Source organism: Schistocerca nitens, chromosome 11 (genome assembly GCF_023898315.1).
Source record: "Schistocerca nitens isolate TAMUIC-IGC-003100 chromosome 11, iqSchNite1.1, whole genome shotgun sequence".
In the NCBI taxonomy this organism is placed as follows: Eukaryota; Metazoa; Arthropoda; class Insecta; order Orthoptera; family Acrididae; genus Schistocerca; species Schistocerca nitens.
The window spans coordinates 38,834,382-38,969,526 of NC_064624.1; the positions used below are offsets into that span (position 1 = coordinate 38,834,382).

At 41.6% G+C, this 135,145-nt stretch overlaps 1 long non-coding RNA gene across 1 annotated transcript; it reads right to left on the minus strand.

The window, feature by feature from the left end:
* Positions 1–30,501: 30,501 nt before the first annotated feature.
* On the minus strand, positions 30,502–120,803 carry LOC126213475 (uncharacterized). Its single transcript, XR_007541193.1, has 3 exons — positions 120,721–120,803; positions 64,028–64,065; positions 30,502–30,864 (listed from the first exon to the last, which is right to left on the minus strand). It is a non-coding gene; the product is annotated as an uncharacterized LOC126213475 (long non-coding RNA).
* Between the last annotated feature and the right edge of the window lie 14,342 nt (positions 120,804–135,145).

Genomic DNA, 135,145 nt, shown 5'->3' on the forward strand with positions numbered 1-135,145 from the left:
CCAAGGTTTTTTGCAAGGTTTCTTATAATTAGATTTAACTATTTTCGAGGGGGAAACAGTTTTCAAATTATCTTACAAGTGTATCATGAAAGTTATATTTTAAAATAGCATCGGGTTCCTTGTACACCTCATCCCTGTCTAACTGCTGAAGATCTTCCCTGAAATTTCTAATTGTTGAGTCATTTATTGTATGCACAACTTTGGAGGGTAGTTTTGAATTACTGAATGAAGCTACATCATATACTGTAACTAGCTAGTAGCCTATGTTATCAGGGCAACTAAATTCTCTGGAAAGAAATTATTCCACAACGTAGAAAGAGATGTTAAGATTTATTTAAGGAACAACATATTTCAAATGTTATCTGTACCGTAAAAAGGTTAGAGTTGTAACAGATAATGTGGCATTAAAATGGTTGTTGGGATTAAATAATACTTCCAATAGGTTGTCACGTTGGGCAGTAAGACTAAGTGAAACTGATTTTGAAGTTATGCATAAATCTGGGAAGAATCACAGAAATATGGGCAGGTTAAGTAGAAAAGTAGCAGTATTACATGTTGGGGGTAATAAGCATAAGAATGACAAGCTGCACAAAAAGTAGATTAAGCATTAAGCAGTATTTTAAGCAGTCATAGTTTTGTATGGAGGATGGGTCGGTATATAAAGAAACCAAGTTGGGCCGCAGGTGAAGCTAAGGAATAGCGTGCTACAACAAGCTCAAAATCACATATTAGTGGGTCATGGAGGTTGCAGATCTACCAACAGAAGAGTAGTGAAAAGGTATTGATAGAGGAACAGGCAGACAGACGTAAACCAGTATGCGTGGAACTGCATACAGTGCATACAGAGAGCGGATTTGTGTCCAATGAGAGTACCATTGCAGGGTTATCTGAAACATAAGGTTTTTCTGGGGATTGATGTTTAGGTGCATTAAAAAAACACCTGCAGAGAATAACTACATACTCACAATCATAAATCATTTTTCATGATACTTAGAAATTGTCACAGTGTCAAACTAACAGGCAGAAACAGTGGCACAAGCTCTTTTGAATAATTGGATACTGATTTTCTATTGCCTGAAACAATAACGATAGACCAGGGAACGAATTCCATGTCAGATCTCTTCAGGAACTTGTGTACGTTACTGAATGTGAAGAAGTTAAGAATGAACTCTCTCCATCGACAAGCCAATGGAAGAAGTGAAAGAGTGCACAGGACGATCAGGGACATGATTGAATACTGCAATGACTCACATCAAACCAACCAGGATGTCTATTTGAACTATATCATCTCCACCTTCGACTTAAAGCAGCATACAAATCCAGGATTATGGCTATATGAAATAGCAATTCCTTATCATACTCTCTAGTCCTCCCTTTCGTCACTTTCAATATGTCAAATGCTGATGTCGTTTTACGACCATATTGAAAGTGAAGAATGGGAAGACTTGAGAGTCTGTTAAGGAATTTGCCAGAGCGATTAGGGAAATTTGGAATGCAGTACAGAATGCAAATACACGAGCACTGGAAAAACAAGAAGAAGCAGTGTACCATACAGTAAGAATGCCACAGTATAAGGTTGATCAGTGGCGATGCTGCCAACTTTGTGTACGCCTAAGGGAAAGATAAAAAAAGTTTTTTGAGAAGTATCAGGGGCCATACCAAGTGGTAGACACTACATCACCAGTAAATGTCTAGATTAAATTGTCGAGGAGACCGATAATTGTGCGTGTAGGGAGGTTGAAAGCTTTTGAAGGGAGTACGGAAGTAATTCCAGGGATAGGAATGTGAACCAGAATGGTAGAGTGAGGCGAAAGGTATTAGAAGAGGAAAAAAGAAGTTGTGAAAGAAACAGTAATGAGGAACCCATATGGATTAAGGCCTAGGAAACGGACATTAATCTTTTTTTTAGTTATGTTTACATTTAGTGCATTTAGTGTAAGCAGCTGTGGGGCAGCAAAGAATTAAAGGGGGAGGGTAGTAATAGGTACTCCTGCTGATAGGTGAGGTTTAGAGAAGGACGTATTGAATAACATACGACTACTACAACTCACCTGAGAAGTAAAGCGGTGAGTTGCAGAAGAGGCACTTGATCAGAATACCAGGGAACTACAAACTGAAGTGGAAGTCTTAGACAGGGAAGTAGTAATGACAAAGTGGTTGCAGTTCGTGTATGTTAGTGTTTGTGAAGCACAAGGGAAAGTGAGAGAACTATAGGAGGCTATGTGGCAGGCTGTAAGGGGTCAGTTAGGTGCAAATTCGCTGTCGGCAGAGCAGTATTTACAGGATCTAATTAAATTACAGAAGGAATTACCACCGGAGTTTCTACTGCTTTCCTGACGACCGCAGACTGTGTGGTACTGGTGTGCTAGACTCGTGCGTCTCTCGCGGTTGACTTACGTATTGTGTGCAGCCGATCTTCTTCTCAAGGCAGACGGATGCGTCGATCTCCACAATGCTTCTTCTCCGAAGATTTCGTACTGGTTGCGGGAATTATACTGAACTACTTCTCTACTTTGGAAATGATCTCTTACTCTCAGAATACTTTCATATTATCTTGTCTGTATTTTCCTCTTCGCAATATAACAAATACATAAGTTTCACATTCTTTTCCATTTCTCGCAAATTAACCCTGTCCGGAAAACGTTAGTACTTATTATATAACACTACAGACTCTTTTGGTTTTAATAACCTCTTTTAAAACAGTTCTTGCTCCTAGTAAGTCAAACAACAGAGTATCTAGAGTCTTTAGATAGAAATATATTTCATTTGTTCCAAACGGTCTTTACTATTTCACTGCCAAAGAATGTCTCTTGATTACTCCTTGGACCAGACATACAGCTTCCAAGGCGTACGCGGCCCCCACTTGTCAGGGCCGCTCGTCTGACGCCGCTCCAGGCTTCTCGTGACAGCTGTCCTACCTGCGCACACAAATACGTGTGGCGCAGTAAAAAAGCTCTCTCACCTTCGTCGTTAAAATACCGCGTGTTCGAAATGGTGGACAGGCAAGTGTTTCTAGAATTTACCCCGGAATTCTCGAAGCACTATATATCCCTCCCTTTAGATCGAACGTGCAATATTTTACACATATGCATTCTATATATTAATATTACACAAGATGATACCACAATTACAAACTGTGAACCTTTCAATCCAGGTTGGAGTTATCTCTGTTTTTTGTTCCTCTTCCAATCGTAAATTCCAGGTGCACATGATTCATGAACATTCTTTTGCATTGTTCTTACTTCCCGTACTACTCTTTTTTCTAAGTATGTACTTAATTATAACTTATTGTAACCTGGAGAACTCTGGGTAGAATAAAAGTGTTCCCTTCTTGGATATTTGTAAACCTGACAAGGTTAGTGGAATAGAGAATTCAAACTTACCACAATAATCTCTGTAAACGTGTGACTTCTGTCACGATACTGCCCCTTTTTCCCTTTTGGAACAGTACCGATATCTCACATGAGTTGATCCTAGGAGTACCCTTTCTACTTCCGTTTGGGTAGGTACACCCCTTTTTAATTCCTAATCTATGGTACACAGGTCATCCACATCTTGGTGCCCCTGCTGCACAGTATAGGTCAGCCTCTCTTGGGTCTGCCTATCTGCGCCTTACGATCCAATAAATTCTGGCTGCGCCCCCCCTTATCCTTCCTGATTAGGCCTCCTGGTTCATTGCCTTAGCATACATCTTTATGTATACTATTCTTAAATATTCTCTGGTCAGATTACCAATCTACTTTACACCCATATTCCATTTTCTAATGCATCATCTTACACCCTAGAGTCCTCTTTCACTCCTCACTTTTACTATATAAATAGAAATCATGCACACACGTAGTAGATGCTATGTCTATGTGTATTTAAACTTTCCTCCAATGGTACATGTAAATATATGTTAGAGCTACAAAATTAACGATGCAGTACCATCACATATCAACAATATAATATGAGCATCGATTCATATGGACATATATCTATATTCCTCTACATCTCTTGGCGGGTCTGCCATCGCTTTTAGCTTTCTAATTCGTAATTTTCATGTTTGTGTCTAAGTTTAATTTTGTGTGTATGTTGATATGTTTTCATGCAGCCTGGTTCTTCGGCCAACTTATTTTAAATAAGTTGAAGTTTATAGGAAACCACAGAAAGTAAGAAGGACTTCAGCAATAGAAGTGTAAGCATATGGAAAGAGGGAAAGATGGACTGGTACTCAGAAGATAAGTAAGAAAGGGAGAAGTAGAGACGGTTGCTAAGGTCGAAGAAGAGAAAGAAGATAGCCCTAAAGACAGCAAACCCTTCCCACCGCCCTTCCCCTGGATCCCCACTTCACCGATACTTAAGTGAGGAGCCGGAGAGTGTATGATGTTAAACATCACCTAAAGAATGGACATTCTCACCTTCACCTTTGAAGTCCCCGAAGAAAGATCTTAGCAACTCCTATGGAATAGCAAATGCTGAAGAATCAGTCACACTTGTCTGCGAGGGTTGTGTGAAAGGTGTGGTGTGTGTGTGTGTGTGTGTGTGTGTGTGTGTGTGTGTGTGTGTGTGTGTAGCGTTAACGTTGTGTACCTACACTAACAACCCCCTTTCAAAATTGGTACAATCCCTCCCCATTCATATGCTATCTCACCAAAAGGTATAAAATACTCTATAAAAATAGAAAATTATACACTAAAGTCAAATAGTTATTTTACCAGTTAGTCACTTCACATTATATCTTATACACACATAAGATACCCTGTTCGCTTTATTCATCTAGGTATCATACAGTACCATCATATTATATCTTCTTCTAGAATATTATTCTGTTAGTTTTACCTCATGCTTGGATGTTACTGTTTACTGTGACTCCTTAAAGTAGTCATAACGGTGCAGTCACAATCAGTCACTTAAATACTAAAATGATAGGATAGTTTATGAGGTTATAAATAGATTACAGAATTGTCAAAGATTTGAAGGGAATTCAGTGTAGGAAAACTAATTGTGGAAGTAACACTGCACCCAACTCAAGAATCGATGGTCGTCACTCCCCCGTTAACACAGAATGTTAACGTTCCTGGGGAATACACCACTTTATATCTTTAACATTATATTTTCCTTTTTCCTTCTCCAGTTGTATGATTCACTAAGAATAAGGTTTTTGGGTGGATTACCCATTGTACTCGGTAAGGCTCCACACACTTTTGAAAAAATTTATGCATTTCTCTCTTCAAGGCAGAGCTCTGAAGATGTTGTTTTACTAAGACTAGATCATCTAACTTATATTAAGGTTCTATAGCATTCTCGTTCCTCCCCCCATGAACCATGGACCTTGCCGTTGGTGGGGAGGCTTGCGTGCCTCAGCGATACAGATAGCTGTACCGTAGGTGCAACCACAACGGAGGGGTATCTGTTGAGCGGCCAGACAAGCATGTGGTTCCTGAAGAGGGGCAGCAGCCTTTTCAGTAGTTGCAAGGTCAACAATCTGGATGATTGACTGATCTGGCCTTGTAACACTAACCAAAACGGCCTTGCTGCGCTGGTACTGCGAACGGCTGAAAGCAAGGGGAAACTACAGCTGTAATTTTTCCCGAGGGCATACAGCTTTACTGTATGGTTAAATGATGATGGTGTCCTCTTGGGTAAAATATTACGGAGGTAAAATAGTCCCCCATTCGGATCTCCGGGCGGGGACTACTCAAGAGGATGTCGTTATCAGGAGAAAGAAAACTGGCGTTCTACGGATCGGAGCGTGGAATGTCAGATCCCTTAATCGGGTATGTAGGTTAGAAAATTTAAAAAGGGAAATGGATAGGTTAAAGTTACATATAATGGGAATTAGTGAAGTTCGGTGACAGGAGGAACAAGACTTCTGGTCAGGTGGCTACAGGGTTATAAACACAAAATCAAATAGGGGTAATGCAGGAGTAGGTTTAATAATGAATAGGAAAATAGGAAAGCGGGTAAGCTACTACAAACAGCATAGTGAACGCATTATTGTGGCCAAGATAGATACGAAGCCAACGTCTACTACAGTAGTACAAGTTTATATGTCAACTAGCTCTGCAGATGACGAAGAAATTGCAGTAATGTCTGATGAAATAAAAGAAATTATTCAGATAGTGAAGGGTGACGAAAATTTAATAGTCATGGGTGACTGGAATTCGGTAGTAGGAAAAGGGAGAGAAGGGAACGTAATAGGTGAATATGGATGGGGGCTCAGGAATGAAAGAGGAAGCCACCTGGAAGAATTGTGCACAGAGCACAACTTAATCATAGCTAACACTTAGTTCAAGAATCATAAAAGAAGCTTGCATACCTGGAAGAAGCATGGAGATACTGACAGGTTTCAGATAGATTATATAATGGTAAGACAGAGATTTCGGAATCAGGTTTTAAACTGTAAGACATTTCCAGGGGCAGATGTGGACTCTGACCACAATCTATTGGTTATGACCTGTAGATTAAAACTGAAGAAACTGCAAAAAGGTGGGAATTTAAGGAGATGGGACCTGGATAAACTGACTAAACCAGAGGTTGTACAGAGTTTCAGGGAGAGCATAAGGGAACAATTGACAGGAATGGGGGAAAGAAATACAGTAGAAGAAGAATGGGTAGCTTTGAGGGATGAAGTAGTGAAGGCAGCAGAGGATCAAGTAGGTAAAAAGACGAGGACTAATAGAAATCCTTGGGCAACAGAAGAGATATTGAATTTAATTGATGAAAGGAGAAAATATAAAAATGCAGTAAATGAAGCAGGCAAAAAGGAATACAGATGTCTCAAAAATGAGAGCGACAGGAAGTGCAAAATGGCTAAGCAGGGATGGCTAGAGGACAAATGTAAGGATGTAGAGGCTTATCTCACTAGGGGTAAGATAGATACTGCCTACAGGAAAGTTAAAGAGACCTTTGGAGAAAAGAGAACAACTTGCATGAATATCAAGAGCTCAGATGGAAACCCAGTTCTAAGCAAAGAAGGGAAAGCAGAAAGGTGGAAGGAGTATATAGAGGGTCTATACAAGGACGATGTACTTGAGGACAATATTATGGAAATGGAGGAGGATGTAGATGAAGATGAAATGGGAGATACGATACTGCGTGAAGAGGTTGACAGAGCACTGAAAGACCTGAGTCGAAACAAGGCCCCCAGAGTAGACAACATTCCATTAGAACTATTGACGGCCTTGGAAGAGCCCGTCCTGACAAAACTCTACCATCTGATGAGCAAGATGTATGAAACAGGCGAAATACCCTCAGACTTCAAGAAGAATATAATAATTCCAATCCCAAAGAAAGCAGGCGTTGACAGATGTGAAAATTACCGAACTATCAGTTTAATAAGTCACAGCTGCAAAATACTAACGCGAATTCTTTACAGACAAATGGAAAAACTAGTAGAAGCCGACCTCGGGGAAGATCAGTTTGGATTCCATAGAAATGTTGGAACACGTGAGGCAATACTGACCCTGCGACTTATCTTAGAAGCTAGATTAAGGAAGGGCAAACCTACGTTTCTAGCATTTGTAGATTTAGAGAAAGCTTTTGACAATGTTGACTGGAATACTCTGTTTCAAATTCTGAAGGTGGCAGGGGTAAAATACAGGGAGCGAATGGTTATTTACAATTTGTACAGAAACCAGATGGCAGTTGTAAGAGCCGAGGGACATGAAAGGGAAGCAGTGGTTGGGAAGGGAGTGAGACAGGGTTGTAGTCTCTTCCCGATGGTATTCAATCTGTATATTGAGCAAGCAGTAAAGGAAACAAAAGAAATATTCGGAGTAGGTATTAAAATCCATGGAGAAGAAATAAAAACTTTGAGGTTCGCCGATGACATTGTAATTCTGTCAGAGACAGCAAAGGACTTGGAAGAGCAGTTGAACGGAATGGATAGTGTCTTGAAAGGAGGGTACAAGATGAACATCAACAAAAGAAAAACGAGGATAATGGAATGTAGTCGAATTAAGTCGGGGAATGCTGAGGGAATTAGATTAGGAAATGAGACACTTAAAGTAGTAAAGGACTTTTGCTATCTGGGGAGCAAAATAACTGATGATGGTCGAAGTAGAGAGGATATAAAATGTAGATTGGCAATGGCAAGGAAAGCGTTTCTGAAGAAGAGAAATTTGTTAACATCGAGTATAGATTTAAGTGTCAGGAAGTCATTTCTGAAAGTATTTGTATGGAGTGTAGTGATGTATGGAGGTGAAACACGGACGATAAATAGTTTGGACAAGAAGAGAATAGAAGCTTTTGAAATGTGGTGCTACAGAAGAATGCTAAAGATTAGATGGGTAGATCACATAACTAATGAGGAAGTATTGAATAGGATTGGGCAGAAGAGAAATTTGTGGCACAACTTGACTAGAAGAAGGGATCGGTTGGTAGGACATGTTCTTAGGCATTAAGGGCTCACCAATTTAGTATTGGAGGGCAGCGTGGAGGGTAAAATTCGGAGAGGGAGACCAAGAGATGAATACGCCAAGCAGATTCAGAAAGATGTAGGTTGCAGTAGGGAGATGAAGAAGCTTGCACGGGATAGAGTATCATGGAGAGCTGCATCAAACCAGTCTTAGGACTGAAGACCACAACAACAGCCTTCTTGTTATGTTTGCTTACTAGTTGTTGGGCTCTCTTAATTAAGTTCTTAGTGTGGTGTCACCGCTAGACACCACACTTGCTAGGTGGTAACTTAAATCGGCCGCGGTCCTGTAGTACATGTTGGACCCGCGTGTCGCCACTGTGGGATCGCAAACCTAGCGCCACCACAAGGCAGGTCTCGAGAGACTGAGGAGACCTCGTCCCCAGTTGTACGGACAACATAGCTAGCGATTGGACGTGCTAAGCCTTGCTCTCATTTGCCGAGAGATAGACAGTAGAATAGCCCTCTGCTAAGTTAAATGGCGACCACCTAGCAAGGCGCCATTTGTATCAGTGCCAATAGCTTACGAGTATGCAGGAGAGATGTATTCCAACAAGAGAATAAAGTTAAGTATTAAAAAGGCTACGTATTTTTCTTTAGTGCATTTATAAGTCTCATGTTCCAGACTTCACGCCCGTCTGCGTTAGCCTTGCGTGCCCTATCGGCTACAGCATTGTGTCTGGGCTGTATGGTCTAGACACAACACTTAGCAACTGTCATTTGATTCAGTTCGTCATCAGAATTATGTTGTTCAGATCACGTACATATTTAATAGGTGATTCCCCTATAAATGGTTTACCTATTACTTTTAATGGTGTTAGTCCAGTTGATAGATACGTCAGCTGAACAAATTAATATACTTACCTGTCAGAAGTTAGTGTTACAGGAATAGTGAGAAGAATTGGTGCAAAGGGATGAAACTGAGCACAAAGCTTGTCAGATAGCTGCAAGTTTTTCAGGAACCCCTCCAGCTAGTTCTGCAGCATCTGTAGCAATCATTCCGAACAGCTCCTCTGCCGTCTCTTTTATACCTACATTTTTGGTAAAGCCGAATGGAGGTGTTACCACTTTCTTACAGAATGTTCGCGATCTGGGGCATTTTTGGACTTGGCCGAATGGAATATTACTAAACATAGTGAGGTCAAAGTTGCCAGATGACATACGTAAGTACGTTTAATATGTTGATGCATTATAAAACGCAATAAAATCTGAAGCAGTTCAGTTCAATTCAATTTAGTTTATTACTACGAATCTTAGATCTGTTTTCTGGAAACTCCAAACAGGTCGTACATATTGGTTAATAATGGTGACACTTCCAGGCTCATAAATGTCTTTTACCACTAATATGCATTCTTGTGATCTCATACACATGATCATATGGCTCACACCCTAACCAAAACAGCGCTGCCCTGTAACATACCACGATATTCATCAGACATAGTCCGACTATCACCAGTTAACCCTCCACAGATGTAGTGCGAAAGTCACAGTCACCTGCAGAAGTATGCTCCACAGAGTTCGTCGCAGTATTGTTTTGTTGCTGACCAGTCTAAGATGATGTGTCAAGATGCTGGCAGTGAAGTCCATAATGGTGTCGAACTTAGCTTCGTGATATGACCACACCACATGAAATGGTAATTTATAGTCAGCACAGGCAATATTATGCATAATTTTGGCCGATTTCTGAGTAACAGATTTTTAGTGTTCTAGACAGATTCTTTTCTCGCCTAGAATAAAGCCTAAATATATACTAGCAGAGCTGCATTTTGCAGGTATTCTGTCAAGCCTCAGGGAAGGATTCCGACTAAGAGAAAACCTTCCCTTCAAAAGTATGTATGTGGTTTTATGAACAGATGTAGTCAGTTTGTTGCTCATGCACCAACGCTGCAGCTGAGCAAGCCCATCGCTCGCCTTTGCTTTAAGTCTCGCCCTGGAGTCTGCAGACACACCTACTGGGATGTCACCTGCGTATGCGACAACACTTTCAATAGCATCTGCCCCAGATGTAACAGGGTCAATACTAAGATCCCAAACCAGTGGACCACTTACGTAACTTTGAGGACAGTCCTTGGTAATCTTTTTAATTACTTTTCTCTGAAGCCCTGGCATACGATTTAGCAGAGCACTATTCCGACAAATAAGAAGTCAGCTACTACAGAGGCCATTTATCCACGTTAAGGCACAAGGTGAATGAAGATTTTGTTGATCAAATACGAGCTGTGTCAGGCGGCACATATGTGTTAGGGTGGGATGCCACATGTAATGACATGTTAATTGAGCTAGCTAGAGCCAGAAAAATTGGCGTCTTCATACGTGGAAGAGATCTGCAGATATGTAGTGAAGTGAAGGTGGCCTCACGTACTTCACTGCATGAGGCAGTAAGACTGACACATTTTTGCAAGAAGGCTGCAAGGTTCATCTCTACTCTGTCACAAAGCAATAAGCTGCGCCACGTTTTTGTAAACGACACGAATTCCAAACGCTGATATACACGTAGGGGATCAGGCCCCACCACCCATCCTCAACGTAACGTGGGTAATGTATCCAGACCAAGGCAGAAGTGTAAATGAGGTGACTTACATAATTTTAAAGGACAATATGAGAGGAAGAGTTGCCAAAGTGTCAGTAGATACAGGGGCTCAAATTAGAGCATTATTTGTTTCTCTTAATGATAAGAGTGCACTTAAATCGTTTCGCTGTAACGTTAGTGGATTAAGAGAAGAAGTAATACTGCCCACAGGAAAATGTTTTGTAAACCTGCAGATGGATGGTAAGAATTATGGTTTTGATAGGTAAGTTGGGAGAAGACGCAGAAGAGATTTCAGTGTCATTCTACAGAAGGATATTCTGCATCTGTACTGGGTGGTGGTAGATTATGGGGGCGCATATTGTTAGATTCAGTGAGGCAACTATTTCGGCGAAATTCGCGACTCTCAATCACTAGGAATTTATGGAATGAGCCCTCTTCCACAACCTCCAACAGAATCACATACATGGGCATTTGAAACTTACACAACTGGTAACAACCAGCGGTGGCACATGACCGACTTCACAATCCAAATGTTGCCTAGATTAGACTTTCTCGTTGATACACTCGTTCTAAACAACGTTCACTACAGGTTGTTGATTCATGTGAGAAGAAGTACAAATAAAATAGAGACACTGGTACAGAAGTTTTGTGCTCCAGTATTTATTGATGATTTTCGGTAAGAAGATATAGAGATTACACCTGGAACAATACTTGATAGTGCTCAGGAAGTTGAAGAATTTCAGTGTGAAAATAAGTTAAAGTGTAAGAGCAAGAAGCAGCTGATAGAAGGAGAATTTGCACAGTAGCGACCTTACTTAAAAATCAGGCCTATGAGAAGTTAGCACAATTGCCAGTGTAAGTGAAATCTTTTGTACTCGGTAGTAAATGAATATGCTTGGTTGTTCGAGGAACAGCAGTATATGTGTCACTGACGTTGTACAACACGAAATTCAAACTTAAGACATTAGGCCAATTGCTTAGAAACTGGACAGGGTCGGAACTGGGCAGATTCCTATTTTATCTACAATCCATTGTTCAGGATGTTACACAACAACAGCTGGCTGCAGGGATAGATTATTCCTCTGCGAACCCCTGCTTGGTCCCTATCGTTGTGGGACCAGAAAAAGGCAATCAGTAGAGAGAAAGCCTATCGCCTATGCATTAACGTACAAGCAGTAAGCAAGATAACTGCCACTGATACCTACCCTCTACCCCATATCGACGAAACATTGGAGAGATTGGGAAACTGTAGGTATTTTATTACATTTTACATGAATTCTAATTACCACCAAATTCTGATTGCACCAGAACACCTAAAATACCGCATTTGTGGTTCCATGAGGGTTGTATGAGTTTTTACACATGCCTTTCAGCCTTACAAATGCGCCTGTCACTTTCCAAAGACTCGATGACTTGTTAATAAGATGATTGAAGCCTACAACATCTTTTGTGTATTTGGATGACATGATATTTTCAAGGAGTACTGCGGAACATTTGCTGAAATTGAGGTACGTTTTATCAAGATTACAGCATACACATTTGAATTTAAAAGTTTTTTTTCTGCACAATCAAAGGTTAAGTACCTGGGACATATTATCAGTTAAGATGAAGTTAAGACAGATCCACAGCTAACCAAAGCAGTTGAGACTCTTCCACGCCCACTAACGATAAGGAAATGCAACTTTTCTTGCCTCCATTAATTATTATCGTCTTTGGTAAAGAATTTTGCTATGACAGCCAAACGATTAACTAAGTTGTTAAAGTAAGGTGCAGTGCTTGAGCGGACAGAAGGATATGAATAGGCTATGAGGAAACTTAAATATGATTTGACAGGTTCACATTATTAATATACTGATTCTGAAAATCTTTTTATCCTTTGAACAGACACCTCGAATATGCTATAAGTGCCGTTCTTTGTCAGGAATAATTCTAGCACTTAAATTCGGAGTCAACTATTGCAGATGTTATTTCTACAGAAGAAAATTCGTTGTGGTCTCTGATTATACTGCTCTTTTGTAGAGGCGCAGTTTAAAGGACCCCAGTAGTCATTTGACTCGTTGGGCATTAAAACTATCAACATAGGATTATGACACATGCCACAAACCAGGCTGTTCATACCTGAATGTTGATGCACTGGGCCATAAGGTCAAAATGATTCAAACTGACAATGTTTTAATAGAAGAATAGAGAGATGTACAATGTAACTGGTACAATTCTCTTCAACATTTTGTCACAGTTGATCATATTGTATGCCACATAAATTCCCCTGAGCAACAGAGTCATAATTGCAGAAAGAGTTGCAAGCATGTATAATAGCTCAGTATCATGACAGTTTGCAGGCATGTCATAATGGACAAAAAGCCATGAATGCCAGAATAGACACACAGTATTGATGAGAAAGTAGACAGACTGATGTTCATAAGTATATACAAAACTACCTGCCTTGTGGTCAGAGTTCAGTCCCACAATGGACTTAAATTGCCTTGCAAAGACTTATAGAAGCTACAAACCCATTTCAGAATGTTGCCTTAGACAGTGTCAGACCGTTCCCACAGACCACACATAATTATTAATATATCCTATCTACCAGTGATCTAGATATCTAAGTCTAGTACAAGTTCCAGGTATGACTATAGGAATAGTAAGGAGTGCCTTTGTAAATACTTAATCTTTATCATTCAGAGGCCATGATGATATTTTGATTGAACAGAGGACTAATTTAATGTACACCCTGTTTCTACAAGTGTACAAATTACTATGAACCCAAAAATAGAGAAACACTCCTTATCATCCAAAAGCTAATAGCCACCTTCATGTGTTCATAAAACAGCAGTTCGGATTTTGTCTTACTACATAAGCCACTCAATGACTGGGACGGGTAGGTTGCCTATGTAACTTCTGCACGAAATAGTCATATACATGAATCAACTAGGTATACATCCTATGAGGAAGTATGTAGATGGCCTATGAGCTCCCCATTTGAACATGATAAACACCCATCTGCCGTGGATCTGGCAGAAGTTGTCACCTAAAGGCTATCTGGAAGCAGATAAAGCAAAATAAATATAAGCTACCCAGAAACAAGATGAACGAAGTAACAAAGGGACTGTGCTTTCTCAGTGTAAACGTGGGGACCTACTGTTGATTTGTAACCCCATGATTAAGAAAGGGAAGACTAAGAAATTCATGTCTCAATACGAAATGCCTTATGCCATCACACGAGTGACTTCTGTTTATGCAGATATTCATTTTCTGACCATACAGTGGTAGTATATTCTGACTGGTTACAGCTGTACCATGGTCAAGCTCTGCCACCCTCTGCAGTGTCACTTGCTTCAGTTCAAAATTATTTATGACAAGTCACAGGTACTATCATGCAGAAATGCAGGAAGAAAAGGACAAGTTGCTGTCAGCTCATCCTCTGTATGCCTTGAGAAATAAGCACCCTTATGCCTTGAGGTCATGGGGTTGAGGTATCGTTTGTTCGAACGAGTTTTATGTGGTATTTTATTCTGTGTAGGAGTGATTTCACTATAGGAAGAAATTTATTTTATTGATGCTGTTTTGAGTAATAATTCTACCATTCAGTCAGTCATTTTGACTGGCTAGTGCAAACGAATTGTGCTAGACTATAGAACCAGTTCCCAGTTGAGGCTAGTTGGCCATCTTTCTTTTGCAGTTTTTTATGCAAGATGCTGCCTAAATTGCTTTCTAAAGTAAGAGTGTGCCTTGCTGTATTATAAGTTACTGCATATTAACAGCAAAGTAACGAGAGAAGTGATAATGTAAATGATTAAAGTGTGACCAGAAGTAATTGCTTATACAGTGGACACGAGTTTAGAGAGATCAGTTATTTTATAATAATCAAGTACCAGTAAAAGAGAATGTGAGGGGCTACAATTCAATATCAACAGGAGATTACTATGTTACTCAGTAAAGCTGTAAACCTTCCTATATGTGAGAACCGTACTGTGGTTATACATGAAATAACTGTTAGTTTTACATTATGTGCACTAGAGACTTTACATCATGTGAAATGGACTTTTTACGAACGCATTTACACTGTTGAAAACGAGGTTTACTCAGTACTACATTGTTATAAGATGAGAATTACAGTTTTGAGGTAGAACGATGTTTTACTTAACCAACTCATAAGCAGCATTGAAGTGAAATAGATAATTGGAGACGTTAAGTAACGAAGTCTCTTTCCAGTAGCTGATATTGATCGAATGGTTTCTTTACAGCAATACATATTTTTCTTTTGCCGAGTTTCGTACGAAAAACACATACAACAAATTTTCACTTATTATCAGATGTTATGCTATTTCCACTTTACTATCAAAATTTACTTTAGAATTCACAGTTATATTGTCCACAATAGGCAAGTAAACTCCTTAATTTAATACATGAAGAGACAAGAGATAAGTGCATTTATTTATATAACAGTTAAGAACCAAATCTGCAACAACCAGGCGACCTCTATATCAAGTGCTTTAAGTTAACACTAAAGACTAATGCATGCAATGAGTACCTTACAGAGATCACGTACTTACACTCGCCTAAAATCTGCAAACCACAGCTATGAAATAGTATACACTAGTGGGAAGTTACAATGTATAAGACGGTATTATCTCGAAGTTGTGTTAGCGTTTTGTAAACAAAGAATAACTCACACTGCAAGATATTACTAGCAGTCAGGCCAACACATGCATAGAGAGCAGCATAAGTTCCTGTTTGGCAGGACTTTTGCACGTCAGATGATCTATATTCTTTGTATGTGAAGGATAACACAACAAAAATAAGTCCTGGCCTTCGTAATTTGTGGTAGAATGTATAGATTAGATTAGATGAGATTAGATTAATACTAGTTCCATGGATCATGAATACGATATTTCGTAATGATGTGGAACGAGTCGAATTTTCCAATACATGACATAATTAGGTTAATTTAACAACATACTTAAGTTAATATAACAACTTTATTTTATTGTGTTTTTTTGTTTTTCTTTATTTTTTATTTTTATTTTTTTATTTTTTTAATATTTTTTCTTTTTTTTCTTAATTTATATCTAAACATTGCTCTATGGAGTAGAAGGAGTTGTCATTCAGAAATTCTTTTAATTTCTTCTTAAATACTTGTTGGTTATCTGTCAGACTTTTGATACTATTTGGTAAGTGACCAAAGACTTTAGTGCCAGTATAATTCACCCCTTTCTGTGCCAAAGTTAGATTTAATCTTGAATAGTGAAGATCATCCTTTCTCCTAGTATTGTAGTTATGCACACTGCTATTACTTTTGAATTGGGTTTGGTTGTTAATAACAAATTTTATAAGAGAGTATATATACTGAGAAGCTACTGTGAATATCCCTAGATCCTTAAATAAATGTCTGCAGGATGATCTTGGGTGGACTCCAGCTATTATTCTGATTACACGCTTTTGTGCAATAAATACTTTATTCCTCAGTGATGAATTACCCCAAAATATGATGCCATATGAAAGCAATGAGTGAAAATAGGCGTAGTAAGCTAATTTACTAAGATGTTTATCACCAAAATTTGCAATGACCCTTATTGCATAAGTAGCTGAACTCAAACGTTTCAGCAGATCATCAATGTGTTTCTTCCAATTTAATCTCTCATCATATGTTATGTGGATTGATCTGGTGAAACAAGCGATTTATGGTTACGAATTTTGCCATATGCCATTATAGGAAATGTATTACGCCTTTAAAAACTATACTTTCCTCCATTCTCCACCAAATTTACAATAGACTTCAGACGTGAAATCCTGAACATCACAGTTATGTGCATTGTCAGAAGACACTGCTACATGTCGAGACCATAGATCCAGCATGACAAAAATATAGGATATCAAGGGTAGGTCAGGAGAACGAAAGCATAGATAAGTTGAATTATATACTACTTCTGTATCACAAATGACTTAACTTCATTACCAAACAATGATACCTGAAAGGCACTAAAGACACAGAAGGTGTCAAATGTAGTTTCACAGCAATGGTTTGTGAAAGGTAATGTGTAATTATGCCCCATTCTATATGAAGTTAAGAGACAAACGATTTTCGAACAACAGTAGCATCTTCACTGTCATATGGACGAATAAAAATTACATACGGTTCTGCAAAGAAGGGTAAATGCATTGATTGTTGTAATTACACAGTGATGGACTAACTGCTCTTGTCACTGTGACAGTTACTCTAAAAACAGGCATGCCATTCAAAATGTTTCAAATGGCTCTGAGCACTATGGGAGCATCTGAGGTCATCAGTCCCCTAGAACTTAGAACTACTTAAACCTAACTAACCTAAGGACATCACACACAGCCATGCCCGAGGCAAGATTCGAACCTGCGACCATAGCAGTCGCGTGGTACCATACTGAAGCGCCTAGAACCGCTCGGTCACAACGGCCAGCTGTTCTACATTACTCGTCGCCATTGTGCAAAAGCGGACCTCAGATATTATCTACATCCTCCATTGAATAAAATGTGGCATTCATCAGTACAAAATCACATTTATCAAGCAGTTCCTGGCTGATTCACCTGGCACCACACCAATTTCAGCCTTGCTCACTCCTTCAAGAAGAAATATGAATAATGAAGTCTTTTCCCAATGTGGCCGGCACCAATGTCATCAGTTACAATCATTAATCAAATACTCACTAACCCACAATTTTGTGCATCTGTCCCTCTAGTGATGTGTTTTACCTGCCAGTTAGGTTCTGCTATTTTGATGACGTGAATGCGAACGCATCTGATGCCCACCATTCCATTTATGGGAAGATTTAGAATGCTTCATGCAATCTGTTCAAATTCTCTGTGCTTCCCCATCTCTCACTAACCAAGAGAGCTGTGGATATGCACACATTACTGATACAGGTTTCTTTTGCGACCCTTTCATATCCACTGATACGTAACACATGATGCATTCACATGTAGTACACTATAAGTAACTATACAATTGGATACACCCCAGCGCCTTACACACCTACAAAGTTAATGTACTACTTGTCAGCACTGCATCACTGAGAAAAACTTTAAATGCTTCGACTCTTTTAACACATTTACTTAACTCACGTATCTACAGGCGTTTCTGCTCATTTCACATTCCTTTAGCATATTTAGCTTTCACATACTTTTATAGCAGCAGAATAAAATTCTATGGCTTCATGACACAAATCTTGTATGGGAGCAGCACACTCTTTTCGATTCCTACCGCTTGTAAGTTCATTACACCTTGATAGCCTGATGAGATGACGAAAAACGTCTGATTCATCTAGAAACGAGCTCCTGCCATTCCTTTAGCTTCCATTTATGATTAAGTTGCAGTAACTGTAGTGCACGACGTCACCTCTTTTCCTGTTAATTTCTGTTTTCCAGTTCATATTGTCATGTTCTGCGATCTGTTTTTATCACCTAATTTAATCAGGACTGGCATGAACCAGTTAGGTCCCTCAACAGTCACAAGACTACAGTCCTGGCCATCATGAGTTTGGACAGTTAATTATGATTCCCTTCCTAGTTCACCTCCCACTCTCATTGCACCACCCATTATATTTTAATGCATTACAATTATAAATGTAACCAATACTCTCAATTTTAATTTCGTTACAGATAACTGAAGCTGGTTTGGCCATTTTCCTAACAGCTAAGCCCTCTATTCTTTCTCATAGCTCACCAAGGAAGTTATCACTACTGGGTATGTCTACTGGCTCCCATTTTGACATCCTTGTCCTAAATCTAACATTTCCATATTCATGCCAGTTTGCATAATGGACGCTTCGAAAATGTGGTTTCATTCTCATTAATTTTCAGAAAAGTGGTGATAGAAACTCACATTTATTTTCTCAACAAAGTATAGAATTAGCACACTACAGTAAATCATACACATTAGCCAACTGTTGACCAAATTCTGCAATATGCCAGGCTATAAAGTCATCTGTTCTTTTTAAAAGCATGCCAAAAACAACTGGCTGTGAATTCAGTCCCCTCAAAATTCAGCCCTGCTCAACATACTTCATCAGTATTTTTTCAAAAGAATAATGATCTTTTAAACTTTTGCAAAGTTTCAAGAGAACTAGCACCTGTGAACACTCTATAAATACTGCCGATCAATCATCTTGATTGCGAAGCCGTCGAACCTTGGTACCCTGTTGCTATTGCCTCTACACGAGTGCTATCTCTGGCAGCATGCAAGCAGAAACGACCAGACAATGTGTACTACCAACTCTATCTTTTCACAGATTTAATTCTCCTTCACTGCATTACAAACACTGTTCATCCTGTGAACAAACAGTTACAGTACCACTCCGCATTGCTATGCAAGTTTGGCTTAATAGAAGTGCAGCTGTGCTGAAAACAAATTTGGTACCCCTGATCAGACTGATGATGATCGCTGTAATAAAGCTCCCCAGCGAGCTTCGTTCTTTGTTACGCAGTATCATGGAATCCTAGTATCCTGGCATGTGCAGCTCAATCACACTGAAGACAACTTTTGGTTACCAACTGACAAATCCATAATATAGCCGCTGTGCTAATACTGAAAAACGAAGAACTTAAAAACGCGATCCTGCGTTACTTAATAACTGCACACAGGGAACTGTGCAAAGTGACTGCTACTTTGGAAGGGACCAAAGCCTTACAGATCTTGTTGTATAACACCCACGCAACACTTGCATGTTAACACTGTGTACACCACCATTCAGTCAAGACTGCAACAGAGCCTCAGCCCTAACTTAGTGCCAGCTGAAACCTTCCAGCAAACCATAACTAGTAATTCATTTCATGCATCAGTACACATGCAAATGATCTACTCCATCTAGGAATCGACCTTGCTGTATTATTGCACTGCTGCTATTGTACAACTGCCATGATCTACAGATGTTTTAAATGTGCAGATATCCCTGCCCATAACTTGCACCAGTCGCAAATTTGAGTGTTATCACCTTCTCTTTCTCTGTCGCCTGTGTGGCTGCCTATGAACGCAATGTTTGGCAAACGGGCATTCTGATTGTTTCCAAGGGTTGTCCATCATACTGCCATGTAGTTCGAGTTTCAACTGTGCATTCACACTAATTATTACAAGCCTCGTACCTTATTACTCTACATTGGTGCATTGTATTGCTTTTAGGGAAAACTACAGAATTCCCTTGCTCTCACATTGTTGTTGCAATGCACAAATCTTTATTTATGCCCACTGGGAACAGATTACTGTATTTGGTAGCACAGTCAACTATAGTAGCAGTTCTCTGCTGTGACCATGCATTTACACTCCAGACTTCTCGAGTTTCTCTAACGGTAGACTTTTATTCAATGTTCTTATTATGATGTATCACACCCACCATTAGGTTATTTGCTCATTTAACTTACACACAGAATAGCATTTAAATTTTTCTTCTAATTTTCCTGAAACACCTTTTGTGCTGGCACCCAATCAACAGCCTGCCTACACTATCAAAAAATCAAAGACTCACCTTCTGCAAACCATTGATGAATACTAGCTTGGGAAAATTGCAAGTTACCATTGACCACGGCATTGCACACATCACTGAGTGGAGTAAAATGGAATTCCTACGTAGAGTGGTTGCCCCGGTGTCATGTATCTTCCAGTCACTGTAGTTGTCCTCAGAATGGTTATATGGATCATGTGTAATCCAGGATACTGTGAACTATTCAGATCACCAAACCAGTGGTGCACAAGCAGCAGCTGTTGGGTAATTTTATACGTAAGTGGATTTTGGATCCTCGTGCAATTCAGTCACGACTCTCGTTTATGACTAAGCATTAGGAGATGGGATGCTAATATGTATTAGATTGTTTCCATTGTATAATTTTGTAATTTTGCAACATGGGCGAGCATTAAATTCCACTTAGTTAAGGGCCAAACCAATGATATAGGATTTAATAACCAATATCAATTAAGTTAGTTAGTTATTGAGTTAGTTACGTGTTCCATTGATCAATAGCACGCAAAAACCATTATGATGTGGAGCGTGTCAAATGCACAAGAAATGCGCACAGGAAACAAGTTGCTTTTTTTGTTAACATTATAGTGTTTACATTACCTAAATATTTCTATTATCTACCCCATTCCCTTAAATGGCACAAAATGCATATATTATATCTCCAGATATATTTAATCATATTCAAGAATTCATCTATGGTATAGAAGGAGTTGTCAAGGAGTTATGATTTCAATTTGTTTTTGAAACTATTACTGCTGTCTGTCAGACATTTTATTTCATCTGGTAATTTATCGGAAAGTTTTATAGCAGCATATTTTACCCCTTTCTGTGCAAAAAATAGGTTAAGTAAAGGATAGTGTAGGTCTTTCTTTTTTCTGGTATTGTAATCATGAATGTCACTGTTGATTTTAAACTGGTCCATGTTGTTGAGAAAAAATTTCATTACTGAGTAAATGTACTGTGAAGCAGTTGTAAGAATTCCTAACCTTTTAAACAGATGCCTACAAGATGTGCGACTATGAACCCCACACATTATTTTAACTACTTTCTTTTGACCAATGAATACCTCTTGCCTAAGTGTTGAGTTGCCCCAGAATATTATTCTGTATGACATCAGAGAGTGGAAGTATGCAAAGTATGTTAGCTTACTAATTTCTACATCCTCAAAATTGGCAATTATTCTGATTGCAAAAGTTGCTGAACCTAGTCGCTTTAGGAGATCCAAAACACGAATTTTCCAATTAAGATTATCATCTATATGTACACCCAAAAACTTAGTATGCTCTACCCTGGCTACAGACTTCTTTTGATGTGTTATGTTTATTGAAGGAATTATACTTTTTGCAGCAAAAAATTGGATGTACTGTATATTTTCATAGTTCAGAGGAAACCCATTCACAAAATACCAATTAATAACTTTTGAAAAGACCTTATTTGTATCATTTTCTATTGGACTTTCCTTTACTGGATTAATAATTATGCTTGCATCACCAGCAAACAGTGTCAGTTCAACATCTTGTTTCACATAAGAAGGGAGGTCATTCACATATATCAAGAACAGGAGGAGACCCATGATGAAACCTTGTGGAACACCTAATGTAACACCTAATGTAATTTCATTCCAGTTAGATGAAGTGGCAAACTCCTTCCAATCACTAGAAGCATACAGGGAGACTTTTTGCTTCCTGTTCTGTAGATATGACTTAAACCACTCATGTGCTTTTCCATTTATACCATAGAATTGTAATTTCTCTAACATAATGTCATGGTTCACACAATCAAATGCTTTGGATAAGTCACAGAATATTCCTACTGGTGACATTTTACTATTTAAACACTCTATTATGTAGACAGTGAAATTGCATATTGCTGTCTCAGTGGAACAGCATTTCTGAAATCAAAACTGTGATTTACTAAGTATCCCATTACTGTTGAGATAGCTAACCAATCTTGAGTACATAACTTTCTCAAACATTTTTGAAAATGCTGTAAGCTAGGATACTGGCCGGTAATTATTGGCATCTGTGGTTTCCCCCTTTTGTAGAGAGGCCTGACAATGGATATATTTTAACCTGCCTGGAAAAATTCCCTGAGTCAGTGATGCATTACATATGTGACTCAAAATATCAGCTGTAATTGCTCCAAATTGTTTTGATGTCGTCTACTCTTATGGAACATTTAATTTTTCAATGATTTAATAATTTTCCTTATTTCACAAGAGTTTGTTAGATGAATCCTAATCTGACTAAAATTTTTCAAAACTGACTCTTCCATGTGCTGCCTGGCTTTTTCTTTTGAACTATTCTCACCAATTTTTTCTCCTACGCTTAAGAAGTGATTGTTAAATACATTGGCTACCTGTGTAATGTTGGTTAAGATGGTCTCATTCTCTTTATCAGTAATACTACCTACCCCACTAGTTAGTTTTCCTGTCTCCCTTCTAACAACATTCCATATTGATTTGATTTTATTGCTGGAGTTGTTAATTTGTTCTCTAACATATATATTTCTTGATCTCCTTACTTCTTGCTGTCTCATACAGATTTCTTTTTCTTTCTGAAGACACATTAATACCTACAATAATCCAAGGTTTCTTTAAAAATATTGTGGTGTTACATTTAGTAATTTTCTTTGGAAAACAATGTTCAAAAAGGGATATAAATTTATTAGGAAATATGCTGCATTTATCATTAGCATTTGGATCATTATATATATCTTCCCAGTTTACATTTCCTAAACTTTCTCTGAAGTGATCTATAGATACCGGGTTGAGCACCCTCACACTTTCAATTAATGGTTTCTGAAGTGTACACCCTGTTATGTATTGTAAGTTAATCAGTTGTGCATCATGGTCAGATAATCCATTTACCACAGGGAAGGCATGTGTTTGTTCTACATCCTCTTGCTGTACAAATACATTATCTATTAGAGTACTACTATCTTGAGTTATATGTGTATGGATACTGATTCTAAGTTATATGTTGTTAACAACACTTCTAGTTCACTTTTCCTATCAGAATTGCTTAGAAAAGTTAACACTGAAATCAACCCAGATTAATAACTTCTTCTTTTTGTCTGACAGACAGCATAACAGGGAGTCAAACTTTTTTATGAATAGCTCCCAATCTCCTAGTGGAAACCTGTACACTGTTGCTAATATCAACATTATCTAGCTGAAGTTAACATGCACAAACCTCAAAGTGCTGATCAACACAAAATTTGCTCACTTCAACAGTTCTGTATTTATACCCTTGTTTTATGAAAATGGCAACTCCTTCTTTATCCATACTGGATCTACAAGTGTAAGATGCTAAATGATACCCATTTATACTGACATTTTCCATCCCCACAGTTACATAGTGCTCAGACAGACAAAGTATATCAATCTCATTCTTCTTTTCGAGATCATCTAAATACATTTGTCAGCTCACCTTCTTTTTTTTATTCCTCTGATATTTTGGTGAAGTTGATATCATCCTTAGGTTTATCCTTGTTTGCTGTGCATTAAGTTTCTTTTCTTCTATTTTCCTTGGTTGTTTTCTGTCTGGAAATTGACTTTAACCTAAAAAAAACCTGTCTGCCTTGGCCCCAATAACCACAGGGATCACCCCTTGTGTGACTGTGGCCTCCCTTACAGTATCTGCTAATAGAGAAGCTAATTTATCTTCCCCCTACCTAATAAGGTGCAGGCCATGTGTAGTGTAGCCTCACCTACCAAGAGCATGAACTGGACCAACACTCATGTGAGACTTTGCCGGTGTCTGGAGCATCCTGTTCAGTTCAGTGTTAACACGCGATACCCAGGGCTGATCATAGCGCTGAAATACCTCCAAAAACCCAATATTCGTGTGCCCAGTTTCTGCTCCTATTTTATCCAGGTCACTCCTAATACTATACCCTGGATTCATAGCCAGGCTGCTTACTGCTCCCCCAACTATAATTACCTGATTTTCCTTCTCAAAGTCTTTGCATAGCTGACATAAGTTTTCTGTCACCTGGCTAAGGCTAGCACTTGGTTTCACAAAACTTGTGACCTGGTACTCTGTCCCTAATTTCTCCTGTAGCTGTTGGCCCACACCCCTCCCATGACTGCTACCTATAAGCAGAATTTTTCTTTTCCTATTCTGGTTTGATCCCGACCTGTCTTTTTTCTTTAAGCTAATATTCTGCTTCAACCTACATTCAACTAAATCTGGATGAGGCCCTTCCTCCACTACTTCAGATAGCAAGCCAAACTGATTTCCTAACTGAATTTTATAAGTTTTATCAACTGTTTCCCTTTTTCGCCCTTTGCTTGCTACCTTTTACCGGCGCCCAGAGTCCTTTTCCTCCCTTATCTTAATTCCAAATTCGCGATTTCTAATTCAGCCTTAAGGGCACAAATCTTTGCCGCCAGTTGTGCGATTTTTCTATCCTTTCTATGTAACCTACACTGCCATGGAAGAGCCTCATTATCTATCCTTGTTTCCTCTCCGCTACACTCTCCCCAATGAAACCACAACCTACAGTATTCAGAACACTCCCTCTTTCAAATTTCTACGGCAACCACCACACTTGTCACACATGGTTTGATAGTAAAACGTGACACAAAAGCAGAAAATAGCTTCAACAGCACAATAGGTTTTAACCTGTCCTAGTATGTAACTAAACACTAATGTAAACAAACTTATAAACTTGGCTCAGAAACTTTTAATCAACCACACAAATTCTGGATGAGAGACACGAATTAATTTAACTTTGAAGAGCTAAGTCTAGTCACAAACAAATATCTACACTCATACGAAATTTACGCCAAAATATGTAAACAACAACGCAACTGCCGGCCTTTACAAAATATTTCCTTTTCGATGTAATTACGTTTAGAAAAGCAAAACATTCAATACATAGATTAGATAAGAAGTAAATGCACTAGTCTAAAATGTAATATTAACTAAATTAGCTCTTATTTCAATATTAATCGCTTAACTTAGTGAGAGCTTCAGACACGCACATCTGCCTGGCTACAGGGCTGTCAACCTAAGTACATGAAATATGATTTAATAAAACAAGACAGTTGTCTTAATGAGATTAGTTTATTATGGATATATAATCAGTTTGTAATGTATCCTTCAATAACTTTGTAATTTTAACTTTTATACTACAAACTGCAGAGATTATAGGAAAAGTAATAAATCTTATTAATATTATTGAGCTAGACCTCCTTTTGTATGGAACTAACCAGCCAACCTTCGATGATGCACCCATCTATTGCAGTGTTACAGCCTTTCATGATCTGCGAGGCTAGACCTTCACAACTGGTAATAACATTTGCTGGTCCCAGTGCTGTCATTCTGAACCACAATACTCCATCACTGTCCACTGGCATCACCATTGCACCAGCTTAGCCACTGCCCATTTGATGTATCTTGGCAGCCCTCATGCTGTCCCTGCTGGCTCAGTACATGGTCAGCACACCTGTTGCCTCGGCACCACCACACCACTGTATCAGTGCATCATTTCAGTTGGCTGCGTATATTTCTACAATAGCCAAAATTATTTCTACAATAGCCAAAATTGGCCAATTCGAACTCTAAATTATTGTACTATTATTTGTCACTTCTTAAATACTTTTAGTTTTCTATTCATGTCCACTTTTTTTACTGCATTTTGGAAATTATTTGTTTCCCCTATTAGAACGTTGCATCCTTTAGCAAGAGCCACCGGTCCAAAGGAGCATTTTCAAACTATTATTTGTCACTTCTTAAATACTTTTAGTTTTCTATTCATGTCCACTTTTTTTACTGCATTTTGGAAATTATTTGTTTCCCCTATTGGAACGTTGCATCCTTTAGCAAGAGCCACCGGTCCAAAGGAGCATTTTCAAACATCAAACTACTACTTTTGTAATTTTGAAATAATTAGCCTGCTGCTATGGAGGGGGAGTGAAGTGTGTGGGGTAGATTGATAGACCGACTGGGGAACACTTTATAAAATACGTTTCACTTCAGAGCTGTGGCTAGTCAGGGGCTAGTTCTGTATCAGTTACCGCTGTATATGCCTTGTTCACATTCATACAATTCTGACAGTGAGGATACTGATGAGGAGACACTTCCGAGAAGCATCCTTAGTGAGGGAAACCTAGAAAACCATCCAGCAACCAATGAGACCGCTGTTAATGGTCACATGGGGCCACAGGGCATAGCCGGGATAAATTTGGCTCACTATTGGCAACCAGCTTTCAGTCTGATCAGAGGTGTGCTTCTATCCCATTCTAGAGCACTATGCCCCTCAGTCTGTTAGTGGCCTTAGAAGTAAAGTTCTGATGTAAATACCAGTTAGTTGTTTTAAAGTACTCCTCATTCTTGTTTATTTTGAACAATATGCTTGATTACCCTTACTCCTGGATCCACAAAGTACAACTGACTTGTCCTTGACAATTCTTATACAACAGTTTATTCTGTAGTGACTGGCTTGGGTTATTATTTTAATAGGTGCAGTTACACTCTTTAATTTATGGGTATGTACAGTGTTTATGTAGACTCAGTTACCCATCCTTAGCTGACGCCTATAGATATTCAGTCCATATGTTACTACAAATTTTACTGTTTCTTAGAGATTCATATTATATATAGTCGCCACACTTTGTAGTACATTTTCAGATTCATTGGAATATAAGGCTATTGTCCAGAAACCCGGTTTTTCTTTCCTTTTATTGGAAAATAATATTTAATACAAATGTATGCGGATGTTGTCTATTATGAATAACACATACGGCAGTTGTGGATGTACTATCATGGGAAAGACGAAATACAATGTAATCATATCACTACAAAGTGTCACAGCTGAAGTGTAGCAACACAGAACAGTGCCAATCACTTAATTATAACTATCTCCCTTTGTTGCACATATGATGAAACATACTAAACCACTTTCAACAATAACAAATAGGTAGGAAATCAAAATTAAAAACAATCGTTCTGAAATTGAAACTGAAGCATAAGTACAATTTTCCAAAAACCTCATGTATATTTACCACAAATTAAGAAAAATACCCAAAATGGAAACATCTTTGAATATAACACAAGAAATATTTAGTGCTCACATTCTGAGCTCTCCCAAGTGTTGTTCTTGTGTATAAAAAAAACTGGAATCAAATCATAACACCTAATGTTTGTTTACCTATTTTTTTTTTTTGTAGAACTTACGCAGTATTAGATGCTGCACAAGTAATTAAGAGCTTTGGTGGATAACACTTACCTATATTATCTCTGAATTATGTACAGAGCTTTGTGAAACAAAAATATTTCACAAAAAATATAGCTATTGTGCACTAGTGTAAATGGCAACCAAGCATGATGAATTTCTTAGATTACACATTTCCGCATCTGACCCATTTACATGAAGATGCACTGATGGGCAAAAATGTCATGATCGCTGTTCATGAGGAGAATGAACGCCACGTTGTATGCACATGATGCGGTAAGCAAATTACAAGTATATAAGCAGACCAGAGATTTACACTTTTTGTTTTATCAGTAAGATGAGCTGCAAACATGTAAATTTAATGATGTAAATGACTTTAGCAAAGGACAAGTTAAAGTGGCATTGCAGTTGGGAACTAGCACCTCAAAAGTGGTGATGTTGGTACAATGGATCTATGCTACTGTTGTGAACATTTGAGAAAAGTGGCTGAAAGGTAATAAGTCCATAACATTATGAAAAGATGTAATACATCTATACTTCTTCACAAAGTATGGAGGTCAGAAGCTTGCCTGCTCTGTAAAGCTGGAGATGTGGCAATATGTGGAGCAGCCATACACGTTTTGGAACCCACAGTTCAATGTACATTGTTGAATGTGTGGCTCTGGAACATATGGTCACTGTATGTTTCCATACCGATCCACCAAAATGTTCACTTGCAACTGCAGTGGGCAAGGGATCATTGAGGCTGGAGTGAAGCTCAATTCAAATGTTATCACTCAGGATGGGTGACATTTCCTGTTACACCAGGTCAGTTGCACATCCAGATATGCTATCACCTAAATGAATGGCACCAAATAGAGGGCCCATTATGCTATGGGGGCAGTCACTTTGGCTCCTGTGGGACACCTGTTAGCAACAGAAGGCATCATGACAGTTGCAGACTACGTGACATTTATTGCAACTGCATGGATTCCTTCATTGCTGGTGTGCTCTCCAATAGTGAAGGCATCTTTCAGCAGGATAATTGTCCATGTCACATGTGCATGGTCTGAGTAGCATGGTAACTAACACTGATGTCTTGACCATACCATTTAGCTAATCTGAACTTGTGGAATACAACTGGTGCAACATACACCCAGAAGCATGTAAATGATGTGTCAAGTCCATATCACGTAGAATTGTCAAAGTACTGTATTCCAAAGGTGGCCAAACATGCTATTAAGCAGGTTCTTATATTTGTTATGTTTACTAATGCAGGATTAGTACCAACAGAACATAAATGTACACACTATTAATGACACACCAAGTCTCTTGAGAAAACATATCTCAGTAAAATAATTGTTATAATCATGTTTCTCCAGTATTGAGTTTACTAGCCTCAATGAAGCAAGTGCCATGAATATATTTTTACTGTCACTGTTTCTAAAATACAGAGATACAAGTACTACATGATGACTTTGTTTGGAATATTAAGCAGCAAGTCATCACATTTCCTTGGCCTTATACTGAATATTGCAAGATACTTATGATTACTGACAAATGTAAGGATTTATCACAATTCACAATCTTTTTGTCACAAGATCAATAGGAAAAAGTAGCAGTGCTAATGACAAAAACACATTTGATTCACGTTTCTTGAGTATTTGGTAATACCATTTCTTGACATCGGAAGCTACAGATATGAATTTTTTGTCACATTATCTGTTAGCACTCTATAGTACACATCATTACGAGTTTTTTCACAATTCTACAATATTTTAAAGTTATTTCACCGAAAGTGCAATTTATTGTCCCCTGGTACATACATTATTTTATAGGCCTTGAGGGCACCAACCACGAAAACCTATTTGCGTAAACTAACACATACTTACATTTTCTTTCTGATGTGAAGTAATGCATGTGTCTTGAGAGTATCCAAGTAAGTGAAACTTTTGTCACAGATACCACATTTGTGAGGTCTACTTCCAGTGTGTTCAAATGCATGTGTCTTGAGATCACCTGATGTAGCAAAAGATTTCCCACAAATCTCACATTTGTGAGGTTTCTTTCCAGTGTGAATTAATAAGTGTCTGTTAAGATTGCTTAATATAGTAAAAGATTTCCCACAAATCGCACATTTGTGAGGTTTATTTCCAGTATGAAATAATGTGTTTCTCTTGTGTTGATCTGCCCCAGCAAAAGATTTCCCACAAATCTCACATTTGTGAGGTTTCTTTCCAGTGTGAAGGAATAAGTGTTTGTTAAGATTGCCTAATATAGTAAAAGAGTTCCCACAAATCTCACATTTGTGAGGTTTCTTTCCAGTGTGAATTAATGTATGTACCTTCACATAGCTTGAAAACACAAAAGCTTTCCCACAAATCTCACATTTGTGAGGTTCCTTTCCAGTGTGAATTAATAAATGTTTGTTAAGATTGCCTAATATAGTAAAAGATTTCCCACAAATCTCACATTTGTGAGGTTTATTTCCAGTGTGAAATAATGTCGGTGTCTTCTGATGATCTGCCCTAGCAAAAGATTTCCGACAAATCTCACATTTGTGAAGTCTTTTCCCAGTATGAATGGAAACTTGTCTCTCGAGATCACCTGACCTAGCAAACAATTTACCACAAATACCACATCTGTCGGTTCTGTTTGCAGTAAGTAGATCAGCATGGGCACTGACATTAACAGCTATAGACAAAGTTCCATAATTACTTATTTTCTCTCTATCATTAGTCATATGTGTGTTACACATGTCATTAGAGGGCTTCTTTGAATCTTTCCAAGTTTCCTTACATGAAGACTGGTCATTGTGTTCTGTGACAGAAACTTCTGCCTCACTATCCAATGAGGTAGTGGTTTGATGCTCATCACTATGTCCGTATTTTTCATGACTGTCAGCAGTTAAAACTTGACAATTCTCACTCATTCTCATATGGTTTTTCAAGCCAACATTACTGTGAAATACCTCACCACACCACTTACAAACATATGAAGGTGGTTGCGTTCCATCAATGTGCATAAACACATGCATTATGAGTCTGTATTTTGAAGAAAAGCTCTGTTGGCAGAAATTACAGCTATATACGTGTAATTCCTTTTCCCTCATACTACAGTCATATTGGGTGGCAACTGAGCATTCCTTATCAATAGTCACATCTTCTGTATTGGTACTGAACCCATGTGTTGACTTCTCCATGTCTATCACCAACTCATCCTGGACCAGTCTATGGTGACAAGTTTCTTCACATGATATGCTGCAACTCCCACCAGTAGTCTGAGTAAATCTGCAGAGTGAGGAGGATAATGTTAAATATTGAGATATACAACAAAGAAACAATATTTGAGTGACCATAAACCCAGTACTATAAGCCACAAGTCATAAAAGTGCATACGAATTGACATATTCAGTAACTGTTACTGATTTAAAATTATAATATTCCACCAGAAGTAAAGAACTGATGAGGTAAAAGTGGTTTAAAACGAAAATAACCAGAGGAAATTCAATAATGATTATTCTGAGTCACTGCCGATTTGGTCTGAAATTTTTAGATTAGAACTAAAATACTTCACTTTCACGTGTTACAATCTTTTTAAAATACAGTGCTACAAGTCAATTGTCTACAACAATTTATGAAATTTAACAAAAAATGAATCAATTACATGTTTTAATTCAAAATTTTTAAGTTCAAGGTATTTCAGATTTATTTAAGAGAAATAATTTCTAAATGTTCCTCTTCGATTATGTTAGCTCTGTAAGTGCATTCTCCTTGTTTCGCCAACACTTTCACCTCTAGAAATGGTAAATTTATTTCACCTGGTAAACAATTTTTTTTGTTTGATTTCAAATAAATCAATTACAAGTGCAAGCATCAATATTTTCATTTGTTATCTACAATGGATGTTGATCAGCTGGACAATGACTGTTCATCAACAAGAATCAATGTGACATCAATCAAGGGAATAAATTTGCATACTGATGAATGAATATGAATGACACTTGCAGATGGTTTTAATCTAAAACTGTTTTTGGCAATGCAACTTATATGAAGCCTTCCACAAAAGGAAATATTGTTTGAACAGATGGAAATGGTTGCACATTTTCCAGTACACTTGGAGTGAGCCTTGTTGAAAATTTTTACATCTTCCCAACATCTGGTCTCCTGGCATTGCAGAACACAGTTGACTGAAGGACACACACATAAATGGTCACATAATCACCCATTAAATACTGAAGGGTAACACTACATACTGAGTGGCAGTGATAACAGCTGATGCATCAGCTACACCTGTAGTATCTGGGTTTCATTATTATACCTGCAGTTAAACCCTTTCCCACAGAAAAGAACTATAATGCTTTTCAGGTCCCCACTATGTACATAGGTGGATATGAAAGATTACAAACTACTGAAGGTGTGCAGGCTCCAGAGTTTTCTTTTGTTCTGACTGTACCTTTTCACTTTTTTGCATTGTGTTGAGTATACAGTTTTGTTTGGCATGGTATCTGGTATATTTCGAGTGTTTTTGAACAATTAATTGGATCAAACGACCTTTTTAAATGTAACTGGTATCATGGTGTGTCAGATTATAGAAGTTGACAACTGAATCACTAAATATTGTAACTTTTATAACTCAATAATTTACAACTTGTATTTTCATACACATGTAAGTGAAGTAACTGAACACTAATAATGATAAAACAAATCAGAAAAATATGCAAATAAGATTTCAAACAAATACCTTTCTGTTTGTCAAAGTACTAGAAATAAAACTTACAATTAAAATTTTACAATATGCCAGTCAACCATAAACCAACCACAATAAGAAACAGAATTTCTGGAAAGCTTTAGCAATAAATAAATTTTTAGGTTTTTATTTATCAATTGTTTTAGAGACCACCATGTAAGCATTGTGTAGATACTGGGTGCTTCTTTCATATCCCTAATCTTCACTGCACAGCATTTCGTGTGGCAGGTACATTGATAAACTTTTCATCTACATCTATACGATTACTCTGCTATTCACAATAAAGTGCCTCGCAGATGGTTCAATGAAGCACTTTCAAACTCACTGTCTACCATTCCACTGTCGAACGGCGCGCAGGAAAAACGAGCACTTAAGTTTTTCTGTGCTAGCCCTGATTTCTCTTATTTTATCGTGATGATCATTTCTCCCTATGTAAGTGGGTGCCAAGAGAATGTTTTCCCAATCGGAGGAGAAAACTGGTGATTGAAATTTCATGAGAAGATCCTGTCGCAACGAAAAACGCCTTTGTTTTCATGATTGCCATTCCAATTCACATACCTTGTCTCTGACACTATGTCCCCTATTTCGCGATAATACAAAACGAGCTGCCATTTTTTGTACTTTTCTGTGTCATCCGTCAGTCCCACCTGATGCAGATCCCACACCACACAGCAATACTCCAGAAAAGGGTGGACAAGCGTGGTGTAAGCAGTCTCTTTAGTAGACCTGTTGCACCTTCTAAGTGTTTTGACAATGAATTGCAGTCTTTGGTTAGCTCTGTTGTTGTTGTTGTTGTTGTTGTTGTTGTCTTCAGTCCTGAAACTGGTTTGATGCAGCTCTCCATGCTACTCTATCCAGTGCAAGCTTCATCTCCCAGTACCTACTGCAACCTACATCCTTCTGAATCTGCTAGTGCAATCATCTCTTGGTCTCCCTCTACGATTTTTACCCTCCACGCAGCCCTCCAATGCTAAATTTGTGATCCCTTGATGCCTAAGAACATGTCCTACCAACCGGTCCTTCTCCTTGTCAAGTTGTGCCACAACTCTTCTTCTCCCCAATTCTAGTCAATACCTCCTCATTAGTTATGTGATCTACCCATCTAATCTTCAGCATTCTTCTGTAGCACCACATGTCGAAAGCTTCTATTCTCTTTTCGTCCAAACTATTTACCGTCTATGTTTCACTTCCATACATGGCTAAATTCCATACAAATACTTTCAGAAACGACTTCCTGACAGTTAAATCGATACTCGATGTTCATACATTTCTTCAGAAACGCTTTCCTTGCCATTGCCAGTCTACATTTTATATCCTATCTACTTCGTCCATCGTCAGTTATTTTTCCCCACAAATAGCAAAACTCACCCACTACTTTAAGTGGCTCATTAGCTAATCTAATTCCCTCAGCATCACCCGACTACATTCCATTATCATTGTTTTGCTTTTGTTGATGTTCATCTTATATCCTCCTTTCAAGACACTGTCCATTCTGTTCAGCTGCTCTTCCCAGTCCTTTGCTGTCTCCAACAGAATTACAATGTCATCGGCGAACCTGAAAGTTTTTACTTCTTCTCCATGGATTTTAATACCTACTCCGAATTTTTCTTTTGTTTCCTTTACTGCTCGCTCAATGTACAGATTAAATAACATCGGGGAGAGGCTACAACCCTGTCTCACTCTCTTCCCAACCACTGGTTACCTTTCATGCCCCTCTACTCTTAATTGCCATCTGATTTCCGTACAAAATGTAAGTAGCCTTCAACTCCCTGTATTTTACCCCTGCCACCTTTAGAATTTGAAAGAGAGTATTCCAGTCAACATTGTCAAAAGCTCTCTAAGTCTACAAATGCTAGAAACATAGGTTTGCCTTTTCTTAATCTTTCTTCTAAGATAAGTCGTAGGGTCAGTATTCCTCACATGTTCCAATATTTCTACGGAATCCAAACTGATCTTCTCAGAGGCCGACCTGTACCAGTTTTTCCATTCATCTATAAAGAATTCGCGTTAGTATTTTGCAGGTGTAACTTATTACACTGATAGTTCGGTAATTTTCACATCTGTCAACATCTGCTTTCTTTGGGCTTGGAATTATTATATTCTTCTTGAAGTCTGAAGGTATTTCGCCTGTTTCATACATCTTGCTCACCAGATGGTGGAGTTTTGTCAGGACTGGCTCTTCCAAGGCCATCAGTAGTTCTAATGGAATGTTGTCCACTCCCGGGGCCTTGTTTCGACTCAGGTCTTTCAGTGCTCTGTCAAACTCTTTTGACGTATTGTATCTCCCATTTCATCTTCATCTAAATCCTCTTCCATTTCCATAATATTGTCCTCAAGCACACCCCCCTTGTATAGACCCTCTATACAAGGTGTTACAAAAAGGTACGACCAAACTTTCAGGAAACATTTCTCTCACACAAATAAAGGAAAGGTGTTATGTGGACATGTGTCCGGAAACGTTTAATTTCCATGTTAGAGCTCATTTTAGTTTCGTCAGTATGTACTGTACTTCCTCGATTCACCACCAGTTGGCCCAATTGAAGTAAGGTAATGTTAAATTTGGTGCTTGTGTTGACATGCGACTCATTGCTCTACACTACTAGCATCAAGCACATCAGTACGTAGCATCAACAGGTTAGTGTTCATCACGAACGTGGTTTTGCAGTCAGTGCAATGTTTACAAATGTGGAGTTCGCAGATGCCCACTTGATGTATGGATTAGCATGGGGCAATAGCCGTGGCATGGTACGTTTGTATCGAGACATATTTCCAGAACAAAGGTGTCTTAGGGAGCACGGAACATTCCAGCCTCTGACTCGCGACTGGGGAAGACCTAGAACGACGAGGAGAATGGATGAGGCAATTCTTTGTGCGGTTGACGATAACTCTAATGTCAGCGTCAGAGACGTTGCTGCTGTACAAGGTAACATTGACCACGTCACTGAATGGAGAGCGCTACGGTAGAACCAGTTGTTTCGGTACCACGTACAGTGTGTGCAGGCACTATCAGTAGCTGATTGGCCTCCACGGGTACACTTCTGCGAATGGTTCATCCAACAATGTGTCAATCCTCATTTCAGTTCAAATGTTCTCTTTACGGATGAGGCTTCATTTCAACGTGATCAAATTGTAAATTTTCACAATCAACATGTGTGGGCTGACGAGAATCCGCACACAATTGTGAAATCACTTAATCAACACAGATTTTCTGTGAACATTTAGGCAGGCATTGTTGGTGATGTCTTGATTGGGCCCCATGTTCTTCCACCTACGCTCAATGGAGCACGTTATCATGATTTCATATGGGATATACCTGTGCTGCTAGAACATGTGCCTTTACAAGTATGACACAACATGTTCATGTATGATGGAGCTCTTGCACATTTCAGTCGAAGTGTTTGTACACTTCTCATAACAGATTCCGTGAGCGATGGATTGGTAGAGGCAGACCAATTCCATGGATTCCACGCTCTCCTGACCTCAACCCTCTTGACTTTCATTTATGGGGGCATTTGAAAGCTCTTGTCTACGCAACCCCGGTACCAAATGTAGAGACTCTTCATGCTTGTATTGTGGACGGCTGTATTACAATATGCCATTATCCAGGGATGCATCAGCGCATCAAGGATTCCATGCGACGGAGGGTGGCTGCATGTATCCTCGCTAACTGAGGACATTTTGAACATTTCCTGTAACAAAGTGTTTGAAGTGACGCTGGTATGTTCTGTTGCTGTGTGTTTCCATTCCATGATTAATGTGATTTGAAGAGAAGTAATAAAATGAGCTCTAACATGGAAAGTAAGCGTTTCCGGACATATGTCCACATAACATATTTTCTTTCTTTGTGTGTGAGGAACGTTTCCTGAAAGTTTGGCCGTAGCTTTTTGTAATACCCTGTATACTCCTTCCACCTTTCTGCTTTCTCTTCTTTGCTTACGACTGGGTTTCCATCTGAGCTCTTTATATTCATGCAAGTGGCTCTCTTTTCTCCAAAGGTCTCTCAAATTTTCCTGTAGGCATTATCTATCTTACCCCTCATGAGATAACCCTTTACAGCCTTACATTTGTCCCTGTTTAGCCATTTTGCACTTCCTGTCAATCACATTTTTGAGACGTTTGTATTCCTTTTTGCCTGCTTCATTTACTGCATTTTAATGTTTTCTCCTTTCATCAATTAAACTCTATATTTCTTCTGTTACCCAAGGATTTCTACTAGCCCTCGTCTTTTTACCTACTTGATCCTCTGCTGCCTTCTCTATTTCATTCCTCAAAGCTACCTATTCTTCTTCTACTGTATTTATTTCCCCCATTCGTGACAATGGTTCCCTTATCCTCTCCCTGAAACTCTGTACGACCTCTGATTTAGTCTGTTTATCCAGGTCCCATCTCCTTAAATTCCCATTGCAGTTTCTTCAGTTTTAATATACAGTTCATAACCAATAGATTGTGGTCAGAGTCCACTTCTGCCCCCGAAAATGTCTTACAATTTAAAACCTGGTTCATAAGTCTCTGTCTTACCATTATATAATCTATCTGATCCCTTCTAGTATCTCCAGGATTCTTCCATGTGTACAACCTTCTTTTATGATTCTTTAACTATGTGTTAGCTATGATTAAGTTATGCTCTGTGCAAAATTCTACCACACGGCTTCCTCTTTCATTTCTTACCCCCTATCCATATTCACCTACTATGTTTCCTTCTCTCCCTTTTTCTCTACCCACAATATTATCTATGTGATCATTCGAATTTAGGTTATTTGTAATCCGCAAGTATTTAGTTGAATTTACAGCCTTCAGCCTTCAGTTTTGTGTGACTTATCGTGTAATCGTAATTTAGCACACTTCTTTTAGGACTCATGTGAATAACTTCACACTTTCCCTTATTCAGGGTCAGTTGCCACTTTTTGCACCATACAGATATCTTATCTAAATCATTTTGTAAGTCGTTTTTATCCTGTGATGACTTTACAAGACGGTAAATGACAGAATCATCTGCAAACAATTTAAGACGGCTACCCAGATTGTCTCCTATGTTGTTAATATAGATCAGGAACAATAGCGGGGAACGCCGGATATTACTTGTTTTATTCAATGACTTTCCGTCAATTAGTACGAACTGTGACCTTTATGACATGAAATCACGAATCCAGTCGCACAACTGAGGCGATACTCCGTAGGCACACAGTTTGGTTTGAAGACGCCTGTGAGGAACAGTGTCGAAAGCCTTCTGTACATCTAAAAATATGGAATCAATTTGACATTCCTTGTCGATAACACTTATTACTTCAGAGTATAAAGAGTCAGTTGCGTCTCACAAGAACGATATTTTCTGAAACCATGCTGGCTGTGTCTATAAATCGTTTTCTTCAAGGTACTTCATAATGTTTGAATACAGTATATGTTCCAAAACCCTACTGCAAATCGACGTTAGTGATATAGGCCTGTAATTTAGCGAACTACTCCTACTTCCCTTTTTGGGTATTTGTGTGACTTGAGCAATTTTCCAGTCTTTAGGTAAGGATCTTTCGGTGAGCGAGTTGTCGTATATTATTGCTAAATATGGAGCCATTTTATCAGCATACTCTGAGAGGAACCTTACTGGTATACAGTCTGGACCAGAGGCTTTGCTATTATTAAGTGATTTAAGCTGCTTTGTTACTCCGAGGATATCTACTTCTATGTTTCTCATCTTGGCAGTTGTTCTTGATTGGAATTCAGGAATATTTACTTCGTCTTCTTTGGTGAAGGAGTTTCGGAAAACCGTGTTTAATAAATCTGCTTTAGTGGCACTATCTTCAGTGACTTTACCGTTGTTATCGCACAGTGAAGGTGTTGCGTGTTGCCACTGGTGTGCCTTATGTATGACCAGAATCTCTTTTGGTTTTCTGCCAGATTTCGAGACAGAATTCCGTTGTGGAAATTATCGAAAGCATCTCGCATTGAAGTACGCGCCATATTTCGAACTTCTGTAAAACTTTACCAATCTTGAGGATTTTGCGCTCTTTTAAATTTGGCATGCTTTTTTCGTTGCTTCTGCAACAGCGATCTGACCCACCTAGTGTACCATGGGCGATGAGCGCCATCACTTATTGATTTATGCGGTATTTATCTCTCAATTGCTGTCGATATTATCTCTTTGAAAACATACCACAACTTTTCTACACGTACATGATCAGATCGGATCGAGTGAAGACTGTCTCTTAAGAGGGCGTTAAGAGCATTCTTATCAGCTTTTTAAAATAGATATACGTTGCGTTTCTTTTTGATGGTTGCAGTGATGATGGAAGTGCACATGTATTTTATCAACACACATACTACAGCCTGGACAGTAACAATGCTGATGGTTTATACCACATTTGTTAAAAATTTTGGCATGATAGCTGTTACCTGTATTTTATTCCTTCCTTAGTTCTCTCAATTTTCCAACCAAAGGGCTGTCATTATGAACAAAAACAGTTTCTTAGATTCGGTTTATCTACGCCAGTACTCCTCTACCCAACAACTAGTTGGGTTGGGGGATGAATGGGACTTCACAACCTTTACTCAGTCTTTTGGCCAAGGCTGGTTGCAAAGTGCCATTACATATTATACAGGCTAGTATTACGATGGGGTCGCCATTCCCAAAGTCCCTCCCCCGTTCCGGGACATAATTAGTGAATTAGTGTACCCCAACTGTTTCCATCCAGTGTAATCCATGGGAAAATGCGAATGTCTGCAAGCTGTGTAACTGACGTGGAATGTGCTGACCAGCCTGCTATTCACCTAGCAGGGTGTAGAAAACCACCTAAAAACCACATCCAGGCTGGCCGGCACACTGGCCCTTCGTCGTTAATCTGCCAGGTGGATTCGATCCAGGGTCAGCACGCCTACTGGAATCCACGAATCAGTGTGTTAGTGCTCTCAGCTACCCTGGTGGGTCGTTTCTTACATCACCATAAAACTATTACATCTGGTTCCACCTACTAAGGAGGGAAGGAGGGAGGAAGGGAGGGAGAGAGGTAGTGAGGGAGGGAGGGAGGGAGAGAGGTAGAGAGGGAGAGAGGTAGGGAGGGAGAGAGAGAGAGAGAGAGAGAGAGAGAGAGAGAGATCCTGTGAGAAGGCTAGCATTTACTGCAGAATTTGAGGCATCTGCTGCATGATTAGCTGTAGCTAAAAGCAACTTCAACAACCGCTATGGCAATCTGCTGCACCACCCAATTCACTTATTTCTTCAAATTCCTTGATTGTATTCTTCAACACATTTATTGACATGGGGCCTCTTCACAGCCATTTATTTCAATGATATTCCTGCAATGCAGTGCTGCTGTTCTGATAAAACAGCTGTACCACCTATGCACAGCATTTCTTCTCAATAGGCACTTCATTTCATACGAAAGAGATACCTTCTTAACTGGGTGTATATACAAACAAGAAAAAATTTCCAGATTTCCCAGCTAGAAACGCGCTTCCTAAGGTGAAAAACTTTTTATTGGGTGGAAGTATATTTTTCCATTTTAAAAGATGGTATCGTTTCCATAGGAGCTGTAAACCTTATCAATACATTGAATCGTTATGGATTTATAAGCCTGTATAGAACTTTCTGGCAGTTTAGGAATCTCAACCTACCTGGAGATACGGGCTGGGGAGATACATGGGAGACAGAGAGAGGAAGGGAGGGTGGGAGAGTTAGAGAGAAAACAGGAAAGGAACTAGTGCCTGAGGTACACAGGATGGAAAGGGGATATGGGAGGGGAGGGGAGGGGAGAAGGAGAGGGATGAGAGGACCCTTGTGCCTCCTCCCTGTGCTTCTGCTACTTGTAGATGTAGCAGCTCCTGTTTGAAGTGCCCTCGGCTCTGCATGCAGAGGACCAAGATTTCAGTACAATTCAAATGCATATTCACTGTTATGTGCATAAGCATCCAGCCATGAACACCTTCACTCCCATGGCCAGTGCTCCATCAACTATCATGCAGCACACTTTGCCCCGTGCACCTCACACCTCTGAGCCCATTATGTCGTATGACGTTACTGCAATTAACATGTATGAATTGTTTAAAATGCCTGTCCATACAAGAAACGTTTAAAAACTGGTCTACCTGTAACTCTCATTATGTTTTGTTACTATTGTATCAGTAGGAGGTTCTACTTTCTTTTTGAAACATCTATGCACAGCACTCTCTCAGCATTTGCATCTTGACAATGACTGATTAAGACATCGACTGTACATATTAAAAACAAAAAAGAAATCTCACTGCTAAGCATTCGATTTTCTATATTCAGTTCTATATTCAGTTAATTAACTTTTTGTCCATGGTACACTGTAACGGGAGTGCTGATGATGAAGATATTGACACAATTTGCTGTTGTTGCTAAGGTATTCTAGAAAATGTAATGAGAACAGTGTCAGTAAATATGTGTAGAGCAAGTGGCTCCGAGACAATTATCAGCCACAACGTCCTAAGCCCACAAGCATATATGTAAGATGACGATGATGCCTGATGATCGATATCTACATGATAACTCTGCAATTCACGATTAAGGGCCTGGCAGATGGGCATCGAACCATAATTTTTAATTTACTTCTCTACCATTCCACTCTCATTGCGAGCAGGGTTACATATTTCCATGTGAGCTCTGATTTCTCGTAATTTACTATGATGATAATTTCTCCGTACATAGATAGGCACCAACAAATTATCATCAAACTCTGACGACAAAATTCGTGTTTGAAATTTCACGAAAATCTCTGGCTCTAGCGAAAAACGCCTTTGTTCTAATTACCGCCATCCCAGTTCATGTATCGTATCCATAGCCCTCTCTCCCTGATTTCGTGATAATACAACAACAGCTGCTATCCTTTAAATTTCTTTGATGTCCCACACCACACTGCAATACTCCACAAGAGGACAGACAAGCACAGTGTAAGCAGTTTCTTTAGTAGACTTGTTACATTTTCCAAGTTGTCTGCCAAAAAACCAATCTTTGGTTTGCTTCCTCCAGAGCATTATCTATATGAATGTTATGATTTTACTTACTCATAAGTGTAATCCCTATGTATTTAGTTGAGTTCACAGCTTTTAGGTTACTATGATTTTTCGTGGTAACGAAATTTAGCACACTCCTTTCAATACTCATTTGGTTTACTTCATACTTTCCATTATTTACAGTCAAATGTCATTTTTCACATCTTAAAGACATCTTTATCACTTCACAATTCGTTTTGATCATCTGATGACTTTACAATAAGGTAAATGACAACATAATCTGCAAACAATCAAAGAGAGCTTCTCAGATTGTCTCTTAAATCGTGTACATAGATCAGGTACAAGAGAGGGCCTACAACACATACTTGGGAAACGTCAGATATTACTTCGATGACTTTCTGTCAGATATTACGAACTGTTACCTTCCTGGTACAAAATCACGAATAAGCGCAAACAACTAGGATGATACTCCAGGGGCACACAACGTAATCGGAAATCACTTGTGAGGAACAGAGTCCAAAGCTTTCTGTAAAACAAAAAATATGGAATCAATGTAATGTCATCTGCCCAAATCAGTCATTACTTTGCGAGAATAAAGAGCTTGTTGTGTTTCACAAGAATTATGTTCTCCGAATATGTGTTGGTTATTTGTCCATAAATGATATCTTGAAGGTCATTCACAATGTTCAAACAGATTATATTTTCCAAAATCCTACTGCAAAGTGACGATAGTGGTATGGGTGGGCATTTCATCGGATTACTCCCATTTCCTTTCTTGGGTTCCGGTTAATTTGTGCTACTTTCCTGTCTTTGGGTACTGATCTTTCTGCAGTTGAAGAGTTGCATATGACTGCTAAGTATGGAGCTATTGTATCAGCATATTCTGAAAGGAACATGGTTGGTGTACAGTCTGCCCCAGGGGCATTGCCTTTCTTTATGTGGGTGGTATACAGTCTGCCCCAGAGGCATTTCCTTTCATAATGTGGGTGGTGTACAGTCTGCCCCAGAGGCATTGCCTTTCTTAAGTGTTAAGCTACTCCAACACATTTAGGATACCCACTTCTAAGTTACTCATATAGGCAGTTATTCTTAATTAGAATTCTGGAATACTTTGCTTTTCCTGTGAAGGAATTGATAAAATCCATCTTCAGTAACTCGCTTTAGTAGCACTGTCGTCAATAACTTTACCATTGTTATCGTGCAGTGAAGGTATTTATGCACTTTGTCAATTGTATACTTTACATACAACCAGAATTTCTTTGGGTTTTCTGCCAGATTTCGACACAGAGTGTCGTTCTGGAAACTATTAAAAGCCTCTCTCATTGAAGTTTGCACTAAATTTCGAGCTTCTGTAAAACTTCGCCAATCCTGTGGATTTTGCATTCTTTTAAATTTGGCATGTGTATTTCATTGCTTCTGAAACACTGGTCTGACCTGTTGTGTATCAGTACCACTTATTAATTTATTTGATATGTATCTCTCAGTTATTACTTATTTTACTTTAAACCACATCTGGACTATGCTTAGAAAGACTTATCTGAAGGAGTGGAAACTCTCTCTTTGGGATGTGTCAAGTTAATTTTTATCTGCTTTTTGAAGGGCATGTATTATGCGTTTATTTTGGAGAGTTTTGATGTTACAGTATTCACTCTTGTGAACTTTTCATGGCTCAACAACATTGTGGTCACTAATCCCTGTACCTGTTACGCTCCCTGTTTGGCCATGGTTATTAAGATGTCAAAGATGTTTTCTCAACCATTTACACTTTCAGTGCGTTTCTGAACTCACTGTGCAAAATAATTTTCAGACACACCATTCAGTTCGGTTTTCGACGACGTTTTATGCCTACCACTGACATTTTATTTTCGCCAATATATCGAGGGTAGACGAAAGTCCCCACCAACTCTAATTCTACGAGTGAATTACCTATTTCAAATGACAAGTTTTCTTTGAACTGTTCAGCATTTTTCATCCAAGTCAGAGCATTGGTAAAGGGAACTTATTAATTTATTCCAGTTCGTAGGTGTGAGCTCCACCCGTACTAATCATACTGTATAGGCTTTCACAGTCAGCATCCCCATTAGTTAAAACTTATGGCCTGAGAGGCCATGGTCAATCTGTAAGACTACTACTTCCTGACATTTCGTTACCAACTGCGGGCAGCAGTGAGTCAATGACTGGCTGCCAGGCTATGGAGGTCCCAACATTGCCTGTCCATGATTTATTTGGCTCTGAGCAAAAAAAAGGTTCAAATGGCTCTGAGCACTATGGGACTTAACATCTCAGGTCATCAGTCCGCTAGAACTTAGAACTACGTAAACCTAACTAACCTAAGGACATCACACACATCCATGCCCAAGGCAGAATTCGAACCTGCGACCGTAGCGGTCGCGCGGTTCCAGACTGAAGCGCCTAGAACCGCTCGGCCACCGGCGGCCGTCCATGACTTATTTCCAGTATGATAATGAGTTTCACGAACAAACAGACGGCGTGGCCATGGGCAGCCCTCTGAGTCCAGCTGTTGCTAATCTTTTCATGGAATTTTTTGAACAGTAAGCACTGCAGTCGGGCGGAAGAAGTCCTTGAAAGTGGTGTCGGTACGTGGATGGGACTTTTGTGATATGGAATCACAGTAGAGAGGAACTGTACGGTTTCTTGGTGTATCTGAATAGTATTAATCCAAAGATACAATTTACTATGGAGAAACAGAGAAATGGCAACTAAATTTTTTGGACGTATCAGCAATTAAACAGGCAATGGGATTCTAGGGCATAAGGTGTATACAAAAGAAACACACATCGACTATTACCTCCATAAGCATTCGAACCATCATCCCAGGAAGAAGAGAGGTGTCATTAAAACATTGGTGGACAGAGCTAGTAAGTTTATTTTCAAGTTGATCTAAATCATTTACGAATGGCTGTTAAGAAAAATGGATACGCCGACAACGACATCGAGCGAGCACTTCATCCCAGAAGAAAAGTATGTGACAACATGCAGCAACAACTGTCAGCTGGAAAAGTTTTTCTTCCATTTATTCACAATATTACGGACTGTATTGGGAAAGTTTTGGCCAACCGAACACAAAAGGAACTGTAGACTGGGATATACCGACAAATCAGCTGTACCGAAACATGTTTTTAAGGAAGGTGGTCATGAAATAAAATTTAGTGAGACAAGCGTGTTAAGGTACGTTGTCCAAGACGCGACGCACACTAGCGACTGCGACGGGTCGCTACGTGACGTCAGAAGCTGCCTGCTGGCGCATGCGCAGTTCGAGTTTGGGATGCGACGCGCGACTGTTGCGACAGCTGCCGCAGCACTGCACCAGTGAGCAGTGTTGCGACGGAAGTCGGACGACACAAAGACGTACGGCAGCCAGAAAGATGTCGAGCCAGTCAAGGAAAACTGAAGTGAGCCACTCACAGGATGTGATGCTCTGCGAGCTGGTCTCGCAGCATCCTTGCCTTTACGATTTGAAGAACCCTAAATATAGAGACACTATGTTCAGAGACAGAATTTGGGAAGAAATTGGTGCACAGCTGAAACTGGCAGGTGAGTGAAATATATAATATTATCCCATTAATGCAAATTTTTCAAGCCTGTTATGAAAATCAGTATAATCCATGCAGGTGTAGAATTACAATGATGAAAATGAACTTGCAGGTCAATTTTCGCATTACTCTTTTTTGTGACGATAAAAATTGAAAACGGCAAGTGCATTATAAAATGAACAATCTAAAGTACAACGAGAAAGTTACATTTTACAACACCTTCACTTTGAAAGTAAACGGTAGATTGGTGTCTTGATGATACCTTCTAGTTGTGAAAAACCACCACCAGATTGTTGTAAAGCTTTCTGTAATCAATAGATGTTCGTTTTTGAGGAAGGCGTTTCTCAACAGATTTCGCAAACAGTATGCTGCAATAAGTAATTTGTCACATTCACTTCAGTTCATTGGTAGAAGATGGTGCTCAAAAAACTTGTGCCAAAAGTGCACAACTGTTTTACAAGGCCCTTCTGGTCTGACACAGTTCACAATTGAAATTCGTCTTTTGTAAATCCTGGAGTCATCTTTTGAGTGCAGCTTGGCAAGATTAAATGTTCATGTCATCCATAACGATGTATGCTGTCAGAATATAAGAATATGGAAGTTCATTTGGATGGGAATAAAGAGTCAGTCGGCTATGAAAGTTGCCTTAGCTTGTTCCAAAAGTTTCTGCATGGGAGAAACTGACAAGTATAATTTGGGGAAATTTTGTGAACAAGCACGGACATTATTTCTTCCACATTCCTGCCAGTGTATACTGTAGACGTTCAGAATGAAAATTCTAGAGATGTTTTAGGTGTAACCCTATCTTGTTGTCAAAGAACTTAAAACAATGCAATTACGCTAGTGGGCGCTTATTGTTAATAAACTTATCTTTCATTGGAATTTTAGGTGAAATGAGCAAAAACAGATGGAGGAATATTCGGGACTCGTATCAGAGAAATAAACGAGAAAGAAAGCTTGGAACAGGTTCAGATGCCCCAGCAAAACCAAGAAAATAGGTTCTGCTTGATCACTTGGCCTTAAGAAACCATCATTTCGTGGCATTTTAAATGAAATTGTCAAGAGCATATGGAGAAATATTAGTAACTCATACCGGAGAAATATATGACATAAAATGGTTTCATTAGGTCCAAATGTGTCAGCGAAACAAAACAAATGCATTCTCTATCGTGTGATGACCACACGATTCTCGTTGCGCGTCGACAGAACTGGCGGCTAGTCGCGACGCTCCCGGAGATATATGAGCCCAAATCTCGGAAACGGAGATCGATATCATTCTGATCTCAACTTTAAAAATAATTTCGATATGTTAGCTTCTTTTCATCGGCAATGATATATGGCCTAATGTGAACCATACGCAAAGTAGCCAGCGACCACATTTTTCACTGTACACAATTCAAATTTTATGCAGTAGGTAACTTGTAAATTAAGTATCGGAATAACTGTGACGAATATCGGAAAAATAGACACCTCATTATCAAGCTGTGATGTGAAACTGTAAGATACGCATACATCAATTTTTTGTGCCTTTTACTTTCCTCACAATCGATAGAGAAGTAATATACAGCGAAAAAAACACGCAAAACTGGAAGAGATACTTTTCAATTTTTTAAAGTAAAAGGAGAATCTGTATCGAAAAACTAACTCTGGGAGCCAATGTAACTTTGTTGCATTAACATAGAGTATATTTTACAGCAAGAAAATCGGAATTCTTATTTTTCTTATGTATTTGAATCCGCCGCCGCCGACCGTAGCTTGGGAAACAGCGACGACTCCTGTCGTGTTGCGGCCTTGTCGCCGTCTGCCAGGGTGGGAAAAGAGCAGCGTCGCAGTCGCAGCCAACTGTCGCGTCTTGCACAACGTAACTTTGGCCAGAACATCGATTATTATGCACGTATGTATAGGAAAGCTATAGAAATTCTGGAACACTACAATGATTTCAACACAAAAGAGGACGGCTTAAAGTTAGACAGGATATTGTGGTCGACTTTGTTCCAATGATGTGACGATCGATTACATTCATTCAAGAATAATGATGTTAGTCAGAGAGAGACTTATAGTCTGCCCCACGTGACGTATGTTGGTGCCCTCTATGCACACTATATAAACGGGAAATCCATGGCCTGGCAGCCATCGTTTACTCACCTCCGAAGATGTTGGCTGCAGTAGGCAACGAAACGTCAGGAAGAGGTAGTTTTACAGATAGACATCTGAGATCAGAACTTTTAATTCATCGCTACCCTTACTACCTCACAGGAGCTATCTACTTAAATTTCACTACAAGGTAAACTACTTCGAACAGCAATGAACACTACACCACCAAATGTATTTCATCTATTCTTTGTGAACATGCTTAGGTCTCTTCAAAAATTTCAGCTGAACTTATTTAAATACCTATAATAACGATTTGAGATGCAGTGCTTTCTGTTAGCACTTTGAGCCCTCGTTCTTTTCTAATGCAACTACGACAATTTACAGCTACGATACTTACTGTGTTGTATCTACCCTCTTTCAGTGTTCTACTTGCAGCCTTTGAAACTGAAGCACTTTCTGCACTTACCAAAGACCCTCTAATTAAAAAAAAAAAAAGCCCAGTCCCCTCTACACATCCGCATACTCGTGGAACTGCTTCCTTTGTGTAGTTGACTATTGAGCCATTTAGCTGAATCCGTAAATCCACCACCTTCTGACGCTAGTTGGGGAATCTGCAACATACACAGCTGGAGAACTGCCTGGGACTCTGATTCAGACTTCACTCCACTCTGTATAAAAGAACCACCTTCAGTTCTGCCCATGATGCTTCAGATGGTGAGCTCTGCCTTCATCTCGCACACAAGACTGGCAGTCTTTTCTAGCCAGTCACCTGAAACCTGAGAGAACCTCTTCCAATCCAATGTGGCACATATTGTTAGCACCAACGTGAGCCACCACCTACTGCTGGCTATTCCATGTCTTTCATGGCATCCAGAAGCACCCATTTCTTATCTGTAAAGACTCCTCCCAGTATGCACATTGGATTCCTTCCCCTCCTATACAGTCGTTTCTCTAAATGGTGCCATTACACACCTAACACCGGAGCTTCCAATCACCAGTAATACTACCCTCTGTCCTGTCTTGCACACTGAGAGGCTTTCTCTGGAACATGGCAAGCGACTTCATCTGGCTCATGGATTTCATCAGCCATAGACAGAAATCAAATTGTTCATCAGACGAACTGAGCAGGCTATCCGATCAGCAACATGGAAATTCTTTCACTGCCACCCACACGCTGGAATGACTTCCCACTCGACCACAAATGAGAGGTTCAAATGGCTCTGAGCACTATGGGACTTAACATCTATGGTCATCAGTCCCCTAGAACTTAGAACTACTTAAACCTAACTAACCCAAAGACAGCACACAACACCCAGTCATCACGAGGCAGAGAAAATCCCTGACCCCGCCGGGAATCGAACCCGGGAATCCGGGCGCGGGAAGCGAGAACGCTACCGCACGACCACGAGCTGTGGACTAAGTGAGAGGTCAATCTCAGTATAGGCAGTACCCAAGGTGACCGCAGCAGTGGACCAATTGGTGGACAACACTACCTGGAGCTGCGAGCAAAGAATCACCAACTTCATTCACATCTGAACATAGCAATTACTATATCTGTCCATACCAGAGTTGGCATGGTAAATAAACAGACATATACGAAGTATAGGAGTTGAAGGTAAGGAACACAGACAATATTTAAAATAAGTCGCTTCTTATGATAATATGTCAGCTCACAGTACTCTGATCTACTACTGCTGCTACTATGAGAGCTACCACTGGATTGGGCGATCTAAGCGCTGCAAGTAACACAAAACATAGGAGTGATGCAATTCAGCCAGTGGTTCTATGGACCACACAGTTTATAAAGCTTATAAATGTGCCTGATAAATACACACATGTGCACAAAATACGGGATTTGAAGCAAAATAATAACAATAATAATACCATTACAACTATAATAGTAGTAGATGTCGCGAAAATATACTTACAGCAATTGATAAATAATTCGCTCACTTGTGACAAACATCAAAGGATAAGGACGTCAAGTCATGCATCAAAAGTCCCCATTGTGAGCCAATTTAAGTATTAATGCTTACGAACAGAGAAAATGAGCAAATAAGCTTCTAAGAAACACTATATGCTTTCCTTGCAGCCTACTGTTTGAATACCAGTGGGTGTAAGCCTGTTACTGTCAGTGTAATATCGAATAGGGAGTTCTAGTAAGTGGAATTTCTTGAAAACCATCGATTTAGTGATGAAAAAGTAATATTCGCTTTGCATCAATGACACTGACAATGCAATGTCTCAAAGCAGATGTCAGCCTTGTTCCACAGAAAAGTTTGTTCCCCCCTGATGTTACCAGGTGATCATACCATTTCTGTAGGGGATAGAGTTGGTACAGTTAAAATATTTAACAACAGAGGGAGCACAGATCTACAGGAGCTGATTTTTAACATTTTAATGAAATGCGGTACAGGATGAGCTAGAGTGTTGGCAAAGATAGCAGTCACATATACTACAAGTAATTTACTGTCGATAGCTTGCCAAAATCTCCACTCATTGGAAACTACCATAGCTCGACTCCATGATGGAAGTGGAAATGTATGAATCATCATTACCAGATGTGGGCACTGAATTACGATTTAATTTAAGTTTGTTTATATACCCAGCTGTAAGCAAGAGTTTATAAAAACCCTCCATTTCAAAGTAACTAAACAGTTACCACTATAACCAAGTGGACGAAACAGTCTCACCACAAGGGTTTTTAAAAGACTGGTCCTGCAGTGATGAAGGTAGAAACCTGAAGAACGAGACGAATGGACCATTACTTCCTGATATTAGAGGTGCTTTCGTTATTGGGGTTTCATGCTGCGGAAAATAATTACTTTTTACACTGTTGACATATCCTGTGGGAGTCGACTTAGAGCATGTATATATTTGTCAAAAATTCTGTTTCAATCAAAATATCAGCTACTGCAGGAGATTTTGCATGGAGTTAAGGTACTAACATACTAAACTGCCAGCAAAAGCAGTGATATTCCACCACCTGAAAACGTAAAACCAAACAGCATACTCATTTTTGGCAACATCTCTGTGGAAAATCAGGATATCCGCCGACATTTCTGCTTAGCTCGGCACATGGAAGTGAATATAATTTATTTGAGTGAGACATACTTAAGCATACCATAGCTGTTGGTCTGGGATACACCAACCTTATAACAATCGAACAGGACAATCTGAATTTAAAGCATATTTTCCAAGTACATGTACGAACTGACATGGCACTCAATGAATTCGTTATATGTGAGGATTGCTGGAGTAACTCTCAGTATAGCTTGCTGGTTACAGGTGAAACTACTAAATTGAATGAGAGTCAAAACTTCAAAATGATTCTTCAAAAAGGCAATGCACCAAAACGTACCTGTCAGTATATTGTACACTATGTACAAATTTACACATGTGTTGCACATTCAGTCAGAGGATGCAAAGCATGTGCGTTCGACAAAAAAATGGAGGTAATCAACACTAAAGTAATGGAACTGAATGTCTTGTCAAGGAAGGTGCTATGAATGGTGAGGTGTTGATTGCTCAAATTCAGCAATATGACCTGTGTGTCAACGAGAAAATTGAAGGAGTCAATGTAAAATCAACGCATATGTGGAACAAGAATGTGATAGCTAAGGCAATGCACGCCCATTACCACCGACTGTCTCAGAATATACGTAAGTTGTAAACTGTCTCAAAAATGGATTAGTATGCAGCAGCATGTTGTCAAAGAAGTGTAATGTTAAAAACTGGGGTGTGGAAGACAATTTGACAGAAGTTACTTTCGTGAAAGTTAGGTCAACTGCAACGAGACCAGTGTCCCTCAGCAACATTTAAACCAGTAACTGACAGGCTGAAAGAGCTGTCATGGACTATGGATGAAACCAGAAACAGGAGGAGGAGGAGGAGGAGGAGTGCCGAGTTAAGAAAAAACATATGAGGTCATCAGGGCAATACCGTATTTGTTAGGTAAGCACTCAATATGTTTAACCAGGAAGGCAATAAGAATTGGGAACAAGGAATTTGAAAGATTGCCTAGGCTGTTACAGTTAATAATTTTGAAAATGTCGACTGTTAAAAATATACCCTGAAACTATAAAAACATGTGGTCCAATATCACATATGACCAACGCATGTAAAACCCCAAAAGGATGAATGGAAGTCTCTTAGAGCGACAAATACAGGATTTTAAGTGAACCAGCATTAGCAGCTCCACCTAGTGCAGGTAAAATAGTCGAAGTTCAGCCTGAAACACTAAACAGTCTACATCTAGAATATATAAATTATGGTAACTAAATGGAATCATAGATCGATTACGACTGTTTACAGCTTTAGCTGGTCAAGAGATTGCAGATCACATGAACAAAATATTATCGATCTTACCTGGGCTACGAAAATTATGCATCGTCGAGTAAGTGTGGAGAGAGTTGTCATGAGCTTTACAGACCTGCATGCAGAATATATCTGATGATACGAGGAATGGATTATGCATGGCAGGCTGATCTCTTGGATATGCAAAACTACTTACAATCAAATAATGGCGTCAAGTACGAGGTGTGGCTAGAAAAAAACTGGACTAGTACTGGTGAAACAATAAAACGAATGCAATAAGGCTGAAAGTCGCGTGGCCTGTCATGTGACTCTCGCTCCGCCTACTGCTCGAGTTTCATCTGGCTCCTGCACTCAGTCTGCCCGTGGCGTCTGTTTTAAGTAGTTGACGTTTTGTCTGTGCGTCGGGAAATGTTGAGTGTACAGAAAGAACAGCGTGTTAACATCAAATTTTGTTTCAAACTAGGAAAATCTGCAAGTGAAACGTTTGTAATGTTACAACAAGTGTACGGCGATGATTGTTTATCGCGAACACAAGTGTTTGAGTGGTTTAAACGATTTAAAGATGGCCGCGAAGACACCAGTGATGACACTCTTACTGGCAGACCATTGTCAGCAAAAACTGATGCATACATTGAAAAAGTAGGCGGAGCGAGAGTCACGTGACAGGCCACGCGACTTTCAGCCTTATTGCATTCGTTTTATTGTTTCACCAGGACTAGTCCGGTTTTTTTCTAGCCACACCTCGTACGTTCTCCCAGTCACAGACACATTCCAATTTCGCTTGGGCCTTACCTTTGAATGTAAAGACAGGGAAGGAGGTTTGAGAGGTTTCTGAACAGTTGTTGCAGACAGGACTAAATCGACTGTCCATCAACCTTGAAGACAGATGATGGAGGTGAATTTTACGATAGACATTTCAAAGCAGAATTCGAATTAAGTGGGATAAACCACTACTCAACATTCCCATATTTGGAAACTAGTATTACCAAATGGTTGAACTGGACCATCAAAAATGGAATGTGGAAGCAATTTAATCTTCAATGTATGTGCAAATGGCTGAACATACAGCCAAAATCATCGACGAGTATAATCGCATTATTCACCACAGAATTAAGAGCAAACCTATTGAAGTCACAAAGGAATTACAGCAGGGCTTAACAACTGGCCGGTTTTGAGCACGAGTACTCGCGTGTGCTCAGGCCCGTGCTCGCGAGCAGGTGCAAGGTCGCGGAGTAGGGAGGGAGGGGAGGGAGGGGAAATGCGCGCGCACGTTTGAATAGGGCCGCAGCGTGCCTATTGAATTCGCGCCGACTGTGTAACGTTTAAAGTACTACGATCAGCTCTAACAGTCACTTCGGTGGTTAAGAATCATGTCAAGTCGCTGTTGTGTAACCCCAACCATGCTTTCGCAGTTGAACCCCCACTGGGAGGAATTGTATCTGTTTACAGAAAAAGATGGTGTTGCAAAATGTTTAGCATGTCACAAAACGCTGAATTCTTTCAGGAAATTTAATTTGCAGCGACATTATATGTTGTACCACGCGAAAGACTACGGAAGAGGAAAATGTGATGGACCAGATTGTGCACGGGAAGTTATTAAACTTAAAAGGAAGCTATCCAAAGAAGATCTGGACGACGAAGAAAAAACAACTGAGGCAGCTCTCAGAGTGAGCTACAAAATTGCTTTGCTTTAAGCAAAATCCCTGCGCTCCTTCACTGATGGCGATTTAATAAAAGAATGTTTGGTAGTTGCAGCGGAACATTTGTGTCCATCTCAAGTTGAAGTTTCGGATTGTGCCATTATCTAACATGACCATTATGCGTCGCATACAGGACATGGCAGACGACGTCCATAGCCATCTTGCAAATATCTGTAAAGATTTTATGGCGTACTCTCTAGCTCTGGACGAAAGTGTTGATATCACTGGAACAGCGCAGCTTGCCATATTTATTAAAGGTGTTAATAGAGATCTTCAGGTGAGGGAGGAGCTCCTCGATGTAGTAGGAGGTGATATTTTAAGTAGTGTTGAAGAAAGTGTTGAAAATATAGGATTGTCGTGAAATTCTTTAGTTTCAGTGTCTACAGACGGTGCACCAGCGATGACAGGGAACAAATCAGGTTTCGTTGCGCTGTTGAAGGAGAAAATGCAAAAACTGGCCGTGCCGAATAAAATAAGGGGCGTTCAGTGTGTGATCCACCAGGAAAACTTATGTGCAAAGAGTATCACTCTAAAAAATGTGATGAGTGTTGTTGTTCGTACAACCAATTATATAAGGAAGCATGGGCTACAACACAGGCAATTTAAAAGCTTTCTTGAGGATGTAGAAAGCCAGTATGGTAGCCTGCCTTATTACAGCGAGGTCCGCTGAGTTAGTCGTGGCGAATTATTAAATCGATTTTTTTCCCTAATAGATGAGATAAATATGTTCATGGAAATAAATAACATGTGTGTTCCTGAATTGAAAGAGCCTTCATGGAACTGTGATCTCGCGTCCTTAGCAGATTTAACTAGCCATCTGAATGCTTTGAACATTTCACTACAAGGTAAAGATCTGCTAATTACTCATTTCATAGATAGAATACGAGCTTTTAAAATGAAATTTACACTTTGGGTGAGTCAGCTGGAAACAGGAAATCTAGCTCATTTTCCTAAATTATCATCCATGCAAGATGTTCACAAAGATTGTGAACGTTATTCACATAGTTTAGTTGCCTATAAGGAAGAATTTGATCAACACTTTCAAGATCTGACAGCACTAGACAGTGATTTTGATCTGTTCTCCTCTCCATATTCAGCGAATATTGAAGAGATTCGTCCTGAGCTGCAACTAGAAATTATTGACCTGCAGTGTGACAGAGAATACAGAGACAAATTTCAGAACAAGAAAAACATTTTGGAATTCTACAGACACTTCCCTCAGGATAGATTTCCTCGTTTGCACAAACTGGCGGCTACAATAATATCAGTGTTCGGTTCCACGTATGTTTGTGAACAACTGTTCTCTGCAATGAAATGTAACAAGACGCGCCTGAGAAACGCATTGTCTGATCGAAATTTAAACTGTTCGCTGCGCCTACAATGCGCAAGAACATTACTTCGAACATAGACGCAATTGTAAAGGGCAAAAAGTACAAGGTAACCGAGAATCCCACACTTCAGTGACACCTTTTATTGTGTAACAGTTCACAAATTAATACGAATGTAGATGCATACACTAAGTAAAATTATGTGGCACGTGTACATTCTCCTTTATTTGTTTCATTTGTCGCAGTAATAATTCGTGAGTGATATCCCTGCGGGTGGCCGCGGATTTACATTGACCGGCGGCAGCCGTTGTGTGCCCCACGTGACTCTCCCCACTCTCCGCTCTGGTCCGGTAGTGGGGGTAGCGTGCTCGCGCTGCTCGGTGCTCGCGCCTTGCTGCTCACAGCTTGCTCCGCGAGCACGTATGTTGTGAAGCCCTGAATTACAGTAAAGCTTTGAACCCATTATGTTCCTCACAGAGCAGGTCATATGATGTCAAAGGAACAGGGCATTGATGAAATGGCTTAGTTTCTCATCAAAGCTCAACAGCTGAGTGAACACCCACAATTTGCTATGTAATTCGAAAAGCAAAGCTGAAACCATGCAGTAGTGTGACATGAGTGCTACGAAACGTATCAACAAAGTTGGAGGTGGTATTCTCGAGAATCTGCCATCACAAGTGTGTATCTCTGGATACAATTTCTGTGGAGCTGGAACAAAACTAAAATAGCACCTAGCTTATGGTGATAAGGGCTTTAATGCATTGGACAATGTATACAAAGTGCACATCATTGCCTACACTACAAAGATCACTGTATTGCAGAGCAAATATTCATTGATAAGGCTACACAGGTATGTCAAGGAACAGATATTCATGCAGCACAAGCTATTTCTGAATATATGGTTGATAAGGCAATGTTTGCTCGAACTTAAATTGGGTACTGGACTAACCTTCAAGCATTACTGAATTCAGTTCACTGTATACTAAAGAAGAAGAAAAACCTATGGGATATTTAAAAATTGGTGACCGCTGCAAAAGGTGCCTTTAGGCAGAAAGACGGAAGGAAATGATGTGTTAAAACGCCCACGTTCCTACAAATATCAAAGACATCTGGTGGAATAATTCTGTTTCTGATACCTCCATTTGCTGGGCTGTCAGCTACCGGTTTCATTAGCTAGGAGAGCTGATATAATTCAAGCAGTACAGAACGCCCGAAAAAGCGAAAAGTAATTACAAGCAGCTGAAAGTCATAGTATGACCATGGAGGCCATTGCTATAGGTAAAGGCCTATATTTACATGGCTTCGGTTGTACATGAAGGCCCACAGAAATGATACTGGAAAAAAGGATTAATAACACAGATCTGGTTAAACTCGTCAGCAAACATAAAATCACGAGATTTTACAGCGTGTTTATAAAGGATACATTGCCTAAGACAATGTGGAAATCCAAGAAACATGGAACTGTCAATTTAGATGTTGTTTGGGGTATGGAGCTCTTGGTGATTTAAGGCCACCTGAAGAACTGTATTGTCACTTCACCAATAGGAACCAGCTGATGTACAATGTTCGACGCTACCATGACTTCAGTTCATACCTCTGAGGATATTTCTGCATGATATTTTTCCTCAAAATTGCATAAAAACAAGCAGTATGCAAGTCTCCACGTCATTTGAATCTGCGATGAAATTATGTTCACTCTAATCCTAATTGGTTTAAATTGAAAGCAAACTACTTTCCTCCAATATATGTGCAGGGGGTAGCGATGTACAGCACTGACTGGCTGGAAACATACGAAAGCATAGCTAACGTCACTGAATTAATAATAAATTGCATCTAGAGAATTGGGAAGTTGTGTCAATGCCTCTTGGCACTTTCAACACTGACAATTCATATGTATACTTGAAACGTTTTGTTAAGGGATTTGAGGTATGGGGTGAAGGCAAACGTTAATATGTTTAAATCAAAGATAGAAACAAAACACATTACGGACTTCAGTCACAAATATTTAATAGGATGGCTATTAGGTTTCTCAGAGGGACAAGTGATCGTACATAATACTGATAAAATTTTTGAGTTATCAACTGGTGAATCAACTGCCAGTCAGTACAATTCGTGTAGAGTGTAATATTGTAAAGAATTTTGTACCTCGACGACAGATTAGTCCATATTATTTATGCATTTTTTCCTATAGTGAGTCTTGCTTACAAAAGTGAAGAAAATGACGTCTACAATGAATATGGGCTGCTACATGAAGCCAAGGTGGCGAAGGGTTCACAACCATCAGGAATGTGGCAGGTACTGTGAAATTAAGCTGCAAAGCAGAAGCCAAAAGTGAACTCCACTAGGTAACTGAGATGAATGGCATGACCCATACTAGAAGGCAAGGGAGTCATGGAATAAGAGGGAATAAGATGAGTGGTCAGGCGCCATAGAGAAACGGCATGCCTATCCACTGAGGAGGACATCATGCCAGTATGACTAGTTGTTCAGCATCTTCTGCATAGACTCTCAACCGGGCTCGTGTAAAAGCCACCAGTGGTGAAACATATTCCATGATGGTGGAGTGTGTTAAGACAGCAAATGATGAACAGAAGTGCAGAGGAATGAACTAAACACCCGCAGTCTACTTATGAATGGACATGGGATTTTAAAAAAGTGGGGGAGGGTGGTCTGATCCGCTCCCCTGGAAGTACCACTTAGGAGATGTAGGACACTGAGGAACTGGGTACCATGTACAGCCAGGTAAGAATACATGGGAGGACCAAGTAAGTTTCCTATCAGATATTAGCAACAGGAATTTTCTAGTTTCAATGAATGGAAGAACGAAAGGTGCAAGATGTAAATATGGTGTAAGAAACTCATTACACAGCCAAATATTCATACAAAAGGTTTTGGCAGTGGAAAAGTGAAAGCCACTGTTCATGCTTCACGAGAAAAGAAGATAGGAACGACGCTGAAGACGTCACACAAGGAGACACGTTTGTGTGGAACTGTAACAGAGTGTAAAATCCTTGGCGAAAAGGGAGCTGAGACGCCTGTTGGGTGATTCCATAATATGGTTGCTTGGGCTAGCAAAGACAATGATACCCAGGACGAGCATTCAGGCAACCCGTTTTCGTGGATAAATGTGTGTGACAAGTCAAACCATATAAACCTTGAGACCACTTTGTCTTTCAAAACTTCCTCTAGTAAATGGGGCAGACAGCTTATAAAGCCCCACATGTACGGACTACAGATACCAGCCCTCCAGCAGATGTATCAGGACGATGGTTCAAAATGTGGAGAGCGTATCTCCCCAAGCGAATCATATCGCTGCATGCCTCAGTCCACCAGGGACCAACACACACCAGTAAACTTGAAGTGCACGGTATGGAACATTCTTCGGCGGTAAGGATAACATTTGGAAGATACTTTACGTGGTCTTCACAGCTGTATAAAGGTCGTGAGGGAGGGGTATAGCCTCCAGTCGGCCTTAGGATGTCAAAGTTAGCGTAAGGAGGGCTATGCGTGAAGTGTTCAGTGAATTCGAAAGTAAAATTCTATGTACCGATTTGACAGAAAACCCTAGGAAGTTCTGGTCTTACGTTAAATCAGTAAGTGTATCGAAAAAGCATATCCTGACACTCTGGGATGATGATGGCATTGAAACAGAGGATGACACACGTAAAGCTGAAATACTAAACACCTTTCTCCAAAGCTGTTTCACAGATGAAGACCGCACTGCAGTTCCTTCTCTAAATCCTCGCACGAACGGAAGTATAGCTGACATCGAAATAAGTGTCCAAGGAATAGAAAAGCAACTGAAATCACTCAACAGAGGAAAGTCCACTGGACCTGACGGGATACCAATTCGATTCTACACAGAGTACATGAAAGAACTTGCCCCCCTTCTAACAGCCCTGTACAGCAAGTCTCCAGAGGAATGGAAGGTTCCAAATGATTGGAAAAGAGCACAGGTAGCCCCAGTTTTCAAGAAGGGTCGTCGAGCAGAAGCGCAAAACTATAGGCCTATATCTCTGACATCGATCTCTTGTAGAATTTTAGAACATGTTTTTGCTCGTGTATCATGTCATTTTTGGAAACCCAGAATCTACTCTGTAGGAATCAACATGGATTCCGGAAACAGCGATCGTGTTAGACCCAACTCGCTTTATTTGTTCATGAGACCCAGAAAATATTAGATACAGGCTCCCAGGTAGATGCCATTTTCCTTGACTTCCGGAAGGCGTTCGATACAGTTCCGCATTGTCGCCTGATAAAGTAAGAGCCTACGGAATATCAGACCAGCTGTGTGGCTGGATTGAAGAGTTTTTAGCAAACAGAATACAGCATGTTGTTCTCAATGGAGAGACGTCTACAGACAAAGTAGCCTCTGGCGTGCCACAGGGGAGTGTTATGGGACCATTGCATTTCACAATATATATAAATGACCTAGTAGTGTCTGACGTTCCATGCAGATGATGCTTTAGTATACAGAGAAGTTGCAGCATTAGAAAATTGCAGCGAAATGCAGGAAGATCTGCAGCAGATAGGCACATGGTGCAGGGCGTGGCAACTGACCCCTAACAGACACACATAATGTATTGCGAATACATAGAAAGAAGGATCCTTTATTGTATGATTATATGATGGCGGAACAAACACTGGTAGCAGTTACTTCTGTACAATGTCTGGGAGTATGTGTACGGAACGATTTGAAGTGGAATGATCATATAAAATTAATTGTTTGGTAAGGCGGGTGCCAGGTTGAGATTCATTGGGAGAGTCCTTAGAAAATGTAGTCCATCAACAAAGGAGGTGGAGGTGGCTTACAAAACACTCGTTCGACCTATACTCGAGTATTGCTCATCAGTGTGGGATCCGTACCAGGTCAGGTTGACAGAGGAGATAGAGAACATCCAAAGAAGAGCGGCGCGTTTCATCACAGGGTTATTTGGTAAGCATGATAGTGTTACGGAGATGTTTAGCAAAATCAAGTGGCAGACTCTGCAAGAGAGGCGCTCTGCATCACGGTGTAGCTTGCTGTCCAGGTTTCGAGAGGGTGCGTTTCTGGATGAGGTATCGAATATATTATTGCTTCCCCCTACTTATACCTCCCGAGGAAATCACGAATGTAAAATTTGAGAGATTCGAGCGCGCACGGAGGCTTTCCCGCAGTCCTTCCTGAGTGGAACAGGAAAGGGAGGTAATGACGGTGGCACGTAAAGTGCCCACCGCCACACACCGTTGGGTGGCTTGCGGAGTATAATGTAGATGTAGAAATTTGCCAATTGGATTTGCACTCAGGTGGGGTAGGAGTCGGCGCGTGGATAGCACACAGGAAGTGATCACTTGAGTATGTGTCAGAGGGAATGGGTCATTCCAGGTTGATACAGCGCGCACCGCTATCATGTGATCTTGTTTAGAGCACGCGCTATAATCGATTATAGTTCGCTGTTCTAGTGTGGGTGGGGCTCCGGTGGTGATTTGCTATTACGTCACTGGCGTGTGTTCGTGGTGGCTGGCGGAAAGTGAGAGGGTAGTCTGTTTCTGGATATTGCACGGAACGTGAAGTTCGCTCTGCCTGACCTGCTGGTGACTAGCGCTATGGTGGTTGTACCTCGCAATATGAGCTGAGTGGTCTGGGGCGGATCAACTCGCCGCTGTGCTGGCCATGCGGTGGTGATTAATTGGCGTCGGGGTACTTGTTCTGCCTGCCTGTCCGATGTGGAGGTCCGGTGGGGTCCTGTGATACTCTGGCCCGGAGACAACCAGTTGCTAAATTTTGGAGTCGTCTGCCAGGTTAGGGTGTGAGCTCGGTTGGCTCGTCAGATTTTCTGCTGGAAGCTCCAGCTGCGGTTTCTGAACTTCATTCTGATGTGGGAAGGCGTTATTGGAAGTTTATGCTGTGTGTGTGTGGCACATCACGATATTCATTGGTACTAATTTATTTACGTAACTGGAGTATCTTTTGTTTATACCGCTGAGTGGGTCGTTACCCACGCGGTCTGCTCAGCGTAACCTTTGGTGGTGCCTGTATGTTCCTTTTTGAAGGAATTCATGTAGGTGGATCCTGTTGCCTGCCCGGAGTTGCGTTCATGTATGGTATATTTGGCATTTGACATATTAGGTAAAGTCTGCCTAAGGAAGGCGGTTTTGGACAGTATACGCATAGTGAATTACTTCCGCTTAGTATATATGGTCTTCTGGGACAACACGATCTCGTCAATTTGGTTTGTGTCACAGCATTTAGTGGTATGTTCCGTATTTTTATCTTACTGTGTTATTATTAACTTGGTGGAATGGTCGCGTTTGGTGTTGTTAAGGCACTTCTAAGACTGTGGTTTGACTATTCATGTGTGCTTGGCTTTTATTGTTTTGCTTATTAAGATTTGTGTGTGTTGGCTTCTGGCACCTGTTAAGAACGCCTGAGTTAACGGTGCTGTGGTTATGATGTGCTGTCGGGATGTTATATAGTTATTCCATTTTTAAATTTTATCTTGTGTTGATATTATCTGTCGTGTGTTACAAAACATAACCAACATGCGTAAGTGATGGGCAGTTGTGGGAGGCATGTCGGGGAGCTCTCAGCATTTATTTCGGGGACCATTTCTAGTGAGAAGGCTCTGAAGTGTGAGAGCTCGGTCATCTGTGATTGTGTTGGGAGTTGCCCTTGCCCTTTGGTTGTATCAAATTATTATTTTGTTATTATATTTATTGGTTGTGTGTTACGGTTCTTTTATTTTATGGTGCCAAGTGCCATTATCTTTCTCAAACTTCTTTCATATAAATGATTTTAAATTGTAATGCCAAGTTAACTTATTATTGGATCTTGGTCTGTGGTGTAAAATCTTTTAAAGCACCATTGTAATTTGTTCTTGCAGAATAAATTTCTCTTATTTTATGGTGCCAAGTTGCCATTATTATTATTAATGTTTTTTAGTTTATTGCTGCTCTTAATGTTTTCCGTATTTATGGTGCCAACTGTCATCATTCTTAAAGGTTTTTATAAATGATCTAAAGTTGTATTGCCAAGTTAACTTATTATTGGATTTTGTCTCTTGGCTAAACTCTAAAAGCTGTTTGGGGATTATTGGGTGGAAATCCTTGGATAATTGTCCTATAAGAACACACATTCCAAAGATGACAGGTGAGCTGGACAGTGCAGAATGAGAAGTCCAAATGGTAAGAAATGTGCATGGAATCTGAAAGGAACGTGGGTGCTCTAGTGGTAAGAGATGATTCGGAAGGTCAGCTAAGAGGGAACCTCTTGGACAGGTTCTCTAAGAGCCCCAAAGCAGATGGTGGGCAGTGAAGTTGCCAAGCAGCAAAAAGGAGTGAGGGAGCTGACCAATGAGCTAGAGTAAGTCTGACTTGGTAACAGCAAATGATGGAGAGGTGTAGATGTTGCAAAGAGAAAAGGTGAAATGAGGAAGGGCAATGCTGATTGCAACAGCTAGCAGCCGCATGTTAAATGAGATGGATGGCCAGCATGGCTCCCACATGAGGTGGAATGCTGTCCATGGAGGTAAAGGTCACAGAGCACCAGAAAGAAACATGAAACGTCAAATGGGTTGTGAGGATAATTTTTTTTCTTGGAAACAGAAAACAAGCGGACACTGCAATTCCAAGAGCAGCTGTAATCCCTCCTGGGATCTAATGCCATGAATTTTCCATTGGAGAAGTCATAATGGGGATTGGGGAAGAGGGAACAAATGAATATTAGTCACCTTGGTGGCTGCTGAGTGCCAGCCTTCAAAAATCCACTGTTACAGGGGGAAGAGGCTGGAGAATCCTGTTCCATGAGATCTACAAACATATTGGCACTCTCCCTGGGTCAGTCTGAATTCCACGGCAGAAAATCAGTAGGCAGTGGGCACCAGCAAAATGGAGGTCAGCCAGATAAGGGTACATATGCCAACACCACTGAAGTGGATCTCCAAGTCAGGGAAGGAGAAGACCATTTGTTTTTGTTAGAGTTCTTAGAACTTTCTAGTTGACGGATGAAGAGTATGTTTTTAGCTGTAGAAAGTCTTTGCAGGAGTATTGCTTTTGTCCTTTCAGCCTGACAGTTGTGTAGCACATGATTCCGCCACCAAATGTAAAGATCTGATTGCTTGTTGCGTAGCTGTAGTAGGAGACAGGGATGCTATTGTGACCTGTGTGATTTCACTACTGCAACACTGACTTGAAGTTGGAAGTCTTGGTGGGCATATCCTCCATTACGCACGGCATAGCAAAAATGGTACTGTAATTGCCAGATGGTAAAATGCACGGATTTTAACTAGCTAACAATTTCAAGTGACAGGGTGGGGTTTGATGGCCTTCACTCAGATCTACTGGGTGCTAGCTCATTAAGACACTTGGGACATTCACAGGATTACAATTGATACAGCAGAGAGGAGGCGAACAGCTGCCCTCGTGAGCATCTCTGCCAAAAGTAACACACTTGGCCATGTTTTGACTGGATACACGATTTATTATAATGTTGACACTTGTACGAACGCATCTGGTTTGGAATGTATGGTTGGACTGTGATTACTTCACAGCCTCCCTTAATCTTTGAGGCAAAAACTACTCGAGCAAATGGTAGAAAATGAGTGCATGTGGGTCCGCAGCTCATGGTCGTGCAGTAGCGTTCTCGCTTCCTGCGCCCTTTGTTCGATTCCCGGCGGGGTCAGGGATTTTCTCTGCCTCGTGATGACTGGGTGTTGTGTGCTGCCCTTAGGTTAGTTAGGTTTAAGTAGTTCTAAGTTCTAGGGGACTGATGACCATAGATGGTAAGTCCCATAGTGCTCAGAGACATTGAGTGCATGTGGGCATTAAGTTTGCATCCATCTTTATCATAAATGAGAAAAATTTCACAGAGTCTCCAACTGCAACACCTTCCAGAATAAGGCATGCATTAGCTGTCGCAAAGAAATGACCCTCTTCAGTATGTGACACCATGAGGAACGAAGGTGCATTTGGGAGGGCCTTCAAATCTATTCACCCACCGTAAATGATTATTCGCACCTCAGGTCACACCCCCCAAACTCCTGACAGAGGGACCAATTGGCAATTGGGAAGGTAACAGCTCAGTCACTCACCCTTCTGGGCCTGACCTGTATCAGAGGGTACATGAGAACCCTACCCATTGACCTGGAGCTGCCAATTATGCATTACTTTGTCACCTGTAATGTGTCTAACGAATGGGACAGCCTTCAGGAACACACCAGGATGAAGGAGAAACAAAGAGAATGAGGATTCACCAGTTAAGTCTTCACAGCCTTACTGAAAGTGGCACCAGCTACTTGTGTTTCTTCTTGATGGTGGCCCGTAAACCACTACAAGCTTGTGCGTTACCTGAGCACCACTGTGGCACCGCATTGAGAGAGGTGTTCACCACTATATTCATTAATCTGAAAGGCTGGGAATCAGCTCCAATTTTTGGATATATAGCCATTCACCCTTTCTTCTAACTTGTTCTACTGCGGTATGATATTAGCTTGTGCCCATCAAGATGAATCTGTTGAATTTAAGTGATTTCATGTGACATTCTGCATTAAACACAATACAGATGCTGATATGCCACCTGAACTTTTATTTTCCTGTGTGGATATCAGACATTTGCTCTATTTATCTAGGAATAGTCACATAACGGTTGTTGCAAAGAATAGTATTAATGAATCATTACAGTAGTGCATTTTATAACTGAAGTACTCTCACAATTAATAAACAAAAATTTATATTTCTGAAGAAGTTCTGCAGTGAATTATGAAAACTTACCTTGCACTATCAGATGCACATCTTGTTGAGGTTTCCACCTGAAATATTTGAAGAAATGGCCAGTGATTTACAACTGGTGAGACAGTAAATACATAGAATTCTATTAACGCCCACCAACATGTGATTGGTCCACAAAATGCTGTAAGTTAGGATTGAAAATATCATTTAAGAGGACATGATAAACTGTTGCAGTTAATGAAACAGAATGTTAGTAAGAATTCATTCTCCATTTTCTCACTGTCTTCAGTACTGTAAAAAACTACACAAGCCAGTAATTTGGTTGTTGCTATACTTCCTACTAGACACTTCACAAAGGAAAGTGACCAATAACATCTTTAATCTGTTATGCACTTACACTTTGTGTAAAATGTTCTTTCACTTTTTTTCCGTTATGAAAACTGCCATGCAATGACAGATGAATCCATCATCGTAAGTGACACATTTGGACCTTTGTGCTCTGGGCAGCCCAGACCAACTTGCAGAGGTGAGGAGTGACTCCTAAACCCAACCTTAAGTTCACACCCAGAACTACATACAGGCTTGGACCATTAAATATACAAACAATAATAAATATTGGCAAACTCAAAATAGTTTCACACATTGTAAATGGACAAGTTAAAATTGGTATTACAAAATATCACATTCACAGATGAAGAAATACCACAATCAGAGAACTGTAGATTCTTCACAGAGAACACAGGGAAGAAATTCACGAAACTACTACAGAACTAGGCTCTGCATTCATAAATGGCAATTATGTTGCAAACGGTACCAAAGTTTTTGGGAGGACAACGGTTCAATCCCACACCCGACCATCCGGATTTAGGTTTTCCGTGATTTCCCTAAATCACTCCAGGCAAATGCCAGGATGCCCTTTGTAAGGGCATGGCCGACTTCCTTCCCCATCCTTCCTAATCCAATTAGACCAATGACCTTGCTGTTTTGCCTCTTCCCCCAAACAATCCGAAATCCAAATTTTTCATTACCTCCAGAAGTCTCTCTCCCTGCAATAATTCAATATTTAGGTGAGAGGTACATAATAATTAATGCACATGCACCAATAGATCAGGATAACAATGCAGAAGGTAAAACAGTCCTCAGAACAATGTTGAGAAGCATCTGATGAAGTTCCAGAGGAGAACATACAGATTTTATTTAACTTTTATCCTCAGACTGGCACAGAATGGAGATGAGAACATTATCTGCCCAAACTGCTATTAAATGAATTTATTCACAACTGGAATTTTGACTTATGCCATTCTCAAGTGACAGCTTACTATGAACTTAGTCAGTGTTACTAAATGTCATGCCTAGTTCTTGGGGAGTGGATATTAAGGTGTGGAGTATGACATGACTTTGATAGAAATTAGTACATGAACTACTACCAATTTCTAGGCATACAGATTACAAAGACTCCCATCTTGTAAAGAAAATGGAATTTGTAAACATGGTTAACACGAAAGTATTACCTCACAAGTATTACCTCAAAAGGAATTATAAAGGATTCAGACATCACACTGAGGTACCACTTGAGAATTGTAAAACTGCCAAATTAATTTTGAATAATACATTCCATATCAGTCCTGGTAGAAAATGTTTTCATTTATGAATGTCTGCCTGACTAGATGTAAGAAAAAAGGAAAACTGCAAAGAAAAAGACATTTAGCATACACCACTAAAAAGATATGAGGACAACAATAATATGATTTGAGAATATCAGACAGCTTGTGTGCCAGTAACAAAGCACAATTCCGAAAAGATGATGAATTCCAGAGTCAGACATAGATATCTGTTGAAATTGACCATTACCACTGAATAATAAAAGTAAGATTCCTGGCCTAGAATAACTGATAACCATGTTCACATAAGATTCAATGAAATTCAATGAAAAGTTCAAGGAGACAACAGCAGAATTCTAAAATACAAGATATATCAGAGATGGCTTAGGACAGGATGGTCCTGTGAAGGCCAAATTGATAGAGGACTAAAGGAGCAAAATACCATTGGAATACATCTGTAACATTTTAGAAGGCTTATGACTATAAAGCAAGACTGCTTTATTTCAAAATTCTTAAAGAATTTGAAATACAGAAGACAACACAGGTCTTCTTAAAAGAACTACAGCCTCATTTGAGATAAGAACAGACTTTAGCCAAGGCAATGTACTAACTCCATTCTTCTTTCAGACTATACTAGAAAAGTGAATATTGAACAGATGGAGCAGTTCTCAGAATCTACTACCAGAAGTTAAATACTACTTGGTTAGAAAATTGATAATTTCAAAATTGTTTGTTCAACTTTTGTAGATAATTTAGCAATGCTGACAATGTAGAGAAACCACAGAACAGAGAGAAAGAAAAACAGTAGGAAAAGCATGATTACTCGTCTCCTCTGATAAGCAGCAGTGAAGCAGTAATGGGTAACTAAAGGACTGCAACATCCCTATCAAATACAAAGTGTGGGAGGGTCAGGGGAAGACAAATTTAAGGATCTATGAGAAGTCATGTAGCCAAATGGTGGGGAAAATGGAACCACAAAAGGAAGACTATAAAAGATGGACTCTGCATTTCAGTTAACAGAAGATGTTTATAGTAAAAATTCATTCTCCAAAATTGCAGAACCTCCAACTTGCAAGGTAGTCATTTGGCCAAAATACACATCTGTATCACACAGAATACACATCTGTATCACAAATACTAATTTTAGAATCAACAAAAGATAGTGAAAATTACGAAAAAGAAAAGATATTAGGAAACAGAATACCACCACAAACATTTAAATTCAGAAACAATACAGAAGTATAGATAAATATGTAGGAAAATAACTGGAGACAAAATTTGGCATACAAGGTTAATGAGTCTTAGCATACTGAAAGGAAAAACTGTGTAACAGTACTAAAACCATTAAAAAATCTCAAAGCCTTACAAGAGTGCACAAAGACCTACAAGAAACTTGTATAAATTAGCAAGATATTTAAAACCAAACCAAATACAGAAACAGGATTGAGTTGGTAAATTCTCCACAGCATAACAGTTCCAAAAAGACAAGATAGAAACTGAACGTCAGGTGCGTGGAAAGAAAAATGTGTACAGAAGAAGGAGTAGCATAAATAACTGTAAAACCTTAGCTGGCCTGTAATTGATCAGGAAGAAAAAATTGTTCCATATTTGTAGTACCTTCTCAGTAAAGCATAGCAATCGTATATGTACTGCAAACAAGTTGCAGCAAGCAGCTCAAAGAGTCTCTGCAAATATGCAGATAACAGTATTTGGAGTGTTTTTTTAGGCTACAGCAGTGATTAGAAATATTTTGCAGTGGTGTTGTTATGCTGTCAGTACTGCTTGCATGCAGTCACAAAAGAGCAATGCATTCAAGTGTCACCCCATCAAGAGCTGCACACTGCTGTGGTTACATATCTAGTGAACAAATACGATCATACAACAACAATGTACATATGTATTCCTTTAGCTCGAAAGTTTGTAACTTGCCTTGATGGTATGGTATCCAGTAACTACTATGACTGAGGTATTCACTCAGTGATTGTTTACTTGCAGAGAAATAGAAGTATAGCAAAACAGAACACTCGCTTGATGTGAGACAAGCTGTTTTGCATGTCTTCAAGATTGGGAGTACTTCTATGGACTATGGCATATCACAACCACAAACAAGTGTGCACAGTCAATAGCAAAAACATGAAACAACAGTAACCAATAAGCCAAGGTCAGGTCATCCCTGAAGAGAGAGGAGGAAGGAAAGAATGATTTGTACGCAATCAGATGGTGTTCCAAGAGAAACATCTCAATAAAACTTGTGAATCCCTGTAACATGTTCATTGCACTGGTGCATGTCTTCTGCCAATTGAATCCAATGTTACTAGATAGAAATAGATTTCCTGCAGCATTGAATATATGGCCATTTTTAAGGCAACCGGGAATTTTGACTGGAACACTGGACTTGTTATATTAAAGTTGAGTGTAACACACCTCAATTTTGGAGGCAATTATTTGAAGAAACAAATGAATTTTATAAACTGCAATATATGGTATCAAGTCTTTGTAAGCACCACTGGAAATTAATTTGAACAAATAATGAAGGTAACTGAAAATGTCATGCATTCAAACTTTCAAATATTATACGTGAGATAGTAATGTGAATCTACCATCAAATGCACAGGATTGATTGACACTGAACATTTCCCATTTAACATTGAAACACAAAAATCTATACATTTAATATTTTGCTCTGGTGAACTATGTTCCTTCTAAGTCAAGAGAAATGCCCTTAACCTACTATCCATTGGGGTTACTTTCCTGTGAGAAAAGGCCGACAACTGTGAGGCAGTATTTAAATTCACATTCATGTAACTTTTGCACTTGAATCTTTAAGCAATTTTAGGACTTTCCCAAGGTCAGTGCTATGATGGCAAGTAGAATTTTTGTCACACATTTAAACATAATCATAAACTCATTGACAAACAAAAGATGAATGCGGCCAAAATTAGTGAGGGACAGCAATAAACAAAGGATGCAACAAATCAAAAATTCTAACTCTGCTGACTGATCTCTCAAAGAATCAGATGCATAGCCAACTGCTAATTTGTCACTTTCCAGCTATAAAATATTATTCACAAATATTATATAGAAAAACACTAAAATTGAATTCAACAGTACTATTTCAAACTGTGCAGCCCAACTTCAGGAGTTAAATAGAGGCCTGTATACTTTTTCATTCATTAATTTTATAAACACTGATTACAATAATGCTAAATAGTACTACATGTAAGCCAAAACTGCCACAAGCATAAACAATACATCAAACTGTACAGTGAATACATAGTTTGACTGGAACACAACTGGATCCAGGGTATCTACAATTTGATTAGAACTACTCAATTAATTTGACTAGAGCTAAATGTACTCCACAATTCCATACACCAAAAGACAGCATATTTTACACTACACCCTTATCCTTATCAAATGTGTATTAGATAGGTTTTTGACAAATTAACTATTATGCAGTGTGATCAAGATGTGTCAAGTTCAATTGGTTGTAATTCAAACTTGGTAAGTGCTACGTAGTAACCTAAAGCACCATGTAAATGAGCAGGAAATTACAATCTCACCTGATATGACACGTTTGTTTGTATAGAAATATTTCCTTGTATTTAATTACTGTAACAGTTGCATATGATGGCAATTTATCATGTTTTCACTGATAATTAATGTAATATTTATCTCAGAATGTTTCGTAAGGTTCTAAAGTGACCAGCATGGGAAGGTGCTTATCTCAAGCCAGGCTTCACAAAATCCTCACCAGAGTACCAACTAATCCAGGAGGTTAATTGAGGAAGGACGATGGGAAAAATACAGAGACAGCACATGAGACACTGGAACTGCTCCTCAAAACTCGTTTTCCTCAATATGCTCTGGTGGATAACATAGACAAGAATGCAACCCCTGGAAGACAATAGTTCTCAGGCACTCAAAGAGAGAACTGAGAGTGTGGCAATCTCAGTAAAATCCAGTGGGCGGTGGGAACATCCTAATGGGTCTAGTCACCTGGCTCAGATGGAATCTTTCTAGCTCTCTTGAAACAAGTACGAGAGAATCCTATAAGAGTCCTGTGCAGGTTGTTCAGGGTTAGCCTAGCAGTGGGAGTCATTCCCAATGCCTGGAGGTCAGTGAAGGTTGTCTTTATTCCAAAGCCAGGGAGAATTTATCATATGAAGGCCAAGGATATAAGACCAATCAGTCGAGTTGATGTACATGCTGGGGAGAGGAGGCTAACTAGGGCTCCTCTACATTCAAAGTAACACACATAACCAGGTAAATCAAGTGAGACAGCTCTCCAACTATTTGTTAGGAGGGTGGAGAAAGACTTTCCTTTCAAGAAACAGCCCTCTGCATCTTCCTGTGTGTCAAGGGGGCTTTTAGTAACACAACCTTTGATTCCATGGTTAGGTCAACAGAGGTGCATGACCTGGTGACCACTATATGTAGGTGGACTAGGGCCACGCTTAGTGGAAAGAGGGTAGAGGCCACATGATGAATGAAAAAATAGTAATTAACACCACTAGAGGTTGTCCACAAGGAGTTTTGTCCACTTTATTGTGGAATCTACTGGAGAACGAACTCATTGAGGAACTAAATTACAGACAATGCTTTTGCCACGGATACGCAGATGACCTTGTCATAGTAATACCTGGCAAATTTGCTGACAAGGTTAGGAATATGGCACAAGGTGCACTGGACATTACACAGGACCTAAACGTTAATCCTAACAAGACTGTTGTGGTACCAATCACGAAGAAGGACATTTAAAGCTTTTTGATGAAACTCTATCTGTGAAGGGGATAGTGAAATATCTAGAAATAATCTTAGATGAGGAACTAACATGGACCCTTCACATTAAGAGCATCTGCTCCAAGGTGAATTGTACTCTAGTGAGTACCAGAAGGCCTTGTGGCAAAAACTGGGGCCTAAGATCCTGATGTATGCACTGGACACACACAACAGTGGTTAGACTTAGGATCTCCTACGGGGCCGTTGTGTCGTGGAAGAATGTACAACAGCAGGCTGCAGCTAAGGAGCTTGCTAAGGTGCACAAACTGGCCTGCTTTGCCACAACAGGCAGAATTAGTAGCACACCAACCACTGGGATGTAAGTCATGCTGGACATGCCTCCACTACATCTTTGGGTTAAGATGAAGGCAGCAGCTGGTGCATACACACTCAAAACTGGTAAAAACTGGATCACATTGGATATCCAGACTCACACACTAAAATATAGGAATGGCTTGAGAAATGCCGCCTGACTATATAACAACTCCCAACTGCTTCAACAAGCCTTACAATACAATAATTGGAAGCAGGGAGCAGTGGGAAAACAGTTTGACTCCATTCAGTGGACCGGTACCTGTTCTGATAATCACCAATGCCATGATCAAACGAACTATGGAACTGGCTTAGAAGAAGCACATAGAATACTAGACCAAGGTCTATAAGCAAAAACATGGTAAGGTAATGATGCCAAAGTTGTGCTTTAAAAGATGCTCTGTAACCCTGGGCTCGAAGAGGAAAGAGATTAAACTCATGTTTGGACTGATGACCAGTCATGGGAATTTAAAAAAAAAAAAAAAAAAAACCTACATACAATGGGTATAATGGAAGAAGCCCATGAATGTAGCATCTGTGATGAGAGTGAAGAAACTGCATCATACCTAATCTTCCTATGCATGACATTGGAGAGCAGAGAGACAGAATTTTCAGTGCAACTAGAAGTGAAGAAATTGTGTCTAACAAATAATGGGTAGAGAGACTCCTTGCACTATCTAAGGGCACTAGTTGGCTTTACTAGATATACAGTGAGCAATACTGCACAATAAACTGTTTCAGTGCCAGGTTAGACCAAAGCTGTCTTAGCTTCTCTGCCAAAATCAAATTAAATCCATCATCCTTAGTGAATTTGTGTTCAGGTATTTTTGACAAATTAACTATTATGCAGTGTGATCAAGATGGGTCCAGTTCAACTGGTTGTACTTCGAATTTGATATGTGCTACATAGTACCTTAAGCACTATGTAAATGAGCAGGAAATTATGATCTCATCTGATATGACAAACTCGTTTCTATAGTAATATTTCCTTGTATTGACTTATTTTAACAGTTGCATATGATGGCTGTTTATCATGTTTTCACTGCTATTTAATGTTAATATTTATCTTAGAATGTTTGGTAAGCTTCCAAAGTGACCAGTATGGGAAGGTGTTTATTTCAAGTTGATTAGTTTCAATAAGAACAATCTACTTTCAATCACTTATTTTAATTAAGTTTTGTAAGATGTTTTGAAAATGACTAGCATGGTATGGTTTTGTGAGGTTTTAAATAAACAGTGCTGCTGTGCCTCATAGTCTTTGGTAATGTATGTGTGTTTCTCACATAGTCTGAGCCGGTGAACTGTTACTGGTAAGTCTGCATAGGTTTTGACAGTAGTTGAACTGAAGTCTCTGGTCAGCCAACCAGTTGTATCATTTCAGCTCTCTAAAATTGTATGGATGATAAGATTTTGAGCAATACATGAGGATTTTGGCATTTTCTCATTACATTAAATTGTTGTATGTTTTTGTGACTGACGAACTTTCCCTTTGCGCAACTGATAGTTCTGTTTTGTACTGAACTTTGATTGACAGTGACACAGCATCACTGATGATTAACACCCAGCTGGACTTAGTTCTGATTTCACATTAGCTTATGTAACTGGGAAATCTGTCAAATATTCATAATTATTCACATAATTGAAATGCATTATCTTCAACCTGAAGTGTTCACGCTTGCTATGTGATCCTATATAATTCAATTTAATGATTTTAAGGATGGGCATTTCTATTTTTGTGTCTTACATTGACAGTACACCATTCAACTTAACTTTGTCACTGCGTTTACATTTCCTTATTTAGTTGTCACTGCGTTTAAATTCGTTTAAACAACTTGTTTAAGTATACATTAACTATTAAAATATATGCCTAACTTCATACTTTTAGATGTTGCTTGACTGACAGGCAACTGGTGGTTTTAACGGGGTAGATACTCAGTGGTAGATGGCCTTGACCCATGCATGGGACTGTAGTGAGACATTCTGAAATCAGCTCTGAAACTCAGTACATTATAGGACCAATTTCAAAGCATTAACATTACACATCTTGATTGAATTTTCACAGTAAGCAATCAGCATACAGTGTCAGTAGCTGGACTGAAATCACTATCAGTTGCCCTATTGGCACACAAACTGAAGATAACAGACACAAGGCCAAATATTCAATTTTCTCTTTCAAATCTACTTCATTGTGGAATATCATAATGGAGTTCCTCCTTTCAGTACCGGCATAAACATCATAATGACAGATTCTGAGATGATCAATTTTTGTTGATTTTATACTGTGTACTCACTTAATAGAGAAAAGGCACCTGGGCAATATGAGATGGCTGTACAATACCGCTCGTATTACACTAAACTTGTTCCTTCTCTAACAGCAGCATATCAAACATCTCTGAGCCCATGGAAGTTTCCTAGTGGCTGGAAGAAGGTACCAATCAATCATATTCTCAATTAGTGTCACCTGATAGATGCACATAATCATAGCAAAATGAAGCATGTGCATGAATAACGCTGTATGGTATATTTCCAAGTTTTTAGGATATCGACAAAAACTGTTAATAAAAATGTAATAGCAGATATTTATTGTTTGCAGATGCAAACTGTTGAAAATCGTTGGTTGTGCTTTTTAAAATTGCACTAAGGATAGGTTTTAGAAAATACATAACTATTAAAATGGAAAAACAGTGTATAGCAACTGATATACAGCATTGCTGTATATCACACACTACTAGAACTATAAGGTTGCCTAGAGTCTCAAAGTTTTAAATAAAAAAATTATATCAAGATACAAACTAATATTTACAGTAAACTGATTGCTTTGGTCTTAAATAAGTAATAGAACATGAGTTTATTATGAAGTTGAGCCCAAAGCTGGCACATTACACTCAGTTGGCACACTGAATGTTTTCATAAAATGCCTGGATTTTGATTCCCCGTATTTCGTCACATCCAATAGATTGCCTTTCTTCTCCTTACAAGTTTCAGTACCCCATTGTAGAGCAACCAAAAACCAAAATGCAACAGAATTTCTTTTACTTCATGTTCAAAAACATGTTTCACAATACAATGTCTTTCACATGGATGAAACTGCTTATGCCTTGAGGATCATCACTGCATAGCTTCAACCAGAGCACAGCAGTAATTTTCAAAGTAGGTGGCATTTTGAGAACCAGCTCAACAGATCCATGCCCTTGTCTTCCATCATCTCCTGTATGGTCAACTTCGAAGGTTCTACAGTGGCCTAAGCAATGACATGCTTCCATTCTAAAGGAGCCATAACTTTTGACACTTTCTTTCCTCAATCACTGCAAAGTTCCTGTCACAAGGCAGGAAACTATCACTCTAACATAAAAACTTTTTATGTATTTCTACACAGTACTTGCAGTTGACCAGATAGAAATAAAGTGCTAAAATTCTCCAGTTATCGTTCTGCCCAACATGGTGGTCAGACCATATAATTAGTTTGTGTCCCATACCTTTTTCAAGCATCACAAATTTAATCAGACAGGAAACTATTTTGGCTGAACCACACCTTGCACCAGATCCATCCCCTAAATTTACCGTGTTAGTTAAGTACCAAAGTCATGAACCATGAAATTATATGACGGCAACTGTCTCTGGCAGAATACCATGGAATGTGCCAATTTATGACAAAGTACAACGTGTTGTACGTCCACGCATGTAACATATATATTGTTCCTTTGTAGCCATTTCTGTGTTGTTTTTTAGCAGTTTGTATGCTCAGTCTGCTTTTGCATAACAACTGACTAAGTTCTATGTTGTGCATTTGTATCTCATCTGAAGCTGTGATCATAAAGAATCATTAATTTCTGCACAGATTGAGATTGTGGTACAGACATTCTTTCGAAGATTTATTCTTACTTCGAGAAACTCAAACTGAGTTCTTGAATCAGGGACCTGTCATCATTTGATATGACATGTGGCCTACACAAATATTTTCCTCAACCATCTTCAGGAGTGGTCACTCCACTTTCTAGTTTATGTTGAAGAGAGAGTTTTCATTGTTGGGTGATGCAAAATATGCCAAGGAATGTTTTCTGACACACTTCTTTTGACTGGACTTCATATTTGAAAGCAGCTTGTTTCAATGAAGTACTGTCTGTCTTACCTTCCTTTCGTCTGCCTGACACACCTATTTACATAGAGTTTATCGAGTAATTTGCCTTTTTATTGTGCATCAAGGCATGGTATTCTCTGTACAGCCTTAACTTAATTTACATATTTGTGTCCTAGAATCCTTCTTTTGAACACACTTCTGTGTTGCACACATGGTCCTGAATCATGCTGTCAATACTACCACCAAATATTCAACTGAATTATCATACTCCACATTCTCTTTCAATAATATAGCAGTGTGTTTTCTACTTTTTCATCACTGATAAAGACAGAACTGCAGTTAGTTTTATTCATGGTCTTAGAATTGTGGGACAAATTTCAATGTTGGATCAACAACAATGGAAAATCCAGGAAGGAATGTAACAATACTATAAAGAGCAAACTTGATAGGTTGGTTGGTTTTGAGTATAAAGGGACCAAACTACAGGGTCATCAGACCCTTTTTTCCTGACAGAAGCAAGGCTCAAGGTACAAAAACACTCAGCAGCACACCTAAAAAGAAAATGAATGGAATGAACAAAAAATGGGGAAAACATACGCCACAAAGAAAAGCAGAAGAAGGTATTAAAACCATAGAGCATATAGTCTGGGCTGGCTGATCACAATAATAAATGAGGATGAGCCTGCCACACTGCAACATATTAAAGCGTCCACCTCAAAAAGACAAGGCGAGAAGAGCTCATGTAGGGAAAAGATGACAACGAAGACAAACAAATGCAAAGAAAGTGTGACAGAGTTACAATGGAGGGAGGGTGGCGACCTCAGAGAGAAGGCTAAATGCCCACCCTTGGATTGTATGACGAAACCGCCTCACAAATAAAACCTAAAATTAAATCTGCGGTTTGAAACATTGTTACCCAACACCGAAGGTGGGGTTCTAGGAAGGTTAAAAGTCTGCCGTAGAGTGGTTAAAAGTCAGCAGTCCAGCAAGATGTGGATGACAGTCATATGTGAGCCACAGTGACACCGACGTGGGTCCTCACGACAGAGGAAGTAGCCATGTGTTAGCCATGTATGGCCGGCATTTGTTTGGTTTGGTTTGTTTTGGAGGAGGAGACCAGACAGCAAGATCATCAGTCTCATAGGATTAGGGAAGGAAGTCAGCCGTGCCCTTTCAAAGGAACCATCCTGGCATTTGCCTGGAGTGATTTAGGGCATGTATGGCCAATGCGGAGCCAGCAGAGAACCACAGAGTCCCTGCGACAGGCTTGCATGGAGTCTTTTACACATTTGTAGTCTCCTTAAGGGCGCAGAGTTTGTTGTGCATACTGAGATTATGCCATTCGGTCTCCCAAACCTGAAAAACCTTGTGGTGTAATAATGATCACAGGTCAGTTACAGGGATGCCGACCTCCATAAGTGGTTTCCGTTTACCCCGTTTGACTAGCCTGTCGGAAAGTTCACTTCCTGGGGTTCCAATGTGGCCTGTGGTCCACACAAACAACACGGAATGACTGGACCATTCCAGGGCATAGATGGATTCTTGGATGGTCGCTACCAAACGATGGTGCAGGTAGCACTGGTCGATAGCTTGTAGGCTGCTCAAAGAGTCAGCATAGAGACGAAACGACTTGCTACAGCACATTGGATGTGCTCAAGAGCACGAGAAATGGCTGCCAGCCTTGCAGTCCAAACACTGCAGCCGTCTGACAAGGAGTGCTGTTCAGTATGCTCTCCATGAACATATGCAAAGACAATGTGACCATCACCCATGGAGCAGTCTGAGTAAACCACTTCACGGTCCCGGTACTTGTCAAGAATCGAGAGGAAGTGACAGCCGAGAGCTGCAGAATTAACTAATCCATTAGCACCCTGTGAATGGTCCAGGCAAAGCTTCAGCTTCAGTGTACACCATGGAGGTGTACATGAATGGACCTTGAGCATAGGTGGTAAAAGCAAGGACTCCACTTCAGACAGACAAGTTCAGTTGCGAACTGCAGTCATAAGCCCTGACCTGGGCCTCCGATGCAGGAGATGAAATACCTTGTATGGGATAAGGAGATGGTAATGTGGATGCTCTGGAGAAATATGAATGTGTGCAACATACCTGGCGAGCAGTTGTGCATGTGTAATCTTCAATGGAAGGACTCCGACCTGGTCACTGGACTCGTCCTGAAACCTCCTGTTACCAGTCAACCGGGTAGAGTAAACATATCGCTGAGGGCGCCACTAAACAATAAACCAGTTTCTCATAGTCAAGACGAGATTGAACAAGGGCTCTATAGAGCTGCAGCAGCTTAGTGCGATCTGCACCCCGGTTGGTGTTGCTCAGGCACCAGAGGGCATTGAAGTGCTGCCAGCAGTTCCACTTCAGCTGACCAAGATGAGAAAGCCACGTCAATCATGTGTTGAAATCCAGTCGTAATAATCGATATGTCTCCATTACAGTGAGTGGATCATCCTTAAGGTAAAGTTCTGGCTCCGGATGAATGGTATGACACCGACAGAAGGGCATGACACACAACTTCACAGCTGAAAACCAGAACCTGTGGGCTAGACACCATGACTGCACCTTGCGAATGGTTCCCTGTAGGCACTGCTCAGCAACACCAGTACTGGAGGAGCTGCATGAAATGCATAAGTCATCTGCGTACAGAGAAGGCGAGACCAATGGCCTGACAGTTGCTGCAAGGCAGTTAATGGCCACTAAAAATAGAGATACACTCAATACAGAGCCCTGCAGGACTCCATTCTCCTGAATGTGGGGCAAACTACCGGAGGCAGCAACTTGGACACGGACAGTACAGATCGATAGGAGATTTTGCATAAAAATCTGGCATGGGCTCTGGAGACCGCACTCATATAATGTGGCAATGATATGATTTCGCCAGGTCGTGTATTAAGCTTTTCATAGATCAAGAAAGACGGCAACCAGGTGTTAGCGTCTGGAAAAGGCTGTTCAGATGGCAGACTCAAGGGAAACTAGATTATCAATGGTAGAGTGACCCTGGCGGAAACTGCCCTGGCATGGAGCCAGTAGGCCACATGACTCCAGGACCCAACACAACTGTCGACTTACCATACATTCTAACAGCTTAAAAAGAACGTTGGCGAGGCTGATGGGCCAATAGCTATCCACATCAAGTGGGTTTTTACCGGGTTTGAGCACTGGAATAATGGTGCTCTCCCACCATAGCGATGGAAAGACGCCATCACACCAGATCCAGTTCAAGATGATAACGAGATGTCGCTTTTAGTCAAACAATAGATGTTTGATCATCTGACTGTGGATCTGATCTGGCCCAGGAGCTGTGTCAGGGCAATGTGCAAGGGCGCTGAGGAACTCCCACTCTGTAAATGGAGCATTATAGGGTTCAATGTGACATTCAGTGAACTAGAGTGCTTTCCTTTCCATCTGCCATTTGAGGGTGCAGAGGCTCAACCGTAGTGCTCGGCAATTGCCTTTGTGTCGGTAGATAACACACAACTGATGTTAGTGCCAGTAACACTTGTCGTGGTCTGGTACGCACATACATGTCCGATCTTCTTCCAGACTTAGGAAGGTGACGTATGGCACCAATGGTCGAGACGTACCTCTCCCAACATGCCTGTTTCCGTCTTTTTATAAGCTGGAGAATGCGAGCATGAGCCCTTCCAAAGCTATTAACTGTGCTAGGGAAGAGTGTCACTTACGTCACTGTAGAGCTTGTCGATGCTCTTTAATGGCCTCAACGATTTCTGGCGACCACCAAGGTTTTCGCTGGAGCACTATAAAGAACAAGGGATCGTTAATTCTGTCACAGACACGATCGTTCTAGAGACCTGCTCAACTACCACATTGATGGTACCATGTGATGGAGTTTCAATGGTGACAGCAGAGGTGAAAGCTTCCAGTCTGCATTGTTTAAAGACCATCTTGGTAGACATCTGGGGAGAATGGTGCTGGGGGAGTGACAGGAAGATGGGGAAGTGGTCACTACCACACAAGGCATCATGGGCTCTCCAGTGGACAGATGGGAGAAGTCTTGGGATGCAGAGGGATAAAGCAATGGCCGAGTAAGTGCCATGAGCCACACTTAAACGTGTGGGGGCCCCTAGTATTTAAGAGGCAGCAGTCGAGTTTCGACATCTCTAACTTGACCAGTAAGCATAGTGCCACCCCACAAGGGGTTATGGACAATAAAATCTCCCATAAGTAGGAAAGGTTTAGGGAGTTGATGAATCAGTGCAGCCAATGCTTTCAGGGGTACTGCACCATCCGGATGATGATATATGTTGCAGGCAGTTATTTCCTGTTTTGTCATTATCCTGACAGCCACAGTTTCAAGAGTGGTTTGGAGGGGCACAGGTTAACTGCATACTGAGTTCAGGCCATAGACAAGAACTCCACCTGACGCATTATTATAGTTGCTACAGTTCTTGTAATACCCCCTATAGCCATGAAGGGCAGGGGTCCGCATTGCCAGGAACCAGATTTCCTGGAGGGCAATGCAGAAAGCAGGTGTAAACCTAAACATTTGCTGTAGCTCAGCTGGGTGGTGGAAAAAGCCGCTGCTGTTCCACTGGAGGATGAGGTTATTGTGAGGCTGGGAAGGCATGAAGCATGCAAGGACGCAGGTTACACTTCAGCATCACCTGCTACCACCGATTGAGTATTTGTATCCATTCCTATTGTGGATGAGGCATCAAGTGAGATCCAGGTCCTCAGTAGATGCTGAGATCTCCACCTCATCCGCAGGTATAGAACTGGTAGCTAGTAGTGGTGTTGAGGTCACCTGAGGGTTATTTTTCTTAGCAGACTTCTTTTTTTTGTTTGCCCTCTCACTTCTCTTTAGGGGCTTGCTGGGAGGACTTCTCTGAAGTAGCTTAAGGCATGGAGGAAGACCGTGCAGCTCTTTGACCAGCAGCTTTTGGCTCCTTTAGCCACTGGCGAGTGTCCGCTGTAGCATTAGTGGAGACCTTGGGAGAGAGAGTCCCAAGCGACCGCTTCCACACGAGATGAGCCAGAGGAGGCTGTTGCTTCTCTGACTTGTGGGTGGGGACTGATGTCCCCTGCATTTGGGGAGGAGGGGAGGCTTGCTCCTAAACTAGGTACTTGTGATGGCGATGGTAATGTAGCTGCAGCATATGTCGACGCCAACCATATGGGTTGTAATCGTTCAAATTTACATTCAGCTTCTTGGTAAGTCAATCTGTCCAGGGTCTTGTACTTCATGATTTTCCACTCCTTTTGGAGTACTGTGCAGTCTGGCGCACCGGGGGAGTGCTGCTTTCCGTAGCTGATACAAGTGAGAAGGGGCACACAGTGAGTATCTGGATGCAGTGGACATCCGCAGTCTCAACATGTGGCATTGGAAGTGCAGCGGGAAGACATGTGCCCTAATCTTCAGCACATAGAGCACCGCATATGGGGAGGAACATTTGGTTTAACATCACAGTGGTAAATCATCACGTTGACCTTCTCAGGTAACGAATCATCCTCAAAGGCCAAGATGAAAGCCCCAGTAGTGACCCTGTTGTCTTTGGGTCCCCTGTAAATGCGCCAGATGAAAAAAACACCCCACCATTCTACATTGGCACAGAGCTTGTCAGACTGCAAGAGGAGGTCGCAATGCAAAATAATCCCCTGGACACGTTGAGGATTTTATGGGGAGTGACAGAAACAGGATTATCACCGAGATGGTCACAAGTGAGTAATGCCCGGGATTGGGCTGGAGATGCTGTCTGAATCGAGACTGCACTGCTTCTCATATTGGACAGTGCTGCCACTTCCTCAAACTCATCCTCAAGATATTAAAAAACTGAGGCTTCATGGGTAGAAAGAGTCCCTGTCCATTCTGCTACAGACTAAATACCGAGGCGAATATGGCTATCCTCTTTGTGTAGCCCTATGTTTCTCCCATGGTGTAGCAAGGGAGGGAAAAGATTTAAGATCGTATCTGTCAGCTTTGTACTCGATCTTGCCTTCTTGGAGACAGCTGGTGTCTTAGTCACCAGCAAGGGATGACTTCATTCATTGTGGGTCATCTGCCCTGATGCCACCCATTCCGATCATGGGCTCTCCCCACGGGTGCCACCCAGCGACAGCAAAGGCCACATGGCATGCTGGCCATTTCCAGGAGTTCTGATGACCCAGGAAGACAGGCATCTACTCCTTGGCATACATGGGTAGTTTACAGCTCAGGCATCAGCAGTGTGATCCCTGTGTTGTCAGGGGACTACCACCAAATGGGTACATGATTGCCCCACCACAATGTACTGGCTACCGTGCTGGATATTGGGCGCAGAGAAATCCAAACTGCCATGAGGGTGAAAGAGTACAGGAGAAAATGGAAGAAGATGACATACCCCACAAAGTGTGCTCATCCAAATAGTTGAATTGCAGGTGGAGATGCAAACCCAAGACAATACGCTCAGGACATACAATCTAGGGGAACTATGGATAACTCATGCACCACGTAAGGCATCCTTCCCCATATGGCCCGCACTTCTGTAGAATTTGGAAAGTGGCAGGTCAAACCATAAAATGGGACATGAAGTTATAGGGTCAAAGAGTGAGAGACTCCTTTTAGTAACGTCTTACGACAGGCAGGGATACCTTAAGCCTATTCTAACCCCCAGACCTGCAGGGGGAAGCAAAGTTGACATTTGCCATATTGCAGAGATGCTAAGTTGCAGATAGGAACAACAAAACGAGTGTGACAAATAAAGCTTTTGGCCCATAGGCCTTTCGTCAAAAATAGATGACATACACACACACTACTGCAGTCTCGGCAACTTCAGCCACACTGTGAGCAGCAGCACCACTGCATGATGAGAGTGGTGATTGGGCAGGGGTAACGAGGAGGCTGGAGTGGGGAGGGATAGTTGGGTAGGGGTGACTTACAGTGCAGTGCTGCTGGGGAGCATGCAAGGATGAGGTGGAAAGAGGGTAGGGCAGCTACGTGCTGTCAGGCAATTAGACAGTGGGCAGGGGAGAGGTGGGAAGGGAGGCACCAGCAAAGGAGAGAAGTAAAAAGACTGGGTGCAATGGTGGAATGATGAGGGCTGCATGGTGCTGGAATGGAACAGGAGGCTGAATGGGTGAGGACAATGACTAATGAAGGTTTAGGCCAAGAGGGTTACGTGAATGTAGGGGAAGTTCTCCCTGCACAATTCAGAAAAGCTGGTGTTGGTGTGAAGGATCCATATGGCACAGACTTTGAAGCAGTCACTGAAACAAAGGATGTCATGAATAGCAGCATTCTCAGCAACCAGGTGGTCCACTTTTTTCGCTGGCCATTCACGCAGACAGATGGCTTGTCAGGTGTCATGCCCACATAGAATGCAGCACAGTGGTTGCAGCTTAGCTTGTAGATAACATGACTAGTTTCACAGATAGCCCTGTCTTTGGTGGGATAGGTGATGTTTGTGATGGTGGTGGGAGTATGTATGGGACAGGTCTTGCATCTACATCTATTACAGGGGTATGAGCCATGAGGTACAGGGTTGGAAGCAGGGGTTGTGTAGGGATGGGTGAGTAGATTGTGTAGGTTTGGTGGATGGTGGAATACCACTGTGGAGGGTGTGGGAAGGATAGTGGGCAGAACATTTCTCGCTTCAGGGCAAGACGAGAGGTAGTCAAAACCCTGGTGGAGAATGTAATTCAGTTGCTCCAGTCCTGGGTGGTACTGAGTTACATGGGGAATGATCCTCTGTGGCCATACAATGTGAGACTGGAAAGATAAAGCATGATATATTTATTTTTGTAGAAGGCTGGGAGGATAATTACGATCAGTGAGGGTCCTCAGTATATCTTGCAGACTATAAGATGCTGCAGGCTATAGGTTACATATTCATACTTAAGCACTTTTTAAAAAGTAACATTTTTACAATTTGTAATATTAGATTGCAAAGCCAGGCTAACAACAATTCTGTGTATAGAACCGCACTGACCTAAAGGCCCCTGAATATCAAAATTGAACTTCTCCTTCATAACGACTGTCTTCCTCATATAAGAGATGGCCTTCACTACCCACCAGAGCATTACCTATGCAGTACTTCTTGAAAGATTTGACCAAAATGTCTTCTCTTACAGTAGACAACAACTTTTTTCCAGTGACACACTGGTGTGATTGTAGGTCCTTTCAATGCTCTCTCTGGTATAAGTCCTTGTTGGGTTTCGTCTGTAGCATGTCAACTGAATTTGGTCAGAAAATACGCCAGAGCAGAAGTGAGCTGCAACAGTGCCAGCTGCAGGTGGGTGGGAGTATTACATGCTGCAAAGCAATACACAACCAACTGGTGTTGCGAAGCTGAGTCAGTTGGGCGTGATATAGCAAAAGCCAACGCTGGAGTGCATTAGCAGAAGGTCGGGAGCCTTTCCTCACCTGCCACCAGTCGTGTTTAAAATATTTGTCTGAAGCCCTAAATGAACATAGTCTGGAACGAATAAACATTCAGCTATTTGTCTCAATATCAGAGCGAACAACACCCACAAGCCTGTGACACCCAGAGTGACATCCTAGAATGCACTATGGTGTCTGCCGTTTGACCACTACACAGGGTAGCCTGCTGTGAGGCACGAGGGAGCTGGCTGCTCACTGGAGGAAGTTTACGGCCATCATCAGCTGCATCGCTGTCGCAGCCAGAGTGACTGCTGATAGCAACACTGAGTGACCCCATATTCAGCCTAGCTCCTTGACCTGTCAGCAATGACAGATGTCTACTATTTCACTTAAGAGGCAACTGGGAGCCTCTACCAAGCTGTTCCTGATTTACTACAGCTGAGGGCTGGAAAAAAGAAAGTAATTAAACATATCTACAGTCACCCTGACACCTCATTTCACCCTCCACATGTGACAATCCGAGGGTCATGCAACACTGATGTCAGAACTTTGCCATCACTTCTTAGAGCAATGTTTGAACTTACACTCTATGTTACAGTGAATTAAAGAAAAAGAAAATACTTATATTTTGGTCTTAGAAAAGCCATCTGACAGTCGTGAATTTTATAACGTAGATTTTATTGCGAATAGAGAACCAGTGGATTTTTCTACTCTTAGAGGTAATGGAAGGTATGACTAGTTAGTGACTGTTAGATGTGCAAAGTGTAACCTCAAGGGTCATAAGTGCAATGTATGAAATCACTTCTAGGAAAATGTTACACATGTAATCATTTGGGCCATACGGCTAGGCAGTGCTGGGAGACAATATGGCTCATAATTACATGTAAGAATTAAGTTAATGTATTTTGTCTCCTTGTCTTGTGAATGTTAGTTCTCGAAGTGAGTGTTGTCAAGGACAAAGCTTGAATAGAACCAGAGACACAAGGTGTACCACAATCAGTATTAGTATGCATATTGTTCAAGAAGGTAACAGAATTACCAGCAGAAAATAAGGAACTTTGTGGGTTGACAGGATCACGATCATTCAACACAGTGTAAATTTGTCAGACAAAAGTTTAATTGGTCCTTGTCCTGGTAAAACAACTGACAATGAGCATGTCTTCACCTTCAATATCTGGCTCAGATGCACGGTTGGTCTAATGAAGTATTATTGACTATTACAAAACTGATACTAACAAAGGAAGTAAAAACATATTTAGGGTATACAGGAGCTGTGAAGGGAGCCACAATATTCGTAGAATTTAAAGAAGGGTTAATTCTAAGATATATGGATCAAAATAGTGCCAGACACTATAGGGAACAATTCACAGCAATAACTAAGAGAAATAAAGAAACTGTGGAAGAATTTGCGGATAGGATAAGGAAAATCAATGGACATACCTGTGCATTGGGGCAGGATGCTAAAGTTAATGACATTATTTTGCAAGAAGCATAGCAGAGGTCTTCAAAGCTTTTTTAAGAGGGCTGCATGCAGAAATGTCAGAATGTGTGTGGACAGGGTGTCTGACAGATTTGCGCACAGCAGTGCGGTAACTACAGTGTGTGAGGAGATCAATTTCTCTACTGGAATACAGGGCAAATGGACACTGTCTGCAGCTAATATAAAACATTTCAAGTTTGGACAAACAGACCATGTAAGGACGAAGTGTTGCCAGCCTCAGGGTGATGTGAATAAAGAAAGAAGAAGTAACAGTTTTAAAAGTATAGGAGCAGGTAGAAATAAGGTATTGAACACTAGCTGGGATCCCTGGTCCACCTATGGTCTTCCCAGTAAGACTAGATACAAAATTGTATGCAGATGTGGATTCCATAAGATCTGTATGGGATAAGAAGAATAGGAACAAAAATGATTCCATGATATCATTGGACACAGGGGAGAATGTTTCAGTCACCAGTAGCGATCTGGTGAAATGTACGCAATTGGACCCATCACAGTACAGACTGCATGGAGTGGGAATAAAGACATCATCACACCATTAGGACTGTGGACACAGGCATCCACCTGAATACGGCTCAATTTAAACAATGATTAGAGATTGTGTCACATTCAATTGAGGGGTACAACATGATTCTGGATTAGATTTCCTTATCAGCATTGTGCCATACTCAACTTCCAGCTACATAGGGTGGAACATGGCAGAAAAATGCTTCATTTAGGTTAAGTCATGGTAGAGAGGTGGCAAGAAGAGTCTATTGCGAAAGATGAACCAATTAAACCATGAAAACTATACTAAGACTCGATTCGCATGATTATGTATCTAAGGGTACTGGGAAATTTCTTTGGGTCAGTGTCGAGTCCAGCTTGCCGGCAGGAATTTTGTGTGTGATGGAACCATTAGAAGAGAATTAAGTATTAGATCAGGTGGGTTGTTTATTTAACAGACATATCATGCCCATACCTGTTTCTACGTACCATTTCAGCACAGAGGGCACATGATTAACACACCAGTTGTTAATCTCCAATATGAATATCTTGGAGGAGGAAGAATGGAACATATGGGGTGTCAGCCACAGAGAATTGCCAGACATCACTGAAACTCTATGAGGAGCAAAAGTGAAGCATCTAGAGGGAAGCAAGAGCAAACAGATGACAAAACTACTTTTGGAATTCAATGGTTTATTTTTTCCAAAAGGACCATTATCAGGTACGCATATTACACAACACTGCATACCAATATGAAATGAGTCATCAGTCTACCACAAACCATACAGAAGAGCTAGCAACTTTCACCCAATTTTGAATATGTAAATCGATCAACAGCTGAAAGATGGAATGCTTGAAGAATGTGATGTCGACAGTGGGCAGGAATATTTGTGCCAAAAATATAGGTTTGGTTTGATTACAGACACCTAAATGAGAAAACCATAATGGATGCCTACCGTTTCCCAAACATCACAGAAACTATGGATCATTTAGAGCTATCCTAATATTTTTCAACAATGGATTTGCAGAGTGAGTATAACCAGATAGAGCCTGTATCACAGGACTGACACAAAACAGCATTTCTGGAACCATGGGGACACTACCAAATCAGAAGGATGCCATCCTCATTAAAAAATGCACCTGTATAACATTTCAGAGATTGTTGGACACAATTCTCAGAAGTTTGAAACCATGGAAATGCTGTGTATCTTGATGGAATAATCGTCTATGGAAGTGACAGCAGACAGTATATGCAGTGCTTAAGGGAAGTATTCCTAAGGTTAAAAACAGTGAAGTTAACAGTGAGTACAAAAAAGTGTGACTTTTTGATGGAATAGATAGCATACCTAGGGCATATCAAAAGATGGATGTAACACAGACCAAAATTAGAGCTGTATGGGAATTTCCCGTACCACAATCTGTAAAAGAGTTGCAGTCACTCTGGACTTGTGAACTATTACCACCAGTTCGTAAAAGGTTGTGTGGATACTGCCAAAAGGTTGACAATTGTTAGAAGAAGGGTACTAAATTTGTGTGGTCAGAACAGTGCCAGCATGCTTTTGAGGAGCTAAAAGAAGCTTAAACATTGAGTCCAATTGTAGCATTTCCAGATTTTAATACAGAATTTGTTTTATTATGTGATGCGTAAATTCATGCACCAGCCAGTCTCTTATCAGAAGAGGTAGAATGTGTAGAACATCCAGTAGCTTACGCTCAAGGCAACTGAATTCTGAAGAATGAAATTATTCCACAATGGAGAATGGGAAGTTAACCTTATTTATGGACTTCCATACTTCAAATTTTATCTGTACAGTAAAACATTCAGAGTAATAACATCATACGGCATTAAAATAGTTGTTGGGGTTAAAGATTCCTTCCCAATAGGTTGACATGATGGGCAGCAAGGATAAGCGAATTTGATTTAGAACTTATTCATAAAAATGAGAAGAAGCATGGGAATGCAGACAGCTGAAGTAGAAAACCATCAGTATTACATATTACTCAGAATATCGAAGAACTACAAATCCAAGTAGAAGTATTAGATTTTTTTTTTTTTTTTTTTTTTGATTGGGTTTAAGGGCGCTCAACTACTGAGGTCATTAGCGCCCAGTCACTGTTGTTACAGCACATGGAACCTAGTAAAACTCAAGGGGAAAGGGGGACACCAGAAAGACCTGACAAGGATGCAGATAAAATAAGTAAAAAGGTTAGATGTCTTTGGACAAGCCAATCAAAGTTATAAAACGCAGAACACGAGCAGCTGCTCGAGCGTCATCAGCTAAAATATCCGGTAAAGTAGATGGCAGGGACAGGACAACACGAAATTGACTAAAACAGGGACACGACAATAAAACATGGCGCACTGTTAATGCCTGTCCACAAGGGCACTGCGGGGCTGGGTCACCGGAGAGCAGGTAGCGGTGGCTAAACCGGCAATGCCCAATCAACATCCTGGTCAGAAGGACCTCCTCGCGCCGAGATGGTCGGGAGGATGTTGTCCAAGCAGTTGGGAGTGGTTTTACTTCCCGGAGCTTGTTTCCTTGGAGGGATGACCAAGCATCCCACCACAACGACACAAGCCTCTTACATACATCCTCACGAATGTCAGATGACGGGACACAATGGGAGGCTGGCCGAGGCAGGACGACTGCAGCCTTGGCTGCAGCATCCGCAGTCTCATTCCCAGGCACTCCTACATGTCCGGGAACCCACAGAAAGCTGACAGAACCACCATTATCAGCGAAAGAATGGAGGGACTGCTGTATCCATTGAATCAAGGTTGGTTGGTTGGTTTGGGGAAGGAGACCAGACAGCGAGGTCATCGGTCTCATCGGATTAGGGAAGGACGGGGAAGGAAGTCGGCCGTGCCCTTTGAAAGGAACCATCCCGGCATTTGCCTGGAGTGATTTAGGGAAATCACGGAAAACCTAAATCAGGATGGCCGGACGCGGGATTGAACCGTCGTCCTCCCGAATGCGAGTCCAGTGTCTAACCACTGTGCCACCTCGCTCGGTCATGAATCAAGGGATGGACCGGATAGGGAGCTCCAAGGCTCTGAAGAGCACTAAGTGAGTCAGAGCAGAGTACATACGATGAATGGCGGTGGCGGCGGGCATACTGAACGGCCTGATGGAGAGCAAAAAGCTCGGCCGTAAAGCTGGAACATTGGTCGAGGAGCCGGTATTTGAAGGTGGCGGCCCCGACGACAAAGGCACAGCCGACACCATCGTCAGTTTTGGAGCCATTGGTGTAAATAAAGGTGTGTCCGGCAAGTCGAGCACGAAGTTCGACAAACCGTGAGCAATACACTGCAGCCGGAGTACCCTCCTTCGGGAGTGAGCTGAGGTCGAGATAAAGATGAACCGGAGCCTGGAGCCAAGGTGGTGTCGGGCTCTCACCCTCTCTGAAGGTGGTAGGGAGGGCAAAATCCAATTGTCGAAGCAAGCGACGGAAGCGGACTCCGGGGGGCAGCAGGGCAGACACATACAACCCGTACTGACGATCGAGAGAATAGGCGAAGAAGGACTTGTAAGAGGGGTGGTTGGGCATAGACAACAGCCGGCAGGCATACCGACACAGCAGTACGTCGCGCCGGTAGGTCAATGGTAACTCGGCAGCTTCAGCATAAAGACTCTGGACAGGACTAGTGTAGAACGCTCCGGTCGCAAGACGTATCCCCCGAAGGTGGATGGAGTTGAGCCGGCGTAAGAGGGATGGCCGAGCGGACGAGTAGACGAAGCTCCCATAATCCAGCTTCGATCGGACTATGGACCGATACAAGCGAAGCAGGACAGTGCGATCCGCTCCCCAAGATGAACCACTAAGAACTCGGAGGACATTAAGGGAACGTGTACAACGGGCCGCCAAATAAGTGACATGTGGAGACCAACACAGTTTCCTGTCCAACGTGAGCCCTAGAAACTTAGTTGTGTCCACGAATGGGAGAACAACGGGACCGAGATGTAAGGATGGCGGAAGGAACGCTTTATATCGCCAAAAGTTGATACAAACCGTCTTCTCTTCAGAGAACCGGAAGCCATTTGCCACGCTCCATGAGTAGAGGCTGTCGAGACAACGCTGAAGGCAGCGCTCCAGGAGGCATGTTCTCTGGGCACTGCAGTAGATCGCGAAGTCATCGACAAAGAGAGGGCCTGAGACATTAGGTGGAATGCAATCCATAATTGGATTGATCGCGATGGCAAAAAGGGCTACGCTCAAGATGGAGCCCTGAGACACTCTGTTCTCCTGGAGGAAGACGTCGGACAATACGGAACCCACACGTACCCTAAACGTTCGATCCGTTAAAAAGGAATCAATAAAAAGGGGCAGGCGACCGCGTAGGCCCCACCTGTGCATAGTGCGGAGGATACCTCCCCTCCAACATGTATCATAAGCCTTTTCCAAGTCGAAGAACACGGCTACCGTTTGGCGCCTTCGCAAAAAGTTGTTCATGATGAATGTCGACAAGGTCACAAGGTGGTCAACAGCGGAGCGGCGGCGAGGAAAGCCGCATTGGACATTAGTAAGTAGTCGTCGAGATTCAAGAATCCAGACTAACCGAGCATTAACCATCCGCTCCATCACCTTACAGACACAGCTTGTAAGAGAAATGGGGCGGTAACTAGAAGGAAGGTGTCTATCCTTCCCAGGTTTGGGTATAGGAACAACAACGGCGTCACGCCAACGCATGGGGACTTGACCTTCGGTCCAGACGCGATTGTAGGTACGAAGAAGGAAGCTTTTGCCCGCCGGAGAAAGGTGTGCCAGCATCTGAACGTGAATGGCATCTGGCCCCAGAGCAGAGGACCGGGACAGTGCAAGCGCACGTTCGAGTTCCCGCACAGTAAAGGGGGCATTATAAGTTTCCAGATTCAGCGAGTGGAAGGAAGGTCGCCGAGCCTCTTCTGCCTCTTTCCTGGGAAGGAAGGCAGGATGGTAATGGGCGGAGCTTGAAACCTCCGCGAAAAAGCGGCCAAAGGCGTTGGAGACAGCCACAGGATCAACAAGGACCTCATTACCTGAGGTCAGGCCAGGTCCCGAGGAGTGGGCCTTAATGCCCGACAGCCGGCGCAGGCTACCCCAAACGACGGAAGAGGGAGTAAAACTGTTAAAGGAGCTGGTGAAAGAGGCCCAACAAGCTTTTTTGCTGTGTTTGATGACTCGACGGCATTGCGCTCGGAGTCGTTTGTATTCAATACAATTCGCCAACGTAGGATGGCGGCGAAAGGTGCGTAAAGCACGTCGCCGAGCACGGATAGCGTCCCTACAAGCCTCGTTCCACCAGGGGACGGAAACGCGACGTGAAGAAGAAGTTGTATGAGGAATGGAACGTTCGGCAGCATTGATGATAACGGCCGTGAGGTATTCGACCTGACTGTCACAACTAGGAAAATCGTGGTCCGGAAAGGTCGCCAGGGAGGAGTAAAGTCCCCAGTCAGCTTTCAGTATGTTCCAGCTCGAAGGACGTGGGGATGGGGTGTGGTGCAGGAGACGAACGACACAGGGGAAGTGGTCGCTCGAATAGGTGTCAGAAAGGACATACCACTCGAACCGACGGGCAAGAGTGGTAGAACAGATCGAGAGGTCCAAGTGGGAGTAGGTATGAGTAGAGTCCGAGAGGAAAGTCGGGGCGCCAGTACTGAGGCAGACAAGATTGAGATGGTTGAAGACATCCGCCAAGAGTGAGCCTCTTTTACAGGATGCAGGAGAGCCCCAAAGGGGATGATGGGCATTGAAGTCGCCAAACAATAAGAACGGCGGGGGGAGCTGAACGATCAGGTGCATCATGTCAGCCCGACTAACAGCAGATGACGGTGGAGTGTAGATGGTACAAACTGAAAAAGTAAAAGCAGAAAGAGTAATGCGGACAGCTATTGCTTGGAGTGGGGTGGTCAATGGGATAGGATGGTAATAGACATCGTCCCGAACGAGCAACATGACCCCACCATGATCTGGGATACCGTCCACAGGGGTGAGGTCATACCGCTCCGAGGTATAGTGGGTAAAGGCAATACGGTCAGTCGGGCGCAACTTGGTTTCCTGGAGACCAAGGACGAGCGGACAGTGCAGGCGGAGGAGCAGTTGTAATTCCTCCCGATTAGATCGAATACCTCTTATGTTCCAATGAAACAACGCCATCGCTAGTCAAAAGGTTGGGGGAACGAGACGGGGGAAGAGCTGGTCACCTCGACGGCCGCGGAGGGCCAGGTTGCGAGTGAACAACGCTACAACCGACGAGAGGCCGATCCGGTTCCATCGACTCGTCGCCAGCTGCGGCCGCTGTCCCTGGTTGTGTAGGAGGGGCCGCATCATTTGCCGACGAAAGGCCGGCAGAGCGTCTGGCAGCAGAGCGTCCCGGCGAAACTGAGGACGGCCGGGAGCGGCGACATACGGATGGAGCGTCAGACGAAACGCGCCGGGGTGGAGAGGGGGATAGAGATTTCTTCTTGGAGGCCTTCTTGGAAGGCCGAGGAGGCACAGGGATGGTGGGCTGGACCCGAAGAAGGTCCTCACGCGCGGGGTCCGTTTTGGAACGCCGGACCTCAGAAGCTGGGGTCCGGGACGTTTCCCCGATGGACGCCTGAGAAGAGGAACGCTTCTCAGGTGGCGTGGGGGGAGGAGGAGGAGGAAGGGTGGCCCCTGGGGCAGAGGGGGTGGGGGCCACGGGAGAGGAGGATTTGGAAGGGAGGGATGTGGGAGGCGGAGGCGGAGCCCCCTGATGGGCGGAGGAGGCGTAGGGGGGACAGGATAGGGGTGAGGATACCGCGGAAGGAGTGGACACAACTGAGGCAAAAGAAGTAGTCAATGGCATGGGATGGAGACGGTCATACTTCTTCTTGGCCTCAGTATAGGAGAGCCGATCCAAAGTTTTGATTTCTTGTATCTTCTTCTCCTTCTGATAGGCAGGGCAGTCTGAGGATCTAGGCGAGTGGACGCCAGGACAATTAATGCACCGAGGTGGTGGGGTGCATGTATGTTCCTCACGAAGAGGGCGGCCACAATCGCCACAAAGGGGCTCAGCCTCACACCGTGACGACATGTGCCCAAAACGCAAACACCTAAAACATCGCATAGGAGGCGGGACGTAGGGTCGCACGTCACACCGGTAGCACATCACCTTTACCTTCTCCGGGAGAACGTCCCCCTCGAAGGTGAGGATAAAGGCCCCAGTGTCGATGCGACGGTCTTTGGGGCCGCGCTGGACTCGCCGGACGAAATGCACGCCTCGGCGCTCCAGGTTGGCCCTGAGCTCCTCATCAGATTGTAGCAGGAGGTCACGATGAAAAATAACCCCCTGCATCCTATTTAGTGCCAGATGTGGGACAATGGATACTGGGATGTCCCCTAGGCGGTCGCACGCCTGGAGCGCCGCCGACTGTGTGGCGGAGGTGGTCTTGATAAGAACGGACCCTGAACGCATCTTGCTGAGAGCCTCGATTTCCCCAAAGACGCCCTCAATGTGCTGAACAAAGAACATCGGCTTGGAGGTGGCGAATGTCCCCCCATCGGTTCGAGAACAGACCAAATAGCGGGGGAAGTACTTCGCCCCAAGCCGGCGGGTCTGTCCCTCCTCCCATGGAGTGGCCAAGGGGGAAAGGGCAGGAGAACCAGGACTTGAAACGGTACCTTTTCTTTTGAAAGACTCGGCCGCAGAGCGACCTGATACGTGTTGACGTTTCATCTGCGAAACGTCCGCCCCGATACCACCCACTCCGACCAGGGGCTCTCCCCACGGGCACCACCCAGCCGCAGCAAGGGCCACCTGGCAGGATGACCATTGCCGGGAGTCCTGATGCCCCAAGGAGACGGGCATCTACTCCTTGGCTGACGTGGGGAGGGTGCAGCTCAGGTATCGGCAGTACGATCCCTGTGTTGTCAGGGGGCTACAACCTAGAGGGTACATGACGACCCCACCACAACGGGCTGGCTACCGTGCTGGATTTCTGGTGCCATGGAAAGTCCATCATGATCGCTGGGGCAGATGGAGATGCACTATGGGCGTAACTTGGACAACCCATCAGGCGTTTAGGCCCAATTTGAGGAATAGTGGGTATGGTTACAACGCCGGTGCAATACTGAGTGCCAAGGTCTTAGAGCACTTAGGACCAGTGGTACACCACGTAAGGTGTCCTTCCCCAAAAGGCTCGTACTTCAGAAGAATTTTGAAAAATGTAGGTCAAACCCCAAGGGGGAACATCACATGAAAGGCCAAAACGGTTGAAACTCCTTTTAGTCGCCTCGTACGACAGGCAGGAATACCTCGGGCCTATTCTTACCCCGGACCCGCAGGGGGGTAGAAGTCTTAGAGAGGGAAGTAGTTATTAAAATGGTTGCAGTCCGTAGAAGATAATGTTCCACCTAGGGGTAAATTTGTTGCAAGAAGGGAAGTATTTAAAGGGTCTAAGGAAAGTGCAGAAGGAACTATCACCGAATTTGAGGTTGGTTTCAGAACCTGAGCACAAAGGCTTGCCCTTTAATTTGGAGTAGCCACAGCATCATTGAGAACTGATGGAAGAAAAGTTTCTATTTCCATTTCTGTAACAGTAGCAGGGAAACAAGAACATCATGAGTGCTACATAATTCATGCATAACTCGTCACAAGGGGAACACTGAAGAAATTTGTAAGAGTAAAAACTCAGCGACTGTCATTAACTGCAAAAGATGAAGGAACATATGTAGAAATGGAGGAAGCAAAGTTACAAAAATGCCACCAAGAGAAAATCATAGTCTGTCTGCGTATGGTAATATGAGTGGGGCAGGATTCCTGTGCAGTGAAATTGATAATGGGAGAAAGGAGGAAAGAGAATACAATTAAAAAGTGGTCCTGCCAGAATTGTAATTTCAGCATGTCGAGGCACATGGGCTTTGTCAAGATGGTAGTAGCAGCTAGTTGTTACAAGAAGTGGAGGGGTACATCAGCAACGAGGGTAGAATGAAAGGTGAATGCTTTCTTATTAAATGGAACAGCGTCCACAGTAATGGGGCCTACTTTCTGCCTGTCCTCCATGATTGCAGGGATAACTCACTTGAGCATTTCCCAGCCACATTTGTACTGGCCACAAGAGCCCATGGAAGTGCCACCTGCCGCAAACCACCCAGCTTAAATCAAATTCTAGGGCCAGAACTAATGTAATCTGTAAACACACTTCTGAACTGGCAGGAGGGACCAATCTCCCTGGAAATGTTATTGCAACATATAAATTCATATCGTGAAAATCAGCACCAGACTGAGACAACACTCACCATTGTCATACCAACCACTGCAGCGGCACTTGTTCTGCTGAGCCTGGTGTTGTTCTGGTACACAAAAGACAAAGAACACGACCGAGTTTGGACCCACCCATAGTTCAGGTTCCACTGCGTTGGATAACCCACGCATAAAAGCAGCAGAATTCACAGTGATATAGCATGAAGAATAATCGATTTATTTTCGCTTTTAAGTGAGCCGTATAGAGTTGGAAAAAATTGTGCAAGAAGCACAGTAATGAAATTAGTACCATGGTGTTTGAGTCAAGGTGCAGGGCAAGGGGCCCTATGGAAATTTATAAGATTCAGTGAAAGGGTTAAGGTAACTAATTGTTAGAACAATACATAAGTGGCAAAATAAGGCCGGAAATACTTGTCACCAGTAACTCTGGTTTAATGGGTAGTATAGTTTGGTCAATCCGAGAGACAGAGTCTTGATAAAAAGGTCAATGTAGCGTATTGACCATAATTGGTCAAAAAATATGCTAGAGCAGAAGAACAGCCAGCTGCACATGGGTGACGGTGTTATGCATTGAAAAGCAAAACATGGCCAACTTGCTTTGCAAAGCAGAGCCAGCTGGGCATAGTATAGCAACAGCCAATGCTGCAACATGGTAGTGGAAAGACGGAAGTTTTTCATCACTTGCCACCAGATTAGTATTTACAATACATGCCTTAAACACTAAACAAACAATCTGAAGTGTAGAAGTACTAAGCAGTTCGTATGATACTTGTCCCACTATCACAGCCAACACCACACATCTGTGACACCCACAGTGACATCCTGGAATGCAGCATGGAGTCCACCATTCAAACACAAGACAGGGCAGGCTGCCCTTAGTCACAAGCAAGCTGCCTGCTCACTCTTGACATTACCTTCTGTGAAGATGTATCAGAGGTAGACATACAGCAGGTCTCCAACAATAAAGGCCACTCTGCCAAAGCCATCTGCACACAGTTTACCTTGATACAACACGCCCAGCGGATGCTGCAGGCTTATATGCCAGCTACCGTGCAGTACAAAGGCAGTCTGTTGTGACCTTACAGCAAAATAACAGTCCTCTCTTCAGAAGTCACATGTGGTCAACCCTGCCCTGGACTTTGGGATACAGTTTCAGTCTCTATGAACAGTTGTTACATCCAAGAAACAACAGCACAATTCACACTAAGCCATCAGGCCACATCAATTTTTGACTGTCCTGCTTCCTTTCTTTCTATGGCCCTCCAATGCCAAGTCTAGTAGGCATTTTCTCTGTGTCAAACTGCACTGCCTGTAGCTGTGTACATGGTGATTGTGAATGTGAGGTTACCCAACAAACACTACCTCGTTTCATACGTCCCCTGACATCATTGGCAAAGTTGTCAGTTGACCGGAATGCCATCTTCCGTGCAGAACACGATCATACGGACATCTGGTTACAGTTTGTAGGATTGTATTCTGAATGAAACACAAGATGGGGAAGTAGTAGTTTGTTGCTTTAATTCTGGATATAAGATTAGTTTGGGCCATTTTGCATTCAGTCCTCAATTGGCACATGTAGTCCTACTCATTTTTTCAGTTCTTCCTTACTGGCAAGCCAATCACGAATGGCTCTTTCTGTTGGAGGAGGACCAAAATGCCACTCAGCTGCTCTGTTTTCGTATTGGTCTGCATATGTTATTATCTTCAATTTATAGCCCACATCATATGAAACCCCTACTTTTTTCATTGATAAACTACTAATGAAAATACTCTTCTGTTATAAATAATACAAATCACTTTCAGTTCAAGTTCACTGGCACTGTAGACTGCTGTGATACATCATAGGCTTGACAGTGTTCTAGGTTTGTGATGGCAGGGCAGGAGGGGGACAGTGTTAACAAGCTTGTTAAGCTCTACAGCTCATATTCATTGCATCGGTGCACTGCTGCTGCCAGTTGAATCGTGTTGCTAGATAGTTATAGGTTTCCCACAGTATTGAATATATGGCCTTCTTTAAGCCTGGGAGGAATTTTAAATCAAACACAGGACATTTTAAAATTAATTTTGAGTATAAGACACACCTGAATGATGTAAGAATTTTTTTTTAAGAAAAAAGTGTGTCATAGTCCATAAAACAGTGTATGCTTTTGTTCTGTATAAAATATAAAGTCAAATTGGTGATGTTTCCTTGTGAGTGACACACTTTAGGTCTCAGTGACCTGCCCTTCTTTCCTAACCTTCCTGTATCTGTTACTAACTTTTTCCAGATGAAGGAAATAATAATTCCAAAAGCTAGGGAAGTTCCTTGTACCTTTGTGTGCATGTATTGTCAGTACTAGCTATTTCAACTCCTGAAGTTAAGTGAAGACCAGCCATTTTGTCTGACAAATTTGTAGTTTTGAGCCAATCCAAAATGTGAACACGAGAGTAAAATATAATTTTCTGAACCTTATCTGTGTTTCTGCATCAAGGTTTATCTGCAGTATCTACTTTCCTGTCTGAAGGGCAAAAATGTAAATAATTTCCCACATCTATTTTTTGAAAGTTACAAGTAGAGGTTACAATGATATGAAGAATCTTTGTCTTCACATTACATACCTGATGTACTGATCAGTATGACACTTCCTGTGTGCTGATTTGAACTGTGTAGACCATGTTACAAAATACATTTTGCTTGGCTACAGTGTTAGAGGTATTTTAAGTTTAAATTCATCATGTTTGCTGCCAGATATGGAACTAAAAATACTGATTAAGTTGTGATATCCAAAGAAGAATTTAACATCAAGGATTCTTACTACACAGAAGGTAGGTCAGGAAGAATGTTTAAATTTGTTGTTAGGTAACTTTAACCTAAACAATTTAAAAAAGATGTGCTGTAAAGCAAAGAATTTATGGCAGAATTATTTTGTGGATGAAACAATACAAGTTTCATTTACTGAATAATTTACATAGTAATACATCTGTATATGAAGGCTGGTGCATTGTTACACATTATTATTGCTAGCTTTCTGTTAAAGATAATGGATAGTAAATTTGAGAGAGAGAGAGAGAGAAATTTTGCAAAACTGTAAGCAAATCAATTACAATTGGTTCAGTGTAGAGAAAAAGACAAGCAAATATCACAAGACTCCAGAAGAAAGGGAAGAGAACAACTGCGCAAATGTCTAGATTTAAAATAAAGGTAAAGAGAAAAAAAGAGTTGTGAAGAGTATGTACAAATAATGTAAATGCACAACCACTCATTTCGCTGGAGTGTAATCATCAGAACCCTATTTACGTTCATACTAATCCCCATAAATTTTAGGAAAAGCAGTGAAAAGATTGAAATAACTACATCCAGAGAGCCCAACATGGAAATATGCAGTAACAAACAAATTAATTGTTCCAGTGGAACAACTTCCATAATGTTTAAGCACACATTAACAACATGAACTGGATAACAAGGTTTCAGAAAAAAAGAAGCAAACTGTTGAATTTTTTTACAACAGAGATGACAATCTGTCAAGCACCTGACAGATTATTTAAAGATCAGAAGACAAAGATGCACAGAGTTTTGTAAAAAGTACTACATGGTATTTTCAGCTCAGGGAGCTTATAAGCAATTTTAGGCAGATACAGAAATAGGACAAATAAAAAATACTTTCATTTATTACACATTTTGTTCGTTTTGAATACACCTCAATGTATGTATGAAGGTATCAAGCCAACTCTTATTATCTGGTGAATGCACTGAAAAGAGCAATTTTTTTATGAGGTAAGGAGTTACTGGAACATGTAGTCTACCGATAATTCATGTGTACTACGAACTCATGTATAAAGTGTAAAAACTGTAACTCCTAAACTTCACTCCACATTAAAGAATGAAGTCGACTGACAAACAAGTAAAATGGAAAAAAAAATGGATTGATGTTGACAGGCAACAAAAATATGCAGAAGTTAATGGTAGCATCACTGACGTAGTGTCAGAAATTTATAAGGAAATTTTATATTTAATATTTCACTGCTTCATAGAAAACTCACAATCTGCTGAATTGGGGATATGTGCAAAATGGATTTCTCAAATCTGGAAATCTACAGACTGACTTTGTAAATAGTGTGTCTATGATTAACGAAGACCAAAGTCAAAGTGCTCATTCATAACATGAATAAGTACAGGCTTTGCAGGTTGTGCCTGGATGCTGCAGGAACATTTTATCATGCCATCATCACTAATGAGATCTAACACATGAAACAGTTTCTGTTGCTGTGTTCTCATATAAATACTACCTGATGTAAATAAGATTTCACATCTAAAAAAATTTGACAATTCATTGAGATGGCTGTACTTCTTTTATATTTGAAAAAAAAAAAAGGACACATTATCCAGTTTGTGTTCAAAAGTATTTAAAGTGGAAATGGACTATTATTCTTTGCTGCGTGACATGGTATAGTCGTCATGGATGCTATTTGTGGTACAATGAGGAGAGGAGTGTGGAACCAGATGAATCACAGAAAATGGTATGCTGGCTGAGCTACAGATTTTTATAAATGGCACAAACTCAGATTCAAGTAAAAACCATATTTTATGGTACTGGAAGATGGTTTCTCGACAACTGAGTGAGTGTAACTCGCATTCAGGTCAACATTTTTGCTCATATTCAAAACTATTATTATTTTTTACCTTAAGCTATCATAATATTGTTGTCACAACAACCCTGAAGCTTGGAAAAACCAAACATCTTCTCGTAACTAAGGATGCAACCCATCAAAGATGTGCTTGGTATTCAGAGGTGGAAAATGATTCTTGCGGGGATCAAATGCTGCAGACGAAGACACTATAGCAACAGATGCTGTCAAGAATGTGCATATTGATCTGATAAATCCTGGACTGTTTGTCATTGTAGAAATTTTAAATGAGAGAGGTATAAAACATTTTCTATGGCATCTCTGAAAATGCAGAACCTATGGTAATGTTTTTGAAACCCATTCCAAAGGCTACAATTTTTTCACAAAATACAAAAGTGACAGCACTTTTTTTAGAACTGAACAAATTTGAACATTAATAAATTAACCAATGATCATTTAAAAAGCATAAGATATTACTTATGTCTTTAGAATTCGGACCTATGACTGTGTTGCAAGATGATTTTTTTTATCTTTTTTTTTTAAGAAGAAAATGTAATGTAATGAAAAACTGAAAGACTCGTGTATTTAAATCGTATGATTTATGTATAGTTTTAGTTTTTTTGAGTATCAAAAATTGCATTATGACTAATGCTATTTGTGTGAGCTATGTATAGAATCTATGGTGTCCCAAATGCAATTAGTTTTTGACTTTTATCTTCAAGATTTCAAGTTTTAGATTCAATTATTGCATGCCTAATTTAACATATTCCTTATGTATTTGGATTTTAAAGGAAGGGTGCAATTCAAATAATTTCTGATTTAAACATAATTTTAAGAAATTCTTTCAGAGGCTATCTTTAATTCCACACGGCCAATTGTGTGAACCCATTATCAATCATTTAGAAAAGGAACTGTTACTATAACAATGAATGAAACTCACTTTTCAAACATGTGATTGTCCAAGAGAAAACTTCGAATCGCTCTTTCCTTAGCTGAATTGTACTTTCGATTCAACTACCATTTAATGAGTAACTATATTGTTGTATTCCATTAAAAAATAGTTGCATCTCTATCCACTGCCACTACCAGGCCTACTGATCATACAACAAAATCAAATTATTTCCAACATCAATTGGTGAATATTTAGTAGTTCAGTCATTTCTACAATGAAGTAAACAAATTTAGTTGATAACCTACAAAATATTTCAATGCACCCTATGAGTTGATCTTTAAAATTATTTTAACCGATACTTCACAACAAGAGTAATTAGCTTTTATGTTGGTTAACTGTAACAACGCAGCTGACCCAAACACTACTCCTCAAATATTACGAGAATCAATAGTGGACAGATTACATTAACCTCTCAACAGAGCCACATCATTTTACGACAAGAAATTAAGAATGTTCTGCCATTTACTCAGCCATAACCTTACTTGTAGATCAGAATTGTTTTGAGAAAATATTAAATTCTTTATAAACTTGAAAACTAAAGACAATATGATTCATCATTGAAGACTTTGCACACATCCATTGAGTTAACTGTGTTGCAAAATATATGTACAATACCAATCCATGTTTGCAACATCTGCATTCAGACACTGGGCTTAACAGACCACGTTTTGTTTTGAACATTATACATACTGGTTAGACAGTGATGAAAGGAAACACAGATTACCAATAAAATGAAAAAAGGTAAGGCATATGTACCCATTTCCAGCAATTATTTGGTTGGTATATGGTTCATGGCATATTTACCTAATTGTAATATATAACAGATACAAATAAGAGACTTAAATAATCAACAAAATGTTCTCCTTCACTATTTACAGCAGTCCCCCAATGCTAGGATGACTTTTTCATTCTGTAACTGTACAAGTCACATAGAAGTGGAGAAAACTTATTGGCATCACATTAAAGCCTTAATCTTCCTTACTCGGGGAAACTACAAGTGTTGTCATGTTAAATGAATTACACTTACAAGAACTGAATCTTAGCTTAGCAACAATAAACTGGGTCATAGTGATAAATGATACCTTGGGAGGAAAACTGAATACAGAATGGGGAAACAATACATATGATGTCCCACAGGAATGAGCTACATAAATGTTGAGCTAAAGCCATTGGAGATTCCTTCAAAATCTGCAATGCTTGCCGATAATTAGTACACTGATAATGGCCAAACACATTCATACTAGAAACAGCCAGGAGAATAATGGAACATGCTTGCAACTGGTTTACAGGCAACAGCACAAAAATTCAACCTTTATACGTACAAAAACATACATCATGCAATTCCGAACAAATTCAAATGACTTACAGATATAAGGAGATATCAATGACAGACACTGGATGAGGTTCCAAGAGTTAAGTTCTTAGGCATTCAGATCGATAATAAATTAAGGAGGCACCAGCTTACAAAATTTTCCCCTGCGGAAGGGGAGGTGTCGCGAACAGTAGAAGACAGAATTAAAATCATGTAGGCTGTAGGCTGGAAAATTATTGCTACAGATCAAGCGAGGCTGACGTGACCAGACTATCTCATATGTAATGTGTACTCGACTAACAAGAGCGGAGTATGCAGTATCACGAGGCACAAGCACAGTTAGTGGCAACCCTTGGACACAGCATACAGTGGAGAACGGCTAGTTCATCACGTAGGCATCACATGCTGCCGCGTGACTAGCCTACTCAGGGCTAAAAGTTTGGGGGTGCTAGAACCTTCTAGAACAAGTGGTGCCGGGTGCACTACCCCCTGTAAAAGCGGATAGCCGCTAGATCGAAGGACAGTGATGGAGTGAGGTACTTAGGACGCCGGTCCACGTTAGTCTGCGTCGGGATGCTGCAAGAGTTGCAGGAGAGTATTAAGCACAGCAACAAGTAGGGACTTAGGCTGAATCGACACAGCTAACACTTAGTCTGGTGCGCTCGCCTCTGCTGTATTAGGACTTAGGTTTGGGAAGTTAGGGATGGCAACTGTATAGCCAGATAAATAATCATTGGAGACTGTATATAGAATCTTATTTAAATCACAAGTGCCACGGGTACTTCCAGTATAATCGTTCTATACATCGAGTGTTCATACATGAAAGATTCCCTAAGATCCTATCCGAGTTCCATACTCTAGCCCACCTTGCAGCCTTCTCTACAACGGAGCAGTGAGGAGTTGGCGGCCCACACCACCGAGACCTCATGCCAAGTAAGTTCTCTGATGCGCAGCAACGCAGTCCTTCCACTCCCTCTCAGGACACGTCAGTTGGACACGACAGAAGTTAGACATTTTCTGGTGCCAGGTGTGGGGTATAGGTGAGGTATCTACGGGTGAAGAAGCGACAGTATAGAGTACTGGAATAGGCAGAGGGGCGTTAAGTAGCACCAGCATCACAGAACGAGAGGGTCGACACATCGCGCTGTCGCAGAATGAGAGGGTCGACACATCGCGCAGCTGCGGAGCCAGGGGGTCGACGCAGTGAACCGTCGCAGGTCCAGGGGGTCGCCGCGGCACGTCTAAGCAGAAGGTGCTGATTCACGCCAACGCAGCACCAGCGTAGCATCGCGCCGCCGCCGGGGTAGAGAGGCGCCGGTCCACGCCGTCCCAGCAGCTGCACCGTCTTGCACCGCACTCATCTCGAGCGGGTCTACGCGTTGCCACCGCGACGCGCCACATTCAGCGCCAGCCAGCAGGAGTCAAGCTTAGTGGAGATGTCAACCTCCAATGAAGGCTCACAGACACTCTCCAGTGGAAGCAGGCTATATTTAAGTTATAGTGAGGCTACCAAGTTGGTACCCCATAAATTTAATCAGGACAGAGAAAGATTGTCCGAATTTATTGATAATTGCAATAATGCTTACAATTTAGTGAATCCTAGTTATAAGCAAGTGTTTCTGAAGTTCATTATTGGTCAGATAATGGGCTCAGACTGCAGTAAACTATTGGTTAGAGATCATACTGAGACTTGGTCTGCCGTGAGGTTTATATTATTGGAAAATTATGAGAGCAAGCGCACAATTGACTACTATGCTTGTACTACGTTTAATAGTAGGCAGGGAAACGGTGAAAGTGTGGCACAATGGGGCTCTCGCGTTGATTCTATGCAGTTCCACTTTCGAGAGGCAATGAAGAGGGTCATGGATGAGGACGAGATTGCAGGATGCAATGCGCTGATAGGGAAGCTAGGACGGGCCGGTTCATACAGGGATTATACGACGAGAGAATAAAAACAGTAATACGGGCACAAGGCGAATGGATAACCCTGTCAGAGGCTATTGACTTATCCGCAACGGAGGAATGTGCGATAACGTCCGAGCGAGATAAACGCCGCGTGGCGACTGCAAGCAGGACAGGAAGGAAAAGTAGTATGAAACGCTTTAATTGCGGAAAAGAAGGGCACGTAGCGCGTGAATGTAGAACAAAGTATACCGTCCGAAAGACAGACGTGGTAAAGGGCGGCTCCCAGGGGACAGACAGAAATTGATTACCAGTCAAGGAAATTGACGTGTGGGAATTTAGGGGAAATGGGGGACGAGCTCAGTGTCCTCCACCCGTAAGGTGTACAGCATGTAACCTACCGGGACACACACCCCCGTGTACCAAAGCCAAACCAGTGACATGCTTCACATGTCACCGACACGGACACTACGCTCGCGATTGCCACGAAAGTAAATTGGTTAACACCCGTGGGAAAAATGTGCAGGGAAATGAGAAGAGGGCGTAATGCCGCAGTTCCATTACGCTGCGTCAGGAATAATAAGAGCTGCCGAATGCACGGGAAAAAATGACTATATATGCGTGAGGAGCAAAGATGTAAAAGGAACTGAGACGAGATTACTAATAGATAGTGGGGCCCACATTAACCTCATTAAATCCAGGGTTTTGAGGGATGGTGTAAAGAAGGAAACCAAAAGGGCAGTGACAATAAAGAGTATCGTCAATGAAGAGGTCAGGACGGAGGGTCCTGTATTAATCGAATTAAGTAGCGGTATAGGAAGAAAATGGGTTACTCAGTTTCAAGTTGTAAATGAATGTCTTGATCTGCCGTTTGATGGGTTACTTGGACGGGAGTTCCTTGACAAACTAAAAGTCGTGCTGGATTATGTGCGACGGAGAATGTATGTGCAAGACGAATGGGTAGAATTACGAGAAGAGTGCGAAGAGGACACTGCAAATTGATTAGTTGCGCAAAGTGGTAAGATTGGGACGGAGGTAAGAGCCAGTTACGCAGATGTAGCGCGAGGAGATAAAGCGCCGGTTGAGGTTACGACGCGCGCGCAGTCGCTGGGAAACAAATAAGAGATAGCGGTCCAAGTTATACGGATAGTAAGGGTGGCGGTTACTCCAAATACCTGACGAGGCGAGACAGCCAAGTGCCGGTTGCGCCAACTTGTAAGAATTGTGCGACGCCAGATGACAGTGAAGTTATTCGAAACGAAGAGCTGCCAGAACGAGCAAAGAAGCCCTGTAATATCACAACGAGTAGGCGTGACAAGTCGCTAGCCCCGGAGGATCTGGAAGAAGTCAGGATAGGACCCCGGGAAGAGAGGTTTATAAGAGTCCGCGTGACGCGAAAAATAGGTAGGGAGGCAGTAATGCCCACACAAGAAATTAGACCAGGGGTCTATATACCAGAAGCCATAGTGGCCGTCGAAGATGGAACATGTATAATGAGCGTAATGAATACCCGAACCCAAGCAGTGCGGTTTAGGGTGCCGGAAGTACTAGCAGAAGAGGTCCCACCGCCCAGTAGCTACAAAGTTACACGTGCACCCCAGAACAGGAGGATCGAGAGAAAAACGCGGCAAAAGTTGTTAACGGAAAATATGCGTATAGACCACTTAAATCGGGAGGAACACAACGCCATACGGGAATTGTGCTTGGCATATAACGACGTGTTTCACTTACCAGGGGACGTGCTCACCTACACTACCGTAGTGAAGCACCAGATCCCACTAACACCGGAAGCTGAAGGAACAGTTATAAATCAAAGACCGTATCGCATCCCACAAGCACAGCAGGATGCACTGCAAACGGAAATTCAGGGCATGTTGAGAGACGGCATAATCTCGCCGAGTACCAGTCCATTTAATTTCCCCTTGTTATTATTGCCAAAGAAACTTGATGCTAGTGGTAAACCCAAATGGAGAGTAGTTGTTGATTATAGGAAACTAAATGATGTCTCGATAAATATGGTTTACCCGTTACCTAGAATTGACGAAATTCTAGATATTCTAGGAAAGGCAAAATATTTTTCAACGTTAGATCTCGCGAAGGGATACTACCAAGTATTAATAGATGAGAAGGATCGGGAAAAGACGGCATTTAGTACGCCGACGGGAAATTACAAATATGATAGAATGGCCATGGGCTTAAAAACGGCCCCATCTACATTTCAACGGCTAATGAACACCGTGCTGACGGGCGTGCAAGGGAATAAAGTGTTCATTTATCTAGATGACATCGTCATCGTAGGTGCATCGCTTGAGGACCATAACGCACGCCTTGAAGAAGTATTTGAACATTTAAGGGAAGCGAACCTAAAGTTGCAGGTTGACAAATGCAAATTCTTGCGGACAGAAGTTACATTTTTAGGACACGTTTTAACGGCAGAAGGTTTGAAACCCGATTCCACGAAAGTAACGGCAATAGAAAATTACCCGCCGCCAAAGACCACTACGGAATTGAAATGTTACCTGGGAATGATCAGATATTACCGACAGTTTCTGAGCAATTTTAGTAAAATTGCCAAGCCTCTACATGAACTACTGAAAAAGGGAGTTCCGTATGAATGGGGCGAAGTGCAACAGGAAGCTTTTCAGACCTTGAAAGAGAAGTTAACCAAACCTCCAATACTACAGTACCCGGATTTCACTAAGGAATTTTTGGTAACCACAGACGCCAGCAAATACGCGGTAGGAGCGTATCTGAGTCAAGGTCCTATAGAAAAGATTTACCGGTTGCGTATATATCGCGCACTCTCAATAAAGCAGAGATAAACTATAGTACAATAGAGCGGGAGTTAACTGCTATAGTGTGGGCTGTTAAATATTTTCGTCCTTATCTGTTTGGGAGGAAATTCAAAATACTCACGGACCACAAACCCCTGATATGGTTAGGCAGTATCACAGATCCATCGTCTCGATTAATGAAACTTCGGCTGAAATTGGAGGAATAAGATTACCAAATCCTGTACAAGGAAGGGAAACAAAACCGCATAGCTGATGCATTATCACGGATTCGGAGTGTACAAGACAGCGATTAGGAAGTACCGCAGGATAGCGGGAGGCAGGGAGAAATAATGGCGGACGCCGCGCAGCGGGATGAGAACCGAGAAGTAGATAACGAAGCAGCGACAGAAGCAGTAGGACAGCTGAGATAACAGACCCCGAGGAAACAGCTGACGCGACCGAGATAAGTGAAGACGCAGCTGCACCGCCGATAAACGAAGAAGATGTTCTAAGCGCAGAGGACAAATTGGAAATCTTAAAACAGATGCACATATCGTCCATAGGAGGCCATCAGGGAATGGGAAGACATATGCGCGAATAAAGCAGTACTGTACCTGGCCTGGTATGAAAGCCGATATAGAAAAATTCATAAGAATGTGTGAAAGTTGTCAAAAGAATAAGATAACCCAAGCAAAAACGAAGCAACCGATGGAACTAACTCCGACTCCCGAATTCATATTTGAGCAATGTGACATCGATATAGTAGGTCCCTTACCAGTTACCCAAGTTGGCCACAAGTATATTTTGACCTTTCAAGACTCTCTTACGAAGTTTGTAGTAGCTGAACTGATACCTCGACAGGACGCGGATACAGTCACTCGAAAGTTAGTAGAAAATATTATTTTGAAGTTTGGCGTTCCGACCGCCCTATTAAGTGACATGGGGAGTAATTTTATTGGCGATACGATGAGACGAATCTGCAAATCACTGAGAATAGAGAAGATACAAACAACGGCGTATCATCCGCAGTCAAACGGAGTATTAGAACGTACGCACCGCACGCTAACAGAGATGTTACGACATTACGTGAACCGGGACCAGACAGATTGGGACGAATGGGTATCATTCGCATGTTTTGTGTACAACACAACACCACACAGTACCACGGGATACACTCCATTCCAGTTATTCTTCGGCAGGAAGTGTAATCTGCCAGGGTGGTTACAGAAGAAGCCAGCCAACGTGATCTACAATTATGATGATTACGTGACGGAAATCCGACAGCGACTGCAGCTAGTACACCAAGAGGCCCGTAAGGCAACACAGGAAAGCAAAATCAGGAATAAAAGCGATTACGATAAAACGCAGAACCCGAGAGAATTAAAAAAAAAAAAGACGATCGTGTATTACTGTATGATGAAAGCGTGCGTCGGGGACGCTCAAGGAAGTTAGACAGCCAGTGGCGAGGACCGTTTACTGTAGTAGATGTACAGGGACCGAACGTGATAATTAGACTGAAAGGAAATAAATGTATAAAAGTGCACGTGAATGGGCCGAAGGGATTTTACTAAGCAGGCAAGAATACCTTTTAGTTGTTAGTGGTGGAGGAAGTGAACAGATTGCAGGCGATAGCAAAACATGAGAGTGACACGTGCGTTTCTATTACAGATGCCATTGATGAGGGCTTTGTGGATGACAGCGATATTCGGGAGTATATGGCAGATCGGACTCGCAGGACGCGAAGCAAACCCACAAGATGTAAGAGTGCAAAAATTCCAGACTGCACCAGGAATGTATTACGACAACAAGGGCAGTGTGAAACTATACAGCACAACGTGGAGAGTGGTGACTTATTTCAACCTCAAGGAATTGCATGACAAATTTGAAGAGACACAGCTGGTGGCCAATAGAGCGATAGCATATTGTATAAATACGATGAATCAAGCAAAGTTAGATGCCGGAGAATGTGAAAATGTACAACAAACTGTAAAATGGCAGGTGAGAGAGATTTCTAAATCAAAAGACTTGATTGACCAGTTGGCTAGACATGAATGGCCCAGAACCAAATGGGGGATATTGAACTTTATTGGGGTAACAAGCAAGGTATTGTTTGGTACACTAGATGAGGATGATGCGGAATTCTTTAAAGCTAAGATAGATGTTTTAGAGGAACAGCAAATTAATGCAGTCACCAGGAATACTCAAATACTTACGGATGGGATAAGGAAATTGAGTAAACATGTCGAGGATTACGAAAATAGTACCAACAGGAAGATACAACACACCCTGATTGTTTTGACTATTACGGAACAACTGATGCAAATCTCTAATATGTTCAATGAGCTCGAAAGGGAATATGATCTATTGATCTCTGCCATAGTTAATGCGCAGAAAGGGCTATTGGAACCACACTTGATTAACCCTGTACAAGTAGTCACGTTTCTCGAACTGATAAAGGAGGAATTAAAAGACAAAAAATTTTCCGTTGAAGTCACGAAGAACCAAGGGTATCTGTTACTTCGTATAATAGATATAGATGTAGTTCTTGCCGTCAGTACCTTAAGTTATGTACTAAATATACCTTTAGTAGATAGTAGTGTATACACTTTATATAGAATATGGCCATTACCCGCAGAATATGATACAGCTAAGAAGTTATTTGCGTATATCGAGCCTGAAACGATGCGAAACGACAGTACGCACTACTGTCTCGTGACCAATTGCAGTGTAAAACGGTTACGGCGAGAAATCAAATTTGTAAACAACGGTTCGTTCTGATGTCGACCTATGATCACAAGCGATGTGAAGCTCGAATGCTACAGCCTATAAGGAAATTCCGAAAGATTGCAATCAAAAGTATGTAATACTGAACGAAAGTATCTGGACGCAGATACAGGACAATGACTGGCTGTATGTCGCTCCCAAGGATGAAGGACTGACAATATTATGTAACGGATTACCCCCAAATGACCTTATTGTAAGAGGTACCGGAAAGTTAACCCTTACGAGTCAGTGTAAAGGATACGGTGCGCAGGTCATGTTACAAGCTGACCATATAATTAGTACTAACGTAAGTAAGAATGATATAGTACCTATGTTAAACTTAAATACAGATTGTTGTATCATAGGCGAAACAAAGCAAGAGGTCACACGTATAACTATAGATTTACCCTTAGAACATATTGTTCGACACTTAGATGACCTCAAGGTAGCCAGTCACAAAGTGGATGAACTGCAGAGTGAAATAGAATATCAGCAGCGAACCACCTTTAGCGGATGGTCTAAGAGCGTATATTTCGTATGGGGATATACGGGTTCAGTAGTGTTAGTTGTCTTGATTATATCATGTTGTTTACGCATCTATTGTAAGTGTTGCCGTATGTGTGGCAAAAGATTGTGTGAAATCGGAGGACATTGTTGTGCTAAAGTGTGTGTGACAAATACAGTGGTAGCGGATGGCCGCTGGGAACGAAGTGTTCGGTACACCCCTGCTCGACAAACCGAGCAATGTGAAGCGGCAGCAGAAGGTGGAGAGTAAGAATTAAGTTGTACACGTTGCACTCCTCTCTCCGATAGGGTACAATGGAGAGAACAGAGTCAAACGCCACAACTCACAGAGCCCCGTGCCAGACCAATGGAGCTGTTAACCTCCAATACAGACAGGACATAACACAATTGTATGTTTATTGATAATCTTACCCTCCTGATGTATCCTAAATTGTTGACAAATCAGATCTTTTGTATGTGTATAAAACTCAAAATGTGTACTTATGTATGTAACTATTCTGTATGCTCTTGGTAAAAATTTGCAGCATTTTTTGAATATGTGACATAAATTTTGTTTGTTCTATGCACATTATGGATGGCACTCAACTGTATCTTATAACTTCTTGTGTTTTTTATTTTTGTGCCATGTATTTTTCATGTTTATAATGTCAAGTGTTGATAGCAATAAAGACTGAAAATTTTTACTGGCACCGCGAGTAGAAAACGAAAATTTTGTAATCTCGAAGGACCGAGCTTACAAAATTTTCCCCTGCGGAAGGGGAGGTGTCGCGAATAGTAGAAGATAGAATTAAAATCATGTAGGCTGTAGGCTGGAAAATTATTGCTACAGATCAAGCGAGGTGGACGTGACCAGACTATCTCATGTGTAATGTGTACTCGACTAACAAGAGCGGAGTATGCAGTATCACAAGGCTCAAGCACAGTTAGTGGCAACCCTTGGACACAGCAAACAGTGGAAAATGGCTAGTTCATCACGTAGGCATCACATGCTGCCGCGTGACTAGCCTACTCAGGGTTCAAAGTTCGTGGGTGCTAGAACCTTCTAGAACAAGTGGTGCTGTGTGCACTACCCCATATAAAAGCGGATAGCCGCTAGATCAAAGGACAGTGATGGAGTGAGGTACTTAGGACGCCGGTCCACGTTAGTCTGCATCGGGATGCTGCAAGAGTTGCAGGAGAGTATTGAGCACAGCAACAAGTAGGGACTTAGGCTGAATCGACACAGCTGACACTTAGTCTGGTGCGCTGCTGTATTAGGACTTAGGTTTGGGAAGTTAGGGATGGCAACTGTATAGCCAGATAAACAATCATTGGAGACTGTATATAGAATCTTATTTAAATCACAAGTGCCAGGGGTACTTCCAGTATCATCGTTCTATACATCGAGTGTTCATACATGAAAACTTCCCTAAGATCCTATCCGAGTTTCGTACTCTAGCTCACCTTGCAGCCTTCTCTACAACGGAGCAGTGAGGAGTTGGCGGCCCACACCACCAAGACCTCATGCCAAGTAAGTTCTCTGACGCGCACCAATGCAGTCCTTCCACTCCCTCTCAGGTCACGTCAGTGGGACACGACAGAGGTTGACACGACAATGAGATAACCAAAAAGCTCATCTCTCTCTGCCCTGCAATTAATGAATGTTCCTCCAGAGTGTCTACATGCAGAAATGCTTCCCAGCACGCTTTCTCTCAGTCCTAGCCTATAGGATAATCTTATAGGACATGGCAGCAACGAACAAATTAGTATTTATCCTATACAAGCTTGTAGTAGGAATGTGATGTGAACACTTTGCAAATACATGTCACTATGGAAATCCCTATTGCCTTTCACATTAAATAACATTAATATTTGATTTATTTCTATTTGGCTTTCCCAGAAGATAATTCCAAAAACTAGTGAAACCTCCAAAAGATGCCACTGAAATTGCCTGTAGGTGAGTAATGCTGAGGGGACCAACTTGACAATTTAACCAATTTGTGGACCCCATTTCAATTGAAACCCAAGCAGACACCAAGGAATTGGATGCAGTATGTTTGATTTAGTGTGTGACCAGTAGTGTCTACTTCTTCTAGTAGCAGGCCATTTCTGATTGCTTTTCCATCTTATAAAATGAGTCTTCAAGGGATGACTTGAACTGGTAGCTGCAACATTAATAAGGGTAAAGTGCTGTGCAATATGGGGCAGGAAGTTTGTTGGTAGTGATCAGGAGTTATTACTAAACGTAAGTAATGTGATGAACAGTTTGATGAGATTATCACTGAACTGAATCTGAAGAGGAGCAAATTCTGTAACAAATTGAAGAAAGTTGACAATGTTAGAAAACACATAGATGGTCAACAACCGAAGAGATGGGAAATTATCAGAAATATAATTTTTCATACAGATGGTATACCACTGCATTAGAACCAGCATTGATGAGCTAAAGGGTCTGCAGACCTGACCATGAAATTTGCTTCATCTCACAGTATGGTATCTTTTTTATTGGTGGGTGTTTGTGACAGGCTCCACCTATGTGTACCAATAACACTGGATGAACTATGATGCTACATGGGAACAGCATTGAGTTTCCTAAACTGACATGCTTGCAAATGCATGGATCAAGTCTATTGTCTGGATGCTTAAATGTGTAGAAAAGGATTTTGATATTTGTGATCAGTAAATGACGAATCTGGTCCTAAACATAGCTGTGAAAAGTACCTTAATGTTTTATGTGCACACACACAAAATGTGAGCAACATGAAAATCATATGGTTCCTTTGGAAATAAAGGCTTTGAAGGCATGTATAGAAATAAAAATCTGACCCCAATTCTGTACCTTTGTAATAAATAAAGTTATAGTCTTGTGAAATCTGATGATTTTAAACATCCTTGAGGAATTGCTTATACAGGTATAACTTCATTCAGTGAAATATGATGATCTTAATTTGTCTTGATGGGTTGCACCTATTATTGAATGTTTCACAATGTTTTTCAGAAAATTAAATTTGCTTTCAACACTGTAATCTCTGCCCTGGCTAGAGATATGGTGTGAATGTTATTCATTTATTCATTCTTTAATTTACATATTGCATTCCATAAATGAAGACGTGGATGGATGTGTGATGAGCCACACTGCAAATCTTAAGGCAGAAGCTCCCACATGGATTTATCTCTGTGAAGTGTAGTGACAACCAGCTGTTTGTGACTAGTGCTAATCTACTCGCACGGCTAATTAAGGGAACTAGTAATAGATTATTTTGTATGTATGTATATGTACATTTACTACTATGAAAAATATCATTGTTGCTCCTACTACATTGGTCAGCTACTTATTTTACCTAGAATTTCCACATACATCTATACTCTGCTATCCACTTAATGGCACATCGCAAAGGGTACCCCATAACCCTGCTGGTGATTTCCGTTCCCATTTCACTCACAAATATGAGTGAAAAAGACTGTATATGTGCCTCTCAATCAGCCCTGACTTCTCAAATTTCACCTTCATAGTCATTATGTGCTGTGTATGTTGGAAACAACAAAATTGTTCACCAGTCAGCTTCAAATGGCAGTTCTCTAAATTTTCTCAATAGTGTTTCTAGAAAGAACATCACCTTCCCTCTTGGAATTCTCATTTGAGTTCCTGAAGGATCTCCGTTACACTTGTGTGTTGTTTGAACCTACCAGTAACAGATGTACTGCTTCTCCAACAAAGTATTAATTTGCTATCTTGCTTGCTTGCTCTAGCTTCTCATGCAATTACCTAATAAAATTCCCAATTCCACAATTACTACAGAATCTTGCTGGCCATGTGCCAGTATCAAAATGGTCATCCCTATTTTTCTGCATCATTATTAAGCTCTTGCATTTTATGCTCCCGAGACCACAAAGGTTGCATGTCCACTCTAGCTGACAGAGCTAAGATATTTACTGCACAACTGCATGTACTACTCAGCATCACTGTTATGGTCACACATCTTATTCGTAGATTTCTCAGATGTCTACCACTGTTTAATCTAAGTTACGTATTTTCAAAGTTGGTTGGTTGGTTTGTGTGATTAAAGGGACCAGGCTCCTACGGTCATCGGTCCCATTTTCCAAATACTAAAAACACCCACAGAGAATAAAGACGATTAACAGAATAGATCACAGACGACACAGAACAAGAGAAACTTAGACAAAGACCAGACAAAAAGGACGAAAATCACACAGAGTGTGACGGTGGTTGGCCGACCATAGAAATAAAAAGGGAAAAGCCAACCACTTACAAACACATCAAAAAATCAGTTTAAAATCGTAGGCCAAAGGCCAGAATGAACACAAAACAATAAAATAAAACAGAAACACTCAGATTAAATGATAAAAACCCCCTGCCTGAATAAAACGTAAAACAAAGTCAGCCATAGCAGAGTCATCTGTTAAAAGGGCAGGTAGCATGTCAGGCAGTCCGAACGACTGCCTGAGCACAGCTAAAAGTGGACAGTCCAATAGAATATGGACCACTGTCAAAACGGAGCCGCAGCGACATAAAGGTGGGTCCTCATGTCGCAATAAGTGGCCGTGCGTCATCCATGTGTGCCCAATGCGCAGCCGGCAGAGGACAACAGACTCCTTGCAAGAGACCTGCAAGGAGGAGCTCCACACACCGGTAGCCTCCTTGATGGCCCGAAGTTTGTTTCGTGAAGGCAGGGCGAGCCATTCAGTGTCCCAAAGGTCCAGAATTTTGCTGCGTAGGAACGCTCGCAAATCTGTCTCCAGGAGGCCAATGTCCAGAGATGGTGTACTGGTGGCCTCTTTCACCAGGCGGTCAACATTTTCATTTCTGGGTATCCCAACATGGCCCGGGGTCCAAACAAAGACCACAGAGCGGCCGCAACGCGCAAGAGTATGCAGGGACTCCTGGATAGCCATCACCAGATGAGAATGAGAAAAACAATGGTCGAGAGCTCGTAAACTGCTCAGGGAATCGCTACACATCACGAAGGACTCACCTGAGCAGGAGCAGATATACTCTAGGGTACGAAAGATGGCGACCAGCTCAGCAGTGTAAACGCTGCAGCCAGCCGGCAATGAACATTGTTCGGAATGGTCCCCTAGAGTAAGCGCATAACTGACATGACCAGCAACCATCGAGCCGTCAATGAACGCAATGCCAGAGCCCTGATACATTGCAAGGAGGGAAAGAAAGCAGCGGCGGAAGGCCTCCGGAGGGACTGAGGGACTGAGTCCTTCGGGCCCTGGGCCAAGTCGAGCCGAAGGCAAGGGCGAGGAACACACCATGGCGGTGTACGCAAAGTGGTCCGAAAAGGAGGTGGAACAGTGAAAACCCTCTAAACCCGGAGAGAAGTTCTTTGACGCGGACCGCGATCGTACAACCTGACCGGGGCCGACGTTCTGGCGAATGGACGACCAATTGCGGGAACAGGAGATGGTAGTGCGGATGCCCGGGCGTGCTAAAAACATGGGCAGCATAAGCGGCCAGCAAACGTTGGCGCCGTAACTGCAGTGGAGGGACACCTGCCTCCACTAGTATGCTGTCCACAGGGCTGGTACGGAAGGCACCAGTGGCAAGGCATATCCCGCTGTGTAGTATTGGGTTCAGCACTCCCAGCGCAGATGGGGATGCTGAGCCATAAGCCAGGCTCCCATAATCCAGACGAGACTGGATTAACGCCTGGTAGAGCCGTAACAGGGTAGATCGGTCGGCACCCCAGCTGGTGTGGCTCAAGCATCTCAGAGCATTTAGATGCCTCCAACACGCCTGTTTAAGCTGCCGAATATGAGGCAGCCAAGTCAACCGAGCATCAAAAACTACCCCCAAAAACCTGTGGGTCTCCACCACAGCAAGGAGTTCGTCGGCTAGATAAAGCCATGGCTCAGGATGGACTGTTCGGCGCCGGCAGAAATGCATAACATGGATCTTGGCAGCCGAAAACTGAAAGCCATGTGCTACAGCCCAAGACTGCGCCTTGCAGGTAGCGCCCTGTAGCTGACGTTCAACAGCTGCAATGCCAGTAGAGCTGTAGTAAAGGCAGAAGTCGTCAGCATACAGGGAAGCGGAGACAGAATTTCCCACCGCTGCAGCGAGCCTGTTTATTGCGATTAAAAACAGGCAGACACTGAGGACACATCCCTGTGGTACCCCGTTCTCCTGGACTCGGGAGGAACTATGAGAGGCCGCGACTTGCACACGTTAGGTACGATACGACAGAAAATTGCGGATAAAGATTGGCAGAGGGGCCCGAAGACCCCATCCATGAAGCATAGATAGGATGTGACGGCGCCATGTCGTATCGTACGCCTTCTGCATGTCGAAAAAGACAGTGACCAGGTGCTGACAGCGGGCAAAGGCAGTACGGATGGCCAACTCCAGGCTCACCAGATTGTCGGCGGTGGAGCGGCCTTTACGGAACCCATCCTGAGATGGAGCCAGAAGGCCCCGTGACTCCAGTACCCAGTTCAACCTCCGGCTCACCATCCATTCAAGCAACTTGCGAAGAACGTTGGTGAGGCTAATGGGATGGTAGCTGTCCACCTCCAAAGGGTTCTTCGCAGGTTTCAGAATGGGGATAACAATACTTTCCCGCCATTGCGACAGAAACTCACCCTCGACCCAAATGTGGTTGTAAAGGTCGAGGAGGCGTCGCGTGCAGTCCACTGAAAGGTGTTTCAGCATCTGACAGTGGATGCGATCTGGCCCAGGAGCGGTATCAGGGCAAGCGGCAAGGGCACTGCGAAATTCCCACTCACTGAATGGAGCATTGTAGGATTCAGAATGGTGGGTATGAAAAGAAAGGCTCCGACGTTCCATCCGCTCTTTAATGGAGCGGAAGGCTAGTGGGTAATTGGAAGAAGCGGAACTAAGAGCAAAATGCTCTGCCAAGCCGTCGGCAATTTCGTTGAAGTCTGTACAAACTGCTCCATTCAGTGAGAGCGCAGGGATGCTGACAGGAGTCCGATAGCCGTAGAGGCGGCGGATCTTGGCCCAGACCTGCGATGGAGAGACATGGAGGCCAATGGCGGACACATACCACTCCCAGCACTCCTGCTTGTTTTGGCGGATAAGGCGGCAGGTCCGCGCACGCAGCCGTTTGAAGGTGATGAGGTGTTCAATGCAGGGATGCAGGGATGTCGCTTGTGACGCTGTAGTGCCCGCCGGCGATCTTTAATCGCCTCAGCAATCTCAGGCGACCACCAAGGCACAGTCCGCCGCCGAGGGGTCCCAGAAGAACTGGGAATGGCAGATTCGGCGGGAATAATGATGCTGTTGGTGACTGAGTGAACCACGGCATCAATGTCGTCACTAGAGAGAGGCTCAATAGCGGCAGTGGAGGAGAACAAGTCCCAGTCAGCCTTATTCATAGCCCACCTGCAAGGGCGCAGAGAAGACTGACACTGTGGCAGTGACAGAAAGATCGGAAAGTGGTCACTACCACACAGGTCGTCATGCACTCTCCACTGGACAGACGGTAAGAGGCTAGGGCTGCAGATCGAAAGGTCGATGGCGGAGTACGTGCCATTCGCCACGCTAAAGTGTGTGGAGGAACCATCATTTAAAAGCAAAAGATCGAGCTGTGCTAATAAATGCTCAATGGTGGCGCCTCCACCTGTTGCCACTGACCCACCCCACAGAGGGTTATGGGCGCTCAAGTCGCCCAGTAACAAGAAAGGTGGCGGCAATTGGGCTATCAGAGCAGCCAGGACATGCTGCGTGACAGCACCATCCGGTGGAAGGTCAAGACTGCAGACGGTAACAGCCTGTGGCATCCACACCCGAACAGCGACAGCCTCTAAAGCTGTTTGTAGAGGCACAAACTCGCTGTGAAGAGAGTTAAGGACATATATGCAGACGCCACCAGACACCCTTTCATAAGCTGCCCGGTTCATATAATAACCCCGATAGCCACGTAGGGCGGGGGTTCGCATTGCTGGAAACGAAGTTTCCTGAATAGCAATGCAGAAGAAAGGGTGAAGGCTGATAAGTTGTCTGAGCTCAGCTAGATGGTGGAAGAAACCGCTGCAGTTCCACTGGGGAATGATATTGTCCATAGATGGGAAAGGCGTGAAGGGACTGGGGAGGCAGATTACACCTCCCGGGCCCCTGCTGCTACTGAGTCACCACCTGTACAACAGCCATCCATTGCGTCTGAGTGACTGGCGAGATCCAGGTCCTCAGCGGACGCCAGAATCTCCACCTCATCTGCGGACCCAGAGTTAGAAGGTGGCGGTGGGACAGGTGCCACCGCAATGTCAGGATGCTTGGGAGCATTTTTCTTGGACTGCTTTGCGCGCTGTGCCTTCGGTGGTTCTGCCTGTGAGGGCCTCACTGGGTCAGTCTCAGGGACTGAAGACGACCGTGACGCCCTACGACCAGCGACCGTTGGTTGTTTGAGATACTTGCTGGTGTCTGCTTTGGCACTGGGCAAAGCCTGGGATGGGAGGGCCCCAAGGGACCCCTTCCGGGCGAGAGGAGCCGAAGAAGGCTCACGCTTCTCCAGCTGGGAAGGGGGAACAGATGTCCCCGATGGTTGGGGTGGTGTTGCTCCTGAAGTAAATGGAGCAGGAGCAACAAGGAGTGAAGTGCCCCCCACAACCAAGGGGGCTGGTGAATTCTGACAGAGCTGAGGTCGAACTGTAGGTGACGACACGGTAGAGGTTCGAACTGGTGTTGAAGCAACGGCATAGGTGGATGTCATGGGCACAGGATGTAGCCGCTCATATTTCCGCCTTGCCTCAGTGTAGGTCAGGTGGTCCAGGGTCTTATATTCCATTATCTTCCTTTCCTTCTGGAAGATCCTACAGTCCGGTGAGCAGGGGGAATGGTGTTCTCCGCAGTTAACACAGATGGGAGGCGGAGCACATGGAGTATTGGGATGTGAAGGACGTCCACAATCTCGACATGTGATGCCGGAAGTACAGCGAGATGATATGTGCCCGAATTTCCAGCATTTAAAACACCGCATCGGAGGAGGGATATATGGCTTCACATCACAACGGTAACCATCACCTTGACCTTTTCGGGTAAAACATCACCTTCGAAGGCCAAGATGAAGGCACCGGTGGCTACCTGATTATCCCTTGGACCCCTATGGACGTGCCGGACGAAGTGAACACCTCGTCGTTCTAGGTTGGCACGTAGTTCATCGTCGGACTGCAGAAGAAGATCCCTGTGGAATATAATGCCCTGGACCATGTTGAGACTCTTATGCGGCATGATGGTAACTGAAACATCCCCCAACTTGTCACAATTGAGCAACCTCCGTGACTGAGCAGAGGATGCTGTTTTGATGAGTAGTGAACCAGAGCACATTTTGGACAACCCCTCCACCTCCCCAAACTTGTCCTCTAAATGCTCCACAAAAAACTGGGGCTTGGTTAACATAAACGATTCCCCATCAACTCGCGTACACACGAGGTACCGGGGTGAATATTCTCCACTGCCTTCTTTAGCCATACGTTCCTCCCATGGAGTGGCCAGGGAGGGAAAGGATCTTGGTTCGTATTTCTTGCCGTTGAGGTTAGACCTCGATCGCTTAGAGACTGCTGGTGGACGCCCACCAGCGAGAGATGATGTACCACGCTTCATTGCGGGTCATCCGCCCTGATGCCACCCACTCCGACCAGGGGCTCTCCCCATGGGCGCCACACAGCCACAGCAAAGACCACCTGGCAGGATGGCCTTTGCCGGGAGTCCCGATGCCCCTGTGTAGTCAGGGTGCTATCACCAAAAGGGTACATGACGACCCCACCACAACGTACTGGCTACCGTGCTGGATGTCGGGTGTCGAAATATCCATGTACATCACGAGGGCAAAGATGGAAGTGCACAATGGAGGGAATGTATGCTATCCGGAACACACTCCAGCGGATGTGGCCGGAAGCTTGATTGAAATCCAACTCCATCACAATATCGGGTGTGCCAGATCTTAGGGCAAGATGGATTTAAGATGCACCACGTAAGGCGTCCTTCCCCAAATGGTACGCACTAACAGAATTTGGAAAGGAAGTGGTCAAACCCCTTAGGGGACCATCATATTAAAGGCCGAAACAGATGAGACTCCTTTTAGTCACCTCTTACGACAGGCAGGAATACCGCGGGCCTATTCTAACCCCTGAAGCCACAGGGGGAATTTTCAAAGTAACAAGTGGGGTACAACATCAGTGATTTCAGTGCCAACCACATGACATGGTATTCCAGACCACACAATCAGCAACACACTGTTCTTCACACTTGCTATGGGAGCAGCACTCCATGCAGTGGACACTATCCCTGAACCTCTGTCCCTGGTGTCATGGAGACATCTTGTTTGACCTGTGATCTCTTGGGCTGCATATGAAGGCCAGTATGGCCTTTTGTATTTTCATGGTAAGTGGTCACCAACTACAATCCAGCCATTTTGACAACTACAGCTATGCCCTAGGACACCCTACAGATCACTGTTTTAACCAAACTCCTCATGTGCACATCCCTGACTACTATGTGCAGCATTCTCATTTCTGTAAAACCCTTCTTGTGGAACAACACTACTACTGTTTCACTTACTGTCCTGTCTACTTGTGATGCCGATGCACCCCTTTCATTTGTTTAAAATGGCATAACATGAGTCCCTGTGACATTTAAGTCTTGGCCTGTTAGCTGTGAATCAGCTACACTCCTTTATATACTCTCTGAGTTGTCCCTAGCATGATAGTTTGGATCCTAGACCTGTATGCTTGTATAATCGCCACACATTCCAGTGTCTGAAGAAGCTAACATTTCAGTGCCTGAAAAATCCTTTATAACTTCAGAAAGTTTGTTTATGAACAATCAGATCAAGAGTGAGCCAGTACCTAACCTTCGCAAATGTGTGTTGAATGTTCCCCAATATTTGTCTAATTTAATTCTTGTGACATGTTTATCAATGTGAGCTTCTCCTTCCCTTAGCAAGGTCATAAAGCATATTTAAAAAAATAATCTTTCTTCTTCAGATCTGCCAGGACTCGCATGGTGAGGCCACACATGGCTTCAGCTATGTACAATCATTCACTAAAAGCTATAAGAGTTTTTCTATTAATGAAAATTTTATAAGTAATACAACAGGTACCACAGAAGCTGCCACAATATGTACAGGTTGTGGCCAACATATTGGGGCTGATCTAGAACCCAGAAATTTCCTCTCTGTTTTTCAAATCCCAAAAACATTTTAGGGCAAACTCAAGAATAACTATGATTCACACAAAAGATAAGAACAGCCAGTGTTCTTTTGAATTCTATTTATCAGAAGTTGTTGAAAGTAGGAATATTTCTCAAATCATCTACACTATTAGAACTTACACTTCATCTAAATGTGAATTTCGCGACCATCACAGACAACCATTATACAATGTAGTTGATAACAAGGGCTACTGAGAACAGGATTATACCAGCCACTAGTCCCCTTGCACTTCTATTTAAAACAGTCAGAATGTAAGAGGTGATATGAAAGTCAAGTGCAGGAGTACAAGAATACTCTACAATTACGAACAGCAACAAATTCCAGAGAACTGACAATCTGCGACAATTCCACTGCAATGCATCTTTTACTCTACACACTTAACAAAAGACTTACTACTTGAATACATGCAATACATCAGAGATGTAAATACTTACAGTATTCTCAGTTATATTTAATCCAGGATCCTCCTTGATAAAATCGGTGGACAAAGATATTCCCAATGGATCTTCAACAGACTGAAAGAAGAACACAATCTGTGAATTATAACTGCTTGCTATCTTCTGTGTGTATAAGACAGCTCTCAATATTCTTTTCTCATTAGTATCATCCAACTTTGCAGAGATTCTTATCAATTGGGAAGAGAGTGTGTCGGAATGCAGTCAAATCAGTTCTATTGCCCCTGATTTTGCTATCAGCCATTGTGCACTACTTATTTGGCATACTTTCACTTTCTATTCCTGTCACATAATCCACTCTGATTTCAGAGGCACTATGGCCTACTCTATCGGATGGTTGTACTTCCATATACAAATCTGATGTACGCGTGCGGCAACATTTCAAAATTAAACTCAGATAATATAAAGATGCAAATAATCTTCCACCAGTAAACCCATAAACAACAGGAATTTTTGGTCATTAAACAAATGAATGTGGCATTCCACACATTATCATCAAAATTACCCAAATGTAATGTTATTTACACAGCTTCTTGCCATATCACCATGTCTTTTCAGTGCCTGCTCTTTAGGAAACAATGTAAATATATGTCATGTGTACTGGAGGAAAATAATAAGGAATTCCACAGCAGGATTTCAGTAATGATGTAAATACTACAGTGAATAGTGACTGGAAACTCTAGAATATACACCCATCACATGTCATAGTTCCTCATATGTTACAGCACTGTGACACAGAGGTGTAACAATTACTTCCAAGAGGAAGTCTTCCTTGCTCAGTTTACACCAAATATGTACTTAAGGCATTCATTACATACCTGTAGAATCACAATAAAAAATTATTGCAACAGTAATGGTTCATAAAGATATGCTTGTTACAAGTGCTATTAAAATACTATTGGTAATACCCTACAAATAACACATCTAACTAGAGTTTCTTACTACACTTCCTGCACAATACAGTGCTTGTGTGAAAACTTACATTATGCTCAGATCCAGCAGCACAGTGTTTCAGTTCGGGGTCTTGCTTTACGCAAACACTAGGGTCGCCAGCCTTTAATGGGTCTTCAAGAAACTGGAAACCAAAAAAGTGGCGTATCAGGGCATCTGTCTCTTGTTCCTACATGGCACTGTCATACAGGGGGAGAGAGGTGGGCGGTGGTGGGGGTTGGGGCGGGGGGGGGCCGGGATACAAGGCGGGGGGGGGGCGGGAGACGGGGCCGGGGGGCCGGGAGACGGGGCGGTAGGGGCCGGGAGACGGGGCGGGGGGCAGGGAGACGGGGCGGGGGGCAGGGAGACGGGGCGGGGGGCCGGGAGACGGGGCGGGGGGCAGGGAGACGGGGCGGGGGGCAGGGAGACGGGGCGGGGGGCAGGGAAACTGGGCGGGGGGCAGGGAGACGGGGCGGGGGGCAGGGAGACGGGGCGGGGGGGCAGGTAGACGGGGCGGGGGGGCAGGGAGACGGGGCAGGGGGGCAGGGAGACGGGGCAGGGGGGGCAGGGAGACGGGGCGGGGGGGGCAGGGAGACGGGGCGGTGGGGGCAGGGAGACGAGGTGGGGGGGCAGGGAGACGAGGTGGGGGGGCAGGGAGACGAGGTGGGGGGGGCAGGGAGACAGGGTGGGCGGGAGAGAGGCTGGGGGTAGAGAAGGGGGTGAAAAGGGGAGTTTCTTATCAATCTATTTACACTAAGTGACATGCGCATAAAATATCTAGTCAGCAAAATCTTACAAGACCATATCTTGGGCGTTGGGCAATGGCAAAAGCAAGATTAGATTCGATGTTCATCATAATGCGATCATAATGATGATGCAATGATATATTAGAAAGTAACTTTTTATTCCAAATGGTATGAGAGAGCGTTTGCTGAAGAAAATATTTATTATTTTAAATTCAACATCCTTTTTCCATCACAATTACTGGAACATGATGCTAATGATCTTGCGCACAAACTAAATCAGTGCTTAACCGAACTACTGTATTTAGAAGACGACTCTCACTTTGTGATTAAAAAGAGACTAATGGGACAGTCTCTTCAATACAAGCAATGAGCATAAATGCTCTTAATGATTGTGTTTTTGTTATGCAAGCATTGTCTCTCTATCCTATATCTGACTATCCTACTTTGCACATGCTGTACAAAATATTTGTCTACCTGCATCTATTGCTGCAGTAGAAAGAAGTTTTTCAACACTGCGGTGTACAAAGACATGGCTGAGATCAACAGTGAAGGAGGATCGACTTAATGGCTTAGCTCTGTTGGACACTCACCCTGACATTGCTTGTCGTGCTGACAATGTAATTAAGCAATTTGTCAGGAAGAGTAGGTGCATAGAATTCATCATTTAAAGTACAGAACCACAACTCTAACTTTTTTATATCATGTATATGTGTATAATCAGTTTAAATAAAACTTTATTACAATTTCCATATGACTTGATTAGCTTTTATTACAGTAAAAGTAAAGGTAGCTCAAGGTATCTTTAGTGAGCCCTCCTTGAGGTTTTCCTGTATCTGCCACTGTCTCATATCAGATATGGTGTAAGTTCAATTGGCCAGCTGTGAACTGAGGCTCGTGTGCAACAACAAAATCTGTTGGTTGGGCTCAGAGGACATCCTAGGCTCACTTTTTGGCTGTTGGCTGAAGAGGCAATGAACATTTGTAAGTGAGGCAAGAGAACATCTTTTAATTTGTAGAGTTAAGCTGTGGATGAACTACTAGCACCTAATTTTGAGCAGAGTTTAAGACTCAGATCAGACCTTTCATTAGTTTTGTGACCTCCACTGCATATTCTCTGGAAAATGGTAGGGTCCCTATGTAGCAACAATGAGTAAGTTTCAGAGATGTAAACTCACATTTACAAAACTGTAATGCATAGATTCGTGTAGTCTATTACAGAGTTGTCTTTTGTTTGTTTTGAATGGCCAGCAACTGCTTGTGTCAGGGGCTCAAACTGCAGTATGTGACACCAGCATAGCGCAGTAGGGGATGCATAATTACCTACTGAAAGGTAAGCATATTTTATTCAAACCAGTAGGAAATACAAGGTATCGGTAGTCAATCACTTAATGCTCCCAGTATGCACTGTTGCCCCTTTCAGATGCATTGATGAAGCTGCACAATGAGTGAGTGTTGACCATAATGGCACAGTGAGAGGAGGAATATCACACTGGCTGAATGTTTGTCCCCATTGTTGTGGGTTGATCCCAGCAAGCAAAATTATACCATATTGTGACAATTGTTTTTACCAAGAAATGATCACAAACAGGGAATGCTGATATTACACATTCATGTCCACAACGCTGGACAAATGATTGCAGTAAGGAAAACATGTTCAGATTGTAGGAACAGGACGTGACGATACATCGACATATCCGAAAGAATGGACACCACATATATAATTAAGGTGATGTCAGCCAATGATCCTTTCAGTGTAGATGCACACCACATTACCTCTTACAGGAACCAGTGAGACACCATGTGTAAGGAGGACCATGAGCATGAGCACTGCATCAGTGGTGAGTAAGTTCAGAATTTGGGTATGACAGGAAGCATGCTAGAGTAGACCATGCAGATGTGATGACCACTGTGTCCAGATGGCATAGTCGTCACTGCAACTGCCCAGTCCACATGAGACTTGGGTTAAATTCCTGGTCCAGCACAAATTTTTAACCATCCCCATTGATGTAAATTAATGCCCACAGACAACTAATGTCTCTACCTCCTTTGTCCCTGAGTCATTGTGGCTGCAGGATCAAAATGCTGTCTGTCCCCTTGGACATGTCCAAAAGAACGGACAACACATGCATATTTGACATGTTGAGATTAGATATGAATAAAAATTTATTTTGCAGTGATAGTGATTCCTTCCATTTATGTTTAACCAAAAATATGTAACTTTACCTCGGGCTAACTTTCATGACCTTCTTCACTCAACAATACCTTGCTTATTGAGCAGCCAAATTCTGCCTGAAATAACACCCATAGCACTCAACATCAATTATCATGTATTCATTAGGTTACCGTTACTTGAAGCAAAGGTGAAGCCCATACATTATTTGACTGCTAACAATACCCTGATTTAATCAGGGTTGTTTCATAATCAAGTTACATATGAAGGGCTTATTTCAATAGTGGTACAAGTCCATTTTTGTTCATCTTGAGATACAGAGTCCTAAAGTTAAATGAATGCTGAAAAATCTGCAGTTGGGATACCACAAATATATTCAAGCATATGGCTTCTTGCTAGACACGATCCTTTCTTTCTCTTTGTTAGGATCATTAATTTCAGAAGCATTATAGGCAGAAAAGTGGAGGTAATGGACTTGTACCACTATTGAAATAAGCCCTTCATATGTAGCTCTCCCTCTCTCTCTCTTTCGCTCTCGTTTTATGATTACATTCCTTCCAAGCTTTTGTAATAAAGAGGTGCAATCCCATATATTAGTAACTTTAAAGTGTATTCATGGTCTGTTGCACAGATCTTAATTCTTTTGAATGAAAAGCTACACAGTGCAATAATGCATTAGCCTCCACTGGTGAAACATCAGAACAATAGCAAGCTACATATATAGCTTTCTCTGTGTGTTTTACTGTTAATTCTTGAATAGTAGTACTGGAATGGATATAATGTGTGCACACTGTGTGCAGATGGAGGAGCTGGCCTCAGTTCACCAACAGCTGAAGATGCGTTTTGCCATATTCAGCAGCATTCAGGCTGCTGCCTATTGTAGTAGTGGGGGCCGAGAATCTGGCTCATAACATAGGATGCCTCAGGTGTCACCTATTTTGCCCACTGGCTCTGTTGTCAAGACACCTTGTGGTGTACCCAATGTGGCTGAGTTGTCCTCACCAAATGGTGAGGGATGGGTCGTAACAGCGCTGTTTGAGGCAGAGAGTGATGTGGAGGCTGCCTCACCCATTCACCCTGTGAGTGGACTGGCAGGTGTTCATTCATCAGGGTCCAGACAGGCCCAAGTGGAGAGAAGTTTTCTAGTTAATCAGGACCTCCAACGTCAAACGCATTATGGAACTCCTTAGGGAAATGGCATCAAGGACTGGAAATGAATCCTATGCGTACTGAATATGTCTGCCATGGAGCCTCATCTGAGATGTGGAAAATGTCCTGCCTGTGGCTACAAAACATACAGGGTGTGGCTGTCTACAAGTTGTGGCTGATGTTGGTGCCAATGATACCCATCGTTTGGGTTCTGAGGCCACCTTCAGTTTATATTGAGAGGTAGCACAAATGGCGAAGAGCTCTTGTGTCACACATGAGTGCATGCAGCACACACAGTTTGTATCAGCTTTCCCAGAATTGATTCAAGTCCTTTGGTTTGGCATGAGTGGAGCGTCTCAACCAAAGGCTTCATCGATTCTCTGACTGCCCAAACTGCAGACTGCTGGAAATGCATTATGAGGTGGAGAATTGTAGAAATACTTGATGGGTCAGTGGTGCACTACACAAAGCAAGCGTTTTTTAGGCTAGGCAGTTGTTTGAGTTCCTCTGATGAATGCACGCTAGTCAGACTGCATACAAAGTAAAGACCATTCTACCATCAACATGTTAACAGTAAATACTTGATGTATTTGTAGTTCCTGAATGTAATGCCCTCCAAGAAAGCTGTCATGTTCAAAATATGTTTCGACCAAAGCTGGCTGAAACATTGAGCAGAAACCCTTGAAATATTTAGCAAGCCATGGAATGTACACTGAAGAGACAGATGACACACCTGTGGGATGGTAGCATCAGAAGAGTGGAGGGGAGATGAAGGGCAAGAATGAATATGGGTGAAATTTGTGCAATAAATGAAAGCGTATGCTATTGATGGTAACCCCCGAACAGTAGTGAAAGTAGGATTCTCAGACTCAATAATATTCTTATATTGCCAACATATATAACTATACTTAAAATACTTTTTGCCACAAATAAGTAGGCAGTTATGCAAACATTCATTTTCATTCTATATGTTTCGTGGATTAGGTATGACTGTTGGACACCATCACAAGAGAAGGTACTTGTATAGTTTACAATGTGGTAACGGCAGGTACATCACACCTATCAATTTGTACAATTCAGTTCTAATGTATCTTACTGTTTTCACGTAATTTAAGGCATAAAGTAATGACTAACTGCATAGCAGAAGTACTAAGTCATTGAAAGGCACATCAACTTTGCTAGCTTTCCCACAGATACTGCTTCAGAACTATGGTCTCATTTTACAGGCTGACTACATTGTGGCAGCACTGTGGAGAAGCAGACTAAACAGTTTCACATGACCAGTAATTATGGGATCCATTTCCATTCTTGCAGATGAATTGATTTTTTTTTTCAAGAGCCATCATACAGCATCACAAATACATTCAAGAAGATTTTTGCACCAACTAGGTATGTCTGTAGTTTTGCACATATTTCCTGTGACTTTTCTTACAAACTGGAATGACCTTTGCCTGTTTCTATACATGTGCAAACCACTGTTCCACAAATGAACAATTCAGATGGCAGAAAGGTGTCAGTTCAGCACCGTTTTTTGTGTAACTGAATCTGCTAACTACACTTTATGGTCATGTGACCTCTGGTGTGTTCATCATCTACTTTTGGGGTGCATTCCATATGGAATTATAAGGATTATAGCTCTGGACTTTACTGCTAAATGCTTCTGCCTTTTTCTAGTACTTGGTGGCTCAATGGGTAATAGTGACACTACAAATCCAAAGGTCCTTGATCATTGAACAGCAGGTACTTTGTAACTAGTTGGGTAAATCAGTTCAGATGTGGAAAGAGGGTAACAGCACATGGTAGTCAGTAGGACTGTGTGTAGTAGAGAACTCTGGTGTTTAAAACCTCCAGGCTGATGACAGCTTTAACTCTAGTTTATATTTATGTTTACCTTTCTGTCATGTATTCTCTTCATGACACAAGCAGATGACTGATCCTTGGCTCTGTCATATACGCCTTACAAACGGGCTTTCCAAACTTATAAAGCTTGAGAATGCATTTCACATGGAATCTGCAGTTTGATTATCTTCTTTCTGGCTGCTGTGCATGTATGTTTGCATTAAAACTGTGCAAACCACCAAACGGTGCATCGTGGATGGCATCTATTACCACAGCAACAACAATTACTACTACTAAGCACTTCTATGGTGTTCTATATGTAGTGTCCCTTACAAATGAACAATAGTTTTCCAAATACAAAAAAAGTTGGTCATTCCCCATCCTTATGTGCTTGTTCTACTTCATATCACTTTGCAATGTTATGGTTCAAATGGCTCTGAGCACTATGGGACTTAACTGCTGAGATCATCAGTCCCCTAGAACTTAGAACTACTTAAACCTAACTAACCCAAGGACATCACACATATCCATGCCCAAGGTAGGATTCGAACCTGCAACTGTAGCGGTTGCACGGTTCCAGACTGTAGCGCCTAGAACCGCTCGGCCATTCCGGCCGGCCCCTGCAATGTTATACCTAAACATTTCATTGACCAGGCTGTCAATCTGTAGAGTACTGATGTTGTATTCTAACATTATGGGATTGTTTTTCCTACTCATCTGCAGTTACTTGAATATTTCTGCATCTGTCATTCATCACACCACATAAAAAGTTTGTCCAAGTCATTTTGTATTCTCGTAGTCACTTAGTGATGATCCTTCCGCACACACAATGCCATTAGCAAACAGGCACAGAATGCTGCTCATCAGATCATTTCATATATAAATATGGCACCTTTCTCTGTGGCACTATTGATGATACTCTTGTCTCTGAAACAACAGTTGCTGTTGAGATCAAAGTACTGGCCTCTGTTACTTGAGAGGTCTTTGCACCATTCATATATCGGGAAACCTATTCCATATGCTCATACCTCTATTTACAGTATGCAGTGGTGCACTGTTCAAATGCTTTCTGGAAATATAGGAATGTGGAATCCAGCCTGTTGCCCATCATCCATGGTTCACAGTATTGCACAAAATCAATGCTGATTTGTGGATAAAAACTTTTCTGTCTTAAAGAAATGAATTATAGTTGAACTGAAGATATGTTCAGGAACTGTGGAGCAAATAATCATTATGATATTGTTCTGTAATTTTGCAGGTACATTCTTTTACCATTCTTATATACAGAAGCCACCTGAACTTTTTCCCAGCTGCCTGAGTCTTTGCACTAGGCGAGAGATTTGCAATAAATGCAAGCTAAGTATGAGGAAAATGCTGTAGAGTACTCTCTGGACAAATGATTTGTGATTCTGTTTGGATATGGCAACTATTATGTTTTCAACTCTTCCAGTTGCTTCTTTACTCCAGGGATCCTATTGCTATGTTCCTAATACAGGAGTCTGTGTGACAGTGAAACAACAATATGTTGGTATGATCCTCCTGCACAAACTTGATAACTAAATACAGAGAGGGGTTAGTGACCACCTTCTGCTTTCCTCCAAAGCCACACCAGACTGGTCAATGACTGCCTGGATAGAAGTCTTTGACCAGAAATGTCTCATGTTCTCTGTAAAATCTGTTGCTCATGTATGATGGTGGTAGTTGTATGCTTCACGCATAGATCTTTTTAGAGACAGAAGAATTTCCATTAGCACTTGCCTGTCACCACTGTGCATACTTTTTTGAACTGAGTGTACAACAAATAAATGATAACTAACTGACAACCTCAGCTGCTGACAGGTTGTCAGTTAGTTATCATTTATTTCAGGGAAAAGCTGCACTGTCATCAACAATAACTGTTCTTTCGAGAACAAGTTACTGTATTTGTATATATGAGTGTACAACAGTCTGCTTCCTCAGTGTTTTCCCAATTCTGACATTAAACCACAGTGGGTCTTTCCTGTCTGTAATCCAGTTACTCACCACATACTTATTCAGCGTGTGATTTACAGTTCATTTAGTGTTTGTCCATCTTCCTCTATGTAAATCATATTGGAAGTAAATGACATTCTCATTGTTTAAATGGGATGTTAACAACTACTTACCCACTCTTTCTAACAAATCTATTCACCTAGCCCTCTTAAAGGATTCATTAACTTCATTTACCATCCAGAATGAGATTTTCACTCTGCAGCGGAGTGTGCGCTGATATAAAACTTCCTGGCAGATTAAAACTGTGTGCCGGATCGAGACTCGAACTCAGGACCTTTGCCTTTTGTGGGCAAGTGCTCTACCATCTGAACTACCCAAGCACCACTCACGCCCCGTCCTCACAACTTTACTTCTGCCAGTACTTCGTTCTCCTACCTTCCAAGCTTTACAGAAGCTCTCCTGTGAACCTTGCAGAAGTAAAGCTGTGAGGATGGGGCGGGAGTTGTGCTTGGGTAGCTCAGATGGTAGAGTACTTGCCCGTGAAAGGCAAAGGTCCCGAGTTCAAGTCTCAGTCTGGCACACAGTTTTAATCTGCCAGGAAGTTTCATTTACCACTGTCACTGTGCTGGCATCATGATCACTAGCCCCTCTCTGTACTAATACCATCTGTAAGGACAAGCCTGTTTATAGTTGCAGTATTTCAACTATTTCAATTTTGTGTGGGCTGTTAAACTAGCAGCTTACGACAGCTTTCAGAAAACTGTTCAAAAGTACTTCACAAGACTGCCTGTCCATACCACTTGCAATCAATGCACAGACATCTTAGTCTCTACTCAGTAGGTTAGGATCACCTACTTTTTCTGCACTACTTTGTGTAGATATTCCTTCAATGATTCTGTAACTGTCACAGCAGTATCACATGGCGAATAAAAACATCCAATGCTGGAGTTCACATACATGGAACCATTAAGGGAACTACTCATTAAAACAGGAAATCATAGCTTGAGTCTTGGGACTTGGTACCAGTTTTCATATAACTTCATCAATGCTATCTCATTTAATTTTTATTTGCACTTATAATGTAAAGAAGCAATTCTACAAACTCACAAGCTAAACTACTTCACCTGCTCAAAGATAATGTTTAAATCCATATGGGTAAAGTGTAACAAAATATTCTATTCTACCGGTTTCCTCGTTTCCAACCTGGAGCATACTATAATACTGTAAGTCTTGTCATCTTTACCCTAAAGTAAAAACAGGACTGCTTAAGTGAATACACACACAATTGATAACCGTCTCATTATTTTCACCACAACTCAGCAATGATTAATTCCATGCAGTCATATAAATTCTAAAATTACCTCTTTATTCACACACTCCTCCAACTCTTCCTTTACATTCATGCTGCATGCATAATCTTGGGCCTGTGGCAAAAATAACAAACTGTAATAAGTACTTTTAAGCAGTCACAGTCCTCCCATATTATATAAAATGTATCACACAGATAAACCCCAACCATCACACTACTTTATAACTAAATAGTAGTTATTGTTAAGTGTTCTCTTTTGAGTTCAAAATTCTGAGTGACGAGTTCACTATGGTATACTTCAATGGGAGGCAGCAAAAAATTGTAAGACTGATTAATGAAAACGCCTTTGAAAATTCATTATGATCTTTCATTTCAGCCTTCTCCCTATGCTATTGTTTTCAATCATATTTTCTAGCTTCATTATCTACATATGCATATAATGGTAGTGTAATGAAGTAAAATAACACAGCTACTACCTGAAACAATGACTTCAATGTTGTTCATAAAATCAATGTTGTTCATACCAAATTACAATACAGTTTACACCAACTGTGTGGGGGAGCAGAAACTGGACTGTCAAGTGCCACATCACTCATACTACTACTTTTATGATCAGAATAATAAAATGTCTAGAACAGTTACATCACAACCTTGTTGCACTGAATGCTTATTTATGATTAAATTATTAAACGCACACACCCTACGTTGGCACACTACTTAATACTAGCCTAACTTCATGAATTCCTTTTGGTGGGACAAGCATGTTTCAAACAGAACAAAAAGAGAGAGTAGGCTACAGGCTACACCAGTCCTATTCTGTGGATCTGAACTATGGGTTTTATTTGCTGATCTCAAAAGAAGACAAAGTTCTGGAAAGATTATTTATGGAACAGCACCAGCATATCAAGACTGAAAAACCCATAATGTCAAAGGAAGTGCTGGAATGAGAAAAAATGAAACAGTGATAGCCTAGGAAGAAACTCATTAAACTGATATTGGGATCTGTTGAGGATGTTAGATAATTAGCAGCCAAAGAATAATTTTTTATTGGGAATCATCTTACTGATAGAAACAAAGTAGACCACTTAACTTTCAGAAAGAGTATATCGACAAAATAATGAAGCAAAATGGTGTACGCAAAGAAGATGCCTTGAAGAGAGATGCTGGGAAAAAGATAGAAAGAATACAGCAACATCTTATTAATTGATCTTTGTATTAATTAACTGCCTACAATAATACTAATATACTAGTACAAATAATGATCATTATGATTTTATTATTATTACTATCTGAGGCATGGTGGGCTACCTCTTTGAATTCCCATCCTGCATCTGGTGACGTCACTTCTTTGGTGGTGTTGGTGGTTAGTGTTTAACGTCCCGTCGACAACGAGGTCATTAGAGACAGAGCGCAAGCTCGGTTTAGGGAAGGAGTGGGAAGGAAATCGGCCGTGCCCTTTCAAAGGAACCATCCTGGCATTTGTCTGAAACGATTTAGGGAAATCACGGAAAACCTAAATCAGGATGGTTGGAGACGGGATTGAATCGTCGTCCTCCCAATGGAGTCCAGTGTGCTAACCACTGCGCCACCTCGCTTGGTACTTCTTTGGCTTTGAGCTCGAGGCGCTGTGGGGCACGATAAGAGCCACGCAGGGTACTTCGACAGTATTTGCCATTCAGCCACAATTGACAGAATGGAGTGACTAATAGCCTTCAAAAATTCTGTAAAGTTAATAATTGCAGGCACAGGTGTTAATGAAAGACAGTACATTGGTGTGGTCTTGGCTATCTGTAGTTGCTATTTGTTCTTATCTGTGGAAGTCACATTATGCAACAAGCTTTCTCATCTGAAAAACTGCCCGATTTCAGTTGTGTTGCATGACTTAATACCTTGTGGCATTGCCTTGGAAGGGGTTAGGGTAGTGTCTAGCAACTAGACAAGCTTGTTATTGCTATTCAATTCCCCATGTTTAGCAGTGGATTCGATGATTTGGTAATCCTGAATACTGTTTTAAGCGTGACCATGTTTAGCCTTAGACAGAGTTTTTGATGAGAATAATCTGACGAGTCCATTGATCTACCCAACTATCGTGGCCGTGCAGTTGTATTAAGTAAGAACGACAGTGGAATTTAGATGCTCCTTAGTCTGCTCCAGTTTTCTACTGTTGTGGCACACTTTGATTGTTTTGGACTTGGACTCAGGGCATGCTTATCATGCTGTGGCTGTTAACGTTGCCTCTGTATATCAACCTCAGGGAATTCACCACTGCCAGCTACCGATAGGCTGCCTTCACTCAAGTTACGTAAAACACTATTCGAAATTTGTACTAAAATTTTGTACATTTTGATTTTTGGGGGTTTGTTGGGTCGAGTGCCTTTGCTGTACATACTGTCAAGCACTGTAAGAATGGTCACATGCTGATCATCTCTATGTGAATCACACGTCACATTCAGATGTCATCCAGACTTGTGAAAATATAGCCTGTTGGTAAGTAACAGGCACATTTGACCCTCAGAGACTGGAACAAGCAAAAGTGTGTAAAACCATCAAGTGTTACTGAGCTCTGAATGTTTTTCGTGTTCGTTCACTGGCCATTTGTGAGGTGGAGAGTGAAAGAAATTTATTCCATCTCAGGGTGAGTTACTGCTTACCAGATTTAATTGTTCAACTGTTTGTTATTTTAAAGTTGTCATGATGTGAGCTTTTCTCACCTGTTATTTATTTACTGCTACAAGTAGGTTCTGACTACTAATTACTGGTTTTACTTTTTAAAGGGTGTTCTTGAGCTGCTATGCATACACCTTCACATACTGAATCACTTAGGGATTTTCTACAGTATGCCTTAATACATTTTCACTGTGTCTGAAGCCAGTTATATCGATCTGTGCACGCTCATTCTCTTGTTAATTACTTAACTGCTCACTGGTGCAAGATTTAGAAACTTGCTCTGTCCGTCTGCCTGAAGGTAGCTCTAGAAATCAGTGCACCTGTTTACTTTATTAAATTATCTAGATGCACTTGGAGGTGTATTTTAAGAATTTCCTTTTTCTAGGGGTCCCGAGGCAGCTATAAATTGCTCTGTCTTCCAGTATAGCTATTCAGTTTTAACCTTTGAGATGAGTTATGCTTCTGTGTTGTCTTAAAGAGCCATCTGTTTCCAGATAATTATTTGTTGAAGCATTTTCTCATTTGCAGTTTGTGAAGATGGAAATTTTGAATCTAAGAACTGGTGTCAGACACAGCTTTAGTCGTTAACTATTGCCTTATTTAAATTGTCACTAAACTAAGGTGTGTAATGTCTTAAATTTGAAAGTTCGGAGTGGTGTTTGTAATCCTGCTAATGTATCTGACTTTAGTTATTTTTCTTAAATAAAAACATTTTAATAAACAATGGAGACTCATGTGAACCCCAATCCATCCAGTCCTTCCACTTAATTTCCCCATTTCCTGCTGGATGTTTGGTTGGTAACAGAGTATGGTTATTTTCCTGGAAGTAAAGGGGGAAGGTGTCATACTGTCATTCACCACGAGGTGCGTGTTTGCAGGTATCCACTGCGGAACATGGGGTCCCACAACTGTCCCACTTCTTCCTCATTGAAAAATCAACAGTTTATCTATGAATTAAAAGTTTGTCAGCTTCTATGTAAGGGCGGTGTGCCCAACTTGTGGACGACCTCTTGGTGATTAGTACCAACTGCACCATGGAGCTCTGGCCATGACAATCTTGTGTCAGAATGTAGTGTGTTTAGAAAGTAGTCAGCTCCATCATAAGCAAATACATATAATTCAGGCACAATTGATCCATTGGGATAATCACTTGTGCGGTATTGCCCAATGTAATCTCTATTCTGAGCAGATTACATTAGCTCTGCAGTTACAGGGACAGCTGCCTTTATTTTGACAAATTAGGAGCAATAGGTGGTGAACAAGATTCTCCCACCGACATATAACTGCTGGAAGTAGTAGGAATGCTACGGACACCTTTAAGGAGCTCAGGAGAATTCATTTGGGAAATTACCATACCAAATAATGTTACTGCTGCAAGCGATAATGGAACTTTCAATGTAGAATTTAAAGACAGGTAAAATCCATCATATGGATCATGGTCAAATTAATGTTTCATGCTGACATTTTGGCCATCACTGACAATGTTGTTGTTCAGACGCTGTACCCCCTGTGTTAAGCCATGTTTTCAATCGAATTTTACATGAAAGTGCAACATCAAGGGAGTTGTAAAAATCAATTATTGGCCTGAAATTGTCACCTCGTATTAAGAGGCTACTCAGGCAT